Genomic DNA, 144,179 nt, shown 5'->3' with positions numbered 1-144,179 from the left:
GCATACAGGTTCTCATGCTCAGCACTATCCTCTACGGCATTGTAGGATCAAAGAGACACTGACTCACAGCCAGCAAGATGCAGATTGCATGTTAAGTGGCTGCATACAGCTCCCAAATGAAGCTTCCTCTTAACAAGAACGGAGTCATTAGGGATGAACCAGTTATTTATGCTACAGAAGAACAGAGACGATGCTGAGATAATATTCGGAGGTGCTTCCCATTCTAGCAATAATGAATCACAGTCTCTCCCCTGCCTTCCACTTTTTTGCCCCAGTTGCCAGCCCATAGCTGAGAACCTTTTCTGGTGGCCAGTGAAGCTATTGTGCCCCACTGCCCTCTTCCACCAGCCATGAAATAATGCCTAAAAACCAGGAATGGGAAGAGAGGGACAGGGAGAAAAAAAAAAAAAAAATCAACCTTGAATCATATATATTTTTAATGTGAAAAATTAAGAAGCAAACAATCCCTGGATCTATTTCAAAGTCAATGGGATGAAAAGAATTTGCAGTCTTTTTTCTTGCCTTCCTATTTATACCATTTCAGCTAAATCAAGGGATAAATTCTGCCCAGTATCTCCCAGCGCCACACAGCCTTCACGGGTAATCACAGGCACCCAGGAGTGTGTGAGGTACTTAAGGTAAAGCACAGCTAAAGGCTTTACAGGAGCAAGGCCTGAGCTTGTTAGTAGATCTCAGATATGAGCACTGTATGTGAGGCAGAGAGAGCTACAGTGATTTTTGCATAATCCCTCCCAAGGATGTGAGCTACTAAATCTGCAAATATTTGTCAAAGGTAAACAAAGAGAAAAGGGTTACTTAAGATGAAATCATGCACAGTGAGGAGCCATCCTGGAATGAACTTAAGACGAAAAATAGGCTGAAGCACGGATTAGAGCCTGCTGCAGAGCAGGCTGGGATCTCAACCACAACACTCATCCCTGATGGGGATCCCATGTGGAATAAGCTGTATTTCTCTGGTAGCTCCTGTGATGACCAGGGGAGTCCTATCCCCTTACACATGGGGGTGTCGCCCACCTGGGCAAAAGCTGTAAGATGGAAAGCCAGGTCTTCTGTCTCCCTGTTCACAGCTGGCCAGTTCAGAAGGGCTGGACAGACAAACAAAATAATAAAAAAAGGATGAGGCTGCCTAGGTAGACAGCAAGGCACTGGGAGATGAAACCCTTGGGCCATCAAGTCATCACCATAGGAGTAGAGGGAACAGTGCTAAATTCCCAGATCAAATCAACTTTTCTAACTGTAATAGCAAGCTGATACACATCCCCTTGCTTTGTACATGTAGGCGATCTTGCATGTTTCCATCTCCACCAGGTTCCCTTTACCATTCCCACCAGGTTACAGTTCAAATACACTCACTGATCTCCCAGCAGTAATCCAGGGTGCATCATATGTGTCTTGACCAGCTTCCCTGCACCCAGAGAAAGGAGAAAAGACATGGAATTTATGAGTAACCTTTTTGTTTTTCTCCTGTGAACTGTTTTCAACATTTAGAAATCATTTGAATATTATGCAAATTGAAGTGACTTGGCTTCTAAATATCATGAAAAATGCCCACTCCGGCAGTCTGTGCCATATGGAAATTACCTCTGCTGAGATGTTGTGAAATAAATCACCATTAAGGGAAGGATGGATTGGCCAAAAGCGAACAGCTGACGTGTGAGAAGCAAGGTTTGTGGTTAACTCGTTCAGCCTGCCAGTCGCTGAGACCCCCCAGGACAGCTCCTGCTCGGCGGAGGACAGGGTGCTCACAATGCAGAAGGGCACCACTCCACCATGGGCAGGCAGGTTGCCTCTGTGCTTTCCAGGCTGCCAGTTTGAAGACAGGTCATGGGAAGTTGCTGGTTCACTTCCATTTCAGCAAACTGTGTGACTTCAGCATGAGATGCTCGGGAAATGATTCAGCTGGAACTGCTAAATGAGCTGATGTGCTGGGCACCAAGTCAATCTCCTCGAGAAACAAAAAGATGGTGGTGGTCAAACTGCAGCCTGGCGTCATGAGCACAGATGATGATTGCTCCCAGCCCTGCAGCATCCATCCATCCATCCATCCATCCATCCATCCATCCATCCATCCTTCCATCCATCCATCCATCCTTCCTTCCATCGATCCGCAGCTGCAGACAGACAGACAGATGTTGCCCATGCCCACAGCCTAGCAGGGTAAATGAGACCCAGAGGGGAGGATGCAGCTATAAGTGGTAATAGCTACGAGGAGATTGAGAGAGAGTACAGAGAGCCTCATGAGTCCACACTAACACGAATCAAGGCAGGAGCAGGAGAAATGTGGCCAGACTTGGTGCAGCCGATTCCAAATACAGTGGAAAAAAACCCACTAGAAGACATAGATTTTTCCTGCATGATGGAGAGAACAGAGGAGGAACCCTGTGGTCCTTTCCTGTGGAAAGGGCTGGGGGATCCAAAGAGACTGCCTGCCTACAGAGTGGGGTGTGGTGAAGCACATGGTAAGTGGGACGACTCATGCTTGTTTTTATCAAGGAGAATAAATTTATCTGTATAGCCCCTCTGCATTTGAAGTAAACATTCTAGGAATAATCTACTACAGAAATAATTAACTCTCTCAGTTCTATAGATCCATTAAGATCTTCCACAAGCTCAGAAGGATTCCAATTTTTTTAGAAACGGGTAAAAACTGTGCTATTTACATACATGGGATAGAATCACCAGCTTGGTCTGTGCATGGTAAGTGAGCTATAAACAAAATGAAAGCTGATCACAGGTCACAAGTAAGGGATTGGTTTTGGTTTTGCTGAAACTGCCCAAAGGACTCTAGGCTTGGGTAAGCTGGATCTGGGAAAATGGCTCAGGAGAAAGAAAAGAAGATGGTTTGGAGGGTAGGAGAACAGAAAGAGTGGGTGTCTCAGAAGCTGAAGACAGACAGACAGAAAAACCTGTGGCCCAGCTGCAGGTCCTCTGTGAAGCTAAATGCCCCAATGTGTACTGAGGCAGTCGTACACGGTGGGAAGGCCTTTGTCCCTGTCCTCTGTGCAGGAATGACAAATGAGAAATGGTGCAAAGAGACTTTGGACAGCAGAAGGCAGATATGGCTTCAGGAAGATATGCCCACAGGGGTGAAATATTCTCAGCAGGTATGGGAAGAGACACAGAATCCAGGTGATAGGGAGGGCCTTTGGAACTAATGTTTCTTTCAAGGGAAGGAGAGGTTCGGATGGACTGCCCCTCTTCATGGGTTACCTACCCTCAGAAGAACCCCTGGTAAAAGCATCTCATGATAGCAGAAATTCAGGAGCTCAGCAGACAAGCAATGGTTGGAGAGGTTTGCAGACAACCAGTGCTAAAACTGGAAGCTGTGCAATGCTGTGACCACTGCCTGTGCCTCAACAGTGGTCAGATAAATGGAACTAAATGTGGAGCAGTGAGCAGGGCTGAAGGTCTCCTGAGATGGGCTAGCATCAGTGGGTGAGCCAGGGTGCCCTATAGCTGCAATCCCTGGCCTCAGTGCCACCACTGATGTGCAAATGTAATGGCAAGTGCTCATGGTTCTGGGCAGCACTGCCAGGCTTTTCTCTGGGGCTGGCAAAGCTTTTTGAAGTTAGGAAGTGCTCAGTAAATGCTGAGGATTATCAGGCAGGTATTTCTGCGCTTATTTGGTAATGAAAAGCTTTGCATTCCCCTGTAACTGGAAGCCCCTTTGATGCAGAGGACAACACTGATTCTCTGCTTCATTAAATCCCATTATAAACATCCCCCTGCTCTGCTTAGCAGCTGACTCCGACTGAAATTCAGTCTGCCCAGACCATCAGTGGAACTGAACCCCCACCACCACCCTCCCCTGTCTCCAAGTCATGAGCTGTATTTTCTGCAGTACCGTTTTACCAGGAAAGGCAGAGCAGAAGCCTCCCTGGAGAGCCCACCTAGCCAGATGCCTTTCCCCCGCCCAACAAGCAGCAGGACGCTAAATTGACTGCAAGCAGTGAATCAGAAATTGCTCTTTATCCCATGGGAATTCTCCTCCCTCCTGACACTGGCTGGGTGAAAACAGCCCTTCCCAACTCCACCACGACCCAGGGATTAGAGCAAAATAGAGAGGTGCAAGAAGAGAGGGACTCTGGAGTCTATTTTCTCTCCCTTTTCTGCCCCCACAACATCCAGCAGGCAATATTGCCTTATAAGGCAGAATTTCTGACGCACTGGGAAGGGGAAAGGTTTATTTTGAGGTTTCCAGCAACGGTGTGAAATTCAAATCTCATTCAATAGCAGCTGACTTGCTCAAGTATTAATTGATTTTGCTGCAAGGCTCCCTTGTGCTTCCTTGCTGCCTTTCCCCCCTCCTATTCATGATGTGCGTGCCTACTGTATTTTGCTGTCATTTCTGAGCAAACTCTGTCCCAAGACCCCAGAACTTCCCCTGCTCTCCTCCTCCCTGCTCCTTTCACCAGCTGGTTCCTCTCTTCTCTTTTATGTCTCACTTGTGCCTTCACTGCTGTACCTTCTCTGTCCTTTCCTGTTGCTCACCTGAGGTGGCATCTCTGCCTTGCATCTCCCATTTTGTCTGGAGAGTCTTGGCTTTCTCACTTGTCGACTTTCCACCCTGCTCCCAGCATATGAGACAGGTTCTTCAAATTGTCAAAGCTACACTGCCCACCAGAACAGAGTCAGACCATATTGGCAGGTCAAAGAGCAAGTAATCCTGAAAAGGCAGTAAAACAAGTTGTCTGGTAAATCATAAAGCCATGATGAAGCTTACTCTGCAGCTGTTTCATCTTCACACACCTCATTCGCTTCCTCCCCTTGCCTGTTGACTTATACATTAAACAAGTTCCTCGGGAATGGAGCTCCAGAGCTGCTGAAACATTGAATGAGACCCTGCAGTTGTCCACAGGCTGTTGAGAATCTGCAAGTCGTACACTCACACAGCCCTTTCCCAATGCTGGAGCATGGTGCATCTTCTGCCCTGTGGCTTCAGCCTTGCCATGTGCAACCACTGCCTCCTGCACGCATGACGAGAAGCTAGGGGAGACCCACCACTGTGTGTGAGTCCATCAGGACTTGCCTGGCACAAAGGGTCCTCAGGACTTTTGGGTTTTTAGGCAGTACCAACTTTAGAGAAAAACACAGCCTAAAGAGGCAGAAGCAGCTAGGGAAATCTTGCTTTCAGGGCTCGTTGAGTGATGGGTTTCCTCTGAATGAAAATGTCGATGGAAAGTAATTTTAATGTTTCCCTAAGCATTTTCTATTCTTCATTAAAAAATTAAAAAGGGGGGTTTATATGAAACGTTTTTGTTAAAAGTTCAACAGTCTGCACAAGGAGAAACTTTAAAAAAAAAAAAAGAAAGAAGTAGTTTAGTAAAAAATATTCAATTCTCCATCAAAATATAGCTTAACTGGGGAAATATTAACCAGCTGTAACAATATTGGATCAGGAGGGAAATAGCTGCAGATAGAATCTTATTTCTTGGAGCTGACTTTTCATCAAAACTCTGAAGTTTTTTCTGCCTAAAAATTTCAATTGAAAATGTGATTTTGTATCCCCACAGGAATCAGGTACTTTCTGAAATCAATTTGGTTTAGTCAAGAATCCAACTTTCCATCCAGAAAGAGTTTGGGCATAAAATGCTTGCCTTTCTCTCCACATTTCAAGTGACACCCTTTTCCCCTCCCCCCAAATCCTTCTCCTGCACATCACAGAAATTGCTGTTGAATTTGTTCTGAAATACTTGTAGTCCCTGAAGAGGTCATTAAGTAGTTCTTGGTCTTTATCCCCTCCTAGCTGTTTTTTTTTTTTTCTTTTCTTTTTTTTTTTTCTTTTCTGAGCATGATAAAAGTCTTACCTGCATGGACTGCAGTTAGGCACATGGACTTCCCATATTTACTGGGACTTGGAGCTATAACGAGTGCAATAGTCTCCCTCAAATATTGATCATTATCAAATTAGTTGCATATTAATGGAACAGGCCTGAAGGAACTGTTTTCGCTATAAATCTGTGGGCACTGTTCTGTGTACAGAATAATTGATGGCATGTTATAAATATTTAATTAGCATGACTTTGCGATGGTGCATTACAACGCATGAGCTGTGCTAGTTATTCCGAGTGAATGCCTGTTAAACACCAGATCACTTTGCACTATGGATACCATCAAGAGAGAAGCATAAACACGTTTTAGGCTTTTCAGAGGTTTCCCTGATCCTGCATCTGAGTCTGTCCCTATTCTCATAATACCCAGGCTGTGTTCCCGGGACACCAAGGCAATGGACAAAGATGCCCTTAGCAGTCCAAAGGAAGAATCCATGTGGATTCTCCACATGTAATATTTCAGGTTTCCTTCACATCAAAGGGACTGTTTGCTCATTTCTTAATTTGATTTTTTCCAAGAGCAAAATCATCCCCACTTTGTGATCATAAGGGAGGTAGCTGATGCTGAGGAAAATGTTGACACTTCCATGCTGCCACCAAAAGCTTTACAAAGAAGCCCTGCCAAAGGCAAAGATCTGGTCAGCTGAGAACCCCTTGCCCTGCACAGAGGGTTTTGGCCTCAGGCTTCATGTACAGGGGCTCCAATACAAATTTATAATTGGAAAATTAGGTGCCGCATGAGCAAAAGGCAAATAGCAAATGCCTATTTCGCAAGGTCTTAAAAGCACTGGAGAGGTGGATTCATATAAAAGATAATGAACCATGGTATATTTGTTACAAAGCTAAGCAGCTAATCTGACATCCCCACGAAGCGACTGCTGTGTTTGCTACTGCTGCTGACGGGGTAATGTGCTGTGTTTGCTAATGAGATTCTGTATCAGGGTGTTTAGCAGGAATCCCATTCAGCACAAGTTCAATTTGAATGAGTGTCAGTCCCTAGAAGACCCTGACTGCTATCATGAGTAGAAATAGTAGTCGTAGTACTGTGTGGTGCCATGTGCCCCAGCTATGCACCAGGATCATGGTGCTACACAGCATACAAAGATAATGGCAGTGGAAACATCACAGTTTGAACATCTCAGCACCTTAGTGCTGGGGTTTGCCCATGTCCTCTGGCTTTGATTGCACTGACTGTCATAGATGCCCTGGGGCTTGGAAAGAAAAATATCTCTTGTATTTGTAAAGTTGAGCTGAGGGATTGGCAGTGACCTTTGTGAAACTACCACTTCTGCGTGACCATCACCTCCCACCTGATACACTGGGACCATAAGATGTGTATGCCTGTAAAACCTGTTGGTGATGGAGCCAAAGCAAGAACACGCCTAGTACCAGAAAAAATCAGAATTTGCTTGCTTTGCCTTCCCATGCCATACCCATGCAGCTGAATCACAGAAAGGGTCTTCCCAGACTGCATGACTCCAGAGCTGCCACATGGCTGCATCCTATTTAGCTTATCCTGCTTGAAGGAAGAACTAGTGACTCATGTCTCAAGCCTATGTGTTTTCCTTTGCTATGAAGAGTGTTCCTGGATGACCCAGATACATGTATCTATGCTGGAGCCATCTTCAGGTAGGGAGCTGGATCCCATCTTCAGTGCTTCTGTCTCCATGGAATTTTGGATTTGCCACACTTTCAAGCATGACAGCTCCAGGCACCTCTGCTAAAAAAAAAAAAAATAAAAAAAAAAATAGAGAAAGAAAACATTGAGATTACCATATACAGTTTGGACTAATCCTGCCCAAGAACCCCTGGTGGCAATGAACGTTCACAGAATCACAGAATCATCTAGGTTGGAAAGGACCTTGAAGATCATCTAGTCCAACCATTAACGTAGCATTGGCAGTTACCAACTACACCGGATCCCTCAGCGCCATGTCAACCCGACTCTTAAACACCTCCAGGGATGGGGACTCCACCGCCTCCCTGGGCAGCCCATTCCAACGCCTGACTACCTGTTCTGGAAAGAAATGCTTCCTAATATCCAGTCTAAACCTTCCCTGGCACAACTTGAGGCCATTACCTCTTGTCTTATCACTCATTACTTGGTTAAAGAGGCTCATCCCCAGCTCTCTGCACCCTCCTTTCAGGGAGTTGTAGAGGGCGATGAGGTCTCCCCTCAGCCTCGTCTTCTCCAGACTAAACCCCCCCAGTTCCCTCAGCCGCTCCCCATCAGACCTGTGCTCCAGACCCTGCACCAGCTCCGTTGCCCTTCTCTGGACACGCTCGAGTCATTCAATGGCCTTTTTGGAGTGAGGGGCCCAAAACTGAACCCACTCATCGAGGTGCGGCCTCACCAGTGCCGAGTCCAGGGGCAAGATCCCTTCCCTGTCCCTGCTGGCCATGCTAGTGCTGATACAAGCCAGGATGCCATTGGCCTTCTTGGCCACCTGGGCACACTGCTGGCTCCTGTTCAGCCGGCTGTCAATCAACACCCCCAGGTCCCTCTCTGACTGGCAGCTCTCCAGCCACTCCTCCCCAAGCCTGTAGCGCTGCTGGGGGTTGTTGTGGCCCAAGGGCAGCACCCGGCATTTGGCCTTAGTGAAGCTCATCCAGTTGGCCTCAGCCCATCGCTCCAGCCTGTCCAGATCTCTCTGCATTCAACTTCATCCCCACTCTACACACAGGCATCAAATCACTTCTTTGTGAAGCTGGAGTATTCCCTGCCCGTAGGAGAGTGGATTTGTATCTCTGTTCATCCTCGCTGCCCTTTCCTAAACCTTTTTTTTTTTTTAATTCTACTATAGTCTTCTTGAAAGGAGGCGACCAAAAGGCACATGGCCTTCAGGGTGCAAATGCTCCCTGGGTGTTTCACTTCATGTGGCTCTGGTCCTTATTCTTACACTCACCAAGTGGTCTTTTCTTCCTTTTGATCCAAGGACACTAATGCCTTCACAGCTATGTCAAGCTCTTCTCCTTGACCAGCAAGAGCTAGTTTAGAACTCGCCATTGTCCTAATGTGGAAAGGATTGATTTCCCCATGTGCTTTCTTTTGCCTTTATCAACACTAGTATGTGCTTTGTAACTCCCAGCCCTTCTATATTGTTGAATACTACTCCATTCCTTCAAAGCCAGTTTCAGATTCGACTGTTCTCAGTAACAGTGCATCATATGCAAATGTTGTCTCCTTTCAATTTGCTCCCTTTTCAGGTAGTTTAGGAACATTATACAACCCAAATCTCAGCACAGACCTTTGGGGAACTCTACTGGCAACCCGTTTAATTTATTCCTGCTCTTTATTCCTCTCCTTTAACCTATGGTATGTTCCCACTTATGCCAAGGCAGCCAGTTCTTGAGGAGCTCCTAATGAGAGAGCATGCAGGATGCATTTGGGAAATCCATGTGCAGTATTTCAAGCTGGATGACCCTTCTCTACATGCCTGTCAGTTCCTTCAAAGAGCTCAGATGAATGTCTGAAGCATTTCTTCCCACTGTACATCCATGACTACTAATTTATTCTGCACTACAGCTCTTTCCAATTTTCCCAGTGCAGAAGTCAGACTTACTGCTCTGTGCTTCCCCAGGTTCCATGGGAGTTTGTTTTAAAAACTGGTATCTCATTTGCCACCTCCTATTCCTCTGGCACAGAGGCCAATTTAAGCAATAGGTTACAAGCCACACTGAGCAGCTCAGCAATTTCATATCTGAGCTCTTTTACAATGCTTGTGTGAATACCAGCTCATCCCGACGATTTGTCATTATTCACTTTATCGATTCAGTCTAAAATCCTCCTTACTGACACTTCAGTCTGAGGTTGTTTCTCTGACTTTTCTCTCCCACCACCCAAAGGCCCCAGTGGAGGACTGTCTCCATATTTCAGTGCAAAGAACTAACAGGGAACTTCTGCTGTCACTTCACCGTAACGAGCACTTCTCCACACTTTGGTCACCTGTTGGCTCCTCCAGATCTTCATCCGGTTTCCTGATGGCCTCTCCTTATCAAGACTATTAGCTGCTGAAGGACTGAGCAGAACTGAGGATTAGAGAAGGCTTTGTCTTTTCCTGCTTTTTTTTCCATGTGAGCCCAAATGCCCAGTCAAGTAATAGGATGTCCCAGTGAGGAACCGTATGAAAATAGATCCTTCAAGCTGGCCTTTGCAGCCAGCTGGGGCAGCCTCAATCAGTCACACATGGAAGAAGCAGGCTATATCATCTGCCTACATGTTCTACCAGTCTCTGGTGACTAGGCTTGGAAATGAAGCATATGGCAGACAAGAGCTTTTTAAGGAGTATAAGGAGTCCTATGTAGTCTTTTAGCTTTGAATTTTTTCCCCCATAAATTCAAAAAAGCCTTGGGGGTAAAATGTAATTCTTCCCCTAATGCTACCTGTTCCCCTTGACATCTCTCCTCTGACCAGTTCCTTCCAGCAGATCCTGGAGTTACCTATAAATCCGAACCAGACATTTTCCCAGCCTCAAAATAGTGTGTATATCTCATCCAGTTCCAGCTTGGCTGGGGGACACTGAGGAGGAGAGTGAAATGGGAGTACAGCTTTTAAGCACTATATATGCAACCCAGTCTCCATGATGCCACAGCATGCTTGGCCCTCCTCTCCACCATGATATTTCTAAAAATGGCCAAAGTCCTTCAAAGGCTGGGAAAACCTCCCCCCTCTAGCAGACTGCATTTAAAACACAACTCTGAGCTCCTTTGCTACCCAGGACCATGCCTTTCTGGTGCACAGAAGTCTGTAACCCACAAATAAATATTATTAAAGGAGTTTTCTGCACCTGTTTATGAGCACTAAGGAGAAATGACCACTGCTCACTACTTGTCATGACAGTGATTTCATCCTCTATTCCACTTGAGCCCCTCTGACCCGGGTGCTGAGCATGCTACACAGACTAGCGGAATAAAAGGTTTGGACTGGCATGAGCAGGGAGCTGCAAGAGCCGCACCGTACTGGCATCACATGGATAGCCATTACTCAGGCTTCTCATTAATGTTTAATGAAGAGAAATGCTTACTGAATTGTAACTGGCAAGAAACCACCTGGATTATTAAAGATACTGTCCTGAGCCTTCAGCCTGCTCCATTTCCAAGGAGACTGTCAGGTGAGTGGGTTGCTGCAGCAGAGATAGACAAGGGGAGAATCTTCCCACCTTGTGATCACACACATGCACACACATTCATACTCACACTCGTGCACACATCCTTCTGGATATGCTTGATCGGCAAAGATAGAAGCTTGTGGAAGTCCTTGTGGCATGAAGGCAGCACCATGCAGAAAGCCAGCATCATGATGATGTGCAGGTACCGAGATGCTGTCAGTGGCAACCACAGTCTGAGGGTCCGGCCATAAAAGCTGTGTCTAACCCTTTCCCAGGCAGAGCTTCAAAGCAAGGACATATCTTGCAGTGCTCACTCCGAATGGCTACTGAATGATGCTTTGGCCAAAAGCAGCTCTAGCTGTCCACACAGGTCACAGATGCCCTGTAACAGAGCTGAAGCAAAATGTCCTAACACTGGGGAACTGAGCTGTGAAACAGCCTCAGCTGCAGACTTTAGAGTATTTGCCACCCTGTGGGTAAATGCAGTTTTTTGTCTTTCTTGATTTTAGCTCAGAAGGGCCCTTTGGTGGGGGACAAGGAGACCTCTGCAGAATGGTGCTGAGGAACATGTGCCTTGGTGGTCAGTGCCTTCCACCTCCTGAGTTTCCAGAGTCATGGATTTTGTGACCATATAAATTTATTTGGGGGGATAAAATTCCTTTCCCGAGTTATACACCACCACCACCTCCCCCCACAGCATTTATTCCTCTGGACAAATTTGCTATCCCTGGCTTAATAAAAGAAACAGACAGAGCGTTAAATGCAGTCCCAGCAGCATGAGAACCTCCACACAAATTCCAAAATGTCACTTTGGAAGTTAGCACTTCATCTTTTTTAGCTGCGAAGGGTAAAGATCCTCCTCAATGCAAATTAGCACTGCAGCAAAGATGCCAAACCTTTCCTTTCCTCCCCCAGTCGTGGTAAGATTCAAGATTGCTGCATGATTAAGCCCTGGCAGGTTTTCCTCCCCTCCTTTTTCTAAAACAAACATTAAATTATGAAAATAAATGTAAAAAATCCCTTATGCTACTGAAATCTGGATGTTGTGGATCAAATGGACCGAAGTCAGAATATAGAAAATCAAAAGGTTACAGAGAAATATCAGCTCTTCATCCTTCATTTCACAGACTTTAAATCAGTATTAAATGATTGCATTAAGAAGGCAGAATATTAGAGAGGGAATTGGCTGAAATTTTGTAGGAATACTTTTAGTCACTGAAAATGCAAATGTGTTAACAACAAAATGTTTTGCAAATCCATATTTGTTTTGCAGCTTGTGCATTTATTAAAGACACTTGGGCAATGTCATATTCTTTGGTTTCCCATCATTGTGCTTTTTATAGTTTGAGGTTAATTAAAAAAAAAAAAAAAAAAAAAAAAAAAAAAAGGATGTTCCAATTTTAAACTGAAATGTTTGTGGTGTGTCAAACAAATTTTCACTTTACCCAAAAAAATTCTTTGAGTTTCTGGTTTTCCAAAAATTTCAGTTTCAGTTTTGCTTTAGCTTGGAATTATATTCTCTTATTTTATGAAAAAATCTGGGTCTATGCATAAGCTAGGACAGAGTTAAAGTTTTCACCAGAACCTCTCCTTTTGTATTTTCTAGCTCTTCAGTTTGTATCTTAACTTTGGGAAGCTTTTGACTTTTGTTGGTACAATCTATTTTAGTAAATATTTAGTCAGCAAATCAGTCAGAATCTCTTCTTCTTCCTTTCTTCTTCCTTTCAAGTGCAAAGTCCTTTCATGATAAAATCTTCAGTAGTCAGTGCTGGGAACTAAAGGACACATGTAGAGGCATTCTCCATACTCAGCTACTTAGTCCTGTTAAAAGCCTTTGCCAAACTGGGAAATTGTCATGTTTACGCTACTGATGGACCAAGTGTTGGTTGTACCTCTACAGCACTCTCATTAAGTTCCCCGTATGTTAATGCTTTCTTCATGGTCACGTTGCTGTCCTCCCTCCCCAAATGTACTCATCATCTCCATGTGTTTGGAATGGTTGTGATGGACCCGTGCTCACTGGGATGTCCTTGATGAGGCCCTTCTTCTGAGATTTGCGGGTGTGAAGGGAAGTCCCAGCGGAAAATGGGAGAAATCAGAGGTCTTTAAGGATGAAGCCAAATACTTTTAGTACTGAAAGACAAGGAACGGAATGGACACACTGTGAGCCAAAAATACATGGAAGGACTATGCTGTGTGCAATACACTGATGGAGACCACTACAGCCAGTGTGTATCCATGGGAGAAGGCCAATGGACATCACCACTGGCACTGCTCACTGCATCTCTCACCTCCCTCTCACGGGCAGCTGATCATCTTCTGTAGGAAGGAGAGATCCCAGACTGTGGAAGACAGTCCCCAGGCCTTCACAGTACAATACAAATCCCATCTCTTCTTATAAGATTTCCATCACACAGGAAGGCAGAAGAGTGTTTCCATTTCCTGGCAGATGATCATGAAAAAAAAAAAAAAAAAAAGAAAGGAAAAGAGTAATGCCCAATTGGGTAAGCAAAGCTTCTGGTTAGCCCTACATTTATTGTGGGAAGAGGCTAAAACAAATATTTCTGTTTCCCAGGAGCAGACAGCCTCATGCTCCCAATCCTCCTAACAAACCAGGGCTTCCAGGCAGAAAACCTAACAGTCACAGTTGGGTTCAGTGAATCAGCCAAGTGGCAGAGGAAGAGGAGGAGCTTCCAAACCATGCCTAGAAGTGGGATGTGTTTTGGGCCTACAGCTGTCCAGTGCCTTTGCTCTGAGTGCCCCACTGCTCTGTCAGCCTCAACTTCACTTTGCACAGCAGAGACCAAAGCACAGCTTGTGAGAAGGTGAATTTCTGACCTGTACGAACAACCACTATAGGCATTCGCCTTCCTAAAAAAATTTTCCTCTCTAGTGGTCTCCAGCTATGCTCACTTCTTCTTTCTTGTCTCCTTTTCCAAACTCAGTCCAGTAGTTCTCAAAATGTCAGAGCATTTGGTGGGAAGGGCACAGTCCCAGTGGTGTGACTGATGGCGATTGCCATGTCTCAGTGCTGGGGAAGCATCATAAAGCATGATTGAAACTCATTAATTGTACTAGCTGAGAAAAGATCTGCAGCTTTTTCCAAATGAGGATACTGGAGTCCTGAGGAGATGCTGGTATAAAACTGGCATGAGTGTACATTGATACTGAAGGTGGAAGACGTGCTGTCTGTGCTTGGTAGTGCAGTACCCAGGTGTGTGTGTGGGTGAACCATACCCCTCACACCTCACCGCGAATACTCTTCCAGTCCTGCACCTGGTGTTTCAGAGTAAAGCTGGAAACTAGGGAAGAACAAGGAAAGGAGAAATTTATCAGCCCAGAGTTATACTTCTGCAGTCCAGGTGCATGCAGCCAAGCTAGAGGAAAAATACAGGTTTCAGCATGTAAGTCACTACTTTTGCCTATTTAGATATCTCCCTCATAGCAAGATTGATGTCTTTCTGGCAGGGATGATTTCTCACTGTTGACCATAATGGAGCTCTAGATGATTACTCAGATGGAGACATCTCTACTCTGCCTCAGTGTTTGGGCAGATGACTCCTGCCAGAGTCCAAATCACTCTGACACATGCCTGTACTCCAGGAGGGAGTGCTCTGCCTCACAGGATTAATGGCTCAGCATATTGGACAAGTTCAGGACGACAAGGTCCTGTCCTTCTTGCCCCATAGCCCAGTGTCAATCCACTGTCTCGAGTCACAGGAGTGCTGGGTTCCTATCCCAGCTCCAACACAAGCCAGGTGAGCTGCGATGGAGTAAAACATCCCCCAAGATAAAACACTTCACTTCTTGTCAGAGGAAGTGTTTCATTTGGCATTTTAACCCAATATGAACTGTTTCACTTTACCAAAAACTCTGTAAAGTTGTGGGTTTGGGTCAGTCTCAAGCAATTATTTTTTTCTGGATCACTGGCCAAATCAAGAAAACAATTACTTGCATATCTCTGCTCGTGACAATCAGACAAGGCAGTCTTGCCCTCCATTTGCAAAAACAGCAGAAGGAGGTGAAAGATCTGAGCCGTCACTAACATACACGCAATGTTGCCAGCTCCTGCCTTCCAGGGCCCAGAAAAACAAGTGATTTTACAGGAAGCAGTAAAGTTAATTATTTCTTGAGCTCCTTTCCCTGGAGCAGTGAGGGAGGGATAGGGCTGTGATTCAGAGAACGCACATGGCTTGGAGATTCACGGAAAAGTGTGCTTTGGTGCAGAGGTTAGTGATAAAAAATGAAATGCAAGCAAACCCACATGTCACAGCCGTCATTGATATTTCTAGGAAAGTGAGTGTAACCCTCAGAGTAGGCATGAGCTGAATGAGAGTCCAGCATCTCTATCAAGGGCTGTTCCCAATTAGACTTATTACAGGGGTGATCTAATAATGACTGATTCTGGCCCAAAGCTGTTGATGATTAAATATTTGCAGTTTCTTAGAGACGTCCTGGTGATTTTTTTAGTATATGCACTGGAGGACAGGTCTACTCTTGTTGCTGCCATTTCTTTCAGTAAATGAGTGCACATAAGTCAGAGAAATTCAGAAAACAGTAAGCAAATGCATTGCAAGTTCAGCGTAGTAAGGAAAAATGCTTTCCAAGGCTGTTAGCTGCAGGTTCACATCTTTTTTCTAGCAAACCTTACAGCCATCCTCAATGCAAGGGGATTCACAATTGCTGAGAGGATGCACTGTGTCTGTTCAAGACACCTATCACTTGCAAAGTGATGATCAGGGACATAGATGCCAGGCAGGATGCTTGGGAAGTGTGTTTTCTTGTTCACTGGTCATTCCTGGGTTGGTTTTCATTGTGGTTTCCACTATGTCCTTTGTCATCTTTGGTGAAATTTCCTTCTCCATGGAAAGGGACAGTCTCTGGAAGCAAATTACCTCTTGGAAGGATGGGACTGACACCAGCAATCTTGATGTTCATTTGCCCTTGACTTTTATATCTAGGATCAGGAACTAATTTCTCACAGTTTGTGAAATGATGTACAGCAGGCTGCACCCAGAGACCAGAGAATATCTGGGACTCAGAGAAGAGAAGCATAGCCATATGGGCCAGCCTAACATCCCACATACCTTGACCTTGCTATTTCTGCCTGAAATGTGAACTTACGGCTTAGCATTTCCTCCTTTGAGCAAACTGAAGGATTAGGGTCCAACAAGGCAACACCCAAGAAAACGTGGGTGTTGGACATGCCTCTGGGTGTAATACAGTAGCACATATCCTAAATTTCAGTCCTAAAATGCTATCTCAGGCTGCTGCCTAAAAAATCTACTACTTTGCAGCCGCAGGGCTCTGGATTTCTATGCAAGATCCAGCCCTTCCAACCTGGACCCCACAGTGCACAGCTTCAGTGTGCCTAATTTTTTAGAGGTTCTACAAAAAGTCCCGCACTTCTTCAATAGCTGACATTATCATAAATTGCAGTCTGTGCATCATTTTCAGCCACAGTATTCCACGCCTGCAATTTCCTACCGCTGGATCTTGATCTGTCCTTATCTGCAAAATTAAACACTGTTTCGCTATCAGTAATCTGCACCCTATGGTTGGATTTTTATGTTGTGATTATTATTCATAAACTTCACTTCAATAAACTGAAAGATGGAGCTCCTTCTGTTTGTCAAGGTTTTCCAAACCTTGACTCATCCTTGTAAGTTTTTGTCTACCTTTTCCAGTTTGACAACATATTTTAACAATGTGGATATCATATATAGATCCAGTAGTTTATCTTGCTCTCCCTAATATTTTATGCAGAAACCACACCACCTCTTTCTATCCAGTTAGCATTTCCCTATGAATGAATTTTTGGCTCATGTTCACCACCCCAGTTTCCTTATCTTAGAGTGAGCTTCCATTAGGTGCTTAACTCAAATGGTCTGCAAGTCATTTGTGGGGTCATGGCTTTACCGTTTCTTATATCACAAGTATGAGCTGTGCTGTCTGTGCCTTGATTAAAGTCCTTGTGTCTGATGGGTTAAGTTGCATATCCTTCATTTGAGCCTGCCTTACAGGACTGGCCCTTTATAACTGACCTGCCATCTCTCCAGTTTTTTCAGAGTACTGTACCTCACTCCATCTCAGCTGTGAAGATGTTGAATGGTTTGGGACTGAAGACAGTCCCCACTAGAGCAGCTAGAAGGAGAGGGTGGTGGGCAGCTCACTCTGCTGGGTCTGTGCAGCCTGGGTGGTGGTTTGCTACCTGGCATGGTCAAAGATTTGCCATGTGGGATGACACCACTCCACAGGGGAAGCAAGTGACTTCCTTACCAGCTTCCTCATCAAGATGAGAGGAAGATTTTAAGTGATTCCTGGGTGCTTTGAGAAAGAAGCTGCTATTTACTCCATAATACAGTTTTTTCCTCTGCTGCCCTTGTGTTTTCCATCAACAGTGAAGCATGGCTTTGGCCAGGGTACTCGATTCTTCCCTTGTCAGTGGAGAAGAGCCAGTCACAGAGCACCCAGCCAGTTTACCCATAGAATCATAGAATTAATTAGGTTGGAAAGGACCTTTAGGATCATCACTGCTTCCCAGGCTTCTGGAGGAGCATTGAGCCACTTGACAGATAAAAATTTACATTCAGCCCCTGATGCTGCAGTCTCGTGCCTGAGGTGCTCACGGAGAGCTATTCTCTTCCTAGAATAAAGCTATCAGAGCCTCAGCGTGGGCTCCCTCTGCTCTTCACCCAAACCAGGGTGGACAGGGCTGTTGTGTTTACCACACCACTGTGCAGGTGTGAGATTTGGATGCTGTACAGAAAATGCTTCCAGCAGCTGGAGAAAAATGCACCAGAGGAATTTCTACCTTTGCTCTGAATGGGATAGTAAGACAGGCTGTGCGGCAAAAACATTTTGCAGCTTGCTGAGTGCATCACCACTGGGGTATGATTAATGAAGGCCCAGCTGCAATGGAAGAGACATGTGGCTCAAATGGACACAAAAACACCCCAGCAGTTCCAAGAACTCCCCAAAAAAGTGCACATCAGCCAGGTCTTTTGAATTACCACTCGCAAAAAGGCAACAATAGAGCAGCTACTTGGGGGAAGGCTTATGCAGGAACAACAGCCCTGGGAAAGAAAAAGCAGCCAGGGTGAAGGGTGCAGCAGCAGGGCAACACTGTTCCTTCCAGCTGCACGGGATCCATCACAGCAGCATCACTGCTAAAGCCATCTCTCGAGATCAGAACTAAACTTGATTAGTATTTTAATCAAAATTCAATCATATTAGGAAAGAAATACGCTTTTAAGACAAATACCGACTGTGGAGGGAAATAGAAGCTAATTGGCTTGCAAAAGACCGCACAGCCAAGGCCAGGAACTGAACATGTGCCCCTGATGGGTGAACTGTGGGTCAAGCAGCAGCTATAGGCACAATCCCAGCAGTTTGTTACTCATCTTATGGGCTCCTCCTGCCTGACATTTGCCAGTGGAGACCAGTGAATGAAGTGGTTGTACTTCCCTGTTACAAATTGATGACCAGAGGGGACTGTTACGCTGATCTTTTCTGATCTCCTGCTGATCACAGAGCAATAGCCATCCTGCCCCTTTTTTATGGCTAAACAAGAACAGATGCTCCAGCAAGATGTTAAATCTTCACCTAAATGCTAAATCTGCACAGAATCCTTCATGTTTAAAGGCTGTGGGATAAACTTTGTACTTCGCTAGGGGACAGCTACTCCTGCACTACCCTTTGCTACTTTGCCGTGCCCCCACGGAGCACCGTGGAGCTCCATCCACGCTGGCGCAGGGAGACTTTGCACTGTGCTCTACCTACTGTGTGTGGTAAAGATGCCCCAACACCCTCATGGTTTATGCAGCCAGGAGTATTTTGTGGTGTGCAGGGTATGCAGTGCAACACCATTCACACTGGGATTTTCTCACGTCCCATGATTTCCAAGCGCTCTTTCCCCCACCAAAAAGAAGTATTATGGTGGCTTTCTGCTACCCATCCCTCCAAACACAAATAATGTGAGTATCATAAGCATGTCTAATTCACATGAATAATTTATGCAAAGTAATAAGTTCCTGATACCAATAAACAGAATAAATACAACTCCCAGAGACCACATTAGAAACTAGAATTCATTTTTACACAGATATAAAACTGTTATGATCAAGTAAGGGGAGAAATAATCTCCATCAATAACACTTCCTTATTTCTTCATTGTTTTATTTGCACAGTGCTGCATCTCTGTATAGTGTACAATCCATCCAGCTGTCCTGGGGATGCCTACAAAGCTATTCCAGCAGGTATTATATTAATCATTTCTCATCACCAGACAGACATTGTTGGAGGCTTTTCTTGTTTCACTTGCAGCATTAGATCACTTTTAGCAACAAGCAGAGTGGGATCCAAACATATTTTCCCCTCCAGATACTGAGACACAGTCTTATTTATAAAATACATATTTTCACTGTTAATTTCATACTGGCATTCTCTGCACAAGACATAAAATGCCATTACTGGACACCAGTAGCATGTCTGAATTCAGGAGCTAAAAGTCAGTGAAAATATTCCATGTCACTGGCTGTTTGTTTTGATTGTTTCTGATATTTTTTCCCATTCAGGTCCAGATCATCTTTTCCCATTATTAACCAGCTTCTACCATTTTATCGTTCACTAAAGGATTTGGGAGCTCGGCAGAAACATTTTGATGCACCATCTACTCAGCAGTGTTACTTCTATGGCTGTATTCTATGGACAACCCTAGTAAGCTACCTTTCATATAGCAACCCTTTCCTTAAAATGGATTGGGGACAAAAATCCTTTACTGAGTAACTACTGTGTTTCCTCATTGTTTACCTGGTTTTCTAAACTGCTTAGCAGCTCTGAGGAGCACAGACTGTGCAACAATCACCTAAAAGTCATGTACTTTAGGTTTTGACAGGAATTTGGGATTGTTAGTAAAAAGATAAAAACCCCTGATTTAATACTTTGCAACTTTTAGACTTAGCTAGCCAGATTACCGCAAGGACAATATTCAGCTGCATTTACTAAGCAGCACAAATCAGCTCCCTCAGTGGGAATCTCTCTCATGCTCAGCATGGAAAACATCAGGTCCCTTCGGAGGGGAAACACCTACCTCTGCAACTCTTAATTGCAACTGTTAATTGTCAGGCTGGAAGTGCTGGCTGGCTACAAACAGGAGCTGTGGGTGATAAAGGGAAGATGAAAAGAGAACAAAGGCAGCAGCCAAGTGCAAAGCCTGTGTACTTTGAAGGGTAAAGCTGTGAGGATGGGCAGCCGGGTGGCACAGCAGGTCCCTGGCAGAGGGGCCAGTCTGAGCAAAATTTGGAAATGCAGCAGGTTACGTGTGGAAGAGCTGAGTTTGGAGACAGAGGGTAGAGTCAACTGGGGGATGAGCCCAAAGCATCTGCGGGTCTGGGCTCCTTGGACTCCCTGCCGCATCCGTGTTTCCTTCTCTTGTCACACCTCCGAGCTGCAAGTCAAGTCTGGGATCAGCTACACAGAGGGGTGTCACGGGAAAGTGAGGAAGGAGAAGTCTGTAGACTGGCCCAGATGGCTCAAATGTCAGGAGGAATGGTGCGGGACATGCACGGAGCTGAGGGCTCAGTTCTGGCAGAACTGACTGTGCTGCCCAGCCAGCGGTGCAGGCAGGTGCCCTGCCTACGCTCAGGCCACCCTTCCAGAGGTTTAATCACACTGGGGGAGATATATGTTTTAATGATGAAAGCTGTGTTGCCAGGGCAGGCTTTTACTGAAAAGAAAGGATGCCACAGCAATTATCTCGGATGCCTATCAGGGAACCTACAGCTCTTTGCCACCTTGTACAGGTGTTGGGAATAAATTTAACTTGGTTTGTCTCCATCACTAGTCTGAGAAAAATCTTCCAAAATGGCTCAGGGAAATAATAACATTAAAACAGCTAAGAAAACTAAGGACGTCTCTCATTGTTTTTTTCAATTACTGTATATTCAGGAGGAAAATAAATCTCTTTACAATTACTTTCATATGAAGATTTCATTTTCACACACAGAGTTTGTGATTTTTCCTTGTCGTTTGATCTTTGTCCAGTTCAAAAACACGGGGGCAAGTGGAGGACACCTTCTAATTTTTAAAAGGTAAAGATTTGGTTTTAAATATTCATGATTTCATAGAGAAAACTACCCTCGGAAAAGGTTTGGTTTTATCAGGTGGCGTGAGCTGGGAAGCCAATATCCACATGGGAGAAGTTGAGTTTTCTCCGTTCTCACAGGTTTTTCAGTGGCTGAAGAGAAGAAAAATCCACACACTCAACTAAATGCACTTTCAAAGTCTTGCAAAGAAGTTTTGTTTCTCAAACATTTTGCTTAAAAATAGAATCAAGGAATGAAAAAAGTAATTGAAAATTAGTGTCACTCCTTCAAAAGCAATTTCCTCCATTTCCTTAATAAAAAAAGATACTAATTTTTGGAATTTTTTCATGTTACTCCAGTTAACACCATCTAGATAAATACTCGTTTCTGAGTATAGGATAAATCTAGCCAAATCCACACATACTGTTTTTATCACAGCCCTATGGCATTGGATACGGATCTTTTCTGTCCTCTAACAGATCTAATGTCACTACTTAAAAATCCCAATGGCAATTTTCCTGGGTGAAGCATATTTATGACCCACCTCAACACAGGAGATATATTCTTCTTAGACATTTGCTGATACTACTACATTTCTTGGCATGCTTAGTAGAAACAGGTTTAACAGCTTCTGCCATGAATCTGCCCCACCTTTGTATTTCCTTCCCACACCACACTGAGGAGCTGATCTGGACAGTGGCTTTGCCATGCAACCCCAGAAGCACAGCTGGAGGAAGCCTTGGTCCTTGCAACACCAGATGATATTTGCAGTTTGACCTTGGGTTCCTCCATGCTAACTTTGGCATCTGGCTATTTTTATCTTAAAATTGGTACTAAGATGGTTCATATAGGTCGTCCTCTGGAAGTCCCTGGTGCTCTGGGTTCCTCTGCAAGGAGCAGCTCAGATTTGGGTAGCTACCTTTAATTTCTCAGCTCAGCAGCAGCACTGTGAGGATATCAGTGCTCCATTGCCCATGCATATCTATTTTAAGTGCGGGATATGAGGAGGGGACAGTCGCTGTCTCTGTTCAGTCCCACCATCTACACCAGTGTGAACATCATGCACACAGTCCCTCCTGGGATTTGATTTGTGCCAGAACTCAAAGCAGCTTTTCTTGCTCCACGAAAGCATGATCAAAGCATCCCTCCCTTGAGCTGATTCCAGCAATATTCCTCATCAAAAAGCAAGGAAAAACCCCCATATTTGCCTGTGGTTGTCTTCTAAATAAATCCCCCTATCTCAGTAGGCTCGAGGCTGCTGTCTCCTCCCCAATCAGCTTCAGTGCTGCTGGTAAGATTCTTCCTTTCTCTTCATCACCTTCGGAAAAAATCCTCCTATTGTAGGAATTTAAGATGTTTACATCTGCTTATCTTCCTTCTGATCTCAGGATTCAGATAACATTTCAGCTCCCTTTTTAGCTGTATGATTAGTTCTGAATGGATCACGGAGAAAAGCCTTCTTGCAGAGCTTTGCCTCTGAAGCCAGCCCAGCACTGGTGCCCCAGTGACAGCATTTCCACCTTCTTGTCCTCTGGCTGCAGCTCCCTTTTTTTATCTTGATAGCTTGAAAAAGATCTCACACACTTGTTTTATTAAGCAACCTGCGTGGCAGTGGCTGTAGCCAGACCCGGTTCCTCCTGCACCTCTGTACATAACAGAGGTTACATTGCCTCTAAGGTCTGCACGGACAGTTCCTATAAAACATGATGTTTCTTCTAAAGTTTCACTTTCAGAGGCACTTGCACTGTTACCTTTCCAGGTAGCCACCTGGCACCTGCCTGTGCTGAAGACCTTCATCCATGACAGTAAATGTCAGTTTCTTTCCATCCATGCACTGATCAGGCAGAGTGGAGATCCAGCTCTAATCTCAAACCTAAGCAAGTTGTGTTCTTGCTCAGGTGTAAAATGGAAATGATCTAAATGCAAGAGAGCTGAGACAAAATAGGCTGTTCAAAAGCTTCCAAGGATACTTCTCTTACTGCCACAATGGGTGCAGCCAAGCTGAGACCAAAGCTCTGACTCCAGTGGGTGTTGTGGTCCTTGACACCACTCCAAATGAAGCAACCAAGAGCTGGGTTGTGTTGGCTGCTGATCAATGGGGCTGGGTCACTGTCTTGTCATTTCCCACTCCAGGAAAAAAAAAAACAAACCGTTGTCTTAGGGATTTTCATACAGAGTCATACCTTATTGTCTCAGGGAAGCTACCCGTGACATGGTTGTTCCCTTATGTATGTGTAAGACCACACCATGTGGCCTGATTTTTACATTCACCAACCTATTTAGCATTGTGCTAGGCAGGTAAGGTAGGAAAGCACTTCAGGGGCAGGAACTGACATTTCAGTTCACCATGAAGCTTCATGATACACATGACATTTCTAGAGTCATTTGCATCTACACTGTCATGCTGGAGCATTCCCAACTCCTGCTTGTCCTCATTGACCCCCTACTGATGTCTACTTCGGTCCTACCCTAATACACGCTCCCTTGGGAAGAAAACTCATATGCAGCTGGAAAGCTTGTGTACATTTGATCCTTATCTCTTCAACCCATGAGGTCCTGGCATACCAGATTTGGGTCCTACCTACAGCAGGGACTGTGGGTTCAAACACCAAGACAGGACCAGTGCCCATGGCAGCCTGAGGTTGAGTGCGGTGTCCTGGAAAGCTTGTCCTGGTGTGTCCAAGACCAATGGAAGCATCCCCGCAGTGGTCCCATGCAAGGCATGTCTGTGTGGGGTACCCTGGGCACTGCCCTCTGCCTTGTCCTGGAGCACGTACTGTCATACAGCCCATCACCAAACACCCCCTGCATGGTCATTTGGCAAGAATCTGAGGGTTGAAGCCACCCTATGATGCCTGCCTAAGGAGGGCTCCATAACCCAAACAGCAAGGAGAACAAAGTGGAGGAGGGAAAGCAGAGGAGTGGCAATGAGGCTGCACTGACCCAGCTCAACGAGTGTTCAGGTCTATGTGCTTATCACATATGGCCATTGCCTGCCCACTAGTAACACCAGTTACAATGCTCAGGAAGATAGCAGGGATCCCACAGCATTGGTATTCCTTGGGACTCACTAAGAGAGTATTGAAGGAAGAGCATCTCTCTACCAGTCTCATCAGTGCCTTACATAAAAGTTAAAATTACCTTCTATACCTTGTCCTTGATCCTCTTAAATCCTACCCCAATTTGCTGCCCTGGGACTGATGGTCAGCATGCTCACCTTCTGCAGATACCTGTCGGAGTTGGTGCCTTCAACAGCTTGTGTCTGCCCTGCACCAAAACAGCTAACACTCATCTGCCAGTGCAAAAACACATTTTAATTGAGCAGCCCCGCTCACCCAGGAATTTAGCTAAGTCTGTAAAGCTGCTTGCTTTTATCTGTATATGCCATTCTGACAGTCTTGATGTTATCTGCAAATTTTAGATTTATTTTTAGATAATTGATAGAAATGTTGAAAAGTACAAAGGCTTCACTGTTTCCTTGAGATCCCGACAGAAATGTCCCCATTCAGTGACAGTTTTGTGTTGATTACTACTGTTTTGTACTCTGTTGTCACTTCCCAACCCATTTAACATGGATTAGGTAATGCCCAATACTAATGTTTAAAACCAGAATATGATGTCGGATCCCTTGCAAAAGCTTTTTATGGGTTATATCTGTCAGCTCCATGCTGAGGGAGACTTCAGCGCCATGTCCTGCTTTATTCATCCCATACACAGTGGTCTTTGAATTTCATAAACAAACAGCACAGAAGCAAAATTCAGACTTCAAGACCCAGGAACCTCGGCCCAAACAGGAATTCGCTCTGCCCTGAGGACTGGCCCTGCTGAAGCAGAGCTCCTGTATTCTCAGTCATTGCTCCTCTTGAAGGAAGTCTCGTGGTACTCCAGCAGTAGCACAACCTCTCTGCAAGATTTTGACCTGCTCCTGCTGCTTTTTTCAGCACACCCCTATGATGCTCTCAGCACAGTGTTACCCACAGGGAGAGGGGAAAGGACCTCAGCAGGGACAATGCTCAGCAGCTCTGCTGTTGCCCTGCTCCCCAAAGTCATCCTCGCTCTGACGCCAAGAGCATTGCAGCATCGAGTGATGCCTGATGCATCCCTGCATCCCTCTGCCCTGTAGTGCCCTGCCTGCTGTCCTCCTTCTGCTCTGCTCTTGCTGTCCTGCTCACCCACCACGGTGGAGGGACGAAGACAGCTCTGATGGTCTCCCTCTGGCAGCCTTGTCTGGGCTCATTGCAATTAATTCTCCCTCCTGTCCACTGACTCTTTAAAGGTGTAAACACTGTATGAGTGCTTGGCAGCAGTCCAGGAGGATCTCAATGTGTCAGGATGCAATAGGCACTTGCAGTGGGGATTTTTTTTTTTTTAATCATCAAGCTCAGCTACAAACAAATCTTTAATTAATTCCCCCACAAAGTTCTGCTGAGCTTGTGGCCTCCAATTCTTCTGGGAGGCTAATTAACCTGATCCTCTCCCTCCATGCTCCTTTCTCAAGATTGTCAGTTTTCACTTGTTGAATCTTAATGCCTTTCACTGGTGTAACAATCTGCTCCTGTTCACCAGACGCCTCTCGCCCCCAGTGCACAGGCTGCATTTCTTTTTTGCCTATATGAGCTCATGCTACAGCTGCTTGAAAAACAGCACAGTTCACACTTCTTTGCAGGAAAAACTGACTTTTTGCAAAATTTCCCTTTAGATTTGGAAAAGGAAACCGCCCAGGAATTTCAGTTTTCCACTAAAATTTTCAGTTTTCAAAAACTGTTGGGGTTTTTTTCTGTGAAAGCTGAAGTGCTGTGGAACATGTCCCTGTTTCAATGTTTTCAGCAAAAACTTGAGGAAAAAGAAACCAAACTGATATCTGCACAGATACAGATGTACGCAGGCATTTTGGGAAGAAGCCCATCTTTTTGGGGGGGAACAGTTTCACTCAGCTCCATCTTGATCAAAAGCCCATTGATTTCAGGCGTGAGGCACCCAGTCTGTTTTCAACATGCATCTCCAGCCTTGAAAAACATTCCCTGAAGCTGAAAAAGAGAAGCTCATAAAAGTAATTGAGATGTTTTGGAGACTGTGCTTTTAGTCTTGTGACTCAGTTCCCTGAGATTGACTTTGACAGGCTGGAGAGGTGGGACCATGCAAACCTCATGAAGTTCAACAAGGTCAAGTGCAAGGTCCTCCACATGGGTCAGGGCAATCCCAAGTGCAAATACAGGCTGGGTGAGGAGTGGATTGAGAGCAGCCCTGTGGAGAAGGACTTGGAGTGCTGATCAATGAGAAGCTCAACATGACCCAGCAATGTGTGTTTTCATCCCAGAAAGCTGACTGTCTCCTGCGCTGCATTAAAAGCAGCATGAGCAGTAGGTCGAGGGGGGTGATTCTCCCCCTCTATTCTGCTCTCATGAGACCCCCCCTGCAGAGCGGTGTCCAGCTCTGGGACCCCCAAAACAAGAAGGACATGGACCTGTTTGAGCAGGTCCAGAGGAGGCCACAAAGATGCTCAGGGGTCTGGAGCACCTCCCCTGTGAGGACAGGCTGAGAAAGTTGGGGTTGTTCAGGCTGGAGAAGAGAAGGCTCTGGGGAGACCTTATAGCAGCCTTCCAGTGCTTAAAGGCAGCCTGCAAGAAAGCTGGAGAGCAACTTTTTACAAGGGCATGAAGTGATAGGTAATGGCTTAAACTGAAAGGGAGTAGATTTAAATTAGGTGCAAGGAAGAAATTCTTCCCTGTGAGGGCAGTGAGACACTGGGCTAGTGGAAGGTGTCCCTGCCATGGGGGTTGGAACTAGATGATCTTTAAGGTCCCTCCCAACCCAAACCATTCTGTGGTTCTATGAGGTAGGAGCACTGAGCTTTCCAACCTGCCCTGGGGAGTGACACTGGGCACAAAAATGCTTTCAAAGCTTCAAGACAGAGATGTGCACCATGAGTCAGTGGCCATGGAAATGCTGAAAGCAGGGGTGTGGGGTCTGAGTGCGGGTGAATGAACTGGCACCCCAGAACCAGAGACTCAAGTGTGAGACGTGGCATCATTGTGGGATACGGGTGTGAGACCCATGTTTGCACCTTGTGGGAAAGCCACAACCACTTGGCTCTGCATAAAAGCAAGGTTAGGACAAAGTGCTGCAGCATTCCCCAAGTACAGGTGGGCTTGTTTAGTCCCAACTCACAGAGATCACCCTCTGGAACAAAGCCTGCCAGCATTTTCCATGGGGGAAAAATCTTGCATGATGCTGTAGCCTAGGGACAGTGACCCCCCCGTGTAGGGAGGATTACAGGGATTTCACAACAAGCCCAACATGCAGTGTGAGAAGGAGCAGAGGGGATGCCCTGGGACCTTTCTTTGCCTCCAGCATCCTTCTCCCCTGGCTGGCCACTGACTAGATTGCTCTCTTGAGAGACAGAACCAGAGGAGGGACCGGACCTGCATTCCTCATGCTCAGCAGAGCTCCCGGGGCTGGACTGGGGAGGGAGAGGAGATGGCCTCTGTCTGACTCGCTCAAGGACCCGTGCCTAAGTACAGGCTGCTATTTCCAAGCTTTTGCTTCCACTAAAGAAACCTGAAATAGAATCAGTTTAACAGATTTTTTTTTTTGTTGAACACACAGTTTTCCTCTTTTCAGCCCTCTTGAGGAAAAAAAAAAAAAAAAAGTGGAAAAACACTGACATTTCTGTTAGGTCCAAACTCTTTTGGCCACTTAATGCCTCAAAGATTATTTGCATGTTGGCATCATTTATACCACTCTCATTAGAGAAGGCTGGAAAATGCTGCTGGTTAGCTAAATGTTTGGGAAGGAAAATAATAGAATTTGGGGGGTTTTTTTGTTTTTTCTGGAGTTTTGGTTGGGTTTTTTTTAACCTGTGTTGCATCCTCAGAGAAGTCAAGTCATAGAAGTTTTGTTTGCTAACAGGGTGGAGGTTGGGAGCGACTTTCTGCAGTTTTGCTGCTCTGACAAGCCAAATCCCATGTGTGTTTTGAGTGGATTAGAGGCCAGCAGCACCAAATTCTGGTCTCCAAATGCCCTGCCCTCCAAGCACCTGGAAAGTGCTGCCTACAAATGGTGTTAAAATAAGCTCCCTATTCTACAATGGTCTTGAAAACGTCCAGGACTGGCTGGAAAGCACTCAGATACCATAGCAATAAGCACCAGGCCATTTATAGTGCTATATTAGGAACAGGTCACCCATTCAGTGGTGCCTGTGGAAAGAACAGAGCAGTCGTTCCACGCCAGGTGGTCTCCAGGTTGAACAAGGTGAGTCTGTGTGGGAAAACTATGAGATCATTTAGCATCATCCAAAGGCATGCTTGCAAGGAGTCTGCAGCAAGACTGCATGGGAAGGCAGCCCTGGTCTTCCTATTTCTATAGCATTTGATTGAGCACCACCCTACTCCAAGGTCGCTCTTCAAGCCAGGCTTTACAGCTACAGTTGTCCACCTTGTGTGGGGGGGAATGAGAGTCTCCAAAATTGACTCAGACCTGCTAAATTCCACTGTTAGTGAAACATGAGACTAAATGCAAAGAAGAAACAGTGTATAAGTGAATATCAGTTTTCAGCCTTATTCGGGAAAGATGCTGATCATTGCTCAGTTAAGGATTTAAATTCTCTGCCATATTATTTTTTGAGCCCTGGATGAAAATGCAGTAGTTTGTGTCCAAACTCTGCTATCACCCTTTAAGGCCACCTGGGGCATTTTACCCACTCAAAGCCTCCATTTCTCACATGAGTAATGACAATATAGGGCTGAGCTCTTCCTAGAGAGACTGAGGTCTGGAAGAGAAGTACTGCAGAGGAGCTCTGCCTCTCTTCAGAACTCTTATGACACAGGGGGCTAATGACTGTTAACCTCTCTGCTTTGGCTAGGTTTTGCTGTTGCAGGTTGTGGCAAAGGATGGAAGAAGTCCCAGGAATCCTAACATAACAGCCTGCCCACCCAGCAGCATGGTCCTGGGTCTCGGGGTACAAACATCCTCCCAGGGACTGATGCCCATTCCCTGGTGAACCTCCTACAGCCAGCATAGCACCTGCATTTGTCATCCCAGGTGGCCTGCAGGCCCCCCCCAAAACAGGAGACAGCACCTCTGAGTGCAGGTGCCCAGATCTCAAGTGGGCTAACACAAGGCAAAACAGACCTGGAGGAGGGAAGAGGGGGAGGACAGACTTAAAATAAGATTTTTAGGGAAAGCAAAAAAAGAAAAAAAACCCCACCACACACCCTCTCAAACTCGCATGCTTTGAAAATGTGTGAGTTTCTCTGAGGCTGCAGAGATGACAAAGAAGAAGCTCCAGGGAATGGGTCTAGGGAGGGGGCCTCCATGGAAATGAGCAAGGCCCATATAACAGCACCACTTTGCAAAGGCCCTGCAGGGGTGGGAAGGGATGCCAGTTATCCCATCACAGCATATTAGTGCACTTTGTTTCTATATTATTATCCTCCTGTTGCTAGAGCCATTAAAAACTGTCTCTAAATAGCTCAGCATGGTGATTTACTAATTGAGTTAACTTGGCTGCAGTGGCTCTGGTGCTGAAGGATGTGGTTTGTGATTAGATAAGACCATTGCCCCTTTCAAAACGAACAACACATTAAGAGGTTTTTCTAGGTCATGCTAGACTGCTCAGCACAGCACTCTGCCAAGCACTGCACAGCCCAGGGCCTGTGGCCCCAGCCCAAGATAGACAGTCATTACAGCTAATTAAGGTCTGTGCTTTCCTTACCCTGGAGGAGGCACGGAGCCTGAGAAAAACCCAGGAGTATCTTCAAGCTGGAATCGGTCTCTTTCACCTCAAAGTCCAGGGAAGGCCAGCTCAGGCTGCTTGGACTTTCCGGGTCCTGCTGCACAGGTAGTGAGTGAGGGGTCCCTATGCTCCAGGGGAGGCACGTACTCAGATCTCCCCACAAGATAAAACCCTGTTCATAGACCTCAGTTCAGAGCACAACAATGCGGTGGCCTGATGGTCTTTGAGGGCAAAACTCACTGGTCCCTCCCTTGCCTTTTTGTTGCTGTTCCTCCCTGAGATCTGCCCACACCATGCTGACCCTGGCCAAACAACTTGTTCCAGGAGCAGCAAATGCTGGGTCAGACTCTTCCTTACTAGGACACATCTCAGATGTGTTTCCCGAGTTGCTGAGAGCCAGCACAGACCCACACCAGGGAGGACCTGGCAGCTCCAGTCTGTCTCAGTTGTGCAGCAGTTGGTGCACAGAGCTCCTGGGCTGCCCACAGGAGAGTTGATAGAGTCGACGGCTCTCATTGCTCTTCCATGCACATGGCTATAGTGTTAGCTGAGCTGGTTCTTGAGTTCACATGGGGACCAGCCATGCTGGTGAACATCAGCCAGCACTAGGGAGCATTTAGCTCAGCTTTGTTGAATTTTCCCTTGGCAGGAAGACACAAGGCTGCAAGGGACTCGATCACAGTAACCAGTAGCGCAACCTAGAAGCAAGTTGTGTGACGCTGAGGTCCCACAAACCTCAAGAGCTGCACCACTCCATAGTCATCCCAAAAGGAAAGTAAGATGGCAACATGCAAGTATCTTCATTTAGGTCTGCCCCAGTGTTTCTCAGACCCTTGTGTCCTCCAGCTCAGACTGACAGAGTTTGAGGCAAACCCTACATTTCTAGCATCGCAGAACTCAACACAATTCACCTTCCCTCAGTATTGCTGACGCTTACAGCTTTGCCTGCACCACTATCCCAAAGAAGCGGCCAAGGGAACAGCAGGGGACAGGCATGGGAGAAAGCAAAGCTGGAAAATGGCTGGGGATAAACCATAAGGAAAGACCACTGCAGCCAGGGTCCTGGAGCACCAAAGTGCTTTCACATGTGGAGATGCGTTCGAGAAGACCTCCCACCGGTGAGCAGCTCCTGTGTCATGCCTGCCTATGCCGGCATTGCTCCGCGGTGGTGGCGGCGGTTGAATCTGCCCAGCTCAAAGCACGGAGGGGAGCTGCAACATATCAGAGGAGACAAAGCTGCTCTCCTTGCAGCTCAAGCACTGGCGAAGCGGGTGTACTGGAACATGAAATAAAAACCCATTTAACAAGAAGCCTGAAAGTTTTAAAAAAGTGAAATCCTCTCGGATGGAGCCTGGTTCCCCCTGTCAGACGACAGCTTCGATTGGCAGCCAGACGAGCACCTGCCAGGGCTGGACTGGAGTCATTAGCAAGATCAGAGTCCTGGCAGAACAGCGGGAGGCTGGACTAGATGACCTAATTTGCGTCCCTTCTAGCTCAAAAAAGTCTGTGATGTATTTTTAATGAAGCACACACAATAAACTGCTAACATAATATTAGAGGCTCACTTCAAAGCTCAAATAGGCAGGGAAATCAAGGTGAAAGTTTCTGAATTCATCATTATTATGTGTCACTAATCTTCACTATGACAACCCCTGGGCACACCGGATGCTTCCTTTCCAGTCTTTAGTACATGGTTTGGAGCCCACCCTCCTCCTCATTTTTTTCAAGCAAACCAGAAAGAACCTGAAAAGTATAAAGACTGACTAGACATCCCTTATTACATATATGCATTGTTCCAGCCCCACAAAAGGTTTTTCAAGCAGAAAAATTTAGTGGCTCTGCAGAAGGCTGGGGTCATACCTTAGACAAGCTTCAGGCCACCTGGGTTGCCTTTTGTTCTGCTGGCCCTTTCTCATCATACAGCTGGTGTCTGTAAGGTTTATGATTTCATGAGATGTGTCAGGGAGTAGCAAGAGCTGGGCTGCTCCCTCAGGCAAAGCAAGCCAGGAGCTGAACAGGATCCTGTGACTGGAAGGGGGCCCACCAGCCACAGCCCATCCCACAGGACCTGAGTGAGGAAACAAGACCAAGAGATGGTGGCCAGGTCCAGCCATCATAACGCAATACCACAGCAATGAGACAGGTCCAAGGTGAAGCCAGGAAGTCAATTCACAGGTCAGGACCAGGTCCAGTGGTCACCAAGCAGGTCCCTAGTGAGGTTACAGGTCCAAGTTCAAGCCATGAAATCAGCCTACAGCTGGGGTTCAGAGCAGCAGGGCTCTGTGGCCCTGCAGGGACTGTGGCCGAACTGTAGACCAGCATGGCTCCAAGAGGGACTGCAGGCACCAGGCTGAACATAAAGAGAGCTCCTGGGCCCACGGTTTGGGTGATGACCCCAAACAAGGCTGGTCAGGACGTATTAGTTAACTCAGGGCCCTGGCAAGATGTATGAGCTGCACCAGTGATACAGAAACACACAAGGGAAAATGGGATGTTCGTGTGTCACAGTTTTCTCCTTCCCAGAACTATTAAGCCACTCTGGCAGGAGGAAACAGATTTTTTCCCCACGAACACCCATGCCTTCTGGGATGGCCCCTGTTTCACCCAGTGGCTGGAAATAATCTCTTAGTTTCTTGTAAGACCACAGCTCTGGTAGAAATAAATAATATGTTCCAAGGGTGGAAACAAATCAGAAGCTGAATGCTCCTCTGATTGCACCTAAATATTCCTGACTTCTCCAGGTTACAAAAGTTGGCCAAGAACAATCTGGTCAAAGAAAAAGCACCTCTCAGGTACAACCAAGCCAACAACGCTGCAAGAACTTACCCACATGGAGTCCAGAGGGCCTTGGTATTGAACCCCTCTGGTGAGCTGCCGTTGCAGGAAACACTCCTAAAAATGACACAGAACCTCAAAACATACACAGTAAACGTCCCAGTGCATTTTCCACACCCACACCTAACTCATAGAAATGAATCCTTGTTTGGGAGACTTCAAGTTGCTTTCCTTCAACACCCTTCATCCCCACCAGCCTCATCCCCACAGTCCCAGCAAGTCTGGCAGCAAGGGAGGGCCAGCGAGGAGAAAAAAAAAAAAAAAAAAAAGCACTTAGCAAAATACAGAATTTAATAATCTTGCTTAGAAACCTTGTTAAAATTTCAACTTTTACTGCCCAAAGCAAATGGGAACATTTAGTCCTAGCGTCTTGAAGTCAACTTGAAATTAGCGCGCATGTCTGACATCGCTGGGTGAGGAGCGTGCCTGCTCTCCAGCCTTGCTGCATCTTGTTTGAGCTCAGTCTCTAATTGTCATGCAGAAAGGGACTAAGCCTTCCAGGTAACCTGGTGTTAATTTCACTGCAGGGCGGAGGGGAGGATGGAGACAGCTAATGAATGAGCAAAAGTGATTGATTCCTGTCTCAGTGTCAGGACACTGAACGGCTGTTTGTCAAGAAACACGAAAATGTCACTGGGATTTGTAAGCGCTTATAACTATTACATAAAGCACTTTGACTAAGAATCACATAAGAAAACTTTCCAAGACTGCTGCTCTGAGAGTGTGTTAATACAACCACTGGCTCTTCTTGACATTTCTGCAAACAACTTATAAATATTCCATGGGAGCGGCTGCTCCTGCTGCTGCTGTTGTTGCGGTTTGAATGGAAATACCAGGGGAGAAAAGAGCAGCTCTGCCCTTATTTAGCAATCGTGCAGCTAAATAAGAGTCTTCAGTCAGCCCACTCCAGGGTTTTGCTTCAGCAAAACCAAAAAACAATCAAGAATACTGCCTTTCTCCTGCTGAAGGAGAATCTTGGATATGTGTGAAGACCCAGCACAGTGTCCTACCACCAGCCCCTTCGCACCCAGACGGGCACTGGGAAGGAGGTTAAATGACTCACCCAAGGTCTTACACTACTGGAAACTGCCGCTCAGCCAGAGCTGTCTCTGTTGCTTTATCCCAAGGCGCAGAGGCTCATCACAGAGTTCCTCAAACAGGGCAGGGCAATGATGTCTGAGGGTCTGGGGGGGGGGGGGGGGGGGGGCAACTCCATGTGCATTTGGGGACTGTCCATAGTGGGTGCTGTAAAAGAACGATGCTGTGCCACTCCTCCCAGGCATGGACACATCAGTGCACAACATGCCCTTCTGCTCATGGGCAACAGGCAGGATCCTTGGCCTGTTGGGGTGATGGGAGGGCTCACACAGCAGGCCTGGTGAGAGATGCTGCTGTGCTCCTGGGCCACGTCAGCTGTCCGTGCCGTGAAGCTGCTGGTCCTTCTCTAGAGGTGCTGGATCAAACCGCACTGGAGAGGCTTGTGCAGAAAGCAAAGCAGGATCTTACAGCCCAGGCAGCAGCAGACACACATGCAGTGAGTTGCAGGTGTGCCAGGTTAAACCCCACTGACCACAACCAGCCAATAGGTGCAGCGTCGCTGTTTTAAAATGTTAGCTACCCACTCACATGGAAAAGTCCAGCACTCCCTCCTCATACCAGATTTTGCTGTCATTCCCCTTCTGCTTTAAATACAAGCATTAATACTCAAAATCAGCCACAGAACAACAAAAGCAAGTAGGATCCAGTCACAACCACGCTACCACAAAGGATCTGAGCCATGAGCAAGCTACTGCCAACAGACCCGACCCACAAATAAACCACTGCAGATGGACACTGACACAAGCAAACCACTGCAGATGGAGCCACCCACAACTGAAACGCTGTGAAGAAGCCCAGCCCGTGACTCATCCCAGCTAGCGCGCCTGTGTTGGTGCCATGTGGAGTGCGACAGCCTATCAAAAGCTATGATTTCATCCCAAAAGACATTACTGTTTTTATGCTTGATGACAGCTGGGCCTTTTTAGTACCTGCTGACCTAGAACAAGCCTCCCAAACTGTACTGAAGGTGGGTCATTTCAAGATTTGAAGTGCCTCATCGTTTAGTGAGTGGGCAGCGTATGCCTTTATTTTCATCATGCCTTTCTTTGCCAAGTCTCCATTATCCCTATTTATAGGTGCCCTGGGAAGCAATTCCATTAAGTCTCACCTGCCTCAGCATTTCCCCATGCGATGCCCTAGTTATGGCACAAATCAAAGGGCCTCTAATTAGTGTTTCTGTCCCTAGCCAGATTCACAGATTCACATGTTTGGGCTTGGCTTTATAGGAAAGATCTCTGCATAATTTCACAGATTCCTTGTCCTCACCATGGTTGTACCCAGAGTTCATGCTATCTGCAGAGCTTCCCATCAGCAATCATGATACTGTAGTCCAATATTAGCCCTAAGAAAACGTTGCCTCTCTTGCTTGTTCTCTGTTCTCCTGCCCATCACATCTCTCAATGACTCTGGGTTTTTTAAACTTTTTCTGATTTTGAGAAGGAGGCAGAACGGCAATAGCTCTTCTCCCTCACTGTCTCATGATAGGGAACTAATCCAGAAACATCTTTGAATTTGAAAACCTTCCAGCCTTTGTTATTTCTATGCGTCATGTTTGTTTGTAGCAAAACTCAGCAGCTCTGCCGTGTCAGAGCAGAGAGATGTGGAAACACCGCTTGCTCACAAGCTGTAGGAGATCCTGTTTAGAAGCAGAGACCTCAGCCCTGTGGAGTGACAGGCAGCTGGGCATTTGCCCCATGATTTTCTATGAGCTGCTGGGGAAGGCTGGGGCAGAGATGCCATCTGCCTGCAGCCCAGGGCTAGGGTTACAAGCAGCTACTTGTTCTCACAGACAGGTATCTGCAGGCACTACTGCCAGGAGCAGGTTCTGGTCCCTGACACAGCATTGCCAGCTCTCAGCTCTGTCCTGAGTCTTGTGAGATTTGGTGTTTCTCTGACGGTTCCCCAACCCAGAGTGGTGGGGAGACTTCAGCCACAGATGAGAAAAGCTTGGAAACATGGTCTCCAAACCCAGCATGCAGCTAAGTAGAACTCAGATGACCTTCATTAAGAAGCCCCAGATATTTAAGATGATTTCAGTTTGGGGACCTGAGTAACATTTTTCAGCAGTTGGAGAGTCACAGTGCTGCTGTCTGGAGGACCAGCAGGACCCCCTATCTCAGGGGAAGGGCAGGAGAAGCCAAGACAACTTACATGTCCTCTCACATCCAGTGAAAGAGGCACAAGAAGGGATGAAAACAGCTGCCACAAACACATTCGAGGCAACTGTAGACTCCTACAGTCTGAAGCCAAGAGCCCTGCCTGAGCATGTCTCCTCCAGGGCATTGCACTCTGGATCCCCTGCATGCAGCAAAATGACTGTTCCTGAAGCACTGTTGTGAATGCAATCTGCTGTGCACAGCGTGCAGGGAACAAAACTACCAAGGTCCAGTGCCTGGCCATGGTCAGCTTTGGCTGGTCACGTCCTGCTCCCAGCCTCTCCTGGTCATCTGATGACGTGTTTCCAGCAAGGCTGATTCAGCAGCTTTAGCAATGAGGTTTAGACCTGTGAGGCACTTTCAATGCACAGACCCAGATTGTTCATCTTTTGAAAGCTTGAGGGGCTCTGATCAGGGGAAGTGAGGAATCCTCAGGAGACCACAGCTTACACTAGAACTGCTTGAGCTACACGCATCTAGTCCTTTCCAGACAACATCTAGGGATTCTTATGAACCAGGCCATTAGTGGGGCTTCTTTCACACTGCATTTCCCCTCTCTTCCTTCCTGGCTTTGACGAAAAAGGTCTTGCTGATGGAAATGGTGTCAAAGCCACAGCATCCCTGTATAAAGTTTTGATCTCAGTGAATCACAGTTATTCATTAAGAAAGAAAAAGAAAGCTTTCAAAACCAGATTGATGAAATTACTTTTACATAAAACGTGTCCATGTCAGATATTGCAACTTGGCAGCATGGTAGACAGAGATGGGGACCCCTGGAGTGAAGCTCACCATGCCTGTGTCAGGCACCTCATTTAGGATGGGACAAATCATCACCTGGGGGCACATGTTTTTGGACTCCACTTCCCCATCCATAGGCAGAGGTACAACCCCATCTCCCTGCTCTCTGCAGGAGGATGGGAAGATAGAGGGAGAGGGAAGAGGATAAATACACTTCACACGTTACCATGACAAGGAGAGGGCATAATAGTCTCCTTGTCTACCTTGGAGCCTGGCGGTGCTTATAGGTGCACCTGAAAACCTGGAAAAAGTGTTTCTTTTTTGGTACTGTTCTTGCTTGTTGCAAGGACAAGTGTGGAGCTGGCAGCAAAGGATAAGTGTGAATCTGTGGAGGCGAATGCTGTCAGAGAAGCAAGCATGAACGCAATGTTTTTCCACCACTGCTTGAAGGCCTGTGTTTTTATTGCATCTTCAGTAGTGGACACTGCATTATCAAGGGTCTGCATGGTGGCTATGCATAGGGCACACTACGTGCTGAGTTGTGCAGCTCTGTGCTCTGTGATGGGGAGTCCATTCTTCCCAGGACAGTCTGGAATCTCATCCATCCAGAGCTGTTCTGGGTCCTCACAGTTGACTTTGTTTACTTGATTTCACTCCTAGCATCAAGGACATGAGCAGAAAAATGACTGTGACTTGCACAGCGAAAAAGGAAGAGAGAGAAAGTATCATCAGATGGGGAACAGTCAACAAGGTCCTGAGCCCTGCTGGGTAAATCCTATTTAACTCCGTGACATCTGAGTGTAAAATAGGTCTAGAAATATCTGGAAGACTTGTGCCAACTCCAGCAAAGCACAAAGCAGAAGAAAAACTGCCTTCCTTTGAGGTCCTAAAACCCTTCCTACCCTCACCAATACCAGAGTTCACCCTCTGCCTCTTTCAAACTCCTGCAGGTGTTCCTGCTGTCCACTGCATCCCCTTCTTCAATAATTTGTCATTCAAATGGCCTCTAATGCCTGTAAACACAGAAATTGGCATCTGGACAGCAGGAAATCTAGGAAATTAGCACAAGGGACTCTTCTGGGCTTTTGGCCAACATGTAGTCCTAGGAGCCACTGAAAGCACAGCAGAGTCAAGCTCTAGAAAGCAGGAAGAGTGTCACTGAATTGGCATAAAGCAAGTCCTAGTCCCTTCAGGATAAGTGACAGTAATGCACTAGTCTGCTTTGTGTTAACCACAGGAAGCATCAAAGCCAAATTCCCTGTGATACTGATTTAGGCATGGACAAGCCCAGATCTCAGATCTGTTCAGGGCCCATTTAGTTGCTACTGGGAAATGCCACAACATGCAGCTGTTCTTTTTTTTTTTTTTTTCCCCCAGGTCCATCCTGTTTTTTACCACCTCATCTGGTTTCCTCATGCCCATAGAGCTCTGGGCACTGGGCCAAGAATTTTGACCACAAGACTCACCAACTACTGTGCAAAGGAGACACGCAGTGTACCCTGGGACTATGATCAAAGCAGGAGTTTCCACAGCAGCCTGTCACAGCATCCAGCAATTCTCCTTCTGGCTTTTGGATGGGCTTTGGACTGGTGCTGACCCTGTGGCCAAGCCAGGCTGAGCTGCTCTCTGCTGCTGTGCTTCAGCTTCAGGTGCAGGTTTGAATCCCTCAAGAGTTTGAATGATGCTGAGTTGGAGATGACAGGGCCTGCTTTGGGCATCCAGGACCTCAGAAAACCCTTCAGCACTGGCACGGATGGGACAAATCCTAGCAAGTATGGCAGAAAGCAGATGGTACTGATCACTCACCTGTGTGTGTGGATGAGTATGCACACAAACTGGACATGCATCAAGGCATCAGGACTGTCAAGGCTGTCTAGCTTACCAAGGCACTTAGGAATCCCAGCACAGGGCACGGACTTCTTGCTTCATCCTTTGGGTATGACAATGTATTTGCACTGAAACATGCCTGGCTCCTCTGCAGAGGCTGATGCTGGTCATGGAGCTGGGATGGCAGCAGTCAGATCTGCTGGGATCCCAGGGCCATGCTGCACAGCATCTCCTGCCCAGTGACACAGCTGGTACTGACAGATCAGTCCCCATCTCAGTGCCAAGAGTGAGCTGTTCGCTAGTATGGGTCTATGCCACAGCTTTTTGGCAGCCCCAGTGGTAGATTTGGAGGACACAGATCACAAATGCAACAGTTTGGGCATTGCCCTCTCCGTCATTCACACAGGTGGAAACTGGCTGTGGCAGAGCTAGAAAGTACCCAGCAACACCCCATGAAGTTGTTGCAGGTGGGCCTCAGATACTGCCATGCTGGCTGCCCAGCATCACAGTTTCTCTGGGACGTAAGCCATCCAAGCATCCTCTCCTGCTTCTTCCCATGGTTGCTGTTCCCTCCTCATGAACCATCAAGCCTAGAACAAAGCTGACACTAAGTCATGGCCCTGCTCGTGTCCTTCACTCCTAGCTTGCAATGGTCCGACCCTCCTCCACATGTGGTTCTTCTGTGAAGCTGAGCACCAGTCCCGGTGCTGTGAACCCCAATGGTGCCTGGTAGAGCCTGGAGACCCTAAGCCTGGCTTGCACACATAGAGTGCTCTTGCTCTTCTCTGGCCCACACTAGAGGCCACCTGCATGTGACAGGCTGGTCTTGCATGCATGGACCTCAATACCTCAACTAAAGACAGGAGCAGAGAAGAAAATCTATAGTTTGATAAAGAAAACCTCCTGGCAAACTCTCTGCACAACCTGCCATGACCTGGAGTACATGCAGAGTGCACAGGGCAGCTCTCTGCAGTACAAGGAGTACACAGCTAGATCCAGGCCAGTGCTTTATGGCCCACTGTGTGAGGGCACTCAGGCATCAATGGTTTTATTCTCATAACACCCTGATTTCAAAGACAGGGGTCATGCGGAAGATGAAGTCACTTGCACAGTGATTCCATGAAGCACTGGTGGCACAGCCAGGAATGGCCACCAGCTCTCCAGCACAGCCGGCCTGAGCTGCAAGGCCAGGAGCTGCCTGTTTGGGGAGATACACCCTATTGCATCAACCCAAGCCTGAGTGCTGCTCCACTCTGGAACTACCTTCTGATTCATTAATCACAGAGCTGAGTCTAGTTATTTGTGCACGTAAGAAGAAAAATGGTCCCGCTCCACTTCTTGGGATTGCTTACTAAGGTTCCTCTACCTGCAACCTGGTGTCCTCAGCTCCAAGGGGCTGGGTTAATATTTCCTGCTATTCTGAGCGTCCTGAAATACGAGTGATTTTGGGCAAATGCGTGGGACATTTCGAAGGGAAACAGGAGCATTAACAGAACATGTTTCATGCAAGAAAACTCTTTGTTGGCACCAGTTAAAGATTGCATAAGCATGCCGGGTATGTCTTATTTATTACTGTCGTGTTAAATGCTCGCCCTGCCTTCAGATCATGGATTACTCAACATCCTTCAAATTTTTCAGCTTTTTAGCTGTTTAGTGTACTTGACCCCTTGCAGATGACAACCATTTAGGAAAAAGAAATCTTTATTTTATATTCTTTTTGTATACTTGTACACAAGTAAAATAAAATGCATATCTATATATACTGCAATCTTGTGAAGGAAAAGGTAGCATTCTTTAACAAATGCTGCCCGTAAACATGGTGTGATGGAATGAATACGGAAAAACTGCAATATTCATAAACATAGGATTAAAACAGCATCAAATTCATTACCTCTGCGAATGGGAACCTGCAATATTGTTCAGTGTGATGTCAAGTTACAAACAGATTTTAGACATTCTTTTCGGAGCATTTCTTACACTTTTTTTTTTTTTTTTCCTGTAAATAAACCGTATTTCTTTACCATCTGCTGTAGCAAAAGCTGCTTTGTGGGCAAGTGCAGTTCCGAAGACCAAAGGTATAATTCACAGGTTTCAGGACAAATAAATTATGTACATCTTGGTGTTTGTCTTTTTTGTTGGGGTTTTTTGTTTTTTTTTTTATAAAGGCATCCAGTTAACTTTTGTGTAACAAAGCTTTCTCAGGGTGGATGGTAGTTTTGCTTTTGTTTGCAACATTTATGGAGGTCAGCAAAAGTCTAGTATTAAAGTGTCATCAACCCAGGAAAAGAGTTAATTTTAGCAGAATAACAGTAAGCTCCACACCAAGGGGGGGATCAAAAGGCTTAGGCTGAGCTGTAACGTGGAGCTGTTTCCTTGCTGGGTGAGGCGGCACTGGGCCTTTGATTTGTTCTTTTTTGAGCAGCCCTGTCTCTTTTTGGTTGGGACTGTGGAAGGTTCAATAGGCTCTAGAAATTCTGGTTTCAACTTGGTCAATGGAGGGTTTACAATGCTGGGGAAGGTCCCAAAGGGGGAATCATTTATCTGCTTGTTGCTGCCATTTTTGGAAGGGTCTGTCTCAACATACTTGGTTTTGGACATGTTCTCCTTATCCTTGAGAGGGTTGTTGGAGGATGGCCGGCTGCTGTGGGAAGAAGGGCCTGCCTTGCCTTTAGCTTCATAAATAAAAGACTTATCCGTTTCTGGCTGGCAGCATTTTGAGGAGCCATCATGGGAACCAAGAGGGGGGACCCCAGTTGGCAGTTTACCAGATCTGGTCTTAGTGCTAAAAACGCTTGTTCGTATCTGGTTGAAGGAGTCGACGCATCCTTCCAAGTCAGAGCTCTGCAGCCTTTTGAGGTCTCTCCCTGCCAAGCGCGGGGGAAGGTGGCACTCTAGCTCTGAAGATGATCCTTTAAACTGCTTAAACCAATTCCAGAGAGACCGAGCCTGGCAGTCACAGATCCACTGGTTGCCATTCAAGCGCAGGTACTGAAGGGACACCAGGGGAGCCATGGTTTCCCCCGTGAGCACGGTCAGGTTGTTGTTAAACAGATACAAGGTCATCACTTTCCCAAGGTCGTGAAAAGACCGGCGGTGAACCAGGCTGACTCTGTTCTGGTGCAGAAGCAGCCGGTCAAGGTTGATTAGCCCCCGAAAGACGTTCTCTGACAGGCTCTTGATTTTGTTACCATGCAAAAACAGGTAGGTGAGGTTTGCGAGATCTATGAAGGTGTCATCCAGCAGGTTCTGTAGCTTATTATCCTGAAGGTAGAGATATTGCAAGGAGAACAACCCTCGAAAAAGCCCTGTGGAGAGCTCCAGGAGCCCACAGCGATCCAGGTGTAAGGTGTGGAGGTGTACAAGACCCCGGAAGGTGACAGGGTTGATAGATTTCAGGTTCGTGTTGTCACTGAGATCTAACTCCTCCAGTTTGTTGAGCCCATAGAAGGCTCCAGGCTCAATGAGGCTGATGTTGTTGGAGTGGATCCAAAGAATTGTCATGTTGCGGCAGGAGGTGAAGCTGGTGGACCTCACAAGGGTTATCTTGTTGTTGTGCAAGAAGATGCGCTGGCTCTGGATGGGTATCTCACTGGGGATTGCTGTCAGTCCTTGCTGCTGACAACTTATTGTAATCTTCGGTTCACTGTAGCATACACACGCCCCGGGGCAAGATTCCACTTCTGACTGGATGTTCAAGCAAAGCACCAAAATCAGCAGTTTCCTTCCTAAAGGATAACAAAAATAGTATGCAGATTAGCCAGAGTCATGGGAGAGCACTTTTCTTTGCAACTAATAGATGAGCCTGAAAATCACCCTTCTAAGTGTGTTGCCACTAACCACAAACAACATATGCCAGGGGAGCCAAACAATTAAAATGCAGAATTAAAAATGCTCTACCACTCAAGACAATAGCTAAAATCAATATATACTTGCAGTGACAAAGTTTGAGCACCTCCTCAGCCTTTCATACATGGGAGACTTTGGTGGTGAAAGAGAGTGATCATTATTATTTATTTGCATCGTGGGTCCTGAATGCACATGTAACATAAGCCCTGTTCCAAAGAGCTTACCTCTGAGCAAAGGGGATGTCTTCTGGGGGACCATTTGTCTCTGCCACAGGCTCATTTAGCACAATTCAGGCTATGAGAAAGCATCTGCCCTGCTAAGGCTGATGCCTGCAGCCACAGGGTTGTACTAGGCAACTCTCCACCCCATTCCAGCAGTGCCACCAGCTCCTTGCTCTTTGGGATCATTGAACAACTCTAGAAAAACAAGCAAGTGTCCCCAGACTGCACTCAAAATGTAAGATGGAGTTGTGGCTTTTGTGACGTTCCATGAACAACTTCTGACTGATCTGGTATTCCTGTAAGAAATAACTGTGAGGGATTGCCAGAATAACTTACAGGTCAGACCTGCCTGTAGAGATCTCAGGGCCAAGAGCATCGTTTCCTTCTCTTGATCAAACCTTTACACCACATATTCTTGCTTTCCTTCCTCTCTCCCCTTTTCCCCTTTGAATCTGTGCAGCCACTGAAGAAGAGGAGGACACAGCATGTGTTTCCACAGAGGGCAGTGCTGTTGTTGGAGGAAATCACGTGCAATGCCTGATTCAGGGATTCCTCAGCTTGCAAAGCAGAAGTAGGTTTCATCTGTCCCAAGTGTGCAGGCAGCCCACTGGGGTTGAAGAGCCCCTGAGAGGAACAATTTTTTTCATGGTGATGACCACCCACTTCCCCATGAGCTGGGCTGCACAGGAAACACAAGGAAGCATTTTGATTCACCAAATTCACCAGCCCCAGCTGGGCTGCTGGGAAAGGGCCGGGATGGGCAGGGATAGGCAGAGGCTCTGCAGCCAGCATCATCTTCTGAAAGGGGACCTGGGAGGGAGGGTTAGCGTGAATCTCCAGCTGAGAGACCTGCAGAGAGACCTGCTGTTTCCTACTCATAGTGGGGAAGGCAGGGAAGAGAGGCAGTTTCAGAGTGCTTCACCAGCAATTAGCAGCAAGTAATTAGATTGCTTCCTCTAAACCCCATAGGGGAGCTAAAATGAATGGGCAGCAACTGTAGCAGCGGGAGACTCTGTTTGTGAAATACCACGTGCGAACAGAGACACGTGTGTCTCCTTCCCAGCTCATCACAGCACCTCTGGCAAAAAGACATGGTCCTCCCCATTGCTGCGGATCTCCAGCCCAGGGACAACAGCAGCTTTCCCTCTTCCCTGTTGTGGGAGGTTTTTTTCTTCCTTGAAAAACTGAAAATATTGTTCAGGCATGTTGATGTCTCAGTACACCTTAAGATAAAATAGCAGAGTTCAAAAAGTCAGGCAGAGAAGGACAATGAAGAATGGGATAAACTGGGGAGACTGGAGAGAGCCTGGCTGCATCCAGCCACGTGTGCACGGTGCAGCACACTGGCTCCCGTGGGGCCAAATCTTGGAGACAGCGGCTGCATCTCACAGAAAAGCCTGAAAGGCAATCGCGTTGCTAATGAAATCACATCATCTCTGCATCGAAGTAGCAACTTCAAACCCCAATGATAAAGAATTAAATCACATGGAAATCTCACCAGACTGTTTACTGGAGCAATAACAAAGGTATTGGAGAAGCTAAGGTGGGAAAGTCACTTTTCAGCAATAAGAGGCTGGGATCCCAGGCCTGAGTTTCAGTCTAGTCAAAATAATTCACCATGTGCAGCTAATAAATCTGTGATGATCCAACAGTCCAATATAGGCAGGAGACTCCTATATATCATAGTCCACATGGGAGAAAAAATAACAGCTCAGCATGCAGAGATAATTTGAGCCTGATATTATTAGCTGCTGAGCATCCCTGGAAGGCAGCGTGTTGAGTACAGTATTATGACACATTCTGGTTGGCTTGTCATGTTTTGACATATCACGTCCCATTGTATGGAGCAAAGTAACACGAGACAACTGAAATCCCCTGCTGCAGACATGTCACACCAAGAGGAGCCTCCTGGGAAATTAAAACAATGCTGGCAACTCTCTGACCAGTGCAATTCCTCTCCAGCTGATAATGAAAACCTGTAGCCAGAGAAACAGGACTTTCTGGAGCCTCTTTCTTCAGTTTCCTGATCCAGATAATGGGAGCCGGGGTGGCACTGGAGCAATGGGATTCACCTCTCTATGCAACACCACCCGCTCCAGCAAAACAGCACTTGGACTGCAGACACCACTGCAGGCTCCACGGCTCTTCCCAGCTGCTCCTCCCTGCCTTGGTAATACCGCAGGGGCTACAAACTACTCAGGGAAAATCCAACCACAACCCAGGTGCATCCCACATGCTTTATAAATATGTGACACGCTCACAGCAGAGTGAAAGCAAAGAACCATTCCTATGGGAGAGGAATCACAATGACAACACTCCTGTTCCAGCTCCAGACAGGGGAAGCAAGTGCATAATAAATATATGTATACACGGGGAGAGGAAGAGAGAACATGAAGCAGCCGGGAGAGAACAAACCATGCATATGAATACCACCCTGCCTTGTGCCACCCCCTCCCAACAGCCATGCTCCTCCACCCTCTGGATCACTTGATCCGCTTGTGCCCTGAGCACGAACCACCAGCCCTTTCCTAAGGAGAGAACTGCCAGGGCCGGGCAGCAAGGTCCTGTCCCAGTTCCTGGGTGTGTGCAGAGCTGGAGGAACGCCATGTCTTCTCCCCAGCACAGAGGAGCAGGAGGGAAGGGGCAAATCCTGCTGCACTCTGAACCACCACTTTTCTTCTCCCGCTGCCTATGCCTCTGCGGCTGCCGGGAGCTGTGAGTCAGTGGCACTGAGAGCTGGCTGCCACTGGAGCAGCACAGGGAAATTAATTACAGGCAGGGCTAGCCTGTGTGCTTTAATTAGGGACCTGGTGTTCATGAGCTGCTCGGATTAGCTCCTTCCACAGGAGACAGTTACTGTCAATCATCCCCCAAAGCTTTTTTCCAGTTAGCTTCCCGCCGTGCAGCTCAACCATGTCTGACTGATCCATGGCAAAGCTCAGCACCCAGCAGGCGCCAGAGGGTCCCCGGCCAGCACAGGGCCTGAAGCAAGTGCAGGAGTGGGTGCAGTCCACACCCAGCCTCGGGAAGTCAAGGTGACCCTTTCTTCCTGAGCCAGACTGGTGCTGTGGCAGAGACCGGAGGGACCATGCCTTGGCCTCCCCTACTTCTCCAAGGAGCTTCTCTGTCACTGGTGTATAACCAGTAACTGTGCCTTGTGCTCAGTGTGTCCCAGACCATGGTGGCCACCAAGTGCCATGAGCCATCCAGACCTTGCAACAGGGTAGTTTCATCTGTCCAATTCCAGGCAAATATTACCTTGCTTTTTCTGACCGTGTGCCAAGTGACCACTTCAGGACAGGGATGAGCACAAGGCAGGTTCCTGGGACAGGAAGGTTGCTAAGACCTGGCATCAAGCCACGTTAACACAGTTTTAGGATGGTTTGAAGCACAGCAGAGCTTGTTCCTGCCTTCCCCATATTTTCAGGTAATACCTTACTCTACACCAAGTCCTGTAAGATCGAGACAGGCCAATGGTATCACTGCCCTGTGCCTCTGGGGCTGGAGCCCATCATTTGGAAACAGGCATCTGTTTTGGGGCCAATGTCACAACACAAAGCACAAGCCTAAGTCCCTCTATGCTGAGCCAGGCACCATGGCATGGTGTGGAGCATCACCTCACTGAGCCTCGTGCTTGTCCAGCTGAGGTGAAGGCAGCACCCAGACAAACCAGTCCATCCCCAGAGAAGCTGGGACATATCCTGGCAGTGCCCAGAGCCTGTACACCACGCTGCAGCTCACTTCCCTTGGCACAAAGCAGAGGGGAAGGATGAAGACCTTCAGAGGGTGGCTAGGCAAAAATCATACAGACACAGCTTAAAACTTGCCAGGAATAGTGTGAGTGTCATGGGCTTCTGCTCCTCTTGTGAGGCACTAAGTATCCATGATGCTGAGGGGTCCCAGTGGGTGCTGCCCTGAGCAGAAATGTCATCTGGTTGAGGACAGATGACAGGAATCCAGAGGACATGGGCAGAAAGAGCCCAGCTACTCCACAGCCTGACTGGCACAGGCAAGTGCCATCGTTTGTTTTCCTGGAGTGCTGGGTTCAGCTCTGGCTGTGGGCTCCTTCCTCTTCCAGGAAAAACGCACCCTGACCTTAGGCCAGAAGTACAGGAGATATTCACCAATGTCACAGGGAGGAGGGACGTGAGAAGGTCACTATGTGACCATTTCCAGAAATATGTGCCAAGCCCAGCTCCCACTGGGGAACTACAGCATGCTTCCCTCAACCTGACCATGCTCCCAGAACCACTGCTGACCCTGGACCCTCCACAACCTGCTGGACTCTTCCACCTGCAGGACTCAATCTCAGTGCCCATCCCTGAGAAAAAGGGTCTTGGCGTGACACCCATTCCCTCATCTCTTAGGCAAGAAGCCATTCCTACCCTTTCCAGAACATGATTAAAACTTAACTAGATAGTTCCAGTCAAAAGCAAAAGATGAAAGAAAATCCAGTACCTGGAACCTTCAATCCCTCCAAGACTTTGGCTCTGAGTTTAGCATGTGTTCCTCCAGAGCTTTCTTAAAAGCCAGAAACCTCCTTCAGTCAAACTGCCACACTTCCCCTTTGCCATCTCAGAAGTGTTATGACTCATGGAACTGGGAAGCAATTAAAGTGGGTCCATTATCTGTCTTTCCGCTAGTCCCCTGTGCGATCGCATTGTCAAACATGGCAATTAGAAAGAAAAGGCTCTGGGGGCCTCTAATAGATGCTTTGCAAACTTTTTAAGAGGCCAAAGCAAAATGCAATTTTCTGCAGTTTGCAGAGCCACGGCCTTTCTCTGCTGCTCTGCACTCGTCTCTATTGATTTGGAGATATTATAATGCGGCTTTCCTACAGTGGAGGGTCAATAATCATTTGAATTCTCTCCTGGTTGGACATAAAGGGAGTACTTTACAATACAAAGCCTTTTGCTGATGCACACAGCATTTTGCCTTTGTTTATAGTACGGAGACACTATAGCTGCTTAATTCCCTGTTCTGAATGGATATTGTTTGAAATTCAGCACATGTCTTTGAAAGACACTCTGCAAAGCAGCTTCAGTGTCTCGTGCTTTGTCCTGTGGCCAAAGGTGGGTCTGTGTGTGTGAGAGTGTGTGTGCCAAAAGGAAGAGGGCAGCACTTTTATGAATTTCAAGTTGAAGGTGAATTGAGATGTGAATGAGGAAGGAGAATTGGTTTGGACTAGTTTGGACTAGTCCCACCTCAGGCTGGAGTTTCCTTTGCTTCTGCTGTCTCCTCCCTCGCTCCGCTGTGGAGAGGAAGGCCGGTTCATGATGGTGCAGCTGGAGTGGCTTTAGGGTGAGAAGGAGAGGGGCGACGCTTTGCCACCACACAACCACCTGGGAGAAGCAACCAGTGTTACAGCTCTGGGGAACTGAGGACCCGGCGTGTGTACAAACAGAGCGGCTCTCAGCACAAAGGTGCCCACTGCCATGCAAGCATCCTCAGGCAGCCAGCTGCAGCAGAAAATTTTGGGGCTGCTGCAGGTCCTGTGGTGTATCTGCAGCTCCGTGGGGATGTTGGGGCATCATGCACCCGTCTTGAGGTGAACAGTCAGTGGGGTCACTGGAGCGAGCGAGCTGACCGCAGCTCCATGTCTGCGCCGAGGGGCTGAATTGCTCTCCAGGTCTGGCTGACTGGGTCAGCTCTATCTCCATGGGCCGCTGCTGGAGCTCAGTCCCAGTTCACACCAAAACACCTACACCTTGTTCCGATGCCAAATCCCAGCTGCCTAAAAATAGGCAGCTATTTCCGTTTTAGACACCCTTGAGGGTCTGAGATGTCAAGATGAGCGCTGGCAGGTTTGACACAGCTCCTCTAGGAGACCTGCGCTCTTCCAGCAGCTGGAGATGAGTGTGATATAAGTTGCAGCAGGCAGCAATGTTTAGGCACCTGAAGCCCACCCTAACTTCTATAGGTACAGTCTCTGATTCCACATGCTCTGGGGTTGCATTCAGATCCATTAACCTTTGGGACTGTGGTGTTTTTCACTCCCTTTGGCAGTACAGCCTCAGTCCTGATCTTTGGTATATCCAGCCTCTACCCTGACTGAGACAGGATTTCAGCAGAAAAAATATCATATGTGGTCAGAAATGAAAGGTCATTTCCGTAATGCATCCAGGCAGGGGATGGAGGCAAAAGATGTGCCATTTCCTAACTTCGAGGTGTTCATCTTTTCCACCTAAATCATACTCCCTTAATGCGATTTTTGGACTTAATATTGCAGGGATATTTTTAAGGGAAGAAGGTAAAAGCGACTTATATCATGGGCAATTCTTAGAATCCATCCTCACAAATCTCCAGAGGGGTTTGAATGCTGATTCTTCACCGCTGCTTAGGGCTGAGCTACACAACTCTTTACGTGAGCTGAGTGCAGCACAAACCTTAACCAGGGCAGCTCCATCCATTCACGGGCATGTGCCAAAGCAGCTCCGGGCCAGCGGTGCTCCCCGTCCCTGCCAGGGGCTCTCCAGCACTCCCAGCATTTTGGCAGCAGTGTCAGTTTAGTCTAACAACATTTGGGCAAGGTTATACTTTTGGTGGTTTGCCAGCATTTCCCTCAGCAACATCAGGGAGAGAAAGGAAAAGGTGATAGTTAGCAGTTTGTATTTCAGACAATTTGAATACGAATTTGATGAGGAGCAAAAAAAAAAAAAAAAATTCTTTTCTCTAGCCAGAGGGTTTTCCTCCTGCTGAATTTCAAAGGCTTGCTGCAAGCCACGGAGGTGTGAAAGAGTCTCAAAGAAAAGGTCACAAGAAACCTTCATAGGGGAAAATATCAAGGGAGTTAAATGCAGGATTCATTAGGTCCCTGTATAGCAATAACACTAATATCAATTATTATAGCCTAGTAATGCCTGGTGAGGCCAGGAAATGAGAAAGAGAAAAGCCCTTTTTATAACACAAGAACGTGAGAAGAGCTGCACGGTGTCAGACGAGGGCTCATTTGGGCTGGTCTGACACCATGGTCAGGAGCAGATGTGGATGGAAAGTCAATATTAAATGGTGTGAGCATTGCCCTAGCATCTTCTCCAAGCCCCAGGCAAATAGTGGCCCAGGGCCTGCCTGAGGCAGAATTTCCCCATCTCCTTGACTATGAAACCTTCTTTCCACTCTCTCAGGTTTTCTCCAAGCCCTAGGTCATTGTATGAATGCTGATCCAGACATTTTTGCTGTACTTTGCAGCTTTTCCAGGTCCTCCTCACTGTAAGGTTGGGAGGATGATACTTGGGATGCAACTGCAGCATGGACTTTTGCAGAGGTTTAGATGTTCTGCTCTGTCCCTTACAGCTCCTGCACTCTGCCTGCCATCATTCAAAATCAAGCTGAGCTTTTCAGAGAGCCCTCCACAAAGTCCCCAAGATCACTTTGCTGAGTGGCAATAGCTCATTTAGAGCCCATCATTGTGTTTGTTTAGGTAAGGGTCTGGGCTGTTTGCCAGTGTACATTACTTCGTATTTATAAATGCTGAATTGCATCTGCCATCTAGTCTGTGGTTATGAATTTTACCGTGAAACCCCTCGCTGCAACAAATCATGTGCCCAAATATCCACTTTCCTTCAAGCAGAAATATTATCATAGTTCACAGTTGTGCCCAAATTTTAAAATGTAAAATGGTTGTAAGCAGTGACATCTTCCTGGTCCAGCAGCCAAGCTGCAGCAGGAGTTCACAGAAATAAGGGCTTGGTAATCCCTACCTATCAACACAGGTTAAAGATGCTCCTTAAAATGGTTTACATAAAAAGATGAATAAGCTTTGCTCACATCTTTGATATGAGGTTATTCTCTTAGGCTTTAAAAAGCTGACCTAGTTATCACTGTTTCCTATGGATAGGCATAGGAAAATCCTATGGATATCCTAGGCCATTCTTCAGTGAGTGCTCTTGCCAGCTCTGTGCTCTGCCACCTCACCTGATGGACTAATTCCCTGCCAATTCTATCAGCAGAGGCAGAATTCTCAGCTGTTCTTGTGTAAAATGTAATAAATCTGTGCGTTTTCCATCTGTCCTGTTTCCATCTATCTATCGCACATCTGGAAGGGAAAAGCTTATAACCTTTTAAAGGGAAAAGCTTATGACCTTAAAGTAAAAACATGGAGAATTCCAGTAGAAAAGGTCTCTTATGTGTGTTTATACCATTCAGTCCTGGTGCTTCCCATGCAGATAGTGTAGGTCCCAAATGCTGCTGGCCCATCCAAACTCTCCCAGTATTCCCTTTTTCTTCCTCATAGGCGAGCTGATTTTCCCACTGTATGCAGAATTATGTCCCCTTTCAGGATGTGATCATGTATAGGTGCTTAATGCTGGAATAACCATGGCCATGTTCAGCTCTCCTAAAGACATAATGCAAAGTTTCAGCATTGCCTTGCTCCTGGCCCTCTTTAGTGTCCCCTTCACCGGTGTGACACCACGAAAGTCCCTGCACCACAGCTTCCCTCAAGCCAACCTCAGCATCAGACTCAGTAGAGCACATGGGATTTGTAGGGATCTGGCTCTGAGCAGGTGAGTTTGACATGATACTGTGCCAGTTACCAAATACAACGGCAATAGCTAGAGGAGAGGCAAAAATCTCTGCAGATATCCAATGCAGGGGACAGTCTGTGACAAAGGCAGAAGTCCAAGGCAAATATCTGATGTGGAAGTCAGATGAAAGGCAAGTAAGTCTGGGCAGAAAATGCCCAGTGCGCAAAGGGAAGGTGAAAGCACGTGGCGTGGAACAAGCATTTGAACACCTGTGGCATTCCTGGGAAAAATGAGCATGAAGGAGGGAAGAGGAAGAGGATGGGCAGGAAGGCTGTAGGCTTGCCGCAGGAGAGCCAGCAGAACAAGGGTATAGAGACACCCATGAAACCTGCAGCTACCAGTTGAACTCTCCAAATCCACCTGCCATGAATTCACCTTGGATGACCACTCTGAATAACTACTGTGATCCTAATCAACTACCCAGAGCCGCAATGATGCACTTACTGCAAAGCTGAGCTTGGCCCGACTGAGGACAGGCAGACGAAGAGGAAGTGGGCTCCTTCCTCATCACCTGGGAGAAACATACATCTGCATTTTCTCCAAGTCACAGCCACCAATGGCCATGGTATTATCCTAGCTATCCCTGCCAGACTGCCTTTTACAAAGTGTCATATGACTAAAATCCATACCCAGCCCAGTAAATCCTAGCAGATCCCAGGTTGCCTAAGAAAGCAGACCAAAAGAAGCTGTGACCAGTCCCCAGGACAGTGGGTGAGGGCATCATAAGTGGTCATAATCCTCATTTCCATCTTATCCAGATGGGCTGCATCCAGCACATTGCATGAACAGGATCATCTATTATATTGCCACCATTCAATCCTCATACTGTGAAGAATGAAGTGAGAAAATATGCATTGTGAATCACAACTAGCTCATACAGAAGTCAGTATTATTTGTGCCATATTTGTAAAAAATCGGGGACAAACAGGTGTCCAAAGGAAGTAAACTCTGGTTCCTGAGATGACTTAGATCTCCTGTGGAGCCCAAAGTATCTCAGGAATGCTTCAAAACAATATTACTAAGAAGCAGAGTTTCCTGCGTATCCAAACCTGGCACTGGTGAAAGCACTGTGTGCGAGTGACTCACAGAGAGAAGAGGTAAAGCTCCAGATGGCATTTACACCTGCTCTCCCCCAGCCATCTGGGACTGCACCCCACCTGGCAGCTGCAAATCCCACCCCCACACCTTCGGCACTGGAAGTGCCCCATTGCACTATGCAGCATTTTTCTCGGTTTTCCTCTAAAATTACACTTATCTCAGCTTTTTGCTTACAGACCCAGCATCTGCAGATAATGGAGGAATGAAGTCTAAGAAAGAGCCTGGAAGGAAAAGTTGCTCCAAAAATTTCCCATGACCTCAGTTTCATTGTCTGCATGGACGCAGATGAAGAAGCAGCTTGGGAGCTAATGCCCTGGGCAACACAAGTAGGACAGGGCATTTTAAATTCAACTTTAGACACAACCACTTTTTCAAAGAACAACTAGAAATCAAAACACGAGAGCAGACACAGGTGACTGAAGATCATATTTCTCTACCCTGCTCACAACTTGATGCTCTCCTTCCTGAGCCTGGATGACCAGAGCTTTCCACATCACCCCAGAAGTTGTCACCTTGCACGGTGGAGTAGCAGAGCCATGCAATGAAATGTAAGGTCTCTACCATGGAGCTGCCTTACAGAAAGGGCATTTCTCAGCTGGCCCCTCCATCCATGCGGTGGGAGAGAAGCCCAGACCAGCCATGCTCCCCGCTCTGCCTCCTTTTCCCCGTCTCTCTTGGCATCCCTCCCAGCTCCCTGGCATGCATCCCTGCTACGTTCACATGGCTCATTCTTTCATTCCCAGATAAAAGCTGGGACTGATTTTTAATAAGTGTGCAAATTCAACTGCCGCTGTCTTTATCGGGTGCCGGCTTTGCCTCCTTTGCAGTTTCAGCATTAGACACGCTTGCCTGCCCTTCTGCAGCTCTCTCATTCACTTTCGCCAGATAAGAAACACAACACCCACAACTCTATAAACATATTTCTCTGAGATGTGCGGACTCTGTGAAGCCAAGTTAAACAAGAATACAATAGGATGTTAATGATACACCTTCCTGTTTGCGTGGAAATCGGGAAGCGAGGAATGGGAAAGGATCCCAGCCTGCAGCTGAGGCAAGGCTTGAGCCTCACTGAAGCCTGGCTGAGCTACCCACATCGCTTACAAGAGATTTTCACCCTGAGTTCAGAGACCCCATAGTATATCACCAGGAATTTGCACCAGATTTCCATGCCGAAAGTCCTCAGTTCAACTTCCAGCTTTTAGTTCTCATAACAGCTACAGTAGATTATAGCACCTCCCTGCTTTTTAATCAAGGTGAATAAAAACTCCCTATTCAGACTTCGGATTCCCCTCTTTATCCAGAGATCATGTTCATCCATTTCACCACTACAGGGCATTAAATGTTCATAATCACCTGTTATCCAATATGGCCCTTAAATCAATTTTAGAGTCACTGCCCTCAAGCAGGCAGTCTCCCAGCCTGACGGAGTGGCCTACATTCTGCGCTCGGAGATGGATGACCGAGCATTTAGCTGTATTAAAATTCATGTTGTTTCACTGTTGCCAGTCTACCAAGCAATTGCAATTTCTCTGCATTAGAGACTTGCCTTCATCATTATTTATCATGGCAAAATTTGAGTCAGCTGCAAACTTTACGGGCAACTAATTTATATATATTTTCCAGATCATTCATGAAAATAGTGAAATGCACCAGGGTGAAAGCTGAATCCTGCAAAGCTACTGTGCAAGCAGCATGTTCGGCGACGATCCTCCAACAACAATTGCATTTTGAGAGCTTTTAGCTGCTTGTTTCTTAATCCATTTAATAACTGTCCATTGATTCAATAGAGAGTATATTTTCGACCAAGTAAATCAAGTGCCTGACATAAGTCTAAATATATTATTAAAATCCAGATACATGAGCAGAGACTGGCGTTTCTTTTGTCCGCATCTAATACACCAGGACATTAGTCCATGCCTGGGGCTTGTTGGCATTGTGGCAATATGATTAATAAATAATAGTGACAGCAATAGCTTTAAAAACAATACCAGAAAAAAATGAGAACTCGACTGGGTTTAAGAATACTTTCTGGGAAATCTACCAGTTGAAATTAATGGTATTTCTATGCCTTTGATCTTTAGCTATGTCAACATTTCCACTTTCCGCCACAGCACCGAGATCGAACTGACCAGCTTCTCCTTACCTCCGGGGATTTCCCACTTGCTGCTTTAATCCAGTGGTGGGCACTGGCCTTCCCTGCCTCTGGGACTCCCCTAGTTTTCTCATATTTATAAGGAATTAGAACTGGGACCTTGTCAGATAATTTTGACAGTGCTCCCATGCACAATCCTTAGGAAGAGGTTTGCACATCCATCCGCAGCCAGATTACTGTCACTCTCCATAAACACTCCTGATGGATGGTGGCTCACCTCAGCTGGGTATCCCCCTCCAGAGATGCTACTTCACAGGCAAGTTGCTTAAGCACTCAGGATCATTTCAGAGAAAACAAAAGATTTCCTTGGCACTGACTCTTTGAGACTTGTTTTTGTCCAGGACTGGGTATTCATGTCACTCTACCACTGCCCTGTCAGACCAAGCACCTTTCCTTACTCTACCACAGCGGGCTGTCCCACTGCTGGCCTTGTCTGAGAAAGGGATGTTGTAGCATCACATCAGCCCCTGAAGCATATTACTTAATTAAAAGGACCAAACCATGAAGCTTACTGAAGGCAATCTTCATCCTATAGCCAGGACCTGCAAATCTCCACAGGGACACAGACTTCACACTCTGCAGTTCAGTCATTCCATGCAGAGCAGTTTTAGTGCAGCAGGACTAATTTCTCCTAATACTAAGTGGCTTTTAATATTTCATGATACTAAGTGAACTTTTTTCCCATTTCATTTGTCATCTTTATTTGTTTAATTCACCTCCTTCAGCACTGGGAGGGAGACCAAGGACCAACTGCTGATTTGGGGGAAATATGAATCATGTCATCAAAGGAATTAACTGAAGTGAAAAAAGGAAGAAATTGGTCAAATTATGAATAGAAATACATCAGAATCACCAAAATGCACCTGGGAAACTCAATCCTGCAGGATACCCTTGAGGTTAAGAGTAATAACATCAGGCACCATAACAGCACCTGATAGGAAATATATGCATTTACCAGCAGAATATCCCATCTCCCACAGCCTGGAAAAAGCTCATCCCAACATATTCACTGTTACTTTCTTCATGATTTCTCACACTTGTTGCAAGCCAAGGAAAGAGAAGAGTAAATCTTGTGGATTTTAAGGCAGAAAAAAATGACTCCTTATTTTCCCCTGGTCTCTGCCTTTTCCCTGCCAAAGTGCAAGCAAACTCTCCTCCTTTCTCTGGGGAAATAGCTTGTGCAACTTCTGTCAGGAGCAAGGACAAGGAAAACAAACCCTGCCGGTTCTAGCAGGCACTATCCAGACAACATGTTTCAAAAAAGTGTGCATTGTGCCAGCCTTGGTGTACAAACCTCTGCAGTACTCTCACCTCCCAAAACCAAAACTTCACAAAAACTGCCCGGCAAACCATCTCAGCTCAGGAAACCCCCCCCAGCCTTGTGTGGGGAATGAGGCCAGGGAAACCATGAATACTTCAAAGCTAGGAAATAAAGATTGTCCTCTTCTTCTGGTGCCTCTGCCTCTGCCTTCCCTCCCCTAGGGACTTTTTCAGAGATGTAGTGTTAAGCAAACTCGGACAATCTCACCTTGATTACAGAGTCAGAAAGGCTCCTGCATCGCTACTTACATTCTCATGAAAACCTACTTCCGCTCAGGATTTAGATGCTGCCATTTCTGCTCCACCACCCTTGACCTCTGCCTTGCTATTTTCCTTCTAAGATGTTATTTGGGGTGACACCCCCTTCACCCCCACCTTTTGCTGGGGAAACAGACTAAACAGCTTCCTTTGTTGGACAGCTTGGCCAAACCAGCACCATGCAGTAGCATCATTTAACAAGCAGCAGCAGCTTGACACACCAAGCACCACCAAGCACCCAGCACACAGAGCAAATCAGGTTCACAGCAAAGGAAATTGTGGGCAAATTCTGCACTGACTGATAAAATGTCACCTCACCACAAGGAAGGGTGTCCTCCCAGTGCTTCAAGGACCAAGCCTGTGTTGTTTCCAAAGGAGGGCAATCTCTTCTTGACTTTGCACCACTTTTATCCTGGTCTCTGCTGATGTGTATACACAGCATCTCCTGCCTGCAACCCTCTCTTAGTCATCACCACAGAGTAGGTTTTCTTCTTCACACTGCCACAAACCTAAGCCTTCCTCTGTCCTGAGCAAAGCCTTGTGCTTCCCTTCACTCACTGTTTTGTACTTCGGCAGGGTCTGGCTCTGGGGAGGTCTGTGTCTTGCCCCAGAGCCGTCCACGCTCCCTGTGTCTCCACCCATGGGCACTGCTGGGTTCAGCTGGTGGCTTCACATATGTCTTGCATTGATAAAATACCTTCTGGATCTTTATTCTTCCTAGGTGATAGCATACTTTGCTGAAGCCACCATGTGTCCCTCATCCTTAAGGTAATGCTTTCTGAACCCCTAAATCCCCTTTATTATCAAAATATTCCAGCTCTTTTCCCAGCAGACTAGAGGTCACCTTATGTTTTTTCCATTCCCAAATGTATGGTTTGAGATTTGCTAATGTTAAAATCCAGCAGCTATTTCTTTCTCCTCTCCTCTTACGTGTTTAAATCCTGCTGAAGGTGACGCATGCCTTAGCCCTCATGTTAGTTGCTGGTGCCCAGAGGCTATTATCAGGGAACTGGCTAATCCTAGATTTGGAAGGTCCCTCTGGGGTTTCCTGTGACGGGGTAAGGGGTGGGAGTGTCTGATGGCTGGGTTTGTTCAAAATCGCTGCCTGAATTGAAATTAAACAAGTTCAACCCTCCTGTTCATCTTCCCTGGGACTCTGGCCATTTCTCACAGTGCAGCAGCCCCTCATCTCTGGCTGTCCAGAGAGCAGGCAGATGAGTCAAAAGGCAACAGTGACCTGTCGCTGGGACAAGGGTAGCTCTTGCAGTGGCAATCCTCCCCAGGAGCAGTTCCCAAACTCATCTCAGCTGCCCACAAAGCCAATGGCATGGAAATTTTCTTGCCACCTACCAGTGTGAAGGTGCATACTTCTAACTCCAGGTGTTGATGGGCCTCAGCATGCAGGGGTTTGTCTGGCCAACTGACTATGGAGAGGCTTGCAGGGGTGCCCACTGGCGTATAACCATTTCACCCATAAGCCCAATGTGGTGAGAGACCTGGTTGTTGTATCCCCCCCAGTGCCTGACTTGAGGTAGAGTTCATCTGCACCTTCATCTCCAGCTGTCTGGGCAAGGCAGGCAGATGGACGACACACACTACAGCATCCACCAACATACACCTGACACTTTACATGAAACAGCAATTCACACTGGATTGGAAGAATGACTACTGCTGGCTTAAAGATCCCAATTGAAGCGTAATGTTAACTGGCTGATATATCGAGAGGAGGACTTGTGCTGTGATAGGCCATTGGGACCACTATTAGACCCAGACTCATTAGGCATTCTCATTAATGATGTAGATGAGAATGGGAGAAAATAGCAGGTTAATTAAATTTGCCCCTACTGAGCTGGAGAAGCTTTCAGTATTAGTGGGGAGAGATAAATGACAGGGAGGGTTGTGGAAAAAAAATGGCAGATTGATATACGCTAGAAAAAAGCAGCTACTTCTGGGGAAAATGATGAGCTTCTAACTGCTCAGTGTGAAGGGGAAAGACTATAGATAAAAGAGCCATATCTGAGGAGCTGCCAGAGAGCTGCAAGATGATGGCTGATAATGAGTGAAGGGAAGGTGGTTTACCTGGGAGTGAATTTTTGCTCTGTGCTTGCATTGCCAAATGTTAGTTCTTGCCTGGGGCTCCTAGAGACTATCAGAAAGAATACAATTGTTATTATTGATCGCTGTTACAACAGCTCTTACGTTCTGATGTTCTTGCTTAACCAAAACACCAAGAAACTTATGGAAATGGCAAGAGAAAGAGCATTATCCACAGGTGAACTTAGAGGACCAGCTCTGTGCACAGGTTGAAATATCTTAATTGTGTGTCCTAAGGGCTGCAGAATCCCATAAAAATACAGGAGGAAGCCGTGTAGCACAGCAAATTAACTGAGCTGAAGGAGGAGCAACTGCACTACCAGACCTGACAGCAAGGTTCATCAACAAGGAGATATGGAAAGACCACAGGGGAAAACATGTCCATCCTCTCTATTTTCAGTTTGAACCTTGGAAATGAGCTGTGCAATGGCAGGCTGCCCCATGTAGTCGGGTTGGTACCCACATGAAGACAGAGCCGCAGAGAGAAGGTGAACCAAACACAAGCCAGGTCAACCCTAAGGCAGGTTGCTTGCAAAGAGCTGAAAAAAAAATACAACCAAAGTTTGGGCAAAATAGTCCCAGCTCAATTTCTGCATTAGAAGCATCCGGATGTAAAACCATCACTCAGACCAGCACAGCACCACAGGTCAATGTCATTGGGCCTCCTTTTTGTCAACCTTACACAAGGAAAGAGAAGGACAGTTGGTACTCCACAAAAATAAATTTTTCAGTTAAAAATGTTTGGAGAAAAAAAGGACATCAAAATATCACCTTTTGGAGGTATAAATATTCCCAGGCCATGACAGATGGTAATAAAAGTCCTCCCCCTATCTCTGTTCCACACATGAGTCAGAACTTCACTGAAATCTGCCAGCTTAAACCAGCTGCAGTCCGAGTGGTCTCTGAAATATCAGCGATGAAAGTCAGGTCCCGTGCCACACGTGAAATTTCTCTCCAGAGGGGAAGCAAATGTGAGACAAAACTCTTTGAGAAAGAGGGAGACTAAGTGTACTTATAACCATTTCTAAAGGGAGTCACTTCAAAAAAGAGGGAGAAGGTACTCAAGGCAAATGTGGAAGTCTGACTACTTTAAACAGCTAATGAAGAACAGAGAAAAGGCAACAAAGCAATCTCTGAAAAAAAAAAATTAAGGCTTGATAGTAGCATTAATGCACAAAACCAAAGCAATTTGTCTAATGCTGGCAAAATAATTTCTGCATGTCGGGAGGAGCAGTGCCACAGCTTCCAGAACAACGGGAGCCCTCACGCCTGGAGGGGAGTTCAACCACTCCTGATAACCCCAACAATAGGAGGGAAGCCCACGGCTGAAAGACATTTACAAGAGACTGAGAAGAAAATCTAAACGAGAAAGAGAGAATTGAAAAGCATTTGCAACAAGGGACACATAAGGTTTCTGCTACGGTGCTTGTAAGCTTTGGTGCATCTGAGACTTGCACGGCCTTGCAGAAATTAATAAATGGGTGATACAGGGTACTGATGTAAAAAAATAAACATATATATAAATAAATGGTTGTCAGCTGCAGACCACTCATTTGAATACAGATTGTGGAACCACTGATCAGATCACAACCAGAGACAAGCAATTCAGCAGAGGAGACAAATGAAATACAAGAGGCATGAAATCAGTATTTTTAACTTATGAGCTAGTTATAAACTACCTAATCTGAGAGAAGAAACCCTCAGGATAATAGGGATAGACCAAAAGGCTTCAGTTTAGTTCTGTGTTGGTGGATGTGGAAAATACTGACAATGTGTGGTACTGAAGAACACACTGAATTGGCTTTGATGGAGCAGAAGATCTCACCTGGCCTTCCACACCAGTGACACATCCTCTAAAGGGGCACATCACCACCTCTGGCTCTTCTGCATTTGCTTCACCCACCCTTCATGTAACAGCTCAGCTGGACATCAGTGTACATTTACCATCAATCACCGTGTCTCTGTGGACTGTCTGAAATACCATGCAAATTTGAGGAAAGGTATCATAGCTTTGTCTAAGATTGTTAAGAACATTTCAAATCATATTTGCATTACATTTGAACTAATGAATGCACCAACGCGACATCAAGAAGGACCAACCTTTAAGAGAAACGGTCAGAGCTGAACTTCAGATGAAGTCACTGACCCGTTATCCCCAAAAGAAAGTACAAATAGTCTGACATTTTAGAGCATGGCCTCTCCAGTGACTCTGACATTAGAAAGAGAAAACAACTTTAGACTACAAGAAGAGTTTACATCAGCTCCAGAAATCCAGGCTGACTGGAAACAACCAAGTCCACATTCACAGCACTGGTATGCCAGTCTGGACTCTGGAATAACTGAGTTATAGAGGGTGGCCAAACACAACACTTTCCAAGCAAAAGCAGATGTTGACAGGCTGCCTGCCTAAGCAAAAATGAAGGAGTAAATTAAGATATTCTTGCATATAAAGAGTACTATGTGTTTTTAGACACCTTTAACAACAGTGAGTTAATGGACAGAGCATGAGAGATCCTAGGAAAATGGAAAGTCTATTTAAAAGGGTGGAAAGCAAAGCACCTGTGTATAACAGCTAAGAACATCACTCTTAAGCCGATCAGCTGAAGCTGAAGCTCTCATTATAGTGTCACAAGTTGTTGCTTTTCACACAGTCTGTCTAGACTGGGCAGGCTCTGAAAACTTGTGAGCTCCCACAGCAAAGTAGTGGCCTTGCACATCTGACCAGAGAGGAGCCATTCCTCAGCAACTACTCAGGGCTGGTCCAAGGCACACATATCCTGGGAGCAGTGCTGGTAGATCCCATGTGCAGGTTAAAAATCATCAGTTTCTAGCAAAAGACACCAGTGGCATCAATTCATAATGATGATGATGACATAGAGGCATCACAGCACAAGGAGAGGTTCCTTCATAGACCTGGTGCTCTGTGTAACTTGCATGTGTCTACCTGCACCTCACTGGCAAATTCACGAGCTTAAAGGTACACTTTGTGCATCACTGAGCAACATCTGAATGGTTGGTGGGAGACTCCAGAGAAAGGGAGGCAACTTCAGGCATATGAACTCTCCAGATCACAACCACATCCAAGTGGATTCAAGAGGAACTGATAAGCAGACTGAAGGGCTGGATCCTTAGCAGGAAGGACTGAAAAATGAAATGTGTTGAGCATGGGCCTGCCATGACAAATACAACAAAAGCTTACAAAGAATGAGTCAGGAGATGAACCCGAGACTGGGACAGAGAGCAGAAAGGAGAAGGTCTATTTCAATCCCTGCTCAGAGGACTGCTTTTGTATTGGACATCACGCATCTGGGAATTAAAAAATCAGAAACACTCCACTGAGGAGGGATGAGGAAAAAGGGCTCCCCCCCTCTGCTGTGTGCTCAGGCCATAAGCTCATGCTGTCTTCTGCTTGCTCCTTCAGGATCCTTGTCCTACTGGTTGCATCTGGGCTGAGAGGCAGAAACTGCTGAGCACCACTCCACCCCCCACAACAATAGTACATCACTTGGGGATGGCCACTGAAAGCCAGGAAGTCAGGCAACACGGACCACCGGGCTTTCTGACTCAGTCTTGGCTCCTAAATCTCTCTTTCACTCCTGATGGCAGAAGCATAGGCAGGCTTCACCCTCAAGATACCATGAATTATTTGGAGTTCATTCCTCACTGGCATGATTTTCAGAGGTATCCCAAGCCCACAGCTGCAGGTGAGTGTCGGTGGGATTGACAGAGGTGACGAAGCTCATTTATGGCTGCACTTGCAGTCAGAGCTGTCGGGCAGAGGAGCATCCTGCACAAGAACACCTCAAATACCCAACAGCAGCTGGGGTGCTGCAGCCCTGCATGTCACTGTGCCATGGGAACGTATCCTCCCGTACCCAGGACTGAAGAAAGTTATGAGATTCACTAACTTCAGGAATTTTCATGTTCACTGAATGACTAAGAAGCTCCTAGACTGCAACACATGGATGCCACATCCCCTAAGCAGTGGGTATAGCTGCTCTGCCCTATTATACAGTGGGGTTGTATGGCTCAGCACACTGCAGGCGGGGGAGTTGGCGTTGGTAGAGTGTCCAGAGACAGAGAAGTATCTTCAAGGTTAGGCACCAAACATGGCAGGCTTTGTGTTGAGAAATAATTAATGAATGCTTGAGTGAAAACTTGTCAGGCCTCGAAGAGATGGAGATCACCAAGAGTTTGCCATCCTTTTCTCCTAAGACATCGTTTTCCAAAACTCTGCCAGACAACTGTGCACTATGACTGCTACTGCAACCTCTCCCCCATGCTGAACTCCAGTCCTTGCTCCACTTTCTGCACACGATAATGCCCCAGCCTCACTCAGAAACCAAAACAGCTCTCGTCTGCAGGTAAAATGTTTTGGGGGAGGGATGACAACTTCCTTGCCACTAACATTACAGACAAAGCAAGAGAGAACTCTGAAATTCTTTTAAACTAGGAGGATTCAAAGAAGGAAGTCAAAACATTACCCGTAGCTTCCTTGACAGAATTTGACCCACACAATGACTTCCCTGAGTGAGATTATAGAGCTGTCACTCGCTACCACTGCACAACACAGAAATTAGCAGATCAGGTTGATGATGAATGTCTTGTCTTCACGTTAAATGTAGGCTGCTCTGATCCCATTGCCCCCCTCGCTTGTACAGTTTAGAAGAGGCAAGGGGGGCGGGGAGGGGCAAGGGGCAGAAGTCCCACCTGAGCCTCAGCCTGTCCATCAAAGGCAGGGAGATGTGTGGGCACTCATGTGCTGCAGGACTTGCTAATTTTCAGGATTTCATCACTGATCTTAAGATATTTAGCAATTTTTTTGAAGATTCAGGAGTTAATCACAGCTTTCTTTCTAATGCCAATTTTATTCTTCTGGCAAAGAAGATGACAGTGCTAACTCATCTATCTCCCCACACCTCAGAAAGAAGGAGGTAAATGAAAAGTTCCAAACTGTGTGTTCTCTGAGAATTTCCTTCCCTATTCAAAGCTGAGGTTTGTAGCTGCTGTTTGCAAACATGGTATATGAGGAAAGGCTCGATGACAGACTCACAAATCACAGTACCCCCTTGAAGAGAGTGACAACCCTTTCCTGAGCAACAGGGTACCATTTTTGATGATCTTCTGATTTTAGCCGGCCTCCCTGTGGCTCCAAGCAGGGTTTATGGAAAGAGCTCGAGAAGGTCTCAAAACCAGTGGAAGCCTGAGTACACACTGTCTTCAGAATGAAAAACAGTTAGCAAAAGCAAGTTTGAAAAGAGGGAGCAGAACACACAGGGATTGTCTTGAAGAGGATGGTTTGAAAGGACAGCGGGGAGGAAGATGCTGACAACCTGCCAGCGCAGACTCTGCTCAAGGAAGCGCAGCAGAGGCGTCGCTTAGTCCGACCTGTGGGTTTTGATTTAAAGGGCTGTGCCTTCTACAGTCCAGATGACCAATAAGTGTTCGTCACTTCTAAGAAAACCCTTGTGCCTTGCAATAATTCACCACTGATTGCCTACATTTCCTTAAAGAGCTCATTTAGAGTTGATTTAAGTATTCCTGGGGAGGGCAGGCAGGCAGGAGGGGGTACAGTGATTTACAGACCTGGTGACAGCTGCAGAAGCAGCAGAGGCTCTCCTGACTGCAGCAGCAATGTTGGGGACTGGCTGGAGGGTTACTGTGGAGGATGTGAAGGCCAGAAACCCCCCAGAAAGGGTCCTGGAGATGAGCCTGGAGATGATTATGGCAGCCATAAATCTTACAAAACCCTGTTTCCCCTCTTTAAGGGCCAGCTCTGATGCAAGCATGGATTTGCTGTGTGCCACAGATCCCAGAGATGTCTGCAGTTGCATTTCACTATTCTAACTTGGGAGAGGGGGGTCTGTGCTACAGACTCTGGGACACAATTCATCTGAGAAAGTACAGGAGTTTAGAAAGAGAAACATCATGCTCTGAACTCCACTGACTGTAAAGAGTGCAAAGATGACTTGCTTAGATGTAGACATTCACGTTTGGTCAAATAAATGTCACTGGACGACCAGATCAGACATATACATCCATACTGGGCTGATCTGTCTTTTTTTGAAGTGACACCTCCTGCAAGGGCCTACAGTGAGAACTTGTGTGGACCCTGAGCATAGTAGGCTTTGCTCCAAAAGATGCCTTGCTGCTAGACCCTTGTCTCTGATGTCTCCTGGCTCTGCAGATAGCTGCTTGGCTATGGACAGTCTTGGAAGCAGAGGCAGGGGCCCAGTAATGCGTGTAGGCAACCCCTCCATGGCTTCCTCTGTTCCTGATCATTGCACAGCATCTCTGCTGAGCATCATGCCTGTGACAGAGATGTCTGAGAATGAGATGCAAGTGCCCTCCAGGACTGTCCTGTTCTTCATTCTCAATCACAGCCTGCTGCAGAGCACAGTCATCCCCAGGAGCTGGCTGGCAGGTCCCTGCAAAGCTCTGTCTCCTGCCAAGAAGTAGAAAAGCAGGAATAATCCATCAGAGTGCAAACTTTTAACCATATATATCCTTGTTTTGTAAGTAAGTGTGCTGCCTCTTTAAAACACTGTGGCTTATATTTCTATATGTTCCTATCTGCAAGGACTGAAAAATAAGAGAATAGGAATAGCAAGGAAGAAAAGGATCAGTTTAGAAATGAGCAGAATAGGGAGTTTTCTGCTGTGCTTCCTTCCCTGCGTTGAGTCCCCCTCTCCATTACTGCCCTCCCAAAATGAGAGAAAGGCCAGCCAAGCAGGGAGTTACTCACTCCACTCCTGCCCCAACAATGTGCAGAAGAGGATCGGTGTCTCTCTTGTGTTCATTGTTTCCAGCCCAGGAGCCTTGTCTCTGAGTCCTCCCTGGACGAGGACTGGAGAGCTGTCATAACAGGGACTGGTTTCCATAGCAAACCCAGTGTTTTCAGATGGAGAGGCTCGGCCCTGCATTCACTAGAGCTGAAAAGAAAAGCATTTATTCCCCCATAAGCATGAAGGACAGGGAGAAGTCTAATGCCACGTGTGGTTTATATTTCATGAGCATCTTCAAAGCAGAAATAGCCTGCTAGTGAGTGCCTGCTGGCAGCTTTTCTCTCTAACTCAATACATGAGTTGAAGCCTCCGCGAGTCAGAGCTGAGTCTTGCTCCCTATTTATCGGTTTGTTGGTTTCTTGCAGTATCTGAGGGTCAGCGGTGGGTCACACTGTGCACAGAGGGAGGAGATGCTGCTCTTGGCCCACGTGCATTGCTGAGAAGCAGCGATAGAAACCAGCACAAGGGCAAAACCAAATTGAATGCGCTGTAACCTGAACCGCAGGCACAGGAGGACGAGACAGAGGGACAGCCAGTGGACATGAGATGGACATGACCAATAGTGCTGCGTCCACTGGCAGGCAGGAAAACAGAAAGCAAGGGACAGGGATACATGGGATCAAGAGCCAGATTCTGGAAAGCACCTGGGAAGGGGTTGGGCATTGCCAAGGCCAAAAAAGATGAGAGCCCATGGGTTAAGAAGGGTGGGGCACCCTCCTTAGAGCTATTCTCAGTTCTCTGCACCACCCTGCCTGATGGCAGTCATGCTCCATGCTCCCATGGAAGCTGAGACTGGGCCATCAGCGCTCTACAATCCTACAGCAACCCTGAAAGTAGCGCACGGGCCACATACACCCTCCAGCATCTCTGCTTCTCATGCGAAGGGGGTCGCGCAAGGACGTGCCCATGTTTTGGGCTCTGGCTGCACGGCTGCGTGGAGAATGGTGGAAAGGACACTCTCCACATCCAGCTCTCCATGCACAAGTCCATGCAATACACAGGCACTAAAACAGCATATGGCATTTCTTATAGATAATCAGTGCTGTGGATTCGCTGATTTGTGGTTCTGCTATGTGAAGCCAAATGGGTGAGTTATTTTATTTTTTTCCACACTCATCATGATTATAAACCACTTTAAAAATTAAACCCATGCTCCCAGAAGCTAGTGTTTTCAACAAAGGGGTGGTGTTACAGAACACTGGGAGGGAAAACTTTTTTAGCTGACAAAGGAGAGTCGGAGAGATACATTGCCAAGGCCATAAAGGTTACAGAAAGCAAGAGAAATTATTTCTCTTCTCTGTGACTAGAGAACTACAGCTCACTTCACACAGGCAGTGCGCAAGGCAGTCACTGTGGTGTCATCTGCAAGGCTTTGGGGACTGGGAAGAGCTGGAGGGTGGTGGGGGCATCTTTGCCTGCACAGGGGCCAGACCCACGCTCCCAGGAGCCCATAGGATCAGCCCTTCTCTGAACTGGTCCTTGGCACCCCAGGAGAAGAGGGATCCATGCAGCCCTGAGCCAGAGCAGTCAGGGTGTTCGCCTGTAGTGGCAATCCTGTTCCCAGAGCCCTTCAGCAGGACTCGCACAAGTGCTGCACAGAGTGATGTGTCCCTGTCCTCCAGAATGAGTTATCACGTCTATGCAGAGCAGACAGTGCAGGCATTTATTCCTCCTCCAGATGGAGAGATCTGCATTTGCAGTGGACATTAAAATTCGTAGAAAAGAAAAAAAGAAAAACCTTGCTGCAGCCATAAACCTCCTTCCCTCAGCTGGAGAGCACAGAGTGCTCGTGGGGCAGTAGAAGGGACGTTGTCCAGCCCATAAAAGACAGGAGGGGACAAAAAGGTTGTCCTCTGAGAGGTCTCACCTTTCTCATAACATCACTAAGGGGAGGACAAGCGTTCAACTCTTCCTGCGCCTGACATCCTTATGCAGAAAATGCACCAAGGCATTTGTAAATGTGCTGGCAAGCATCACCTCAACCCCCCCCCCGTTGCTTTTTCCTGGCTACAAAATGAACATCTTCAGTCACAGAGCGGGGCTGAGCGTTTTTCAGGTAGAAGGGAACACTCTGTTTCCCAGCTTGGTGCCGGCAGCGCGTGGTGCGACCCCATGCCCAGCTGCATTTTGGGGACAGTCTGCTTCCTCCTTTCCTCTACCCCGTGACATTCTCTCTCCTGTGGGAAGTGAGAACAGCCCGTCCTGCAGCCCTGTGCCCCCCTTCCATGGCCTGGGAGACTTCCAAACCCATTTACAAAAGCCCGTTGGTTAAGGAAAGGTGGTAAAGGAGGGAAGATGCTCTTTTATGTATTAATTACAGGTCAACTCATTTGCTCTAGAACTACACCAGGAGCACATGAAGAATTACTGCATTAATTAGAGAGTAAATGACTCCTAACTCATAACAGTGGGCTCCCAGCTTTGGCAGCCATTTGTTAATAGCAATGAAAAGCACCAGATTTCATTACAGAACATAGCAATGAGAGACCACACGTTCAGGGCTTCAGTATTCCCCTGCCAGAGCACAGGAAAGTTATTTTTCCCATTGAAATCAGCACGAGCTGCTCTATATAATGCTCCCAGCATCTCACGTGTTTGATTTTGGGACCAGATCTTCTTCCTCCAGCTGCAATGTCTGTAGTGTGCCGTCAATGCAGCACATCAGAGCAATGACCAGGGGCAGCTTTCACTCCTCTGCGGCTCTCCCCAAGCCAGAGACCCAGCAGCCTGTGCATTCTTAATTGACAGAATTAGGAAGCTTATTTGAAGACTACTTGAGTCCTCAGAGTCTAATTTCCTGCTGTATAAATAATACATCAGCAACAGCCGTCTCCAGGAAAAAAAAAAATAAATAAAAATATAAACTAAGAAGCCCAGATGAATATCCTAGCTTCAATCACACTGTGAAAATCCTTTGCAGAGGTTTTTCACAATAGCCCCCAACTGCATTGTACCATTTCTCGCCTCGTCTGATTTAACGAAGGGGATAGGAGCTGAAAATTACACACGGGGGCCTCACCGCTGCAGGCGTGATCACACCTTTTGATGAGCACAGCAAGAGCCAGAGCTCTCTGGAATAAACGCTCCAGCCTCCCAGTACAAAGCCTTCAGCTGTACATCCAATGAAGCCCACCACCAGCATCAGCAGGAGACCCCAGCCCTCCTCAGTGGGCAGCAGAAGGGCCCACGATAGCAAGGCACCACGAAACTCCCACCTGGCACCAACCCCAGTGCTCCCAGTTCAGCCCCCACCACTGCCTTTCCCTCCCATGGCAGCCTCGGGGCTGGCACAGCTCCAGGAGATCGAATAGCAAGTGCTTATGTTATTAAAAGCCATGTTTCTGTACATGCATATTCATGGATGGGGAGAGGATGAGAACTGCACAGGCATCTGTAATTTTGGCAGAGTGCAACTTTTTTAGGGCTGAATTTGCAACTGCAAACTCCCTCGCCAGGTCCAGGTCCAGGGTAATAGGTCAGTCTGGCATATCAGACTGGAAAGCACAGCGCTGGTCTCACTGGACCACTCCTTGCCCCAACATCATCCCACACTTGTGTGTTCCACCCTCAGATCATTTTGCACCACTGTTTAGCAAAGCTGTATGCGGCAGCTGACACCTGGACTCACTCGGATTTACTCAGCACTGGGACCTCTACATTTTTATTTCATTCTTGCTTCAGCCCCACTCTGCTCTGCAGACATTGCTGAGAGATGCAGGGAAAGCAGCTGCATCCTTGCCCATCTTTGCTGGCCAGTGCTGAGCTCCTGGTGCTGTGGGTGCTGCCAGCACAGTGCTGAGCTCCTGGTGCTGTGGGTGCTGCCAGCACGGAGCCATCGCCGCCATGGGGTGAGGAAGGAGCTGCAGCATTCAGGTGTTCAGGGGTTTGCCTGCCACAGCCACGCTGTCTGCAGGGCTCCCCCAGACCCAGAACCAAACAGGCCTCTGAAAGACTAAAAGGAGTTGAGAAGGGAAGCTCCAGGACTTCATCGGAAGCGTTTCTGCAGCACAAATATTTGTATTCCTCTGATGTGGGATTTACAAGCACACACTCAACTCCAGCAGGGAGAGACTGCAAATATGAGCGAGGTCTCTATGTGCTTACCACTTACTCCTGCCCTCCTCTGTTTCTCTGGCTTTCTCTCTTGTGTTATCTGTTATTTTTTGTGTGCCTGAACCAGGGAAATGTGGTTTCTGGCAAGCGAGCCAGTTAGTGGGTGCTCTCACTAGAGGCAAAGCAGCCCAGGATCACACAGGGGAGCTCGGGGTGCCCGGCTGCAGTGTAAGTGCTCACAAACTGCCCCTTTGCTTCCCCACAGCACGTAGGGCTGGAGAGGATTTGCAGCCTGCCCCATGCAAAGTCCCACGCAGGGATATGTGGGCAAGAGCACAGGAGCAGAGGCCCCAGGCACCCCAAGCCCCTGCTGACGATGCACCCGGAGGCATGAAGCGGTGCAGAGACCACAGCCCTGGCTCTACACTGCAGCTGCCCCGCTACAGGCAGCTCCGCAGGAATCTCCGCTGCCTGCACAGTCATTTCCTTCAGCTGGCTCTCGACAGGCAGCCCCACAGTTTCAAGGGAGTTCCCTTCTTCTCACCTGATGGGCAGAGTAAAAGGAAAGGCTGTGGCAAATGGAGTTGTTCCCTTCCCCACGCTCTGCCTCAGAGGACCACGGCATCATCTCCGCCTTGGAGAGATGAAATCTGGAGCAAACGCAGCAGACAAAGGGGCCCGTTTGAAACAGTGCTGCCAATAAATAATTCATGGGAGAGAAGTGGTGAGTCTCAGGGGAGCCAGCGCAGGGATCTGTGAATCTGGATGAGTTTGCAGTGCTTTAATTATGCAAATTGACAAATGTCTCTACACTGAGAAATTCTGCTAGTCCTGCAAAAGAGCAAGAGCTGGAAAATAGCAAGAATTTCCCAAGGCCGCGTGCCTAGCCAGCTGTCAGCCACAGCTGGCAGGGTGAATCTCCTGAGGTCCCTCTGGAGCCAGCTCTGCTCCTTTAGAGGGCAGCCAGCAGGATCCCCCCTGCAGTGGATGGAGAGCAGTGCCTTGACAGCTTCACCTGAACCTACGCAGCCTTGGCCCCAGCCCCTCTCTTGCACCAGCACCTTTGCTTCCAGGATGAGCCAGCTCAGGGAGCGGGAATGAATAGCCAGTTTAGGGCTGTTGTGGGATCACAGAGAATGAGTTAACATCAGACAACCTCAGCAAGGACAGCTGGGGATCTCCAGAAGACTCTCCTCACTGATTAGCTCAGCTGTGATAGAGGCAAAGGGTTGTGTGGGGAGATGCAGTCTCTGCCCCCCAAAACACGTGGGTGGGAATGCGGGACACTTTCTCCTGCATGTCTCAGAAACTGCTGCTTGGTCCTCTGTCACTGTCTCATGGCCACAGCCCAGGCGCTGGGCTCCCCCACGCCAGCCCTGAGCCCTGCATCAGTGGGGCCAAGCCCCAAAGGATGGAGGACCCGCAGTTGCCTGCTGAGGGATGCTCACTTGTGCCTGGGCAAGTACATCATGGCTTGATGAAGCAAAGCCTTTGCCTTTGTAAGAGACTTTTGTCACATGGAGCTTTTGGAAAGCCAAGTCTTCCCTGGCCTGTCAATGGGGGCCAGGCAGAAATAGGGCAGAAAGAAGCCAAATCTAGGGCGCTGAGGGCTGGCAATCTCCCCAGCAGCAGGTAGCCCACATGGGGTGCGTGGAAATCAGCTCCAGGACAGAGCAGGCGTCCTCTGAGACCCCAGACGCTGCCTCCTCATTCCTCTGTCCCACACGCTGTTTGTCACTGGTGTAGATTAATTTGGTGCCTGATCCAGCCTCATTAGGATCGAGAGGAGCGGGCACAGCCTGCTGAGAGCAGCAGGACGGTTGCAGCGAATCCTGCCATGGAGAAGGGCGTCTTGGGCTTTTGGCCATAAGCAAGAGGGACCCAAGGCCACTGACACTTGTCACCTCCTCCCCCGTGGCTCTGGATGGCCAGGACTGTAGGGCCGAGGGGCTGGGTGGGACACAGCATCCTCCTCCTGTGCTGCAGGCTGGCCAGTTACAGACCCCAATTTCTCTTTGCAAACTATTCACCAGATAGTTCTAATTTCCCCACTACATTAACAGTTGTTGGTTTCATTTCTGAAAACTGACTTTTCCTCAGTTTTGATGAAAAATATTTGATTTTCTCTAAAAATATGCAGTCCTCTGTTATCCAAACCCAGACATTTTCACTGAAAAATTAACACTGCTTCTGAATTATTTTTGTGCTTGTCTCTTTGGAAGAGGGTGGGAGAAGAAAGGAAGGGAACTGTATCACTGAAAAAAAAAAAAAAAGGGAAAATGTCAATGCAAACAATATTTTATGCAGAAATGCCTGGTCTGATTGAAAATCCATTTTCTCACAAAATATATTTTTCATAAAAACTGTGTCAGAGCCAAATCCAAACAGGGACAACCTGGAGCGGAGACAAGCCACTTCGTTCCACTGATGCTGATTTATGCCAAGCTGCCTGGAAGCAGGAGCTGGTGGCAGCTGTCTTGACCTGTCAGGTGCAGAAAAAAGTGGTTGAACCTCCCAGTCCCAACGCAAAGCAGGGAACAACAAGGCTCTGGGTTTTGCTCAGGTTCTTCCCACCACCTTGACAGCCAGAGCATCATGTTGCTGGCTGCACTGCTGCCTCCCTAAGCAAACCATTCTCTCCCCTCACATTTTTGTCAGCCTGATGGTGGGGCAGGATGAGGGTAATGACTGAGGTGAAATGCAAGGTCTATTCGGGGTGATCTGCTCTGCTACAACCCAAGCTGACACAGCTCAAAGCAGGAATAGCAAGGCACAGCCCAGCACCACATGGTCCCCAGGAGCCCACTGTTTCTCAGGTTCTCCATCCCCAGAAGAGATGGGAAAGGTGGCACCCCAGAAGTATCCTAGGGCTGCAGAGAAACTTGTATGAGGTTTGTCCCATTCCCAACGTACCCATCACTCTGTGGATTAAAAAAGCTGCTCGCGACTGTCAGCCCTCAGGGCCGCATCAGCAGCGTGTGACACAACCTGGTCTGCAAATGCCTGCAGAGCTGTCCAATCCAAGCAGGACAAGCAACCAGCCCTTCAAGGAACTTGGGATATTCTGGCAGCAGCTCTGTGCTGGAGGCAGGACGCTGGCAGCTGGACCGGGTACCCAGGTCTCTGTTTATCAGACAGTCTTCCCTTAGGGGTTTGCTAACTGAGCTGCTGGTGTGTTAAAGACTCATCACTCACTGGAGGCTCAGTGCTCACATCAGTCACCAGGTCATCAACTGGTGTCTTAGAGGTGTGGGGTCTGCTGGTTGCCTGCCCTGCACATTGCACGGGGGGCTCCATGCAAGGAACAGAGCCAGGGAAGAGCACACACCTCCCAGCACCCCAGGCACAGTCACTGGAGCTGCTGGTTGCGTGGAGAACAAGGAATGAAGACCAAGAACTACATCTGAGAAACATGTTCTAGCCACAATCCTCTTCTGGGCGAACAGCTCCCACATACAGTGCACCTCCAAGCAAAGTTTTAGGCGTTGGAATGGGCTGCCCAGGGCAGGGGGGGAGTCCCCATCCCTGGAGGGGTTGAAGAGTCGGGTTGACCCAGCGCTGAGGGATCTGGTGGAGTTGGGAACTGTCAATGTCAGGCTGATGGTTGGACTGGAGGATCTTCAAGGTCTTTTCCAACCTAGATGATTCTGTGATTCTGTGAAAGGTTTGGATACTGCACTGCGCCAGCAGCCCTGTGACAGCTTGCAGCATGCAGCAGCCTTCGTTGGATTTGGGTAATTCTTGGGTAGAATTTTGGGTATGTCTTCAGGTCTCTGTGCTCCCATTCATCTGACAGTCATCAGCTTTGGAACGCGTCAACTCCAGCCACCCTTACAGCTGCCCTTGCCATGCAGTTGTGCTCAAGAGCAGAGCTGAGACCTCCTCTGTGCCAGCAGGACACACATCCTCATGTGCCGAGAGCAGCAGAGAGCACAAAGGGGCCAAGAGCTTCTCGCCAGGGCACATCCAGCCCCAGACCTGCCACAAGGGCAGAGGAGTATAGCGTGGTCCTACTACAGAGCCACAGCATTTGTCAGACGCAACAGCTCCTTTCCCCTGAAACCAGGTAGGGACACATGGCTCCCAGCTGGCTTGAGCCATGCCTTTGATGCACTGCAGCACCAGGTCCACGCTTCTTTGTGACCCTTTGAAGGGTCACACTGCAAGCTCTGGCTCTTCTGCAGCACAGCTGGTGAGTCCATTCCCCTCCTCCTCCCTGGGGGAGAGACCATAACGATCTCTGCCAGGTCCTTGGGTGAGCACAGCCTTACTTTGCAGTTCTCTTTTTGGGCAGCTTGGCCAGGTAGAGAGAGAAAGCTGCATCTGACCTTGAGTGGAGATCAGAGGTTGGTGCAAACTCTCTTCATTCAGCACGGCCCAAAGAGGTGAAGGCACCATTATTTTCTGCCTCAGCACTGGAGACAGACAGCAGCGTCTTAAAACAGGATTCTCTCATCAATCATTTATTGGATTTATGCAGCTTCACTTAGGAACCTGATTTATATTTCCTCTCAATTTACTGCATTTGAATTGTTTGCAAATAGGCACGTGAATCATCGGCTGAAGCAGAAAAAAAGCTATTTTCAAGCTTCATTTAGGCCGTTTGAAGCATTAATTTTTAGTTGCAAAGGCCATTTTTTGCTAAATTGGTTTTTAGAACTTGTCTTCTTTGTGCTGGGTTATAAATTTAGTGCTGCTGGAGCAAAAATGATCAGAATTGGATTTTTCAGCCTTCTGAGGCAGGTGCAAGAGCCCCATTCTGTGCTGGGTTGCACTGCGGCATCAGAGAAGATAATTTGGCTCTTGCTGTTGAGACAGAAATACCCGCCCTCCCCCCCCACCCCAAGCACAATTTAGCACAAGCTCTTGAGGACAAACTGAAGCCCTGTGCACACTCTCTTGTCTTTCTTTGGCATCAGGACTGGATTTTTCCTTCAAGCAAATTCTGAATCCTTAAGCTACCCTCCAAGGCCATCTTTGCTCTTGGAAATTCACCTTTGAATCTAGCACGGGAAAAGCCTTCAACTCAGCTATTTTAAAGGTGAACTTGTTTCAGGGCCACAGCATCCCAGCAGCATGTGTGGGTGGCTGGTGGATGATGTTTTATTTAAACACAAAGGCATGAGATTCCAACTCATTTCAAACAAATCCTTTGGTGGGAAAATATGCACATATTTTTGACACAAATCTGTCCGTGGCTCCATTAATTCTCTGCCAAAGTGCTTTACCTGCTGGAGCAGATGATAATTCAGCAATGTAAACAGAGCCTTTTAATTTCATTTTGGGATCACGAATGGAAACAAACTGATTAACAAAAGCAGGGTAAACAATGGTTCTGCCTCCTCCTGTTAGTATTAATATTCGCCTAGTATTGATGCTGTTCTCCCAGGAGCCTGTGCAACACAGCAAGCTGGGTGCTGCGATGCCTGCGCATTGTGCTGAGCCATTCACATCCAAGGACGAGGTTCAGTGCCAGGAGGATGGCTTTGGCAGCATGCACATGGGGAGCGTGCCTTCTCCACAGTGAGGTACACCAGCAGAGAGGGGAATGCAGCCCCTCGGCTTCTGCTGCCTTGCAGGGAGCTCCCTCTCCCTGCTGCAAGGGGCTGCCCCACCATCCCTGGGGTCCACATCCTTGCATTCCCCACGCTAACGTTACAGGGAGGGACTCTGAGGTGGGACATGAAGCTACTTGGCAGATGAGCCTTCAGGCATCCCAAGGGGGTTTTGCTCAAGGGTAATGGGAAAGGGTAAACCTGTGACACCACAGCACCCCTGAAAGCAGCCTGGGGTGGCGACCCCAGCCCGCATGCTGCTGTGCATGCTTTGTAATGCTCTGGCACTGCAGAAAGCAAGCAGTGTTTGGGAGGTGACACAGCACGTACAAATGTGTCAGTAATCTCCTGTGTGAGCATGGGGGAGTGAAAAAATGTTATCCCACCTTGACCAAGGGCAGAAGGAGGTGTTCAGAGCTCTTGTTCGGGAGACGTCCACCCATGTTGCAAACCCAGGAGAGACCGTGCACCCAACATCCACAGAAGCACAGGGAAGAGCTGGCTCTCTCCCAGGGTCGGCAGGGCACACGGTGGGACTGGGGATGGGGGAACATTACAGCTGCTCTTTCTCCACACTACCTGATACAACAAATGCTCAAGCAATAACGAACAGTCAAGACGTGGCTCCTGCCTGGACAACAACTCCACCACATCCACTAGCTGGAATTTGGTCCATGCTGAGATGCACACAGGGGTGGCAGATGACTTGCAGTAAATGTGCCACTGGCTCCTGGAGAAGGGGAAGGGCTGCAGGACAAGCTACAGAGATCATGCTCAAGCCACAGGCTGAATTAAATCTTGAAGATCTGTTTTGTGGGCCATTCCAGCTGCCAAAGAGAAACCTAGAAAGCAGCAAAGTTTTGGTGCTACAAACAGTTTTTTCTTGCTTTAGTTTTGTGCTAAGCATAACAGCTGCTGTTTTACTCTTTGCTTTGGAGAATGATAGGCTGGGCCTCTGCAAAGGACTGGCACATGTAGGTCACTGCACGGACAGAGTAGGTAACCATCTTTTAACACACCTCTCAACCTAGTATGAGTCATAAGCATCATGATGGGAGACTGGTTTGGGGAATGCAAACACTGGCATCAGAGGATACCATCTCCGTTTGTAAGTGACACCTCAGGAAGCCCTGAAGGAATTGCTCACGCCCAACCTGGAGCATCTGGGGACAAGAAAGAGAACCCTGCGGGTCTTGTAGCAAGGTGGTACCTGCTAACAAAGGAGGTGAGAGCAAGGCCCAACATCCATACCAGGCTTTGCTGGGCCTGCGGATTAAGGTGATGTCTAGACCAAGAACTCCCTGAGATTACTTATACAGATATCTATAAACATATCCTTAAGCCCATGACCCTTTGGATCCAAATAACAGACTTCACTGACTGTTGTAGACTAGTTACTTAATCCTGGGGCACTCCAGGGTGTTGGAGATGTCAAGCTATTTGCTGACCTGGGTCAGAAACCTCGGAGAGATCAGCATGACATCTTCCTGCTCAAACTGTGGCAAGGCAAGGTCAGGAGGACAACTCCCATTCCTGCTGGAGGGACTAATGAAATGGGTTGAAGTAAATTCAGGGTGAGTGGTGAAGTACAGAGCTATAAGGCAACATCAGAGCTCTGCAATAAGGGGACTACTAAACCATGAAAAATAAGGGTTCCAGGCAGGTAATTTAGAAATTGTGTAATAACAAAGTAACCACCTGTGTGCTAGTTTGTTGCAACTTAATTTGAATTCCAAGGTTGTCATAAATATTGAAGAAACAATGATTTCTGAAATACTCTTATTGTAAGTTCTTTGTGAAGTAGTGAAAAGGTTCCTGTTGCAAGGCGTGCTGGTAAGGAGAGGGAAAACTGATCTCAAACTGTGAGAGGACACCAAGGACCTCCTACAGTGTGTAATCTGCAAACTGTTACAATATGTTCTTATGACTGCAGTTCAATTACCTCTTGCAAGAAAAGGTAAAGGGTAGAAAATCAGCACTTGAGGGTTGCTTTTTGTTCATCAAAGAGATTTCTTTTCAAATCAGCTTAAGAGCATTTTGTTAGCGGGCCTGCAGATGCTCAAAGGCTTGCAGCAAGACCCCAATATAAGGAATCTCCAACAGCAGTAGAATAAAAAGATCCTTGAGATGGTGTCTGTGATGTGGATGGAAATGATTCCAGAGTCCCCAAGACATCTTTGGATCCTGCATTTGAGCTCTGTGCTTCCCCCTGCCAAGGGCACATATGAGCAGTCTGCCAGCCTAAACAGGCATCTGGTGTCTCCATGCTCATTTTGTCCAAGAGGACATGCTAGGAGGGGTGGCTGTAGTGGAGAAAAGGCCAGAGACAGTCATCCAGATTGAGAGCTGGGAGTGGAGCTGGGTTTGCTGGTTGGCTTTACCGACGTGTTATGTTCTGTCAACTTTTTGTAGCAGGTGTATAAAGGCTGTCATTAGGAGGATCCCTTTGACTTAGGTGAAATTAGCCAAACTTATTTTCATTCTTTCAACCCTGCCAAGAGGTAGGTGTGATCTTCAGGCCAAGCTGGAACACACAGGACGGCGGTCCCATGGTGACAGCATCTTGCTAAAGGTGCCTGGTGGTCCAGCCAGAGCGACTCCCACCACAGCACACACAGTGAGAGTCTGGAAAGCTGGGGCAGACACTTGTCACCATCCTCCATTTGTGGACTAGTAACATCAGATGTCCTGACTACAGAGAACCATCCTTGGGAGGAGATAGCCAGGGCCCTCCAGCTCAGCGCTAGCTTGGAGAAGGCAAGATGTTCCCATTACACTCACAGCAAAGCTTCCATCTGATAGATCAGAGCAAAACAAACTAGGAAAGCCAATATGACTATTATTTGGGAGCTTTTGTTTAAAAATAATTCATACCGTTTCAGAACATCTGCAATGTTTTACGCTACTTATGTTTGCTGTGTGATTTAGATACGTTTTACCAAGCAGCTGCGTGGTCTGTCTGTCTTTCGAAAGTTAGCACCAATGTACCGTGGATTTTCACGCACACACACTCACACGCACACACACACAGAATAAACCAACCAGAGAAAAAAAAACATCTGTGGGATGCTTTACTGTAATTTTAGAAAACTGTTTCAAAAAAGACAGAGATGAGACACAGAAAGAAATCTCAAGCTTCTAAAAGTTAAATCCCTGCTTCTGCAACACTTAAGCAGCTCTGAATCTGGGTCTTAGCTGCTCCTGTGAACCCTTTTTAAAATTCTTTTTTTATACAAGAACTGGCATATTGAACCAGAACAAAGATCATCAGGGCTTTCATCCTGTCTCTGACACAGTCAGCAGCCTCCACTTAGGTAAGAGTAGGTGAAGCAGGGCAGGAGTATGATAGCCCTTCCCCTGACACACTGTCAATGGTAATAGTCAGCAGTTTGGAGACTTCCAAAATAGACATTGCACACAAACCATCCACTTTATGGCCACCAATGGACCCCAGAAAGGCAGTTTGCTTTCCTCTCTTTAAACTCACGCTCTCTTTCGTCTCCCACAGCATCCTGGGGCAAAGATTTCCAGAAGTGACAGATGTGCCATGAGACTCCGGCCTCACCATTTTACTGAGTGCTACCAGTGTTAAAAATAGCGACTATTTACTCTCTGCTCATCTGCCCTGCCCCACTCACTGCTTTGGAGAACTTCGTGTAAAAGGTCTCCAAAAGTGTAAAAACCTCTATGTGGGTCCTTCGCCATCCGAGACCTATTTTATACCTCTGATTATCTTGGCTGCCATTCTCACAAGCTTTTCCTTTACTAGAGCATCTTCTTTGAGGCAGGGCGACAAGAAAGATATGGATTATTCAAAACATGGACATACCATAGGCTTATTATATACATATTTAAAAATCTTCTCTCTTAGTGGCATAAAATCTTTACAAATTCAAAACAAATTGATTCCTTGTTAACATTAAAAAGTGATCTCAGTTTTCCATGCACGAACAAAGTTGCTGTAAAATTCTCATACACACAGGTTGACATTTCCAAACAAAGCAGTATAAAATTAGCCTCATAGTCCCAGCCGCAGGGAATTAGGAAGGCTTTTCTAAAGCATTTAACTACCTGAGGAGCCAAAGTTCCAACAAATTCAACCTGCAAACTCTGATGATGGGATATGGTCAGACCAAAGCCCCTTGGCTCTTCCACTGGGAGACTCCTCAGTGCATCAGAAAGTGGAGTTTGTTGCTCAGAAAATGCATCTGTATCACTCCTACAGTAATGTTTTTCCTTAGGCTTTGGCACTGCTTTTCAGTATGGATGAGCATTTTAAGGACTAACCCTAAGAAATAAACTTCTTCAGAAGAAAAGGTCTCTATAGAAAAGCTGGGAAACTGCTAAGAAACTAATTAAAGAAACAAGCACAAAACAAGCACTTTAGTAGCACAAGCCTGTAAGACGAAAAGAAAATGCAAACTCGCAATATGAAAAGAAATAAAACTAATTTAAATTTTAAAAACATCTTTTTTTTTTTTTTCCCAATTGCTTTGTGCTTACCCTGGTTTCTCTGCTCATAACAGCCCCTGGCCACAGCTCAGCCATTGACATTTCACACACATTGGCAGTCCTCTGCCAAGCTGGGTTTGAAGCAGATCTGTGCTTGTTCACACCACCAGACCCTTCTCTAGCCAGTCAGGAACAGTGTTGGGGGCATTGTACCTGCCTTCATCGAGGATTTTCCTCCTCCCAACCCATGCAGTCCACTGAGATCCTATGCAGGGCAAGGGACGGAGCCCACAAGCCTGGTCGCTAATCTCCAAGAACTGTGTGTGCCATGGGATGAGCAGGGGCGTCTGGCCACACAGGAGACAGGTCAGGGACCTGAAGGGATGTGTTGGGTTTGTGTCTCTATGGTGGGGCTTTTGGTTTTTGGGCGAGGGGGCTACAGAGGTGGCTCCTGTAAGAAGTTTCTCAAAGCTCTTCCGACGCCAAGTTGGACCTGGCTCTGAATCACAGAATCACAGAATCATCTCGGTTGGAAAAGACCTTGAAGCTCCTCCAGTCCAACCATTAACCTCACGCTGACCGTTCTCAACTCCACCAGATCCCTCAGCACTGGATCAACCCGACTCTTCAACCCCTTCAGGGATGGGGACTCCCCCCCTGCCCTGGGCAGCCCATTCCAACGCCCAACAACCCCTTCTGCAAAGAAATCCTTCCTAAGAGCCAGTCTGACCCTGCCCTGGCACACCTTGAGGCCATTCCCTCTTGTCCTGTCACTTGTTCCTTGGGTCAAGAGACTCATCCCCCCTCTCTGCACCCTCCTTTCAGGGAGTTGTAGAGGGCGATGAGGTCTCCCCTCAGCCTCCTCTTCTCCAGACTAAACCCCCCCAGTTCCCTCAGCCGCTCCTCGTACGACATGTGCTCCAGACCCTGCACCAGCTCCGTTGCCCTTCTCTGGACACACTCGAGTCATTCAATGTCCTTTTTGGAGTCATCGAGGTACGGCCTCACCAGTGCCGAGTACAGGGGTAAGATCCCTTCCCTGTCCCTGCTGGCCACGCTAGTGCTGATACAAGCCAGGATGCCATTGGCCTTCTTGGCCACCTGGGCACACTGCTGGCTCCTGTTCAGCCGGCTGTCAATCAACACCCCCAGGTCCCTCTCTGACTGGCAGCTCTCCAGCCACTCCTCCCCAAGCCTGTAGTGCTGCTGGGGGTTGTTGTGGCCGAAGTGAAAGTCTCTGGCCAAGGCCGAGACAATTAGCGATAGTGGCTGCAACTCTGCGATAACGTATTTAAGAACTGGAACCTGAGAGGAGGCATTGGAGTTGAGAGGAGGGGTTGTGAGGGAAATACCTATGCAAACACCGAGGTCAGTTGAAGAAAGGAGGAGGGGGAGGTCTACTGGAGCTGATGCCCTCCTGCAGCCCGTGGAAGACCCCACACTGGAGCGGGGGGCTGCGTCTGCGGAAGGCCAGGACTCTGAGGTCAGCCCGTGCTGGAGCAGCCTGTCTCTGCACCCCGCAGCAGGGATCCACCCTGGAGCAGTTCAGGAAGAGCTGCAGCCAGTGGGAAGGACTCACGTCAGAGAAGTTCATGGAGGACTGTCTCCCGTGGGAGAGAGACCATGATGGAGCAGGGGAAGAGCATGAGGAGTCCTTCCCCTGAGGAGGAAGGAGCAGCAGAGACAACATGCGATGAGCTGACCAGCAAACCCCATCCTCTGCCACATTGCACTGCTGGTGGGGAGAAGGGAGAGAAACCGGGAGCAAAGCTGAGTCCGGGAAGAAAGGAGGGGTGAGAGGAAGGTGTTTTTAAGATGTGGTTGTATGTCTCACTGTCCTGATCTGTTTGACTGGTAAATTAAGTGGTGGTAGTGTTCAAATTGAATTGGTGTTCTTTTTCTTCCCCAAACCAGTCTGCCTTTTGCCTGTGACCATAATGGGTGTATCATCCCTCCCTGTCCTTGTCTCAATCTCTGAGCCTTTTGCTTTATTTTCTCCTCCCCATCCCTGAGGGGGAAGGAGTGAGTGAGTGGCTGTGTGGTGCTCAGTTGCCCTCTGGGTTTGAACCACTACAAGGGAGAATAAACCTGCCCCTAAGGTAGCATCTCTGCCTGGTCCATGGTCACTGGCTGGAAAGCCTTAGGAGATAGATAACCATGTTCTCTGACCTCCTGCATTGCAGAGGCAATAGGACTACCTGGATTTAATTCTGCTTCAAGCTCACAGCTGATCAAGAGGGAGATGCAAAATCTGTCAGCTGAACCAGTGACACCAGACTCGCCACCCCCCTTGGCACAGCAGTTAGTTCCTGTTCCTGTTAAACAACATGTGCTTTAGCTCCAGCTGCTTCCTGACACCAACCCTTACTTAACCTTCGCCGACCAGTCTGAAGAGCCCTTTCCACTCAGGTGTCTCCTTCTGCATGGGCCTTGGCGGCCATGAGCCACTCCAACAGGCAAACGTAGGTATCTGAGCTGGGGTTGGGGGAGCCACGGTGGGCATGGGATCCACAGCTCTGTACTAGACCCTCTGCAGGCAAACGACCCTGCTGACTGCCCCTCTCGCCTCCTGGGAAGGAAGCCTGACCCACGCACAGCTTATCTATCTTCTGCATGGTGCTGTGACCTTCCCCTCCAGTCTGGAGACCCTCAGGTCTGCTCTTGTGCAGATCTAGGGTGCCTTCCGCTTCCTCCAGCTCTCACTGTCTGCATTTCTGGTGCCACTTGGCTCAACTGAGTTCAGCCAGAGGAACTTACAGGTGCAAAACTTGGAAGAGGAGCAGGCCCCAGCTAGCCCTATCATGCCCCAGAGCAGAAGCAGCACAGGCATGACACACGTAGCAGGAACCACGTGTGGAGGCTGTGGTCTGACAGCCCTCTCAGAGGGCACACCACTTTTCACCAGCACCATCTATGCAAAGGGTGGCCCAGGTCTCCGCCAGCCCCGTCACAAGCACCAGTTGCGGATGCCAAGGCAGGTCGCTCTGGAGGCAGCTGCAGCTCTGGTGTCTGCCGAGGAGAACAGGCTGCGTGGGGTCGGTGGCATTTCCAGCCACTTCACAGCCTGAGCCTCACACTCAGAGATTGCAGCAAGATGGGAAAGGTCAAGCACTAAGAGTCCTTGATGCAATTCTTTGCAAAACCACTCTGCAATGTAAAAACACTCAGCCTGCTATTTAAAGAGGGGACTTTCCCAGGAGACAAGCTTGGCACAGAGAATAGGAGAGGAAGGAGTTATTAGCTGCCTTATACATTGTCTAGGAGAGCTTTGCTGCCAGTGTAGCCCTGCCCTGCTTTGCCTGAAACCCATGGAAATGCCTGAAACGGGTGTTGCAGAACCTGTGGAGAGGGGAACTCTTGCAGAAAGCATGGCCAAGCATGGAAGAGGAGGAGAACAAGCAGTGCCTGCTTGGAGGTACTGTGCAGACCCAAGTGTAAGTCCCTGCTGTCAGCTGGAGTAGGAACAACCTCCTGGCTAAGGGAAATATGGACCTGAGCTCCCTCCAGCTGAGCTCAGGCTCATTCCTGCTTCCTGCAACAGCGATGACATGGTTGGTACCTGTACCCACTGCTGCTCTCCCTGCTGATGGGGACAACAGGGAGAGCTCAGCGTGAGACCATTCACTCAGGGACACGGACAACAGGGCATGTGAAGCTGAGAATCACCGTATACCTTAGGAAGGAAACAGACACCAAGAAGCTCAGCATAGGAGGATGGCAGGACCAGGCTCCTGTGGGTGGACCATGGGTGTGTGGGTGCCATCCCTCCCAGGATGGACGTTTTGTAGGATCTGAGCCCATTCTGTCTGCTGCCCACCTGCCCAAGTTTTGTCTTCATTCAGACACCTGCAAAGCCATCGCCTCTGCACCCCCATGCCTCTGCTCACCCCTCGCAGGCAGGGAACCACAGCCCAGACTGTGCCAGGGACTGGTGAGGACAAGAGCAGCAGAGGCAGGGTCAGGCAGGACCCCAGGTCAGGTCACATGCAGGGGTCCTGCCTGTCCTGGGAGCCCAAGGAACAGCCATCCACCCACTGAAGGCTGCCACGGGCAGTGTCTGCAATCTCAGGAAAGGGTCCTGAGCCAAAGAAGAGGTGCTGACCTCTGTTAGCAAGGTTCCTGGTCCACCCCCAGCCCCGCTCATATGTTTTCTCCCTGCCACGAGTGCTAAGAAAATGCTGATTTTCACTTTGCCTGTGTTTTTGCAGTGAAAGGGAGTATTTCTGCAAAACTCACAGAGTTCAGTGTGAACAAAGGAGGAGGAATTCAGCAGAACCAAAGGGATTTCCACTAGACAGATTTGCAGGGCAGGGAAAGAAGAGGGAGAAATTTCTGTGCACATGTACATCTGCCTTTGCTACACGCCATGCGTGCCTACTGTGCACACACACCTGCAGTTCCTACTCTGTCCCTGCAATTTAGGCACCATCTATTTTCCCCTCAGACTTAAAACTCACAATTAAAACTGTCACTGCCCTGAAGGCAGGCCTGCTGGAGGACCCTGATGGTTCTAGCTCAGCATCCCAGGATAACCATGTCCAGCAGGCTCCTGGGAATTTTTCCTGGACCTACCACAGCTCCCAATGATGGAACAAAATAGGGGGACCTGCTAACCCACCAATCTGATCCTGGTTGCAACCCACATGGCAGAGAAATGGGCAGCCATGCTCTGAAAGCAAAACTGAGGAGTGATGTCTGGCTTGAGAGGGAGCAGCAGGTGGCTGAGCATGCACCAGGGCAACTCCTGGTCCCTGTAAGTTGGAGACAGGTCTCAGGTCAATACTGGTCCAAGTCTTGGTGCCATACTCTCCCTTGCCATTGGCATGTTATCTCACTATCCTAGCCTCAGTCACCTTTGTCAGTAGGAAAACGAGCTGGGATGCTGGGCTGCTGAGAGCAGATGCAGCCCAGCAGGACTATTAGGGATGCACAGTGCCAGCTTGCAGGGTCATTGCCTACCCACTTGGGCTGCGCAAGTAGTTCCCTGGTTTCACCATGGTCTCCAGCCCTCTTGGGTGGTCTAGGGTGCTGGCATGTCTTCTTTCTCCAGCTGAGCCTGCATTTCTGACTCCTCCAGGAGAATGACATTTCCCTCCCTTCACCCAGGATGCATCCGGATGCAGCTCCCTCCAGCCCTCACAAACAGGCTGGGTACCGGCTTGTCTCTGGGGAACACAGCAAGTTCACGACCTTTGCATCTCAGAGGGGTTGGGAGTCAGTCCTTGGTGCAGGGAACTGGGATTGAGCCCAAGCCCTGCCTCTGCCCCCCAGCATTAGTGTCCTTGAATGAACCTTGAGCCAAAACTGTGAACTCCTGCAGCCTTGGGGCAGTTGTACAACTGTGCTGGAAGGGAAAGGGCTTGCATGAGTAAAGCCAGTTCACCTTTGTTTTGACCATTTTGACCTCCATTTAACGTCTGGGCCCGGGCATTTGCTACAGCTTGAGCTCTCCAGTGAGAGAGTGGAGGCAACAGGCATTGCCTCCTTCCAGGCTGGGAGAAAACAAAGTCAAAAGCCCCCTGCATCCCCTGCACTGGCACTGAAGAGCTGAAAAATGCAGAGGATGGAGGGAGAGGGGAGAGGGGAGAGAAGCTGCTGCTGTCGAGGCACAAGAGAGGAGAATTGAGTTGCTGGCACAAGGCCAAACAGCTTCACACAGAGAGGAATAAAGTAAAACAAAACTTCATTGCCCGTGTCCAAACACACCAGATCCCATTCTTCCTGCTTCCCAGGTCTGCGAGTCTGCCAGGGCATGTCCGAAAACAGTAACTGCTCCGCAAAACGCAGCGTCCAGCCAGCATCATAGCTCAAGTCACAGTGCTGGGACTGAATGCCAGCAATAAGCGTGATCACACATCAGTGGCCGCCTGCGAGTCCAGAAGGGAACTGGCCCATAGTGCAACAAAAGGAAGACAGGATTACAGTATTGCTCCAGTGCAAAACCATCCCAAGTGAGTTTAGAGAAAGGCACAAGCCTGAAGAGGGGACCCAGTTGTAAAGAAGAGACTAAAATGATACCAACAGCCAGGAAAAATGGTGTGAGGTTGAAGACATATGATATCTCTCTCCTCTAAAGAGAAGCTACAAGAGGTGACCTGATAACAGCACCTAAGCACTTTCAGGGAAGAAAACTACAGGGTACTCAAAGGCTCTTTAATCTAGCTGAGGATGGCAAAGCAAGATCCAGTGGCTTAAGGTTACAGCCAGAGAATTCAAATCAGAAATGAGTCACAGTGATCAACCACAACCACGATCAGTGGAGGGAAACAGCAGCTCCTCCATCTACTGATGCCTTCAAAGCCAGAAGGTCCGAAATACAAGCTGCATTTCCACACCCAATCTCGCAGGTGTACCAGGGCCAAAGGGCTGTACCGGCCTGCAGTGCATCTTTCACATCCCTGCTCCTGAGCCTTACCAATGGGAAACATGAGATCTTGACCCCTCAGAGAGTATTTGCTGATGCACACAGCCTTGGCACAGAGGCAGGCAAGGCTCTGGACCTGCCTTTGCAAGTATTTCCCGTGCTCTCACGGCATGTCTAGGGCACTCCACTGCTGGCCCCTTGCACCATCTCTCTTTCAACAAAGCCTCCCAGGAAACCGCCTTGTTTGACAAATGCGAGGGATGTGGCAGCCAGTCCCTCCAGCACAGCAGGCCCAGGCTGTACCTAACACTTGCAGCTCTTTCATTAGAGGTCCCAGCTCTGGGTCCTCAAGATGATCCTACAGCCCTGTATGTATTACTGTCAGTGCCTGACACCACCAAAACTGGCCCTTTCAAGGTGGGGCTTCATGTTCTTGGTCCCTTCCCCTCCTAAAAGCAGATTATAACACGCATCCTCACGCAGGGGCAGAGAGCAAGCCCCAGCAATGCAAACAGTACACAGCTACTTCTCCCCAGAGCCTGCTCACTCTCGCCACCCTCTCTGCTCCCAGGTTTACAGGATTTTGCTGAAATTCTGAAATGATGTGTGGCCAGCGAGACAAAGTGACAGAGATGCACACAGCCTCCCCGCTGCTCAAGGAGGGAAGGAGGGTTTTGCAGCATATGCACCACATGGTAAATGAATCCTGCCACCTAACCTCCTGAGCACACTCTTCCCTTGGTCTTCACTGCTGTTTCATTGCCGTCTTTGCCCTTGGCCATCTTTGTCCTGGGCCATTTGCTGGTGAGCTGAGCGTCTCCCTATTGTGCCTGATTTTCCAGCCTCTCCCGGGTGCTCTGCATCACACACTGAACTGTTGTTTGCAACACCCCCCAGCTTAGCACCATCTGCGCCTTTCATTACCATGCTGCGTGTGCCTGCCTCCAGCTCACTAATGAAGCTGTTAAATAAGAAACACCAATTGCTGTGTGTGTCCCCTGTACCCCACGCACTGCCTCAGCACCCCACTCCGTGCTCTGCCATTATCCATAGTCGCCCTCTGTTTACAACCCCCCAGGCAATCTTTGCTCTTTATGACAGTGCTTACAACCCAGGCTGTTAAAACTCAGTCTGAGACAAAGATTCCATATGAATCTGCACCAAATGCTTTAGTAAATCTCAGTCTTGCACAGTTTCTTCATTTTGTAATTCCAGTCTAAAGGGTAGAGCCAGCTGAGATGCTTTTGACAGAGCATTTAGAAAATGCAGCACTCCTGAAAAGGACTACAATGAGGAATCACATCTATTTTGACAGAGCTCCCCAAACAAACACCTCAATACAATTTGCTTTAATTTCCTTGTTTCCTGAACGCTCAAACATCTATTCCAAAATGGATCCTGTAGCTTCATTTTTATTGGTGAAAAGAATATATATTACTCTGCTTGGAAATTGCAGAAAACAAGATGCTCCCATGCTTGAAAAGCAGCCAGGATTGAATTTCCATGGGAAAACTTAAGAGTTATTTTTGTTCTTCCTTGGGAAATCTGGGGCAGGGAGAAGGGGGGACTAACATTGAAATCTCCAACAGAATACAAATGATGTTTTTTCAGCATCTCTCCTGAATAGTAATCCAGTTTTCTTAGCAGGATTAATTCCTTATTATCCTAGGGTACAGTTTGCCCTTGTGTCAGCTCTTTCCTCAGCCCTTGTTCCCGAGCTTAGCCGTGTCAGAGTAGCATTGCCATCAGTTGCCCCTGCAGCAGGACGGGGTCCCAGGTTGCTGAGAGGTCTTTTTCTCCAGTTACCCCTTGTCTACTGGAGCTGGATTTACAGGGGAAGGGCCCCATCCCTGTCGGGAGGAGCACACTCAGCACCCACACAGGTTTGCTGAGGTCCAGTTGCTGTGTGCCCGGTCCCACTAAGCTGTAGACACCGTGCTTCGTTCGCTCTTGCACAGAGCTCCATTAGGGAGCTGGACTTACTGATCCCATCCAAAGAAGAGTGCAGCCAGTGGGGCTGAGGGACTAAGCAGCTGTGTTTGTATCACCAGGCCAGGTCCCTGTTTCAAGGACACAGGTCTCTCCTTCCACACCAGGAATCATTTAGGCAGTCTGTGTTTCAGCTTAAGCAGTGGCTTTCCCAGAAGGGGCCACAGGAGCTCAAAGCTGCATAGGAGGAAACTGTCCTCTGAGACCTCATGCCACCACCCAACGTTTGTCATGGAGCTTCAGCAGCTCAGCAGCAGCTCTGTGCTCAGAACCAGCTGGGACACAGTTGACTTTGCCCCGGGACACCCCATTTCTTCCCCTGTTTCCTGCTTCAGCAGGGATGAAAGTTGGCACCCAGGGATTCACCGCTGCCATGCGCCATCCTGGCTGCCCAGCCAGATCAACACCAACTTTTTACTGTCCCAGCCTAGGGGAGACCCCTCCATCAGAAAATGTGCATTGTCTTCACCTGAAGACAGCAAAGTTACAAGGCAGGGAGAAAACACAGCTGGGGCTGAAGAAACCACACTGGCTTCCTGATGGGTGTAAAGGGAAGGGGTGATCCTACAGTCTTCTCCGCAGCCAGCTGAGCGCGGGCTCTGCACCATTACAGATATGAAGGGGGTCCAGGACTGGCCGTGGCCAGCTTGGATTCCCAGTGCAGGAGAGCTCCAAGACATGACCAGAGAGGATCCCTTGGTGTGGAGAGGGAAGGTGAATTCACAGCTCAGCAGAACACAACAGGCATCCAATTGGCTAGAGCACATCTGTTAGTCAAAATAAAATGTAGACGCTTAATTATTAATCAGCTCATATGCAAAATAGATATCATAGCAGAATGGGGGAGGGGGGAACGCATTGTTCCTTAAGAATAAATATTTAACATGATACAGAACAGCATGAATTTTTAAAGAGAAGTTTTGGTAACTGCTGAAGCTCTTGAACTGATAAAGAAGCAGAACATCTTCTAGCAGCAATGCCAGCTTCTAGAGTGGGCAACAGCCACTTCCACACAGGGACTGCAGAGGAGGAGGAAGGACGCAAGAGCCCGGGCCCCAGGAATAGCAGCTTTGAAACCATCATCCTCCTACGCCCACAGCAAAGCAGCTCTAGAAGTGCAGCTCCAGTTGGTGGGGTTGCTGAATTGCAAAGGGCTCAGCCTGCCCTGCTGGGACAATGAAGAAAACCCAAATGATTCCTCCTGATTTCAGGAGTCTGCACAGTGAGAGCAAAGGCTCAGAGAGCTGAGATGCTTCAGCCATTTATGCTTTCTGGGATGTGTGAGGAAGGCTCATGCGCTCTGTCTTGCATGGGTGATGCTGATGGATGCAGCACCCAGTGTCTGCGACCCCGCTTACATCCACACACACTCTCACCCTTCCCTTCCCCTGCTCCTTCCAGTGCCTCAGCACCCATCAGCTGCTTTGGGCCCTGCCTGCAGCCTCAGGAATGAGTCAAAAAAGGAGTTATTCTGCTGGTTCCTCTGCAGGGAATACAGTCTGTGCCAGACCAGCTCAGTCCACACAACTCTCCCAGCCTCAGCACTGCCAGACACTGAACCCAGAGGAGCCTTTCTTGCCCCTGTGCTGCTCAGGACTCGTCCAGCACCCCTGTTGGGACGTCGCTGCTGCAGCCAGTAGCTGCTGTGGTCCCCAGCTCCCAGAAAAACTTCCAGCTGTGAATATCTGGTGCATGTTGGATGAGGCTGACACCCAGGACTGTGTTCCTGCTAAGCAAAGCAAACAGAGCCAGAGTGATTCCACCCACCACCAGCTCAGCTCTCTCCTGCCAGGGCACCTCCACAGCCAGGGCATCACCCAGGGCAGCTCTGGATGGGGGGAATGAGGCACTGCATCATGGAACAGGGAGGAGGAAAGGGCTTGTGCAGCAGAGATCAGACCCCACAGCTCCATCCCCACCCTCCTAAAGGTTCGCTGGCTGCTTAGAAGAGCTATGGGAAGCGAACAGGAGCTGACTTGCCCTTTCAGCTTTCTGCCTGTCAGACACACCAAGGGACACTGAAGCCATTTTCAGAGGTAGGAGCACCAAGAAATGATGCTGGCTGAACGGACAGCTTGGGGCAGGTCCCCAGTGCTGGGCCAAGGGGCAGAGAGAGCCCAGCAACAGCAGTACCAGCTGTGGGTATGGATGTAGGGACAGGAAGGCCAAACATGTCCATGGTAGGGGGCATGAGCATGGAAAAAGGGTGTGCATGGGACAGGGCATCTGCAGGAAGGTCCCCCCAGGCAGGGCAGGGAGTCTGGTGGGAAACGTGAGATCTCTGGCCCCACATGCTGTGTTGGATGAGCTTTGGGAAATCTCTGCTTCTTAAGTTTCCCATCAACTGCCAGAAGCCAAGGGGCTTTGGATACCACCCCCAGCTTCCTCCCCCCACAGATTCAGCATCTGATTGCAAGCAGTGCATGGAGCAAGCTGCAACACCACTGTGAGGCAGTGGCAGGACTGTCTGTTCCCTGTTCCTGAAGTGAAAGAGTTAAAGCAGCTACACCGGTGAATGATCCCGCAGCTGTCCCTGCTCCCAGCGACTTCAGGATGGTCCCCCCTCTGCTGATGGGCCACATGAAAGCTATTACACTCTCCCTTGATATATACCTCCCATAAATCCAGGGACTATAAATTAAGGTAACCTTCTGCTTTAAGGGCTGTCTGAGCTCTGCAAAGACATCCCAAAGTCAGGCAGATCCTCACTGAAGACACAGGTACTGTGTCCTCACTTTCCTGGGGAACCATGGCTCTGGGACAGGGAGCAAACACACCCCAGCTCAGGGGCACAAAGCAGCCATGCCAACTGCTGTATTTGCTCAGGGCTTGGAGAAAATCTCAACTTCTGTCAGTGGGACGGGAGACCAAGGCTGGTCTCTGTGTCACTCCCACTGTCCCTAGGACCCGTCACCCTTCCTTGCGATGCAGCTCCTCTGCCGCTGTCCCCGTGCCTCTGGTTTGGATGAGCAACTGTCTTGCTGTCGAACAACAAACTGCTGCTGCACTGAATGCATGGGAATGAGCTCCAAGTCCTCAGCATCGCCTCTCTGAGGTCAAAGAAGAGGGCGGTAAAAAAGATGCAGCACTTCCCTGCTCATCTTTGAAAGCACTGTGTAATGACTCTGCATTGTGTCTTGGCAGGAGCGGAGACATCTCTGGGCTAGCACAGAGCCTGTTCCTGCCCTCCTCCAGCAGATGGAAGTGGGTCGCTGTGGCCTTATGCCATGTGTCTGTGCCCAGGATCCGGCCCCAGAGCTGACCCTCACTCCACCAAGACTGCTCGAGCTCACTCTGCCCTGTCTCATCCCCCTCTCCACCCCCACATCCCAAATGGCATCCCTGCTCCCCACACACATGCTCCAAGCTGCGCTGGGAGCCCAGGGGTTGCAGGCAACTGAAATGGAAACAGAGAGACCAAACAGATTTACCTTCCTGGCTCCAGCTCCAGGCTGCTGGCAGGAGTAACCTGACCGCAGCCCCAGGGGAACAGGATCCACCAGTCACCCACTGCCCTGGGGCAGCAGAAACGCCTCACAGAGTTACATCCCTTTACACAAGATTTTCACCTCCTTCCTTTTGCTCTTTGCTTCTCCTGGGGCATCTCTCCTCCTGCCAGGCACTGACACAAGTTGTGGGCAGCAGCGCGCAAGCTGGACCCACTTTACAGAGCCCACCTCAACCTACACAGCAACCTACACAGAATCACAGAATCATCTCGGTTGGAAAAGACCTTGAAGATCATCCAGTCCAACCATGAACCCAACACTGACCATTCTCAACTCCACCAGATCCCTCAGCGCTGGGTCAACCCGCCTCTTGAACACCTCCAGGGATGGGGACTCCCCCCCTGCCCTGGGCAGCCCATTCCAATGCCTGACTACCCGTTCTGTAAAGAAATGCTTCCTAATATCCAGTCTAAACCTGCCCTGACGCAACTTGAGGTCATTCCCTCTTGTCCTATCACTTACTACTTGGTTAAAAAGACTCATCCCCCCTCTCTGCACCCTCCTTTCAGGGAGTTGTAGAGGGCCATGAGGTCTCCCCTCAGCCTCCTCTTCTCCATACTAGACCCCCCCAGTTCCCTCAGCTGCTTCCCATCAGACCTGTGCTCCAGACCCTGTACCAGCTTTGTTGCCCTTCTTTGGACATGCTCGAGTAATTATTACATGAGTCCAAGTCTGTGGGAACACAGCAAACTGAGTCCTCCAAGCACATGGCATGTAAGGTTATTTGCCCACCTGAGAGGCTGGACTTGCCAGGTGCGGGGGGAGCAGAGGGGTGCAGACACATGGTCAGGGGGCTGCGCTGCAATGTGTCTGAAGTTGCTGCCCCAGTGGAGATGCAGGTTTCAGCTGCATGAGGCCTCCCAGGATGCAGCAAAACCAACTCGGGCAAGAGCAACAACCCATACATCTGCAGGCAGCTGGAGTGCCAGACTGTCTGCAAAAGCACGGGTGACAAATACCTGCCGGACTATGGGGTGGCTGTGGCACATGGCTGTCCTGTGTCTGACAGCACTGCACTGCCATCCGTGGCGGCTGGACCCGCCATCAGCTTGTAGCCATGGAGTATGCAGGAGCTGGAAGATGACAGCCAAGAGCGTGAAGACATTGCCATGGGCCTGTGCCACATGGGGCAACACTTGCCAGCCATGATCCAGCTTTCTGCCTTGAGAAGGTCTTGTTTCCACAGCACCAGCAATGTATGTGCATGACCTTAAAACACACAAGACCACATGCAGGGCATGACAGAGCAGATTCCCATCACCACGCTGCCATGGGCTGCCATAAACTCAGAGGGTTCAAGGCAAACCTGCCCAGATCCACATGGGATTGACATCTTCTGTTTTTGAAGCTATGGGCAGGTGGCAACAGAGGTGAAGAGGACAGGACCAAGACCTAGAACAGGATCAGCCTGGTGTAAAGCCACTGCATGCCCCCTGATAAGCAGCCTCACCCCTGGCTCCAGTGCTGCCACCCAGCGTGTCTCACAGCCTAATCTGGGCTAGCATTAACTCACACCAAAATTTAAAGTTGAAACTAAGAAAATCAGCTTCGCAACAAAAAACACTCCCAAAAACCCAGCCTGCTCATCTGCTTCTGGATGAGAAATCTAATAAAGTCATTGAGGTGAGTTAGGGCTGGGCACCATTATTCTCCCCCAATTTGTGCTGTCAGCCCCTTGTAAAACATGACATATGACTCTGAAAATTCATCTTGGGTACCAAACAGAATTTATTCTGCTGTAAAAAAGAAATGTGCAGAAAGAGACGGTGAACAGTGGCCCAGGGACCTCCACACCACTGAAAACACACACGCACTGATCTCAGCAAACAATTGATTTTATTCCCCACTGCTGCCATCCGTCTCTGCTCCATCCATTGCCTGATCTGGCTGGCAGGAGAATATGAGTTTTAAAGGTCACCACTTAATGATGTTAAGGAGCCATCCTCCTTCCCAGATAAAATACTGATCAATCTGTAATATTTCTGACTGGACTCTGCTCATGGAGAAGATACAGGGGGATTCTGTTCCACTTTATGTTTCAAATATACTTAAAGCCTTTTCTAAAATCAAGCTGATAACTCACGCTGGGGACAGACACAGGCAGAACTGACACATCATGTGTCCAGTTTGCAGGCAGGGAGCCAGCAGAAGGGGTGATGAAGTGCAGTTTGGATTGCTCTACAACATAAAGTGCTATTATATCTTTACATAACTTAATGTATAAGTGTTCAGCGATTGCTTCTGCTGTCTCCTGTGGAGAATTAGAGCAGTTAGAGCAGCCCTGGACCCACTTTTCTCCATGTATTTCACACTCCTGGGCTCCCAGAAGGCCTCACATACAGCTCAGATGTGCCAGTGCTGAAGCTCTGCTGGTGTACGGCACCACTGCCCGATGCTCAGCAAACTCACAGAGCTGGAGCATCATCTCCCCACAGAGCTCTGGGAGGCCTGGGACCCTGAGCAGGCACAGCGACAGCATCACCCCTGTTTCTGAGTGTCACATCCCAGGGATTTTTTGTCACTGAGACAGCGCTGGCCTGCGAAACGTCCCTTTGGTGAGGTTCCTCGTGAACCACTCTGGCAAGGCCTGCCTAATTCTTTGATGAGCCATTTCCAGGCTGCTCTCAAAGCACAGCAGCCAAGAAGAGCTTGTTTAAGAGATCTGGCTCCCTACAGCAAAATCCCTGCTCAGAGGAGACCCAGAGCACCTCTGTGCTCCATCCCTGCCTTGCAAGAGAAGCACAAGGGAACCCTCCCACAGCCCAGGCATGGGATCTGGGCTCTCCTTGCTTTAAAAAGAAGCATGATTTAAACATTTGCCTCCTGAGCCCTCTCCCAAGACGGGCAGCCTGAGGCGGGAGCGAAGTGCTCCCCGCTCAGCGCTCGGCGATGCACCCAGCTCACACCTGCATCTCCCTCCAGCCCGCTCCGCATCCAGGCTCTCAGCCAGAGATAGCCCCCTTCTGAGTAGCCTGAGAAAAAGACAAATAATTTGAATACACAATCTTCAAAATGAAGCAAACAGCTCCATTTGAAATTACACCGAAGAGTATTTAATTTGCTTTTGGATATGCAGCCTGAAACAGGCGCTCTACTAGAGGAAGCGTGTTTATAATTTATTCAGCAGCCAGTGCATTTCAGAGTCTTTCAGAAGTCCTCACAAAGAATGCCACAGATGGGGAGGCAGGGGTATTTTATTTATTTTTTATTTTTTTAAACAAAGTGAGCAGGGTCATCTCTGAATTTCTAAAGCATCTCAGAGGTGCTCAGACTTTTGAAGCTCTCCAGAGATAGCATTCACATCTTTTCTTCCATTCTTGCTCATTTTGCTCTGTAAAGTAGATTCCTCCAACTTTATTTTGAAAACAAAACAACAAACCTACCTGCCTTGCTCACAGAGCAACCAGGCTCCAAAATGCCTTGGTTCTTTCAGCAACAACAATGAGCAAATTAACACCCCAGACCTGTCTATTCCCAAACAATTCCACATGAAAATAATCTATCTTACTAACCTAGGCTGGGAGTTTAAAGCAGCCAAGGAGCCTGGATTATGTGCACAGGCAAACACAAACAAGTCATTTTTTTTTTCCCCCTTTCCCTCTATCTGGATTTCAATTGAGCTCTCAGAGGTGGATGCCATTTCAGCTGAGGCTGAAAGGAGCTGCATCGCAGAGGGCTGGAAAGATCGTGAGCCCACAGGGGCCTCTGGATGCATCGTGGAGGGTGGGATGTGTGGCATGGCCTCCTGGACCTGCTGCCCCTCATATGTCCTTGTTTCCCCAGAGCCTCCAGAAGTACAGGGCTGCAGCCAAACCTCCAGGCTAGCACCTTTCTCCTTCCCCAGCAGAGAACCAAAAAAGAGACAAAGCGTTCTGAAGATCCCTTAATCGAGAGCTACTGCATAAGGCTTTTCCCAGAAATGCCTGGCAGGGACACTGCATGATCATTTCAACCTGTGACCTATTTTAGATGAAGCTGAGCAGGGTTTCAACTCCCTTCCTCATTGACAAGGACTCCTTGTTTAATACCATCAGCATTTTACAAGCAGCCAGAGTCCCAGGCCAAAGTCAGACCCCCATCATGCCCAGTGCTCCTACAGACATAATCCCTATCGAAAAGAGCTGGACTAATCTGGGGAAAGGGGTATGGAGGCAGCCCCTGTGGCTGGCAGGAGCTGGACTGCACTGCTACAATGGCAAAACCTCCCAGGGCAGCTGCTGTAGCTTGGTGGAAAAGGGATGAGAATGCCGACTTGTCCAGCTATCAAAGGCACAGGAGAATAAAGGCACGTGGCTTAGCAATAAATATGATTCATGTTTGTTTTATTATCTCCTGGCAAACAGTCTCCAATGTTACAACAATGACTTCAGCCCTTTACTTTGCTAGAATAAAGTCTACTACTGAACAGAGAGCCAACTGATTTCCTGCAAGCAATGCACAAAACTACTCCAGCTATTGCTTCTAACAGATCCGGGCATCTGCAACCCCAAGCGAGATCACAAGGATCTGTCTGGAGAGCTGGGGGAGATGCTTTTGTGATGGGTAAACAGAAAAATCTCCCCTTTAACACCCCAATCCATAGGCAAGCAGTGGGGGGAAAACCTGCAATAGCACAAATAAATGCAAGCTGTCCCAAGGGTATCAGCCTGCCAGAGCAGTCTATGCAGCCTGTTGAGCCTTCAGAGCAGCAGCATTCATACAGCTGGGCCATTTACAACTGCTTGCCAACAAGGAATTTCTAACTCAGGGCAGGAAAGGGCCCCCATGAAGGTGAGACAACCACAGCCACTACCACCACACTGGGGAGAGCGGAAAACATCCAGGTGTTCCCCCCAATTCTCCCAAGGCTCAGGGGCCAGATCCCACTGACTGCATCTCAGGCTTTAAATAGTCAATAACCAACAGTTCTGGTTCCTGAAGTCAGCTCATGCTCACAGACCTCTGCACAGGCATAGAGCATCCTCCTGCTCAGGAAGAGCAAGCAGAAATATCACTGCTGTCCACCTGACCTGGGAAAGCAGCTTAAGGGTAAGCACAGACAGGAGTAGCAGGGAAGGGGCCAGTACACCAGAAGCAGTTGCCCAGCAGAAAGGGCATTACATGTTCCAGCATGTCCTGGGGGCAAGTCAGCAGCCGGGGCTGGCAGGCAAGAGCTAGCTGGGGACAGGAAGGATAAAGAAGTGAGGGCTGGGCTGGCTGGGCAGGAGGCTGGGGGTGGCGGAGCTCTGCAGCATCATCCCAGCTTGGATGCTGCTGGCAGCGGGCAGCTGCTACACAGGGACCAGTGCAAATGAGAGGAAGCAGACCATGCACAGAGCCCGGCCCAGCTGGGCATTTGCAATTTTCAGGGGAAGCAACCACCATTACTTACGATACCCTGAGGTCAGCAGGGTGTTCAGAGAGCTCAGAAGGGGAGGGTGCACAACTTGAAGACACGGCTGCACGCACAGTGATGACATTCAGCCATGGAGCAGCATGGCAGCAGAGATGGCAGGATGTAAGCAAATGGATTTTGCCAGAGGTTTCTGCGATGTGGGTTCTGCAGTGACCTACCCACCCTCACCTGCTTTTCCCTCCTATTGCCCACCCAGCCCATGCCCCCCCTCCCAGAACACCAGCTCCATGCGTGATGGTGTCATGAGGCTGCACCCCCTCTCCCCAGGAAGGTCTGTGCTGTCTCTGCTGATGGTGCTCCCATCCCCAAGCATCTGTCCCAGTGCTGCTGCAGAACTGCTTCCCAGCAAGGTGGAGACAAAGTGACAAGCTATGCTGAGAAGCTATGCTCTATTCTCCTCAAAAAACCCCGTGGTACTGAGCACAGAATCGGAAGTGGAGAGACACTCATGGCCATGGCATGGGGGAGGAGCACCCAACACAACAGGAGCTAAAGGTGAACGTAGAAGAGCTGCATTTACCAGGGATACCCCAACTCTGAAGCAGTATGGATAGAAAAGAAATAGAGGCAAGAAATGTGACAGATCAATGATCTAGGGCTGAAAATATGAGATTAGAAATTTCAGAATATGCCTGCATATTCCAGGTGCTCTTTAAATTTGTACAATCTAGTTACTCTACTATGTAAATCTAATTGCTTAAGAAATCCACACAGCTCCATGCTCTCAGCAGCCAGAACACAGGTTTCTTATTTTTGCAATCTTTATGCAGCTTGGTTTTAAAGATTAAAATATGAGCTCTCCTGGGTAAAGGGAGTTTACTAAATCAAGTGCCACTGTTGGGCTGTAGCACAGAAGGACATGGCCAAACAGTGGATGCAGGCAGGTTCTGCATGGCCAGACTGTCTCCCTTTGCTTTGCAGGGTGCCAGAGGGTCCGGGGTTTGGGGCTGTGAAGGGTGCAGAGAAGGCTGCCCAGACAGCTCTTTTGGTTGGGATAATCCACCCCAAACTAGCTACTGGGATTCAGCATGTCAAGACATACAGGTCTAAGGAAGAGCCGAGACTTTGTTCAGGCAGAGATTACAAGCTTTGTTAACCTCCGAGCAGCAGAGCCAGGCTGGCACTGTGTCCTGGTTTCAACTGGGATAGAGTTAATTTGTCTTCTTAGTAGCTAGACTAGTGCTGTGTTTTGGATTCAGTGTGGGATTTGGTATAAGAAGAATTCTGATAATACACTGAGGTTTATGGTTGTTGCTAAGAGATCAAGGGCTCTCCAACTGCTCATGTCCTGTCCACGTACAGGTGCACAAGGAGCTGGGAGGGAGTGCAGCCAGAGCACCGGACCCAAAATAGCCAATGCAATATTCCATATCATGTCATGTCATGCTCAGTGTGTAAAAGAGGGGCGACCAGGAGGGAGGGGGTTCTCTCTTGCTTCCAGGATTGCGATTGTGGGATCTTGGTTTTTCGGGATCGCTAGCCAGGAATGGGCTGGGTATCAGCTGGCAGGAGGTGAGCAATTGCATTGTGCATTACTCATTTGTACTTTCTATTATTGTTATTATTTTATTCCAATTATTAAACTGTTTTTATCTCAACCTATGAGTCTTCCTTTACCCCTCCAATTCTCTTCCTCACGCCCTGGGCGGTGTGGGGAGGGTGAGCAAGCGGCTGTGTGGTGTCTGGCTGCCAGGCAGGTTCAAACCACAACACACTGCAGTAGGGCACTGGACAAGCAGAAGGGTTCATAACAAGAGCTTCTACTGCTCTGCTCAGCCCTGTGCTGAGCAGGCACTTGGGGAGCACAGCCATGACCCACAGACCATCGAGGATGGCCAGCACCACCCCATTCCTCCCCTTATCACTCTCCCCGTGAGCAGCCTGCATGGAAGGATGGAGAGGAGGCGATGCGATTACAAGGGACTCGCTGACACTCGCTCTCAGTGCTGGCAGCACTTGCTGAGAAAAGCCCATCTCTTCTGACTGATCTGCAAGGACGAGAGGATTAGGGCTGATCCCGTACTAGGCAAAGAGCCCATCTGGATGGGAAGGAGTTCCTCAGCGGGGGCTGGATGAGGAAGGCTGTGAGTCATGTCCACAGGCAGCTCTCATCCAGGCAGCACAGCATGTCACTCAGAGCCACCCTTCTGCCAGGACTCATCTTGTCCAGGCGCTGGTGCCTCCACGACAAGGTGGGAATCCAGACCTGGACCTGCCAGACCTGAGGGCAAAGAAGCAGCTTCTGCAACTTACCAGAGACCAAGGAGAGAGAAAAGAGGCACCAGGCTGTGGTTTGTGAGCTCAGCCCTTGCAGGTGACCACGCGATCCCAGCACAGCCTCTCCAGGTGGAGCAGAGCTGCTCTGCCATCTTGCCCCGCTCACAGTCCCTGCGAGCATCCGATCGGCTGTGGAATAATCAGCCGCTGAAAGGCAAGCACTGAGCTGTGCTGCTCAGGAAATCTCGCCTGCAAAGCTCTTCACGTCCCTCTTAAAGCTATCGGGCAGAGCTGGGCATGCTGTGGAGCGATAGCAGTGAGTAATCCCCTCAACAGACACTCAGCCTTGCAGAAGGAAAGCAACCAACAAAGGGATATTTAAGGTTGCTACTGAGCACTTAATATAGTTTATATTTACAGCTTAATGGCTTTTCAGCATCACTAACTTCCATTCCAACAAAAAGACTTCTACTGTATTGCCTCAGCTTAAGTGCTAACTACATCTTCACATTAATAAATATTTTAAAACAGTGGAACTCTAAACTCCTCTGGCACAGAGCCGTCATCTGCTCAGCTGGAGTTTGCATTTGCACATGAGAGAAAACAGACAGAAAAACACCTTCCGGATCCCCGGGACCACATTAGCAAGGAACCTTTCCAGACCTATGCCAGAGCACCTCTGCCTGGGGGAGAGCTGCCTTTCCCCTCCTCCACCTCCCAAAGCAGTGGCCACAGGGGCTACCATGGCCCCTGCAAGGCAACTGCTCCTCTGAGGTCTGTATCTGGATGCCAGGTTCGCATGGAGGGCACACCAGGCTCTGCTGGCACATCTCTTTCCAGGGATGTTTCCTGGGACTCACTCCTGCGTTGATGGGGCCAAGCCCTCAGCTCTGTCCCCCAGGTGCTCCTCAAAATCCCCCTCCCCCCCGTTGCACCATACATCCCACACCCTCTCACGCCTGAGCCTTGGGTGCTGGTACCTGCAGGGGGAGGCTGTTCTGTGTAGTAGCCCTGTAACCCCCAACCCCCACATACACCCCAAAGCCTCCTTCCCCTCACTACTGAGTCCAACAGATTCAGGCCACAGAGCAGCTGCCTGGACACAGCAAGGAAATCACAGGCTTTGAGCAGAAGATGGGCAGAATTAGCTCCAGAAAAAAGATTTAGTTCTGTCTTTGCTCAAGCCTGAAGGGGGTCACAAAATGTGCAGGAGACAGAGACACCGTGGAATGTGGTGGAACAGACCTTCATGGAGTTAAAGACCATTTCAGACCTTTCACCTTCTGACCACAGCGCATAGCACATGCCTTAAAACCATCTTCAGCAGCATGAATTCACAGTGTGCAAGAAGCAATCCACATCACAGAGCCATACCCACATGAACTGCTGTCCATGCAGGAGAGAGGAAGATCTGCACATTGTCCAGTGGAGAACGGATCGAGCAGAGGACCTGAACCACAGTCTTCAGAGTACCCTTCTCATAAGCCCCTGTCCCGGACTCTCCATAGGCACTGCTCCACAAGGTCTGGGTTTTCCCCCAGAAAGGTCTCAGTGTGCAGAGTTACACTGCTCTAGCAGGTGGATTGCACTGGCAACATTGGCCCAGTCTGGTCCACCACAGGCTGCACTGCCAGGCTCAGGGCAGGGGTACAGGCAGGAACATAGAATCACAGCATCACAGAATCATCCAGGTTGGAAAAGACCTTGAAGATCATCTAGTCCAACCATAACATGGTCTCACCTGCCAAACCACAACCCTCAGAGAGGCTCAGCATGCACTGTCCGATCTGCAGGGCTGACAGATGGGTCATCTGAGAGTGCTGTTCCTCATAAAGCTCCTTCCTGAGAGCATTGAGGCAGTTCAGCTCAGGGAACTAGAAGAAAATACAGAGTGAAGCAAGATGGACCGGCTCAGGGCAGGTGCAGGTCCTTTCTGCAGCTCTTAGTCAGTGGATCACCTTAGCTGTAATATGGGTCTGTGGCCATGGGAAACTCTCCACCAACATCCCTCCAGGCCAGGCTGGGGCTTGGCTTGGTCCTCAGGTGAGCATGGTTCTCCCATGCAGACAAGCGCTATGACTTCAAAACCCCGAGAGATGCAAGGAGAAATCTGATAAGCCAGTCATGGTCTGAAGGCCATCCAGGCTCAGGGGATAACTTTTAACAAGCTAGGGGAACAATAGCAATGAGCCACCATTGTTTAGGAAGACTGACAAACAAGACCTGCTTGGCCATCCCAGCTGTATCAGCCAGAGGATTTGAGGGCCTTGGCCCCACCACCAGAGATGTCCACCAAGCCTCACGCTGCCAGACACAACACCCAGCTGCTGGCCTCTAGCCATGGGCTGCCTGCAGCAAGGTGTCCTAAAACTGTCTCCAAGCTAGCTAAGATACTAATGCAGCCATAGAGAAAGGCATGATGTCCAGCCTGGCTTAACTGAGACCAGTCAAGAGCTCAGCAATTTCCAGTAGGTCCCTTGAATCACACTGAAGAGTCGTTCTCCCACGGTGACAAAGCTGCCAAGGAACAGCGTCAGTGGGACTGGGACTAGGAAGGGTTCCCGGCACAGGCTCTGCTGCTCCACTGACACCCTCCTCCTTGTGAGATCGAGATGCTCTGCTCCTCCAGAGACCCTGCATCACACAAGCAAAGCAACCTCTCTCAGATCAAGGCCCTGTGGACCCTGGAGCTGGGCCGTGCTAAGGAGTCCACCCTCTCCTTGCTATAAAACACGAATTCCTGCACAGCCTTCTCAGCCAGGAATGAGACTGTCCCATGCTAACTACATCGTTGGCTTTTTCAAATTTAAAGCTCTTGCTGCAAAGTCATCCTTTGGCTCACAATGGGGGGTTCCTGCTGGCAAGGGAAGCAACCAAGAAAGTAGGCAGAGGTACCGCTTTCATGTGCAGCCCTAGGATGGGGTTTTGTGTCCCTTCCGAGGGACCTCATTGCACCAGAGTCTCACACACACACATACACACACTCCTCTGCGAATCCAGCAAGCAAAGCCCTGGCTGAGAATAGCAAACATATATCAAGCACAAGCTGGGTCATCTCTGCTTTTAATTGTCTGGATGATTTGCTACAGGAGGGAGGGAAAAAAAAAAAAACACTTTGCTCTCAAGGATCCAGCTCTGTAAACGGCATTATGCCTCAGCTTGTATAGGAAATTTTACAAAGCTCACTTGAAGGAAAACCTTGACTTGTACAGTGAGAGATAAAAATCCTTAGCGTTCACAAATGAATGTACCCATCTGCTGTGCACCGTATTAGTTCTCTCAGAAAGGAAAAAAAAGAAAAAAAGAAAGAAAGAAAAAAAAAGAAAAAAGTGAATTGAACTTTGGATGCTTTTCATTTCCCTACAATGTGCAGCAAACTGTGATTCCTATTCATTAAGAGAGAAGATTGACATTCATTATACTGTGCATTAAATTCCTCATTCTTCTTCTACCCTCAAAATTAGTCTACAGAGGGTAGTAACTAGTAATTTCTATATTGAATTTCTAGTAACTACAGTGGGTTTTTTCTTCCAAATAAGCAAGGCAATTATAATAAGACACACTTCTTCCTGAAATGGTAAAACAGGCAGTGCCATTTGAAATCTCTGTTGCTTTCCTTTACAGCTGCAGTTAGACATGTGCACAAGCAGCTCACATGTTTGCTCCTGAACGAATTTTGGAAGAAATGCCTGTACCCCAGAGCACAGGCAGCTCTGCTGTAGTTGCAGCTCTCACCCAAAATGTCTTCCAGCTCCGGATGCACACAACCGCAATGTACTGTCAGATAGGGGAGACCTGTCAGTCCTGCTGTGCACACGTGGGCTGTGCCAGGGAAGTCACAAATGTGCCCATACCTGCACTGCAGGACGCTGTGCTTACGAGAACTTTGCAGCCGAGCTCACTGCAAAGGTGCCTCTGCACAGATGCGGAGGAGTTGGCTTCCCCCTCATTTCTTCTTCCTCAGGTGAATGCCAAAAGAATTAATCCATCCATGATGCCTTTGCTATTCCTTCACTGCTGGCCAAACACTGCCAGCTCACAAGCACGACAGCAGACACAGCACCCCGCTCTCCTCCCAGGCATGACACAGGGGCAGGGTGCCTGCAAGCACCCCCAGATGCGTGGTCCAAACCCAGCTCCAGCCACCATCTCCCCGACTGCACACTGGTTACCCCGCTCTCCCCCAGGACGGGATTGACTCATATGTAGTTTAGCCACCACTGAGGTCCCTTGTCTCTGGAGATGAAAGAGAGGTCTATGGCAATTCAGACGAACATGATCTTAGCAGTGCCATAAGGATAAGTAATTAGAGTTTGTGGTTTTAACTAAGCAGCCCCATCTCTCCTCAGACAGCAGGGGACCTGCAGACATTACACACAGATCAGATATCACACGGCAGACGTGGAGAAGCAGATATCTCCGGAGCCAAGCAAAGCAGCTTGAGGAAAACGGGAACAGGGACAGACACCCCTTCGTCCCTGCAGCCCACAGCTTCTGGTGTTGGACGCACGCCCAAGAAACCATCTCAGCTTGTACAGGCTGCCCTGGTGGCAGGGCCACCTCTGAGGGGGCATGGAGGGCCACCCACCTTCTATGCAGACTTTTTAGCCAGCCTGGAGAGAAAAGCACATGGGATGGAGAGCATCTGGCCCTGCACAGGGCCTGGCTCTCCTCCCCTTGCTCTAGAGGACTTCCAGCCCCTCCTGCCAGCCTGAGGCACGTCTAGGAGGCAAAGCTCTCCAGGCAGAGCCCCACACTCTCCACTCCAGCCCGTGCATCCTCCTCTGCCCCAGGTTTGACAATGCAGCTCTGCTGCCCCAGCAGTCCTCTAACATCCCCTGGGGTGCAGCTGGAACAAGAGTTGTTCCCAAATGCCTGGTGTCCCATAGCCTGCTGAAGTAATTTCTTAGCAGGGCAGACAGCATGGGAGCATTACGCAGTGCCAGGACAGACATGCTGGAGTGCTTTAACCTGGTCAGTAACCTGTGAAAGACCCGTTGGCACGTGCAGCCCCTACACAAAGCCCTCTGCCACCCCCCATCCAGCCCTTTGATGATGCTGTGGGTGCATCGAGGCCACGGCACAGCTTTCAAGCAGAGCAGGTGCCCCAGTCTTGGGTCACTGAAACTGAACCTGTCACCCTTCCTGGAAAGAGAGTTACAATAGATAGTGGTGGCTGGAAACCTTTAGCATAGGTACCCACAGAGGTGGGCTGGGGTGACCCCCTAGGGTCCCCTTGCTGGGGATAAGGGTCATGGCCACTTAGCACATTGCACAGCTGCCTCAGAACAGCTGGAGATGGATGAGTCTGCACAGCTGGAGAGGTACATGTGAGTGCCATCACGGCACAACCCCCCTGCTCCTTTCCAACCTGCCCGCTCTCCATCTAGACAGTGAAGCCTGAAACCAGACAGTATCTTTTTACAGAGACACAGCAATTGTATGCATTTTGCTATTTTCAGGCTAGACTCCAAGGTCCCAACCCCTGTCCCTAAGGGACAAACTCGCAGCTGCCAGAGCTGCCCTGCAAGGCGCCACAGAGCCAGGAGACCTGGCAGCATGACACGTGCTCACCCAGGACAGGGAATGGTCAGGAGACAGCGCAGGTGCCAGGAAGGGACATTGAGGAACACAATGGGTTTATGAGGGGCTGAACAGTCTGCCAGCACAGCTAGCAGAAGACAGATCAGTATTTCTGCCCCAGGGCAGGTGGAGAATAGAGTCTGTTATAGAAACCACCTGTCTGGAGCCTGTCAGGGCTTTAAGATGCTATCTGAGGATTATTTAGATTTTGCATCTTTGCCTGGCGAGCTCTCCTTTAGCCCTGCTGATTTGTGAGCACAGCACCCAGACGCTTGTCATACACATCGCCTCATCAACCCTCAACTGACATAAATTGGGAGTACTGCAGGGAGTGAAGGGCAGTTTGGACAAGGCATGCTTCACAATGGGCTCAAACGTCACATTATCAGGATCAGCCAAGTAATAAACCTTGTCAGGGACATTCAGACCTCTGAACCCACCAAGCAAGGGACACAACTGCCTTCTTGCTCCTGAAGAAACTGCACCATCAGTGCCAACACATGAATTGAGATAGCTTTAGTAAAAGCAGGCTACCTCCTTTTTCTGGCTTCACTCCCACTCAGTAGTAATGCTATGTCCCTCTTAGGCTTGTCCTTGATGTCCTAAAGACAGTGGAGACCAGAAAAGCCCAACCTGCCTGGTAGAAGAACAACATGGAGAAGAGGGGCAGAGGAGTAGGTCTGTCTTGGTCTGACACTTCTCCCCAAGGTGCAGGCATAGTAATGTGAATTGAAATGTTATGTCCTCGCATGCAGCTTATCACAGAAGTGGATGACACCAGCACAGCATCCAGATCTGGATGGAAATGCTTCCTCAAATGGAAATATTCCTCAGTGAGCTCTTGCAAAAAGATTTGGAGACAAAGGAGAGGAAACTGCTCCATGTCACTCAGAAAGCCTGTCAGACCTTCCTTGCCAGCTCACAGAGGAGAAGCAGACGATAAAGCCCCTGTTCTCAGGACCTAAGTCCCCTGAAAGAACAACCCATGGGATTTCCTTGAACTGTTCAGTCTGCAATAGGGCAATTCTCTGCATAGCTTTCCAGGGACAACTCGGAACTTCAGCTGCCCATGCAGGAACCCATCTCCTTCTTGCATCTGCGTATTAACCACCCCTTCAGCTCAAACCCCAGTGTCCTTCTTCTTTAGGCATGTGAGGACTCCCTTCCTGAGAGGCAATTTTGCATCAGAAAATGTGAATATGGTGGAAGCTCCATATATTAGTGCTAGTTTCAAGAAAACTTGATCAGCAAGGTGTGTCTCTAGACCAGGAAGGTACTTCTGGTCAAGAAGCATTCAAAGTCCAAACTTGCCCCAGTGGTCAAGGCACTCATCCAGGCTTTGGGCCAGTTCAGATCCCAGTTAGCCAGTGGGGTCAGAAGCATGCTCCACGCAAACCGTTTGCTGTGAGGTGGTAACACTCTAATCCCCATCTCCATTTGGAGCCATTCTTCTCTGTGTAAATAATCCAGCATCTTGCAGTCCAGAATGCCTGCGTAGCCTTGGGGCAGGCTGTCTCTCCTGGTGATGTCTGGTACAGGGCCCTCTTCTTGCCACAACGGCTTGAGCCAGTGTCCCTTGGGTGACACCTGCCATTGGCCATACGCTCTCAAGTTGCACAGGACAGGGAAACCCATCCCTGCATCGCTCTCATCTTTCCACCCACACTGCCGAGACAAAGACTGTGATGCTTTTTCAGTCCCCAAGCAGCCACAGGGAAACATCTGGCAAAACCAAGGGCTCTGGCAGTAGTTCGAGCCCTCAACTATCAGCTGAGACCAGCACCTTTCTTGTGCGGAGCCTGCCACGACTCCTTTTGCTGCACTGCCTTGCTCCTGGGGGATGAGGACTGAGTGGGCAGCATCCTCCCCACCTCCGCCACTTGGTGTCCATCCCTGTCCTGCATTCCTCCCCAGTGCTCACAGCCCTTCCCCCAGAGACTGCTGTGTTTATTGTTTATTAATTAGGAGATTTTAATACACCTTGTGATGGATTTGTAATAGCTTTTATCTGAATTTACAGAGAGTTGCAGAATACATAGCAGAGCTTCGACATTCCCTTAATTAGCAGCCAAGCAAATAAGAGCACAGTAGATCTGGAGATCTTCAGGGCCTCACACTCCCCTTCTCAGAGCCATTGGAGATGTGAGTGTAATTTCAAACAGTTAAGGCTGCTTGGAAGGGCACCTCCAAGGTATTTGTCATCACTTTCAAAACCCTTATTTACTCTCTGCTGTTTCCAAAAACCCCTCTGGGAGCTGGGAAATGAATCTATTTTCCTATTGAAACCCATCACATGGACATCCTGCCTTGCTATTTTTAGGGATGCTTGTGAAGGCAGGCTGCACTCTGCTCTGTTATTTCAGGGTCTTGCTAGCCTGGAGCTGCCCATGCTGGCTGTTATTGGAGGGTCCTGGAGGAGAGCCCAGCTGCACACCTTGGCTTGTTCTTTGAGAGTTCCTGCTCTGCTGACCCTGAAGCATTTGTCCTAAACAAAGATAGATCTGTACCAGCAACTGTAATAACTCTGCAAAAAGCTGCAGGGAAGACTCTGCACCAGGGCCACACAACCAGAGCCATTCACAGTGTTCTTCAGGTGTATTCTGCCTCCCCAAAGCCACACCTGAAGCTGGCACAGCTCACATAGGTGTGGTGGAAATGCTGCAGAGATAGGCATATCCACCCTGGCAGGAGCTCATAAGAGCAACAGAGCTGAAGTGGCAGGAAAGGCTTTGGCACGGATGGTCCAGAAACCAGGGCAAAGCCCTACAGGGATGTTGATACAATCTTTGGTTTTTCACCTGTGCTGAAATCCATCTTCTTTGCACAGTCACTCCTGCCCGCACTGTAATCACACCTTTTTTTTGCTCTATAGGTACGTCCCAGGGGCAGCTTGTAAACTCAACCCTTCATCTTAGTCTGTGGTCTGAGCTAGGACAGTCCTATCAGTCACTGCTAGCTTTCACAGCTGGGATTCCCTTCAGCTCTTTGTCTGCTGCACATTCAACTGAACAGGGAGCTCTCTCCTGCCACAGCGGCACCTTCTAGATCCCACCCTGCAACCGCTCCCCTCCCTTGAGGCAGAGGAGCCCTCTCTGCCACTGGCGCTGGCTCCCACGAGCTGCTCTCACCGCTGTGAGATGTGTCACTGCTGACAGCTTCCCCGCCCAACACCCAGTGATGGGGACATAATCCTCCTTACGTCACTCAGGAGCCAGCTCAAGGCACCGAAACATGTTCCACCCATCACATCACATCGGTTCGGGGCGGCTTCTGCTGACAGCAAGACAGAGCACGTGAGCTCCCAGCACCTCCAGAGCACGGGAGCTCCTGGCTCACAGGGAACACCTAAAGACTCCCTGGAGGACCCAGCTCCCCGTGCTGCGGGCCGGCCGGATCCATCCCCAGAGACAGAGCATATGTCACTGATGCCCACTCCCCTTTTGAGACCAGGCAATCCCAGCTTGATGCCCTGAGTGACATTTCCCAGGAAAAGAAGAGCACAGTAAATTCAAAGGTTAAATTTGCATATTTCCTGGTGCTGCTCTGAAGAGCCAGACAGTTGTTTGGGATGAACTGCTGCCAACATGCTGCACAGGGAGCACAAACACCCTGTGCCCACCAGGGCTGAGGGACCCTTTCAAGTGGCACCATGCAACTTTTCCACAGTGGCCTTTAGTTCTGAGAGGGAGCAAACCAAAAGACCACAAGCAGTGGAGGGGACGAAGTTTTGGCCATGTATCCGTAGAGTAGCCCAGGGCACTGAAGAGGAAGCCAGCATTACCTCTGTTACCCCATCTGAGGAACAGCCAGGACTGGATGCATCCTGAGAAGAAGCAATGGAGGCACTTCTGTATTAACTAGCATGACATCTGCTTTCAACAGTGTGCCTGGGACTGTATCACTCCAATAATGTGTCCAGGGAGGCCACAAAGAGTCTCCACAAAAAGCTCCGAAGGCTACAGGCTCAGAAAAATGCTGCACATTAAATACTCTTCATAGTGTGTGCAGAAGGACTGTTACAAACTCAAATGAACAAGCCGTGAGTGAATCACCCAACAGGGAAAGGTTGGTTTCAGCTAAGCAGAAGCAAAGCAGCAGTCAGGGAGGGCTCTCAGTGGGAGAGGGCTCAGGCTCAGCCACAAACTACTAAAATACAGGGAGAAACTCTTCGACAGCACACATGGTGAGAGAAACAGGGGGTCTCCGCTGAAGTGTGGGCACAGGACCACCCTGCAGCGCCAGTTCCCGAGCTCAGCAATGCTGTTCCTTCCATCAGTCCTTCAGTAACGCTGAGCAATGCATATACACCATTGCTACATGGTTATTCAATATTCACCCTTATCTACCACCTTTTGTTTCCCAAGATTTGTTTCCGCTCTTCCAGATGTTTGTGTTGTGCTTTGAAGAATAACCCACTCTCTCATCTCCTTAGCAAGCTCCTCTGCAGCAAGAAACCAAGGGGACAATGCTTGAGAGGGAGCAGGTCATGAAGACGCACCCCCACCCAGAACTGTTGGGTGAGGAAAAAAGAGGGGCAGTGCCAAGGCTGGTGGTACCAGCTGCTGGTTTTCCAGAAGGAGCTACTCTGGTGGGCACTGGTGATGTCCCCTCTTTGCATCCCTGCAGGCAGCAGAGCTGTCTTGTAGCCTCAGCTCTCTCCATCCCTGCCAGAAGTGGGAGAGCCTGCAGGCTGGCGTTGCTGGATGTTTTCCTGAAAATATAAATATGTGGCCCTTGCTGCCCCTTTCATAGACTTTCAGCAGGATCCTGTGGGATGAAGGTCCTGAGGACTCTCCTGCTAGTGAAACACTCTCCTCCTACGCTTTTCAGCGTGTTGCCATCTGGCTGTTGTACCAGAAGCAACAGCCAAGCTATCCTCCCTGTGCCATTTGTCACCGTGCTTTCTCCTATACATTGGCCCATCTTTTCCATCTCCCTTTGCATCAAGTAGCTCCAGCCACTTTGAGCTCTCTTCTTGTCAAACTCTCTTTGTGTCCACAGTAATTTAGGTCTTTTTGGAGAGAAGGGGGTGTGGAAGGAGCCATGATTCTCCAAGGGAAGAGGCACCACTGATTTACATACAAACCTTCCATTTTCTCTTCATCCAGTTTTTATCCCCCTTCATACATGCTCCCATTCTGGCTGCCAGAGCCCCACACCGAGATGTGCCCCAAGCTCCCAGCTCCCCTGGAGGCTGGCGCACAGGTAGGAAGAGGGAGCACTGCTATGCTTTTCTCAGTGCTGAGCCTCTTGCCCCATCAGCTCCAAAACCATCAGATCACACAGGGCTCAGCCCCTGCAAGAGACAGCAATGCTGGCCGCTGCCCAGACGCTTGGTGCAGCCTGTCATTAGCCCGTGTCCAGCATAGCCATTTGTTTAACTATTTTTGTTCTGTGTCTCTGATTTTCTTGTCTCTCTTGGGTGACAAACAAGCTGCAGTACCTTCCTCTTCACAAGCCGTGTGCTCACCCCATGACCATTTTTACCCCTGTCCCATGACAGAAACAAAGTCCTCATGTAGCCCTCACCATGCCCTGCTTGCTTGTCCAAACACAAGCACGGCCTCATAGAGCCCCACATCCATCATGCACCCAGGCACATCCACACTCTGCGATGGGGATTTTGCTCTCAGAGCCATGCATTCAGCCTCACGATCCAGAAAGGCCTGGAGGGCCCCTGCAAGGCTGCATGGGTGTGCACTTGGCCTGAACGACTGATCTTGCCCTTCACCTCATCCTTCCCAAGCATGAGAGGTTTGGGGGAAGCAGGAGCAGGGAGCTGGGGATTATGCGAGCCCCTCTGGCAGGCTGGCTCCAGCCTGAGACAAAGGTGGGTCAAGGCTCTTTTACAGGAGCTGTTGGGGTGCACTTGCAAACACTGTTCATCTCCTTTTCCTCTCTGTCAATTTTGACACTCGCAACGAGGTGCAATTTTCCTTGCCGCGTCATTTAGCTCCCATCATACTGAGAGATTCCTGTGCCATTATAGCCCTCTCTCCCATTATCACTTCCCACGTCTCCCGGTGCCAAGTGTCAGGCTCATTCCTTTAATTCACAGGATCTCTCAGTTTTAGAGAGAGCAGTAAATGCCATTCTGCCCCAGTCCTGCGTGCAGAGAGAGCTTGCACATCTTTTTGAGCAGTCCAGCACTGCATTCCCCAGGTTCAGAGCAACAGGACCCAGTACCTGCAGTATTGCCAGCCACCAGTTTGCCCAATCTCCTCCCCTGGGGATGTTCAGTCTGCACTCAGTCTCTTCTGAACACTGGGGATGTGGGGACAGGCAGGGGGGAGGCAGGCATAAGGACTCTCACCCTCCTCTCCGGACAGAAGGATGACAATATGCTGATGAGGATTTATCAGGAGGGGCTGTGTGCCTCAGTCACACACAGGGGTGGTGGGAGCTGCTGGCCCGTGGCCTCTGTATGTCACATGCTAAATCATTTGCCTGACAGCAGGTCACCAGGAGAGCTGGACCTCGTGCCCCGGCCAGTCGACCCTGTGCTCTACTCACTGGCCTGTACGTTGTCTGCATTGCAGCAGACAGCAGCAGATGCCTAAGCTCAGCTACACCCGTCTCCCACTGGCACACAGCGAGTGGAGCAACCCCCAAACTCGTCACAATGAGTTTTTTAGGAGTTTTGACATCAGCAGCCATTGAGCCCCACTGAGCCCATGCCTTACGGGGTGGCTTTATGAGCAGAAAACAGGGCACAAACGGGCATGGCAAGGGAGTCATGCTCAGATGAGCAGCAGTGAAACCTTCATTTTAGGAAGAGAGGAGCAAGCTTGAAAGGCTCAGAAACCCAGCCAAAACCAACACAGCTCAAGCATTTCCAGAGGGTCCATCTCAGCTGCAGCAAAGGAGGGAAGAGGGTGCGGGCAGGAAAACGAATCCACAGCACAGAGAGCTGCTTTGGCTGGCACCCACTGGGTGTTTGCCAATAAAACAAGCTCAAAAGGCAGGCACCGAATACATCAGAGGGTTGGGATCCCCCTCCAGCACCGAAGGCAGAGACCCCGCAGTGCGGGGAATCCCGAGGAGCCCAGCACAGCTCCTCTCAATGCCTGCCAGACCTGCAGCCCATCCATCACGGTGCAATCCCAAGACATTTCACATAATGCTAGGAGGCAAGGCTGGAGCAGGCAAAGCCTGTTCTGGGGGATCCTCATGACAACAGAAACATGCCAGGTGCACCTGGGTGCGGGGCAAGCCCAGCTCTAACACCCATGTAACACGCACTGTGCCAACTTGCCACCAACTCATGCACGCAGTGACACACAGTTGGTCCCTTTCCCACGAGCTGGCTCCCAGCAGCAACATATCGGCTGCCACCTCTCCCAGGGGAGAGCAAATTCCCTGTCCATCTGATGGGAGAGTGCCAAGGGGCTTCTTCACCCCCTTCCCCATGCAGGCTGTAGCCACAGATACCTCTTCTCCACCAAAAGCAGCGTGTGCACATGCCCCACGTGGACCCAGGTCAGGCTCTCCCAATCTCCTAGTCAATCCAAGGTCCTCAGGAAATGACCAAGCAAACTGCTTTGAAGAAGACTTTGTCCCCACAGCCCAGCTGGCCACCCAGAAGCTTAGGATTAATTGTAAGCCTAGCAAAACATTAGGAAAGCCAAAAATAAATACAGCAAAAGAAGAGCATTTCCCACTGGAAAGCCATGGCCAAGTAAAGTCAGTCTCTTCTGGGCTGGTTCCCAGGAGGCAGCTCAGATTCATTTATTGTGCCACTCATATAAACGTCTCTCTTTGGCTGTGCTGCTCCCTCGGTGCTCTCTTCCAACCTGGGAGAAAAAGGGCCCATTATTCAGGCACAACACCACTGGTCGAGCAGGAAAGCAGAGCCCGAGCAGGCACATGGCTCCAGCGCCAGCAGCAACCCCAGCCCCACACACAGCCTCTTCCCAGGGCTCAGGACCACCCTCCGCAGCACACAGGAGAGCGTGCAGCTTTGAGAAAATCGGAGTAGTGCTCACTGACTTGGGGATGCTGTTTAAATAACCACTGACTGATTTCTAGACACCACGTTTCCCTCAGAGCACAGTCAGTGCCCCAGCAGCAAAAATTGTGTTGTGATCGAACCGGCTCTTGCTAAAAAGACCAGGTCTTGTGGGTAACACCAAAGCCAAAGATGGTGCCTCTTCCAGTCTTTGGTTCAAGCCACAGGCCCTTGGCCAGGCTCTGCCTCCAGGCTCCAGCTGAAGTCTCACTTCACTGCATGATGTCAGAAATTGAGGTTTAAAGATGACACGTCAAAGCCTGCAAGAGCTTACACCCCCATAATGCACAGACAGGCTTGGCTGGCAGAATCCCTTTGCTGTCTCACCCAGAGGGTCTAAAATTAATTTTGTGGATTGAAACTGAACTAGCCAAGTGAGGGATTTGGCAGCTGCCGGTCTCCACAGAGGAGTGCAAATATGGGGGGAGCAGGGGCTGGGGTGGAGCGATGCAGCCCACCAGCACAGCCTGGGCAGCTCCCCACGGACCTCCCGAACTGCCCTGAACACCACCCTGAACACCAGCCTGGCTGGGCACATGGGGACATCCCACACAATGGGGTGGGGAAAGGCAGCACCAGCACGTTGCCTTCTCACACCGAAATCCCATACTGGTCATGCACTGCTGTTGGTCTCTGGAAAGAGCTGGGCTGCTCTGCAGACCTTTACATGCTCCACGGAGACCCCAGGGCAAGGTCTGCAGAGGAGTGTTAGACAGAGGAGCAGGGCCAGAGCAAAAAAGCAAGGCAGATGCTTGACATCAGGAGTCAGGCAATGCCCTCCTGCCTGCCTGCGGCTCCCCGCTCCTGCAGCAGGTGACCGGGCCAGGAGCAGAGACAGCAAGGCAATGCCTGCCCGCAGCAGCTGACACCTGAGCAGCAAACGGGCTCCTCTCTGATGCTCAGCCCAGCGACATCCCTGCCCTGAGTTCAGGTCACAGCAGATCTCAGTCTGCTCCCGCTGCCGATCCCCCTCCTGCCTCACATCTGGCAGCAGCTGCTGTCCCAGCCCATGGGTGGTGGTGGATGGAGAGCAGGTCCAACAGGCCATCTCCACATCCAGCTTCCTCGTGGCAGAGTAGTCTCCCACCATCCATCACTACGCATGTGGTTAATGCTACCGTTCAGGACTGTGAGCTGCTGTAATTACGATTATTAATTCCCCCCTCCCTTCAGGATATATTAGCTGCAAATTGAGAAAAGAGGGAGGGAGAGAAGTCCCTGGACTTGATAAATCAGCTGCTGACAAAGAACTGATGTCTGCACTTTAGTGTGTGCAGGATGCAGCCTCAGAGCATGCCAGCACCACTCTCCCTCCCACCAGTGCCTCCCCTTTGCTGGCTCCCGGCCACCTCACCGCATCCCCCCCACCTCCAGCCCTGCTCGCTGAAGCAGACCCTTGTTAGCAAAGGCCAAGGGACTTGGCTGCTCTCAATTAACATCGCTTCTGCCCAAACCAAGCCAAACGTTGACTGCACAGGCATCCAGGAACGGAAACAAATGCCCCGAACGCAGCTGGCACAGTGCCCTCGGAAGTCACTGAGGGGCTTGTGTTTGCATCTCGCCAGGCAGCCGTACTGCTTTAAGGAAAGGTCTGAATTCAAACTCAGTTTGTTAGGCAGAGGCAAACCTCAGCTAGTTTTCATCTTCACCTGAGCTAAAGCCAGTCTAGACAAAGGTGAGCGGGGAAAGATTTAAACAAACCTGCGATACAAGTGCCTGCGTGGACCCAAAGCAATTGGCCTGCATGGTGGCCAGGGTCCCCACAAAGGTCCCAGCCCTGCTATTGCCAGAAGAGCCAGAGGAAGCCGTCCCACCTGAGCTTACGGAAGGAAAGCTGCTAAATCTCTTTGAGCCCTAGGACACTAAACACCCTCCTCCTGCCCCCAGGGTAGCAATCTCCAAGGCACCCCCTGCCTGGGTGCACTCCACAGCAGAACTGGATGTGCAATTGTTCAGGGTTGCAGCTCCTCACAAGCACGGGGCAGCAGCAGAAAATGCCACGCTCTTGGAAACACAAAGCGAGCCCCTGCCCTAATACTCGGTGCTATTACTCCTGACAGCAAAAGTGGCCTGAACAAACAGGAGGGGAAGACTACTACCAGTTTGAAGCCTGCTGGTTCTTGCAAAAAGGCTGCTGACCTGTGCAGGAGGACAGAGTGCCTGGTGATAAAACCAGAGAGACTTCACTTCACCCGAGAGAAGCTGCTTCAAAGTGCCCTCCAGACCAGGACACAGATGTTCTTGCACAGCATGAAGAGAGGTGGTGAGCAGTAAATACGAGCCCGCATCGCATTACCCACCTGACAAAACCGGCCGCTGTCAAATTGCGTGGATGCTGTGAGCCACGAGAGCATTCCCAGCACAGACTCACGCCTTTTCTCTGAAGGGAAAGGGACAGACAGCCCTCTAGTGTAAAGCCAACGCTAACCATGTTTGCACGGCCATGGAAAGCATTAATCACAGCCAGATCCGCGCTGGACGTGTGTGCTTGGGAAGGGACCTGTGCCCAGGGAGAGGGCTTTGCCCCCCAGCTGCTCGCGCTGCACCTTCCCACCGCCCCTCAAAACATGCTGATGACACGGGAGATGCGCAAGTCCTAAACGTCCCGGTGGCTTTCACATGATCATTTTTCTCTCAGAGACAAATACAATGTTAACAAACTCAGTATTTGCTCTTAGGATTTCAAAAGACGCCTTTTGTCAGAGGAGGGTGTGTTGCCTTCACAGCCTGACACCAGCACTCGCAAAAGGCTTCTGAATTCCCAACTTGCCCAGCAGCTGATGGCATGTCTGGCAAAGCCCCCTGTGGTGCCTGGGAGCAGGGACAGCTGAATCTGGGGCCTCCAAAGATTTTTTCCTTTCCTCTCCCTCCTCCCTCCTGCTTGAGTCAGACTGTGTTCACATCTCTTCCCCGCGCACGTTGCTGTGTTATGCACATGGGGTATTGTACGTGGCTCTGATCATCACTCACAGCCTTAAGAAAGACACACAATTAAAATCAATATTTAAAGTCATCAAACAAGCGCACACAAATTTTAACAGCCACACAATTCACTCTGACATAACGACGCAGGGTGCAGAGTTGAGAGCTGTGCTGGAGTGCCAAGAGCATAGTTCTGCCCACAGTCTTCAAAATTTAATGAAAACACACCAGTTTTAAACACTTTCCCAAATCCAGCTCACAAAATCTGTCACTTTGACGTGAATGGTCCCAGTCTTAGACTAATCAGTCACTTTTACTTTCTCTTTAGTATCTAAAGACGTAAATGAACTCCCAGCAAACTGCACAGCTTCAGGAGAAGAATTTAGCAGCCAGATGGTTCTTGCAAAAGATTTGTTCTTAACAAAAAAAAAAAAAAAAAAGTTAACCCATTTCACCAATGAGCAGCACACAGGAGATGATCTGACACATGAGCAAGCAATTCTAAACTGTTATCCAAGAGCATCACTTCCACCAAAGAAGTGCCCCTTCTTCCTAAACCATCATGTAGATTATAATTATCACTAATAACTGATCAATTAGTACAAGGCCATGCAAGGCACTATAATTATCCCGTGCACTCAGGGATGAAAAGAAAGCATCAAATTTGAATGCAAACATTCCTTTGTTTCCAGAGGAAGGTGCAACACAGAGAGATAAAAGAAAGCACAACTGTTAAAAAGGCAACAAGATTCAAAGAGCCATCTGAGGGAATGTGTCGAACTCCCAGGAGACAGAGCAAAGCTGTGACGGGCTGGAAACTCCCATCCAGGCAGTGAACCTCACTCTACTGGTGTATTTGCATTTGCTTTCTCTGGGCCTTTTTTTCATCTCCGTGTGGAATTGCAGCTGTGGATGGGGATCAAAGCATAGCTGACAATAAAGACTCTCCAGACCTTCATGGAGACCTGCTTGGATAAAGTACAGAAATGCAGGACAAGAAAGTTTTTCTGAGTCAACTCCAGGAAGTAAACAGCAAAACAAGTATCATTTGGCAAAAGGGCTTTGATCACCTAAGGATGTTGATGGTGGCAGGAAGAAGGCAACCCACGTCAAGGACTAGCTTCTCCTTAGCTGCCTGGGCTGGACCTTGGGAACCAGCGTGGGGGACAACCACTCAGCAGGGTGATTTGGAGAAGCCAAGTGCAGGATGGGAACCCTGGACTTCTTCAAATGCTTTTGACCCACTGCTAAATAACACTTCAGTGCAGCAAAGAAACAAATTCTTATGCAGGTAGGCATCGGTTTGCCAAAATGCCCAAGCTTTTTGAATGAAACAGAAACAGTATTAAGAAGTACTCACTTGGTACAAGTGCATAAAGTCCTGCACGTGGGGCAGAATAACCCCATGTGTCAGTACCAGCCTGCAAACTGTGAGCAGCAGTCTGTTGTAAACAGCCTTGGGACCGTTCGGGAAATGACCAAGGTGAACATAGCAAATGGTTGCTCTTACTGTGAACACAGCAACTACATCCTGGGCTGTGCTAAGAGGAGCAGCAGAGTGAGGAAAGTTATCATCCCTCTCTGCTCAGGACTGGGGAGGCTGCACCTCCAACACTGTGCCCCTGAGTCCAAAATTATTGTGGGGAAACCAAAAAGGTCCAGTGGAGGGTGAGCTAGATGGTCAGAAGCCTACATCCTATGTTCTACAAGGTCTGATAGAGGGAGATGGGATGGCTGGGCCTGGCAAAGGGGAGGTGAAGGGGTAATCTAAGTGCAGCCTACAGCTACTCAAAGGCAGTTTTAAGGATGACGGAGCCAAACACACCTTTGTGAGACCAGATGACACAGCAAGAACTGCAGTTTGGGAGGTTCAGTTCAGACATTCAGAAAAGCTTTTTAATCAGGTCCAGCACTGGGAAAGGCCAGCAAGCCTCCATCATTCAAGATGTCAAAGCTTGGCTAGAGAAAGCCACAGCAGACCTGATCTGACGTTAGCAATAGCCCTGCTCAGGCTGTGAGGCTGGACCCTCCAGTGGGGCCCTTCCCACCAGCACCTCCAGGATTCTGGGATTTGGCCATGCTAAACCTCAGAGAGGTCTCTGCCACTGCATGGTTTCCAGAAAAGGCTTCGAGCATTGGGTGCATTTGAGGACTAAAGAGTTTCTGGGAAACTCCACTTTAACTAACGCTGATGTGGGACGCCAGGCTGGGAGAGCTGTAACCAGTATACAGAAAATACATCCAAGGGCTTCATCCCCAAATGCAGTCAGAAAAGCAAACACATGGACACAAGACAGAATTGCCTAGAAGTGTCTGCTGCCTTCCTGAGCGTCCCTGCCAGGGACCCTGGCTGTGATCCCCACTCTCAGGTCCTCCTTAGTATCTCCCTTAACACCTGCTCCTGAGCTCACAGGGACAACCACTTACTCCCATGGAGCACAGACCCAGGCACTACATGTACCATCACTCCTGCTCCACCGCTGCCATGCCTAGTGACAGACAAGGGTACCCTGACCACACCAAAGGGACACGGGCCACTCACGGTCCTGACCTGGGCCAGGTGGCAAGGGGCTTGAGCATCCTTGGCCAGACAGGCCAAGAAGTCTGAACTATGGAGGGTATCTCCATCCTTGGAGATGACATCCACCCTTGACAGGACAAGCCCCTGAGCAACCTGACCTAGCTTTGAAATTAGCTGTGCTTTGAGCAGGAGGTTGATTAGATACCTCCAGATGTCTCTTCCAAACTGTTCTATGACTTTATAAATGCAAATATTCTGTAACCCCTGCCTTACCTGACCCACGCAGAGAATACCCGAGCATTGCTGGCTGTCTGGGGGAGAAGGGTTGCAGCTCGCTACTTGCCAGTCATCAGGCTGATGTCTCATATGACTGAGCTACCAATAAACTGTTCTAAAAATCACAGCATTGGACTACTTTTCTGCTTCCAACTTCCGCAGTGTTTTGCACATCCTTGTGTAATTCCTCTGCTTTTCTTGACAACCACAAAGGCTACAAAATAGTACTCAAGTACTTTTCTAATCCCCTGATTTCAGGAGCAGAGACTTGAGAGGGACAATAAATACTGTAAAACCTGCTGGTGCTATTCATCAGATCTAAGCAAAGGTTGTAAGGAAGGCAGGCCAGACCAGAGAGACAAACCTGCTGCTGATGCAGCAACACCCTGGTTGTTCTCACCTGACACCGTGTCACTGCTGAAGAAGTGATTGGCAATTGCACAGACCTCCACATTTTAGCTCCGGACTGACCTTTAAGCATATTCTGGGTCGCCTGGGAGATAACTCAGCATCACTCTCACAGCATTTGAGCTGGAAAAGCTACAACTAAATCACAGAAAGCTTCATTGAGCTGGTCAAGGATACAGAGAAGTCAGAAGCAGGGCCAAGACCAGACTCCAGAAGCCCTGACGTCCAGGAGCTCTCTGAAAGCAAAGCAAATACGGACAGAGTCTGTGCAACACCACATGCAGATGTGTTCTGCCTTACATACAGGCAGGGCCTTTGCATGCATGCTGCACACACACCAGAGCAAATACCTGGGTCACTCTGACGCCCCTCTGCTCTGAGTCTACGTATGGTCACTGAATGCCACCATGATGGATAATCAGCCACCCAAAACTCACACTGCTGTGTGTCCCGATAGCCGCAGTCAGACACCGGTGCAGGCTGAGGTGAGTTTGCACATTTTAGCGAAGTCTGTATGAATTGCTTCGGCATCTCTGTGCAAACATGGAAGGATCCACCCTTTTGCTTCTTTTAGCTGATTATGACTTTTCAGTACAATTGTCTCCTTTTCCCTCAGTCTCTGGAAAACTCCAGGAGTTGCAATCACAAGCATGAAAGGGAAGGAGAGGCTGGGCTTTGTAGATCCCAAGCTTCCCTCCTCACTTCCACACCTCTGTGTGTGTCTGTGATGAAGAAGTCCTGAAACCCTGTTACTCACAAATCCCAGAGCGAGCCATCTGGCTCTAGGACACAACACAAAGCTTTCTGCCTGGACAGGAGGGAAAGGCCCTAGTGCAACTCCCAAGCCTTGCAGGCACCGTACTGTGATGCTGCCTCTTACGACACCTCTTTGCAGTGGCAGAGGATACTCCTATTCGACCGTTTGCACGCCTCCTGCATTAAAAAAAAAACAAACCCTTTAGGAACATCAAAAGAAGAGCTTGGCACTCAGAGATATGTCTTAATGAAGATGACAGCAGCAGAAAGCATTGCAAATCCAAGGGGAAGAGAATGCACACCTAATGAGACCATCTCCTTTCTTCTTCCTTCGGTTCCGCCTCCAGCTGGATGCGCAGGGTGAATCCTGCACTGGGACTGCAGCTCCAGCCTCTCCAGCGGGATGCACCCTGCAGCACGGCGGGGCTGAGCTGCATGAGCAACTGGCACAGCAGCCGTGTGCAGGCTCGGAGCAGAGATTAGAGCTCAGCTCTTTGCAGTATTCCTTGTCCTGCTTTGTGCCGAGGCTCTGGCTCAACTGATCTTCCCTCTGCCTCAAGACTCCAAAGGATGGGAAGGGAAGGAAGACACTGCGCTTTCCAGCACAGGCAACAGTTCCCCACAGCCAGCATCACTGTGCATGCAGGGTGCATAGCAGCATGCCTGAGAGCTGGCCTTTGGAGCATCCTTCCCCTTCCCTGCCCCCATCTCACAGTCTCCCTCACTTGCTTCCAAGCTGAAGGTGGCAGAAAATTCACATAGGTGCTGCTGGATTTTGCAGGTTTTGCTTATTCCTTTGGAAGGCTTTAATGGCCAAAGTCATCGCTGGTGCCAGAAGATCAGACAGCACAAGGCCTTCATTACTGATTGTCACTGAGTTATCAAGATATTTGTGCGGATGCGAGTTGTGTACCCCCAGGTTCCAACTCCACGGTGAGCCACCAGACCAAGAGGACGGTCAGACAACCATTCCCCTGCCCTCTCTTTCCAAGCCCCCTGAGCAGGGCATGTAGCAGACGAAAGCAGAGGGAGGCATCTCAGCTGTGTAGCAAACTGTCCCCTTCCTCCCCTTGCTCCTTCCCACCACCAACTCCTTGGCACTTATGAAGGCTCCCGGGAGGTTTTTACTCAAGCGAAGCCCAGAGCATCTGAACACGGGATGGAGGTAATTAATGAAGGACCTGGCTTGTTGAGATGAGACTGCCATGCTCCCTGTGCCGGTGGTGAGCAGCACAGGCACGTGCTGCCCACAAGCCACAGCAGCGGAGAGAGCAGCAGCAGCTTTCTCGCCTCTTCTAATTAACTTATTTCCTGGACCAGCCTTCTCTAGCGCTCTTAGTGGGGAAAACATCACAGAACCAGCAGGGACACAACGACATCTGCACTGATACAACGCCCAGCCATGGAGCAGTGCAATGGCACCTCCACCTTTTTGCCCTGATATCCCTCTTTAGAAAACCTCTTTAAACACCCCCTTTGATGGTCCCACCGAATATAGGTCTGAGGTGTGTGCTGCCTGGTGGGGAAGTGGGGACCAAGCCCAGGAAATACTGCGGCCCCTTGACAAAAAATGAATATTATAGAGAAAGGAAATATAAAATAATACAATGATGAATGGTGTTTTCTCTCAGAAAGAGATGCTCTCACATCAGTGCATAAGTAGTCTCTGAGGTTGGTGTAGGTCCTCATATTACAGGGGTTTGTGTTTGTTTTTTTTAAAAAATAAATTTTAGAACAAGCACAGAAAGACCTCCTTCAATACAAATAAATTGTGTTAATAAGGCAGTAAGTGCTGAGAACACCAGGCAAAAGCTCTGCCTGTCAAACTGTCCCTGGTGGCTATTTCTGGCTTACAAGGCACTTGAAGTATCCTGGCAGCCCACGGTGGGAAATGTAGTCCAGATACAGCAGGATGGTCACTCATCTAATCATAATCTCCCAAGGTTCACAAGGACTTTACAGTCACTCCTACCAGCAATCCAAGCTACCCAGCCTCTCACAGGAGCAATTCACAAACTGCAGAAAAAAAATAATTCAAACCCAGACCCCTCAAAGCCTTGTTCTATAAATAAAGCCATTGTCACACAGTTTTTATATTTCATTATCTTCTGTGTTGCTTCCCATTACGCTGGTAGCAGCCGGAAATGTCACAGTGTAGAGAAAGTGCTGTGCTGCAGCAGGATGGCGAACGGCGGGGGAGAGGCTACCCTGGGTGCCTGTACCACACCCAACACCTGGACACGGCTCTGCACAGCTGACAGCCGTCCTACAGCATCACGGTGCCCAGACAGCCCACACCACCGCCTTGGTGGTGCACAACCACACAGCCACCGGGTTCAAATCAGAGGGTAGCTCATGCACCAGGCTACGGTGTAGCAGACAGCAAATGGATGCAGAAATATCAGTATCCCCTAAGGGCCCGCAGGAGAAGCTAACGCTGCAACCTGCTCCCAAGGTGTTTCCCAAACAGGAATAAATTGGCCATTTCAGATTTAAAAATGATACCAACTCTCTAGAGGAGGCGGTGTGCCCGTTTGGATCAGGGCTTGGGTATGTCCTTTGATCATCATAAATAAATCAGCCAGACTGCCCTCCGAAATAAAGAAAAAAAAAAAAAGAAAATATTCTATTTGTGTCACTGATGGGAACAGGAAGCAAGCTGGCGATGGCACACATGGGAAGAGCCTCCGTTCAGCAGGAGGCTCCGCATGCCTCGACCAGCAGCCTGGACAGCAGTGGACTCCTACAATGGGTTGATCACTCGAGTTAAAAATCGCAACCGGTGGGCTGGGTTTCCAGCAATCACACCTGGGTGACACATGCTTCTCCAAGTGGTCTGAACCTGCTGAGTGAGAGAGCATGTGTTCCTCCGAATGTAGGTCTTTATTTCGGGTTTCAAAGGGGCCAAGCCACGACCGTACCGCGGGGCGCAGCCCCAGCCCCTCCACGCCGGGAAGCAAAGACTATGGCCAGGGCTGCCAAAGCGGACGAAAAAGGGCTATTTTCAGCCCGAGGATCCGGCCGTGTCGGGCCGGCCTCGCCGCATGCTGTGTGCCTCTCCCCCGGCGGGGCGAGCTGACGTAGGGGTCCCCCCCTGCGCCCCCAGCTCATCCCGGCCACTGGCTAAAGGACACCGGGCTGAGACGAAGCCGGGGAGCCCCTGAGGGAGGGGCGCTGCGGGGCACCCCCGCCGCACCCCGGTAATCTCCGTCCCTCCGGGGCGCCCGGAGCCTCCGCAAACTTCCCCGGCCTGGGGCACCCGCAGGCGGCCGGGCCCGGCGCGGCCCGCGGCTCCTCGGCCGGGCTCGGGGAGCGGAGCCGCTGCTCCCCCGCCGGCACCATCCCCTCTCCCGGCCCGCGGGCGCTGCCGTTCCGGCCCCCTCCGCCGGGGCAGCGGCTCCGTGCCCCCGCGGGGTGCGGGCTGGAGAGCGCGGGATGCCGCTCCCCCCCGGCGGCACTTTGCCTGCTCCAACTTCGGGGGGAGCCCGGGCGCCCCAAGGCCGAGCCGAGGCAGGGAGCGGCCGACCGTACCACACCCCCCCTCCATCCCACCTCGCGGGGCTGGGGCTGGAGGGGGGGGGCTCATCCCGCTGCTCTCCCATCCCGCCGCCTTGCTCCGCGGCTGGAGCCGTGCCGGGGCGCAGCCCGGTGCTCGCTCCCCTCCGGCCTCGCCTCTCCTCCGCTCCTGCAGACGCGCCGCTCCCGCTCTCCCCGCGCCCTCCCCGCCGCTTCTCCCGGGCCGAGCGCCCGGCTCCCGCCGTACCCCGCCAGCCCAGCCCGGCCCGGCCCCCCGGGTCCGGCCCCTCTCCCCCGCGGCGGGACCTGGCCGCTCCCGCCGACTCCGCGGGGAGAGAAGAGGGAAAACAAAAAAAAAAAAAAAAGAAAAAAAGTTGCAGCGAGGGAAGTTCCCGGTGCGGTACGAAGTTGGGGACGTGGCCGCCTCGCCCTGCCCTGCCGCCCCCCGGGGAGCGGGGGAGCCCCGGCGGGGGAGGGGACGGGGACGCCGACGGGGACGCACGTACCTTCAGCTATCGCCCTCTTCATCTTAGGGGTCGGGGAAGGCACGTCTGGAGGCGCAAAGTCGAGCGGCCGCGGTACAATCCTTGCGAAAGCGGGGCAGATCCTCGTACAAAACTTCAGCCCGAGCGCGCAGCGGCGGCGCACGGGGAGGGGGCTCTCCCTGTGCCGGCGCCCTCGCTCATCGGGGGAATGAGCAGCCCCCGAGCTGGAGTCAGCATCCAGGCGAGGCTCCCCCTCCCTGCCTGCCTGCCTGCCTGCCTGCCTCCTCCCTCCGTCCTTCCTTCCTCCCTCCCGCCCGCCGCACGCACGGGGCCGGGGCTGCGGCGGATCCCGCGGCGGCAGAGCCGGCGGCGGCGGCGGGGAGCGCGGAGCCTGCTGCACTGTATCCCGGGAGCGAGCGAGCGGGGCGCAGGGATGGAGAGGCGATGAATGTTTTATGGGATCATGTGGTTTGACGTGAGAGGAATCAGCCTAGATCGGATTTACTGGCTGGAGGAGTGAGAGGGAGGACGGGGGAGACGGGCACGGGATGGAGGGAGGGAGGGGCCGCTCCGGGGGCAGACGGAGCGCGCAGGGGCCGCTCCGACGGCGGCGGCTCCGCGGCGGAGCCCCCGCGGTGCGCGGCCGCGGCCCGGGCAGGGCTGCGAGGGGCCGGGCGGCTGCGGGCGGCTCATTCCTGGAGGAGAGGTGCCACCTAAAGGAAGCCGCGGAGAGGGACGCCCCGGCCCGCTCCCCGCCGCCTCCCGCCGCAGCCGCGCCCGCACGGCCCGGCCCGGGGTCCCCGGGGGTGCCGGCCCCGGGCAGTCCCGCCGGGAGGCAGCGGAGCGCTGGGGGGCTCGGCGGACGGTCTTTCCCCCGCTGCGGTCCCCTGGAGCCGGGCTGCGCTCTGGGGAGGCGGCGGGAGAGCCCTGCAGGCGCAGCATCACCCCTCCCCGCGGCGCTGGCCAGGCCAGGCCGTGCTGCTGCTGCGGGTGCGGAGCTGCTGCCTCCCCCGGAGGGTAAAGACAGGCCCTTGGGGAGAGTCCGAAAGAGAGAGCTCTTCCTCCCCTCCGGCGTGTCTGAGCCCTCTCGCCACATCCCTGCTCTTTTGGGATCACTCTCCTGTGTACAGGAAGGACAACAGCTTACCTCAGTTTACCCAAAAAGCAGGAGGTTTACACTGGCGCTAGATGAGGCAGGGTGCAGCTGGCTTTCCCATCCTCCTCAGCCCTCCTGCAGGCTTCCCTCCTTCCCTGTCCTGGAGCGGACAAGTGCCTGCTGCATAGGCGGCTCCCATCTGCAGTTGTCCTGGGAAGCAGAAAGACGAATTTTTATTAAGTGAACTCATTTGCTCGGTGGGGAAAGGAGGAGGGAAGGATGGTGCCAGAGAAAAGCAGAATATCTTGAACATGAAGACATGGTGGCTCTGTCCCTGCTAGTGACAGGTTTCAAAGCACGACCAGATACATGAATGTGTATCTATCGATGTGCACAGAGGTATATGTACGCTGTTGAATATTCATTCCTCTCTTACAGCTTGTCACCCTAATATTGTCCATCTCTAAAGCAGCTCGCGCTCAGGGCTCGTGCCATAACCACGTCTCCTGAAGGCCTACCCAGTTTGCATCTTTCTGTGTAGGCATTGTTCCAAGATGAGCCAGGAAACTGTTTCTCCCGTGTACAGTAATCCATCTCATCTCACCCAAAGATCTGTGCGGTACTTCATGCTGACACCACAATCATCTATGGGAAAAAAAAAAAAAAAAAAGTACAACCAAAGGAAGAACTAACTGGACATTTGAGCCAGATGGAGGTAGTTTACCAAGCGTGGCTTTAATTATGCAGCCAGCCTCAGCTGTCCAAAGGTGCTGGGGAGGTATGGCTTCCAGATGTCTTCTAGATACCTTTTGCTGACATTTTATCTGCAACCAAAGTGTTAAGAGCAAAGCAGGGGAAAGGTTGCCATCAGGATATATGGGCAGGTCAATAGAAGCAGCGCATGCTGGGATGCAGGGCTTCCAGGACCAGAGCAGGAGGACTGTGGCTGGCAAAGCTCTGGAATGGGCCCCAAGTTGGGATCTGGGGGTCAGAGCAGGACCTACCTCACCTGCAGATCTTTCAGGACCTTCAGCACCACCATCAGAATAAAGATGAATCTGACTTTTCTCAGGACAGGGAAAAGCCTGCCAAATGCAGCCACATTCTCATATGCAGTAGTACTCCTCTTTCAAGGCCTGCATTTTGGGAACTTGCTGAGAAGCAGCTGGAAGCAGGATGTGCTTTGAGGAATGCCCATGCACCAGTGCTGGTGCCAGGACTAGGTGTGTGGAGAGTCTGGGGGCAGCTGCCTCCAGAGCTTGGCTCAGAGGCGTGGCACCAGGAGCCAGGCTGGGGAAGAAGCATAAAGGAGGAGTTATGAGGGCTGTGGGGTACAGTCTTTTTCTCAGCTAAGCTCTTTGGGTTCAGATCACAAAGACGAGAGCAAATAAGCCTGCCCAATTATGCATCACCTTGTTACCTTGCCTTGCAAACCTTGTAGAGCAGTGTGCCTACATCAGACTCCTCAGCCACCAACCGTTCCAGTTCCCACTTCTCCTCCTAGTTTTCACTTGCAGTTTTCTAGCTTTTGAAATCCCACCTAGAAATGATCCAGGAGAACTGTAGCCACCCAGACACCCTCTAAAATGGTCCTAATGTCTTGAGCCCCTCTCCTCCATTCCCCTGGAGATGGGAGATGACACCTGGGGAGGGCAGGGGGCTGCCTGGCCCTCTGAGCACTCTCTTTCTGCCCCTCCAGAGTGCAAGGGTGCAGGGATGTTTCCTAGTTCTCTTCCTTCCTACACCTCTAGCCTGCATACCTGAATTGCATCCCAGCTTAGGCATACACTTACCTTCCCTACTCCTTTTGCCTTGCATGCGCTGTTCCCTCTACTTGCTGTGCATAAGGGCAATCTCCAGCTGTATCCCTGCCCCTTCTGTATCCATGCCCACACCCTAACCAGTGTGTGCTGCACCCCTGCCCTACCTGCACATACTACAGCTGGGCATCGTACGGCCCCTTTCTTCTCTGTGAGTCCTGTACACACAGCCCAAGGCAGCACTTAATGAACATGCTGCTGAGGGAGCACAGTGCCCACGAGGACAAAGGCTGGGACCCTCAGATGGGACTGTGGCCTTCAACACAGCTGTGTCCTTTGGGTCCTTGGGCCAGTCTGTGGCAGGTCTGCTCTGAAGGAACAGAAGGGATGTCTGGGGGTGTCAGGGATAATAGAAAAGTGAGGTCTGAGGAAGAGACAAGGAGAAATCTATGCAATCTGCTGGCAGCGTGCCTTGTTGTTGATTTGTGGACATCTTCTGGGGAGGGAGCATGATCCTACCCTGCCCTGCTATTTCTGCAGTGACAGTCCAGGTACCACAGGTTAGGAATATGCTGCTCCTTGCTTTTAAACACACCTTCAAGCACTCATGTTTCAATAGTGCCCTCTGACTTTGCCATCCCAAGTGGTCCATCAGGAGAGAGAGGTCACCTACGTGCAGAGCATCAAGATCGCTGCAGATAAAAGGACCCTGGAGCTGGAATTGTCTGGGAGAGGGCTGGAAGGTGAACACGAGCAATGAAGGAGTTAACTGAAGCTATAGTCACAAGGCCGAAAATTACATGTTCTACCAGGAAGGCAGCTGGCTGCATGTGGCTGTTTGGCTGACATTTCTGAAAGGTTAATCTTGAAATGGAGAAAGCACATCTGTAGAGGGCTGCAGCTGACTTTTCTTGCAGATTCCTGCACCGCTTTGGGCTGGTTTGAGACTCCACAGTTTGTTACACACAGGTCACGATGAAGTAACATGGTGGCTGTGACCTTGGTATGCAAAGTGCAGTATGATGCCAACTTGCTTTCCGAGCTCATGTTACAAGGTACAGGAGCCTGACTCTCCCTCCGTGCCTGCATGTTGGACATCTGCGCTCTCCATTTCCCAAGATGTCTAAGCGTTGCCTAGCAAGGACTGCGTAAAGGAGAAGGAGTCTCCCAAGCAGGAGATCTCCTAGGGGAACTAAGGTGGCTTGCAGTTACAGCATGAGTAATTCTGTGCAGCTCGTTTGCAGCTTGGCAAGGAGCCAGCATTCACCGAGATCAAGAGACACCTTGCTTTGACTGGATAATTACATGTTCGTCTTTACCTAATGCTTAATCACACTTAGATCAATTCTCTTCCTTTGGATTGCGAGTCTTGTTTGCAAAGTGTCAGCCGTTCACTTGCTCTCTTTAACCTCTGTTTGTGAGCAGAGCGGCTCTAACATGTGTTTAGGGCACATTCCTGGGTCTAAGGGTGCTGAGGAGAAGGTGGAAGAAAGGTGCATGTGAAGAAATAGAGAGGGCACGTAAAATGGGAAGCCATTGACCTTTGCCATGCTCACACCCACCTCTTTTTTTGAATAGGACCTAATGGAGTTGATTCCTGAATCCCAATATTAAATAAAGTGTGGCTTTTACCCTTGCGCTGATCCAGTAATGGCTTTTTACATTTCTTCCCCACTGCCTTGTGGCTGCACCTGTCCTGTGTCTGATGTGGATGTGAGCACCTGAAAACATCTCTTGGAGGAACAAGGAAGCAGAAAAAGGGCAATAAAAGGCCAGTTTGTCTGGTGTTGTGCCTAGGTGTGTCTGCCTGTGCTTGCAGGAGACAGGAACAGCCATGAGCACATGGTGCATAACGCAGCATGGGCAATCAGCAGGTCAGGGAATATTACCTTCTCCACTAGATAAGGATCCCTTTGAACCCCTGGACAAGTCATCCTTGTGGACATCCAGGAAGACCTTGTCTTGAAGTAGTTTTCATCTGCTCTGAGGACAGGCATAGGCAGACAGCAGATCAGACTCTCAAATATCAATTTGAAAGGGCTCCCCGGACCCACCAACACTGGGACTATTGACATAGTTTATGTATTATATCATCTACCTGATGTCTTATATGAAGGGCACATAGATCATGGCTCTCTCCTGGACATTTTCTGCAGCTGAAACACATACCCCGCAGACTGCCAAACATGGAGGCACAGGGAGGCTCTACATCATTAAGGCTCCTTGGCCAGATTTGCACACATGAGGATGAACTGTGCTGACACGCTTTATCCAGATGCTCAGTGTAGTTACTGCTCCATTTCTGAGATTTGAACTGATGCACACCAGTGGGCAGATAAGGTGTGTGCTGACAGAGTGACTCTTCCAGCAGACAGACTACCAAGAATGGAATATTGGATCATCCCACCTGCACAACAAATATATATATATATATATATGTATGAGCACATATACATATGTATAGAGCCATACATATATATAAACAGTCCCAGGTTACACATTAGGTCTGATTTGTTTCCTGCAGTAGGATACCCCACTGAGCAATGTGTCCTGGGTACCAGAATGCCTCTGATGGCTGTATGAGCAAACAGCACACTGCAGGGAGAGCCCAGTAACCAGAAGACTGAAGCATGGCTGGCCACTCCTAGACTCCTTTGCAGTGAGAGATGTCACGCCAGAGACATGCTGATTGAGTCCTGGGCCCTGGCGTGAGCTTTGCCTGGCTTGAACCATCCACCCCCTATAGCGGGCACAACACTCCATCTCTGTCAACTGTCTCAGCTCATTACCATATTGCGTCAGTTCAGGAAAAGGCACTGCATATCTGTGTTGTTCTTATGTGCTGTTTTGCTCCTATTGCCATGAAAAACTGCGCCAGAGCCTTGCAGAGCCTGGATGGGGAAGTCAGAGTGAGAAAAGCTTCCCCTCTTTCAGTGCATCCACCCCCTGCACAGCCAGTGATTCCCCACGGATGCTACCTCTCCCAGGAAGGTGAATTATGAGCCTCATAGCTTCTACTTCGTGATTTCTCTCAGATTTCAGGCCTCTTCTGTCTGAGCAATAGGGTCGGCTTGGACGAGTTATTCCTGCAAATCATCTCAGCACTCGCTTCAGCCTGACACATTAATCCCCTCTCGTCATGCAGTAAAAGGTTCCCACCTGGTCCTGGCGGTGCTGCTGAGATTGGGATGCGCCAAGAATCCTTCAGAACATCATAGGGCCATGCAGGAGGGGCCACAGATTTATTCAGGCATCTCTTGCAGAAAGCTGCTTTGTTTCAAGCCTTAGGGGAACTTAGCTGGATGAGAGCTTGCACGTTGCATGGAGCTGCCCTGAGCTCGCTCTGCACTGACTGTGAAGCAACGAGGAACAGGCAAAAATGCTAAGTGGACTTTGAAGAAGGAACACAAATCCCTAAGAGGTTTATTCAGTGACTTCCTGGCCAGATTCTTGATTCAGAGTAGGGTCCTACATGGTGGATCGGGGTACTTGTAGGCTCTGCTGAGAATGTCTCCAAATCCTGAGTGTCTGGCCTTATCAGAGGCTCGAGTAGGTTGGTCCCCTGGATTTCTGGGCAGAATGGTTTTTTTTCCTTCCAAATGATGAACTGGGTAGGATTCATGACTGCCTGGACCATATGAGGGTGGAGGATTCTCATCAGCGTGTGCAGAGAGTGCCAAGGGGAGTGGGTAGAAGGGGAGCAAAAGTCCAAACATGGACCAAGGGTAAAACCTTCTCCTCCATGGAGCTGAACCAGGGGACACCTGTTCACTCCATATGCGTTGCCCGCAGAGTGAATGAGGGCTGGGTTGAACTGGCATGGCTGTGCATCTCGCAGGCCCACTCAGTGACCTGGTCCGGAGGAGACCAACAGAGTCATGGCCTCTCCCTTTCTGCACTGCTGCTCTCCGGCAGCTCTCATCCACAGCCGTTGTGAATGCCAAACCTCCAGAAGAATAAAACATCCAAAACAAGCAGGTATTTGGAGTGGAAATCCCTCCCTGTGCCCCTTCAAGTAAGACTTGGTGACCAGATCCTGCATATACTCCGTGGCTATCCCTAGACCACCAGGACACAGTCAGTGCCCCAGGAGTGAGGAGACTCCTGAGAGAAGCAGTTGAAGAATGGCCGCTCCATCACAACCACACCAGTATGATTCAGTTGGGGTCACCTTCCAGGTCCTGTAACTGCTCACAGTTCTGCCTTTCAGGAGCTCTGCAGTTCCCAGGTACCGCATACTGATGGCGTGGGCTGTAGCTCATGTGATCCTTAAAGGGGTCAGCTTTTTGTTTTCCTCCAAGCCAACAGTGTCTCCACTGTGATGGTGCCAATCCTGGATGGACGTTGCTGCATATTGGTTCTCTGCCTTGAGTTACTGAGAGATGGTTTCTCCTAATTGGTTTGGGTTTTGTTTGTTTGTTTGTTTGTTTGTTTGTTTTCCAGTTTAAGATGAGAAAGGGTTACTCATTTATTTTTTAAGGCTGACTCCTACTCTCTTAATGTTGATGGATGTCCTGGCAGGGGCAGTTGTAGGGACATGCAGAAGGGCTACTGGAGAGCGCTGGCAGAAAATGAACATCTAATTCGTGACTAGGAGCATCTGCCCTTACAGCCTGATTCTGAACGTCACATATATCTCATGGAGGAATGAGAGCATGGCAGTACCACATGACCAATCAAAACAGCTCTGATTTCAGATCTGCAGTACTCCCAACAGAGTTAGCAAATGAGTTGCAGACCAGGAACTATCTGCAAATAGTTTCCAATAATGAATTGAGGTGCGAAAGCTGCAATCTGCTCCTAGACAATCTGTAAACAGAGGGAAGGAAAATTCACCAAAATAAATTATTCATTTCAGATTACTCTCCTAGCTCATGTCTTAACTTGAAACCCTCCAGAGCCTGCAGAGATTTCCAGGGACGCTCCTATACCTTAAGCAGTGCTGTGTTGGGGGCAGGCACAATGACGGTGAGGCAGATAAGGGTGTCCTATCACCACTTGGCCAACACTCCCAACTGATGTGGATTTGCTACCAAATATGAACCAGCTGCATGGGTTGTCCAAAGACAGTGAAGGTAAGGCTATTTCAGGCCAAAAATTGGACTCTTCCCCTCTCTCTGCTGCCATCATCAGAGAGAGATGGAGGAAAGGGAACCACCCTGGAGCAGGAACCCGAACAGAGGTGGGATGCGGAATGGGAGGGAACAGAGAGCACACAGCTAAGGGATAGAGGAGCAACTCAGGCTGGAGGCAAGGGAGACCTGCCAGCTGGACCAAAACATGTGGGACATACAGATGTGCCCTGTCATGACATAGCATTCCTGAATAAGGGCATGTGAGCTGGATGCTGGAGCCCACCTGTGTGATGAACCAGGAACTGCGCCCAGCCATCCTTTGGAAATCTTCTTAGGAGACGAAGTTGGCCCTCAAGAAAAATGAGTTCCCTAAGAGTAGCTTGAGGTTTCCTGAGGGCACATCTGACTGGATGAACACTACTGAACTCGGGCAGTCTAGATGATGGGGACTATGAGCAGGCTGTGTCTGAATGATGTGAGGGATTCAGTGTCCCATGCCCATGCACTCTTTCTGATGAGTGTAGGACTTGGCATGGCTTGATGCATGAGAAACTGGCTAAAGAGCAGAAAAACTGTACATGGTAAAGAGAAACATATGGAGCTGGAGGAAGGTGCAAGATAGGAATCTGGGATATGGCAGTGATTATTTGTTCAGTCATCTGCAAAGTTTGCTCCCTCTGAAGTGGCTTGAGCTGTGTATGGGTCCTCCTATGCAGGACCTTCAGCTGGGTCAGATCAGCTTTGTGATTTTGGCTGTTGGTGCCCCATGGATCTCCAGATGCTACAGTCTGGCTCTTTTGTTTTCTAAAAACTGTAGTGCAGTCACAAGTCTTCAAACCTCAACATGTAAATGAGCAGACTGGACTGGAATGTGTTAAGGTGTTTCACAGAAATGTGTGAGGCACTATTGTCTTCTTTTCTTAGAATTAAACAATTAAAATTCTTGTGCATGTTTACCTGAAAGCATAGTGTGGGGGATGTTGAGCTGATATATGGAAGTGCAAAATTCAGAGCAGAATTTTCCATCCCTGATCATGCCAACAATGTATTTCTCACAATATAAGAAGTTTTTAGATTAAATGTGACCCCAGACATCACCTGGAGAGAATCTGTGGCAAGTTGGACTTTCTCACACCTTATTTTCTGTCCTAAAACTTGCTCTATATTCAGTAATACTTGAACGTTGAGCTCAAATCTGGTGGATTTGTTCTTGATCCATTTTGGCAATTATTGTCCCAAACTACCATGATCTCCCCAAATGCCAGTGTTTGGTCTTTTGGAGCTGTCTGTCTTACAGCACAGCTAACACTAATCACCAAGCCACAGGATTACTGTTGCATTATTGCTGCTCTGGACCACAATGATTTTTCAGGGAGATGTGTGATGAAACTATTGAGGCTTTACAAAGACCATTTCAGCTTTAAGAAATAACCCAAAGAAAATGCTGGCAATGTTGCTCAACCAGCTCTTAATGAAGACTTTACAAATGTTGCTGTCAGGGCAATGGCTTTGCTCTGTTGACAAAAGGCAGGTGAACATTTGGGCACCTGATTCACAGGAGTAAAGTAGGAAGTGGTGAGAAGAACCCATGGAAGTGAGCATTTTGGCAAAAAAGACTGCCATGTATAGTGAGAGGGAGGTGGTGGTCTTGGCAGTGGCCTGAGCCTAGAAGACCTCCTGGGTTAGACCACCTCGTGAACCCCACTGATCTGGTGGCCACTCAGTCACCCACCCTTTCATATTTCAGTTAAGAGGATGGAGATATGACTAAAAGCCTGTTCTTACATAGTGTGTCCCCAGGAAAAATGAAGTGCCCACGTAGTTTCCTAAAGAAAGTGGTTTTCAGGAAGAGACAGAAGGCTGGAGGTAAACATAATGCTTCTCTGTGGGAAGACTCAGCGTCCCATGGAAATCAGTTCTTCTCATTGAAAATTTGACTATCTGAAAACCAGCTGCTAGATTTAGAGACCTATCAGCGGCTGTAAGAATTGTGAGCCCGATGTCTCTTGTTCCCATCTCCTATAAAACCAGGACTCCTTGAGGCCGTGCTGACCAGTTCTTGACCAGGTGGAGACACGCAGGGACACGCACACCATGCTAGCTGCTCATCAAGGGTAAATGCCACAGTGCATCATAAGAGGTGAGGTCCAACCATGAATGCTGGAGGATGTGGTGAGCAAGAGATACACAAATCTCCAGCAAAACCCTGCCACAACGTTTTTGAACTGAAGGGTCCCCACAGCTTCCTCCATGATATTCCTCCTTGCCCTGACTCCTGGGTGCTAATGTTTGTGCCACCCCTTGGCTAATGATTGTAAAACGGTCAACTCAAGGATGCTGATTTGGGTTTTTTTCCACCTGGGTTTTGTTCCAGGGATCTCAAAGCACCAGAGAGCACCTCACAATTTCCCATGCTGCAGGCAGAGGTTCAGAAGCTCTGGGGAGCTGGTGCAGGTGTTACAGCTGTGCCTTAGTGTGAGCTTGGGGCTTCTCGCTTTTCCTCAGATGTAAGTTGCCCTGCTCTGACATTGCAGGTGCTCTCCTTGGGCTGTGAATAATGGCTCTCTGCTGCTGCCTTGCTGAGGAAAATGTCCCATTAGATCAATACCCCTAAAGCAAGTGGAAGAGTGCTTGCACAAGGGCCGTGTTCAGGTGGCCAGACCAGGCCGTGTTTGAACTAGGGTGCCATATGGTACAGAGACAGTGCTGTCCATTACTTTGCAATGAAATAATATTTTGTTTTATGATTGTTTGCAATTAGCCTCCTGCAGCAGATGAATAATCTGTTCTTGTTGATTCGACAGAGACGTTGTTTGGAAAGGGGACAAATAGCATGTTCCGCCTCACCCAGCAATCACAAGCATTAAAGGAGAGAAATACGGACACACCAATAATTCCCAGTGATGACTCCAGTAAATTTAGCAATGCTGGCATAAAACAAGCAATAAATGCAACAAACAGTGCTTGGAGGAGCCACAAAACCTGCTGCCACAGGGCAGATCAGCCACTTGCCACTTGAGCATGGCTGGAGAGAGGGGTCAGGGAGGGGAAGGGGGCAGACCCCTGCCCCAGGCTGCTCGGCTCTGAAGTGTGACAGTCAATGGCACCACAACCCCTGTGGGAGAGATGCTTTCTCGCAGTCAGAAAATATAAGCCATTTTCAGAAGGCGAACAGATTTTGGTTGGGAGGTGAGGGAAGCGGAGGGCCAAGAATAGAAGGGAACAGTGGGCGTAATTCTGACTCCCTGCTGCATTCAAAGTAAAGTACAGGACAAGTTTCAAGGAAACAGCGGGCCAGACCTGGGGGGAGCTGGCAGAGAAAATTGAGCCTGGCAGGGTGTTGGTAATCCGACCATGCTGCCCCAGAGGAAGCAAGAGAGCATCAATGCGGGCACATTGTTTGAGTAACACAAAGGCGAGATACATCTCTGCACTTATCTCAAGCAGGGTACGGAGGTACAAATGGTAGTGCCCTTATTAGGGACTATAAAGGAGAGAGGTGAGGCAGGAGATGATGATCACAGTGGTGAAGTGAATCTTAAGCATAACAGAGCGGAGCATGAAACAGAGAGAAATCACTCAAGTCACCAATAGCTGATCACTATCAAAACACAACATTTTCAGATATGTATTTATATATGTATATATATCTGGCCTTACAAACCCATGCACGCGCGAGTGTGCTGCTCAGCACTGGTACACAGCAAACTGCAGAGCACGGCTTAACGCCATCTGTGCGGTGAGAAGAGGAATTGCATTAGGCCTTCCCGGAGCAGAAGGGACAGCAGGATGAGGGGAGGACATTGCTTTCTGCTCCGCTGTTTGCCTCTGTTCCTTCAAACAAACGCAGCATTTTCAGTAGCTTGGCATGGTGCTGCCAGGTGCCTGGCATGGACCATGTGTGTGTGTTGACCCATGCGATGTTGGATACATCAGGTAAAGCATCAGCCACAGGGCACAAGGCTGAGAGGCAGCTGCAGGTGCCACCAAGAGAGCCCTGAGCATCTTCATGCTGCAGGAGTTGTGAGTTTGGCTTCTTTTCTCCATGAGTGGAACCTTGAGGAAAAGGGGCTTTGCCCACAGTCTGGTGGAAACAACCACTTTTGGCATATTTGATCAGCACTGCAGCTTTGGCTTGAGCACAAGCAGTAGACGGGCTGGAGGCAGAAGGCAGTGTTAAAAATGCGCTGCTGTCCTGGGCATCTCTGGGATGATGGGCACAGCTGAAGGGGCCTTCCCCATGAATTGGTGTGGAGCGGAGGAAGCATGGTGCCAAGGCTGTCCACGGCCAGAGCTGCATCTCTGACAGCGAGCAGGAGTAATGCTCAGGGAGCAGTGCAGGAACAGGGTAGGTGTGGAGGAGACCGGCCCCTGTCAGCCCCTGGCCACCCCTGCAGATGCTGGCATGCAGAGGAGAGCAGTGAGGGAAGGGACAGCCTCTGTGGAAAACCTCAGCATTTCAGCACAGAAGGAAGCTCCTTCCCTGGGTGGTGGGGAGATGAGCTACCTCTGCTCCTGCACATCGCATCTGGTGAGAGGAGCTGCCCTTGGGGCACAAGCCCTTGTAACGGGACACATGGGGGACCATGGTGATGGAGGTCTTACCCCTGCTATTGCCCAGTGCCCTGGGAGCAGGGCAGGACTCACTGCTGGTTCCTTGTTCCTCCTCCTCAGGTTGTTCCATCTGGCCCCTTTGGCTAATGCACTCATCATAATGCCTTTCCCACACTTCACAGTCCTGCCCCTGCCTTTTGTGGTACTTGGTTCCGTTTTCACCTCTGCTGCAGTCCCGTAGCTGCAAGCAGCCAAGGACAGTAATCGTATCCATGAAGGAGCCCGTATGAGGATGCATCCCATCCATCTCCTCTTATGCAGTTAATCACATCAAAACTGGAAGACAACAGGTCCATAGGACTAAGCAGGTCCCCCAGCAGCTGGTCTGTGTGTCTTGTTGGTTGTCTTGCCTATACTAACCCTGGCTGAGTTGCCACCAAAGAATAAGGGGAAGGCCTCATGTGAACACTCCTCTATCTTCCTGTTTTCATGGCAGGCATCTCTGATCTGGCCTAACAGATGCCTTGTGGAGAAGGGCTGTCAGTCATGTGCACTGGAAAACTGCAGGCTGGGAAGTTCTTGTCCCACTTCTTGGGTGTGGAAGGACCTTTCATGTCTGGACAGACCTTGGGGCTGCTCTCTTCCTCAGGCTTCAGAGGGTCTGTGAATCACACAGAAAACTTGATGTCATGCTAAAGCAATGGAGAAGCCATCTCTGAAGGGCTGTGTATGTGTGATAATGTGCTCGGAAATATATAAAATAGTTTCAGAGTGAGGAAGATCACTCATAGTTTTACCAAAATCTACTTTAAAAGCTGTTTCAAAGCATTACAAATGTAGCTTGCAAATATCTGGATGTGTTTGCTGTTCTCCGAGAGGAGTGGGTGGTAGGTGCCTTTCTGCAGTGCTCCCAAGGAGCTGCTGTGAATATTAGAGCTTTGCAAACCACACTTCTGAAGTATCCCTGAAATGACAGCCCCGCAGCCAGCACATCGCTGGAGAGGGAAGATGATCTCCAGGAGGACAGGAGAGTCTTTTCATGTCAGACTGAATATCATCCCACCAGCCCTTCAACTCATGGTCACAAGAGCATTTTTTTCCCCTTTAAATTGCATAGAGTATCTGATGAGCTGCTGCAGAGCTCACCGCTGGGTTGCTCCCCAGACCAGGAATGGTGATGCCTTGGGAAAATAGAAAACCAGGAGAGGGGATCTCCCTCAGCATCCACTGTCAGGATCTTGTGGCAGCCTCCTGGGCCAGTTCCACTTTACAGGGAGGTAAGAAGGATGGAGTGGGTTTGCCTGTTGCCTCTGGTTGGTCCGTTTTGAAACAGGGCTCAGGCAGAGATGAAAGCACATGTGAAAGATGAGAGGGGCTCGGAGAAGTTCACAAAACTGCTGACAACTCATGGTGGTTACCACCCAGATGGGGAGTATCACCCAGTGGGGTTCCCGAGGCAGGCTGGTCTGGGTGTCCAGACTGCAGGGCAGGTAATGCAAGTGGTCTCTGTTAACCTGGGCATTTGGAGAGCCCTGAGGGATGTCTGCAGCCACCTCGCAGCCAGGCTTTGTCTGTTCTCTGTACCACATGGGTGATGAGCAGCCTGTTTGGCTCACAGGTCCTGAAAAACATTCACTTTTAATAACAACACGCAGAAAAGGACTGATGAAAATGGATTTTTTTCCCCTTCCTTTTTCAGAAAAACTGGCAAGATGTCAAAACGCTCCGCTGCCACTCTGTGCGTGGAAAGTGTTGCCCAGCTCTTTCGTGTGCTCCTTTGCCAGGCCTGGAGCAATTGCAGATCTTATTTTCAGCAGCTGAACTGGCAGTGTAAGCAGGAGGAGAAAGCTTGGCTATCAGTCATCAGGAGATACTAATCACTCCCACGGAGGTGTTTACTGGAGGGGCGTATGTGTGTGCGTGCGTCTGTATGTGAGATGGGAGATGAACTGCCATTAGAATTGCAGATCGTGCACTTGTTAGCAAAGTGCCTAGACCCTGCTTTACAATTTGCTAATAATAAAGCATTTGTTCCCAGGAAACAAACACCCAGATTTATGTCTTACTCACAAAGGACTCCAATAGATATATTGATACCTTGTGAATCTGCAGCAGAGAGATATTGAAAAGCGGCTGTTTACTTGACTCCATCAAGCTCCTCTATTGATAACTGGGAGGCATTTATTTCACTATGGATAGTCCACTTAGAATTGCTAACTCTCTGTTGCCAATACGTCCCATATTTAGGGTTATTATATCACTATAAAATAGCTTTATGGAGCTATGAATATAGGTACACATCAATATCCACAACTGCAGCCAGTGCTGTTTCTTTTGCCTGACAGTGCTGGGAGAGCCCAGGCAGTCCTGAAGCCCAGAGGAGAGGGAACAGAGGTTTCAGGGGATAAATACGCAAAGGAAGAGCTCTCGGTGCCTTTCACCTCCTGGGTGTAGAGCTCAGTAGTGCCTCCTCTCTGAAAAGCCGTTGTGCAGACAGTCTTGCTTTGGTGGCTCAGTTTACCAGCACATCTAGACGTTGCAGGAACACTGATGCTCTTGGGCTGGCCGGGAAGCTACCGAGTGCCAAAAACCAAGTTCAGGGGCTCTAGTCTTCCTCTACAGTCACAGTTAGGGTGCTAGCTGGAGCATGTAGGGATGGACGCTGTTTGTGGTGCTTCCAGGTGAGCATGGAGAGGACATGTCCAAGCACTGTTATTTGTTCTCCTGTTTGGCAAGTGTTACTTTCCTCTGGGATCATTTTCCAGAAGCCCTTGGCTCCTAAGGGAAACAGCATGGAGAGAATCACAGAATCATCTAGGTTGGAAAGGACCTTGAAGATCATCTAGTCCAACCATTAATCTAACATTGACAGATCCCAACTACACCAGATCCCTCAGTGCTATGTCAACCCACCTCTTGAACACCTCCAGGGATGGGGACTCCACCACCTCCCTGGGCAGCCCATTCCAACGCCTAACAACACATTTTGTGAAGAAATACTTCCTAATATCTAGCCTAAACCTTCCCTGGCGCAACTTGAGGCTATTCCCTCTTGTCCTATCACTTGGTTCAAAAGACTCATCCCCAGCTCTCTGCACCCTCCTTTCAGACAGCTGTAGAGGGCCATGAGGTCTCCCCTCAGCCTCCTCTTCTCCAGACTAAACCCCCCCAGTTCCCTCAGCCGCTCCCCATCAGACCTGTGCTCCAGACCCTGCACCAGCTCCGTTGCCCTTCTCTGGACACGCTCGAGTCATTCAATGGCCTTTTTGGAGTGAGGGGCCCAAAACTGAACCCACTCATCGAGGGGCGGCCTCACCAGTGCTGAGCACAGGGGCAAGATCCCTTCCCTGTCCCTGCTGGCCATGCTATGGCTGATACAAGCCAGGATGCCATTGGCCTTCTTGGCCACCTGGGCACACTGCTGGCTCCTGTTTAGCCGGCTGTCAATCAACACCCCCAGGTCCCTCTCTGACTGGCAGCTCTCCAGCCACTGCTCCCCAAGCCTGTAGCGCTGCTGGGGGTTGTTGTGACCCAAGTGCAGCACCCGGCATTTGGCCTTAGTGAAACTCCTACAGGAGTATGAGAAGGACCTCAGAAGGACCTCAGGTGCCAGCAGGATGAGTTTCTTCTACAGGGGGAGTTTCAGACACAGGAAGGACAGACAGACAATGCTGATTTGATTCCACCGGGGGTTTTGTACCATCTGTAGCTAAGATCTTACACAGCCAAAATACCCGTGTAGGTCTGGCCTCTCCGTTCCCACCTCATTCACATGTTCAAAATCTCTAACGCATGCACAGGCGTGCCCTTATTTCTTGGTGATTCATTAAATCTGGAGTAAGCTCTCCAGGTGGCAGGTCTGTATGCACAGTGCTGTAACTGCTACCAGAAAGGGCCTCTCTGAGGCTGTGTTAGGCATTGCAGCTTACATCCTCTATTACGTTTTAGCTGCTAAATAATGCACTAATGGAAAAGGAAACCTTAGCCAGGGCATCTAGATTAAGATGCAGAGCAACCACAGCTTTTAGCTTTAATTTTCTGGCTCCAAGTGGTGTATTTCTTAGCTTTATTTCTACGTGTGTGTGTATTTTTTTCATGGACTTTCCAAGAAGAGAGGAAACAGATTTTGACTACAGTACTTGAACTTTTGCTGTTAACGTTCTCCCTCGCAATAAATTTTTGCTTCACAAGGAAGATGCTGGATCTAAGAAACCAAATGCAGACAGTACCCAAAGCACAGAAAGAGGTGAGAGGTGCCTTCAGCCTTTTCAGAAAAATCTGTTAAGATGGTACAGCTCTTCAATGATCTATTAACTCTATCAATCTATCTATCTTTCTGCTTACTGCTGTGTTCACCGTTGAGGGGGAGTGGCCTTTACTCTTTTATGACCTGAGAGATTTTTATTCTGACTATTAAATTAATAATTAGTGCTTCATTTACCCAGGATCTCCAATGCCTAGACAGTATTGATTTATCAAAGATGGTATAGTGGAAAGATAGAGCCTCTTTCACTGAAGTTTTGGGCAGAGAGTCAACAAGGCTTCTTAGCTATTAAAAGGTACATTTCCCATGCAGCAGACCAGAGAACAAGCAGGCTGGGAGAGAGGAGCCAAGGAGGGTGTATTGCTGCAGGCTGCTTAGCCCTGTGCTGGCCTGCCCAAAGCCCTCCTGGTGAACTGCCTCTGGGCAGGGCACTGGAGCTCGTAGCACCCCAAGGCTCCTGGTGGCACCCCATTCCCAGCATGGTACCATCACCCATGTTTCTGCTGCTCTTCTGATCCTCATAGACAGCTCATGTTGAGAATCCTTGGGACGAAAACCACCTTTCCTTCAAGGCTATGCTGCCTAAGGAGAACTCCAGGCTCGGGACTTGCTGGGCAAGGACTGGACAAAGTCACCTGTTTTTTTTTTAACAAGAGCTTGTGATTCCTCTGGAGAGTTCTCAGCTGTTTCAGGAAAGAGAAATAGGTATAGGAATTTGGCTAGGGAAAGTAGTCTTACTTACCTTTTGTATGTCAGAATTACTCTTCTTTCCCCTGATATTTAAACCAGAACATAACTCACCACCACCACCCAAAAACTGGTTGGTCTAATCCCAAGCATTCAGCATTTTTTTTTTATTTGAAGCAGCTGTTTATGAACTAATAAAGCATCACCAAGAAATCATGACAAACTTAGTTGAAGAGACGGCCAATCACCAAAGCAAGAGACAAGAGGTAACCAACTCAACATGAGCATTCACAGCGCAGCACAGGATATCTCCTATCAATTCCCTTCAGAGTCAGGTTGCAGAGTGACACCCAGGACCCAACGCACCCAGAGTGCACCTGGAGTTCAAGACCATGAGAGAGTACTTAAGGTCATGAAAGCAGTGAAAGCTCAGCAGGAGGCTCTGCTCACTTCAGTTGGAGCTGAAATGTGGGAAGGCAAATGCTCTGAGCAGCCGTGCCCAGGGAACAACGACTTGAGCAGAGAGAACGCACTGCCATAGATACACCGAGTGGCAGAAGCAGCACACGGGCACAAACAGCTGTTAGAGAGGATAAGCAGACTTAGTGAGGCTTTTGCCCACAGCTGTCCGGCACAAGGGAAAACATATGTAAAAAAGTCTTTACAGATAATCTTAATCTAATCTGTAGCTACAAACTCTCTACGCTTAACCACAATCTCACGTCACATGCAATGGTGCAAAATGTGTTACAGTGCCATGTGCCATTCACATGCTGGCTCGTAGGTTTGACAGCACCACGCAGCATGTCCTCTCTGGGTCACAGCAGCTGAGTCGTTGTCACACTGGGCATCTGCATTTCACTTGCAGCATCACCCCTGGTACTGACAAAGAGAAGCTCACTGGGGATATAAATTGCACACATTTACTACACGGCATGTTGCGATAAAAACTGGAAACATTTAAGGGATTAACGGATTTAATTTGCCTACAATAGCTGATCATCTTTCCATGGAAGAGCAGTTCCCAGTACAGCATGGTCCCTCCACTGGAGTGGAGAGAGGTTAGAAACTGCTCTGGGATCTCCATGTATGTGGTTTTTAACCTTCTCTGACCAGAGGCTTGTCTCTCCCCACGGTGCCCAGCAGAAGAGTGTCTCTGCACACCCCATTGTCTAAAGGCTTCTCCTGTGCTATCATTTCCACCAGCAGTGGATCAGATGTCTGCATTTTCCCTTCTGCGTTTCAGGGATGCCTTGTGAGACTGGATTCCCAGATGGGAAAGCATCCTCCCTTTCCCTACTCGTCTCCCCCCTTCACCAGGCACCAGCCCTGCACTGGCAATCAATTCTGCACCACAGTTGCAGACCAGCTGCGACATCCTGAGCAGCGGAAAAGGAGGGACCAGGCTGGCTCTGAGAATAAACCACCCAGCCAAATCAGGTGAGGTCACCCAGAGTCTCCAGCAGCATCCAGAGCACATAGCAGGAACAGCAGCGGGTTTGGGGCAGTTCCAGAGACTGGAATCAAGGGATGCCACCTGTATCTCACCTGTCTTCTAAAACTTCTGGTGGTTTGGTCTGTAGAACAAGGATTAAAACCCTGAAGACCTGGCTGTCAAATGTTCTAATGGCAGGAGGCAAAGGCAGAGCCCCAAATGAGCAAAAGCAAGGATCGCCTCCACCTGAGCACATGATTTTGAGGGCCCTTTGGACAGCTGGCATCTGACGGCTTGGTGCTAGGACCAGAGAGCTTCAGGAAGAGTCAAAGCCAAGAAAAGCTGGCGCTACCACCACTGTTGTTTGTCAGACATGGACAGCACGTACCCATCCAGCTCAGACCAGGCACCCAAGGGGGGGAAGCACCTGGCTGGGCTGAGACAGCAGCAGAGAGCAGAGCAGTCAGTCTGCAGGGGACAGAGCAAGGAGCCGAGGGGACGTGTCTTCTCTGCTGGGGTGTCCTGCTCTCCTGGGTGACCCTCAGGCTCCTCTGAAATAGCCCTGCTCAGAGGCTGGCACCCTTGTTGCCAGCAGGCATCATCTGCTGGCTGTCACCTGAGCAAGTGCCCAAGCCTGGCATAGCAAGCATTGGAAGGATTTTCCCTTGCACTGATTTGAGCTGTGACTCTAATGGGCTATTTACTGTGCAGTTCAGGAGAAAGAAGCACTGACTACGTTGCCCCAGACGCCTGCCAGTATTTAACAGGGTTGTGAGCAAACTATGCCACTGGAAATATCATTGAAAATTCATAAAATGACAGAAAAAAACCCAAACCTCTGTGTTTAAAGCTAATTGAACCAATATTAACTGAAACAAATTTGTAAATATAGGCCCAGCCCCATCTCTTGCACTTAGGGGACTTCTTAGATGTAAGACAAAGCAACCAGTTGTCTGGCAAGAGGGGAGCTGAGCAGCATCCAGGATGGTCTCCAAATAGGAAGCTTTTACGTTCTGGCCTCATCATCCCAGATGGACTCAGGACCTCCACAGGCTTACGCAGAAGCTAGTCCCCAGCTGGTGCGTGGTGCAGACACACTGCTCATTTTCTGTTTCAGGGGCCCTGGTTGCTGCCATCAGGAGGGTCAATACAAGTCCTACAAATAGTCCAAACAGCTTGGAGTTAAATTTACAAATGTTTTTGGCTACTGGGGAGTTGCTTTATTTTTCTTCAAGGCTGGGCAGGGCTCAGTCACAGGAAAGGAAGGAGGAAAAGAGGACAGAAGAAAAAAAAATCTGTAAAATTCAAGGATATTTGGAACAGTCTCTGAAAAAAATCTTATGATTTTTAAGTCAGTTTCCTCATTTTTGAGGACTTTTTTTTTAAATAATAATTTTTGAGCTCTCAGGTTGCCCAGGCTTTCACAGGGGAGACAGAAAACCCCTTGGTATTCTGACAAGTAGCAAAGAAAAATGGGATTTACCTATGAAAATCTATACATCTTCTATCTCTGTGCAAGCATCTGAAGGTAGATTCCACATCAAATTGATCCTACTAATCCTACTATCCTAAATACTAATGAAATATTCAGGATAATGTTAAACTTGACAAAAAACAGGTGTGTAAGCACTAGAGGACTATTTCATTTTTACAAGCATATAGTAAGTTTGGAAATTCTGATGCAAACTGGAGTCCCTACACTCTGGCAGGGCCACCTGATTCCACCTGCTCCTCCCTGGGAGGGATCCCGCTACGTGACCGAGCCTGGCAGCGACCAAAGTGAAACAAATGACACTGAAACAGCTAAACACCCGCATTTCTTGTTAGGGAGCAGCATGGCCAGCTGAGCAGCCGGTCAATTTGCTCGACTGTCAGCAGCCACATACAGCAAAGCAGCTCAATCCATGAGAACTGGGCTGAGGAGCACCAGAGAAGGGCATCCATCCCCCAGAGACATTAGAAAAAACATTTCCCATGTGGTTAACTCTGGTTTCGGGGAACAAAGATGTTCTCTGTCAACAGGACACAGGATTTGGGTCGACACAGGAATCCTGGTCACTGGAGAAGAGTGACCAGCACCCTGCCAGAACTTGGAAGGACCTTCGCATCCACCTCACCCCAGGGTTGCACACCCACCCACCTACAGAGTACACTGACTGCCCTGTACTATTTGTCCAGGGAATGAGGAGAGAAAGGAAAATCCATAATTTCTAAAATCAAACACCTGCTGCATCTGTGCAAACCCAAGAGAAAATTGACACAGAACATTTTCATTGCTGTTGTTCCTCATCATCTAATATAATACAGCAAACATCTCCTAAAGCTGCACCACTTTCCTCTTGTTCCCACATAGTATAGGAAGGGCAGAAGGAGGAAGATGGAGATCCCTTCTCTGTGATGTTGTCAGTGTTTGCTGTGGAAATAGAAAATTTTGAGCACTGAAGCCACTCAAGAAGCAGGGACAAACGTGATTGAAAAGATAAACTCTGGCCTCCAGAAAACAAGTTTCAGAGATACCTCATGACTCTCAACTGCAAAGCACTGCTTTGTGTTTCATTATTTATATT

At 49.1% G+C, this 144,179-nt stretch overlaps 1 protein-coding gene across 1 annotated transcript; it reads right to left on the bottom strand.

Moving 5' to 3' along the window:
* Window positions 1–40,116: 40,116 nt before the first annotated feature.
* On the bottom strand, window positions 40,117–123,023 carry RTN4R (reticulon 4 receptor). The gene is made up of 2 exons (XM_074887101.1): window positions 122,763–123,023; window positions 40,117–42,158 (listed from the first exon to the last, which is right to left on the bottom strand). Exons 1-2 carry the CDS (start codon window positions 122,782–122,784, stop codon window positions 40,729–40,731), a joined length of 1,452 nt encoding a protein of 483 aa, XP_074743202.1. The 5' UTR covers window positions 122,785–123,023; the 3' UTR covers window positions 40,117–40,728.
* Between the last annotated feature and the right edge of the window lie 21,156 nt (window positions 123,024–144,179).

The sequence above is a fragment of the Strix uralensis genome, chromosome 17 (assembly GCF_047716275.1).
Source record: "Strix uralensis isolate ZFMK-TIS-50842 chromosome 17, bStrUra1, whole genome shotgun sequence".
Classification (NCBI taxonomy): domain Eukaryota; kingdom Metazoa; phylum Chordata; class Aves; order Strigiformes; family Strigidae; genus Strix; species Strix uralensis.
Note: the sequence above shows the minus strand (reverse complement) of the source record. Positions and strands in the feature narration are given on the sequence as shown.

Excerpts from the sequence above, each read along its gene's own strand:
- RTN4R (XM_074887101.1), bottom strand. The coding sequence starts at position 122,784 with ATGAAGAGGGCGATAGCTGAAG. Across the intron at positions 42,159-122,762 it reads GAAGAGGGCGATAGCTGAAG|GAAGGAAACTGCTGATTTTG; the intron begins GTACGTGCGTCC and ends GTTATCCTTTAG.